The sequence below is a fragment of the Odontesthes bonariensis genome, chromosome 21 (assembly GCF_027942865.1).
Source record: "Odontesthes bonariensis isolate fOdoBon6 chromosome 21, fOdoBon6.hap1, whole genome shotgun sequence".
In the NCBI taxonomy this organism is placed as follows: domain Eukaryota; kingdom Metazoa; phylum Chordata; class Actinopteri; order Atheriniformes; family Atherinopsidae; genus Odontesthes; species Odontesthes bonariensis.
Genome location: NC_134526.1, coordinates 5,755,049 through 5,898,270, shown reverse-complemented (window position 1 = coordinate 5,898,270; position 143,222 = coordinate 5,755,049). Strand labels below are relative to the sequence as shown.

Below are 143,222 nucleotides of genomic sequence, written 5' to 3'. Positions count from 1 at the left end.
AGAAATGAGAGCCGCTCCTTCCAAAGTGGGATGGATGCCGTCTCTCCTCATCAGACCAGGTTTTCTCCAGAAAGATTGCCAATTATCTCTGTAGCCCACGTTGTTTGCTGGACACCATCTGGACAACCAGCGATCGAAGGAGGACATGCGGCTAAACATGTCATCACTGGTCAGATTTGGCAGGGGTCCAGAGAAAACTACGGAGTCCCACATTGTTTTGGCAAAATTACACACCGATGCAACATTCATTTTAGTGACCTCCGATTGGCGTAACCGGGTGTCATTAACGCAGACGTGAATAACTATTTTACCATATTTACGTTTATCCTTAGCCAGCAGTTTTAAATAGGATTCTACGTCGCCCGCTCTGGCCCCTGGAATGCATTTGACTATGGCCGCTGGTGCCGCTAATGCCACGTTTCTGACCATAGAGCTGCCAGTTACCAGGGCTTTGTCCTCAGCCGGTGTGTCGCTGAGGGGGGAAAATCTGTTTGAAGCGTGGACAGGTCGATGGTGAACCACGGGCTTGACTTTAGAGCTATGCCTCTTCCTGACAGTCACCCAGCCACCCTGTGATCCCGGCTGCTCGGGTTCTGCCTGGGGGCGGCTAATGAAGCTAGCTACGCTAGGTGGCTCCGCATTGACTAAAGGGACCTGGCTCGCTATCGGTTGATTTTCAACAGTGCAGAGCCGAGCTTCCAATTCAGATAACCTCGCCTCCAAAACTACAAAAAGACTACATTTGTTACATGTAGCATTATCGCTAAAGGAGGCCGAGGAGTAACTAAACATCTGACACACGGAGCAGGTGAAAGCAGGAGATGGAGGGAGAGAACTGGTAGCCATGCTAAGCTAGAGAACCAGACACACCGCTAAAAAGTGAGAATAAAGATTAAAGATCTGTAGGAGTGTGTTAGAGCAGAACGGTAAGCTATAGAGTTAACTATGCAAAATTGTGTAAGTTCCACAGTACACAAGCAAGGTAACAGGAAGTGATGCAACACGTCTTTCCGCAAAGCCTTACACTGACTCAGATGAGATTTATGGGATAGTGCACACAGTGGGTGTCGGTCTACAGAGTATATTATTACATTTTTTTTCTGAATTTGATCAAAAAGCTACAAATATTTTGAACTGTGACCTTAGTGGGTCTTTAAAGAAGCATTTTAAAGTTAACAGGGATTTAAATAAAAAACAAAATAATGAGTTTAATGGAATGTGACTGGATGGTTAAAAACTGTGCAGAAAGGTTATCAAGAGAAGAAGAAAAGTGGGTGTGGTTTAACACGCTGCACGCCACAGCTGGATCTTATCGTATGTGCTGACTGTTGCAGAGTCCATCAGTCGGAGAGCCAGAATGGAGCAGCAGAACCAGGAGCAGAACCAGGAGCTGAAGCTGGAGCAGAACCGGGAGCAGAACCAGGAGCTGAACCAGGAGCTGAACCAGGAGCTGAAGCTGGAGCAGAACCAGGGGCAGAACCAGGAGCTGAAGCTGGAGCAGAACCAGGAGCAGAACCAGGAGCTGAAGCTGGAGCAGAACCGGGAGCAGAACCAGGAGCTGAACCAGGAGCTGAACCAGGAGCTGAAGCTGGAGCAGAACCAGGGGCAGAACCAGGAGCTGAAGCTGGAGCTGAAGCTGGAGCAGAACCAGGAGCAGAACCAGGAGCTGAAGCTGGAGCTGAAGCAGGAGCAGTACCAGGAGCAGAACCAGGAGCTGAAGCTGGAGCTGAAGCTGGAGCAGAACCAGGAGCAGAACCAGGAGCAGAGCCAGGAGCTGAAGCTGGAGCTGAAGCAGGAGCTGAAGAAAGAGCAGTACCAGGAGCTGAAGTTGGAGCAGAACCAGGAGCAGAGCCAGGAGCTGAAGCTGGAGCTGAAGCTGGAGCTGAAGCAGGAGCAGTACCAGGAGATGAACCAGGAGCAGAACCAAGAGCTGAAGCTGGAGCTGAAGCAGGAGCAGTACCAGGAGCAGAACCAAGAGCTGAAGCAGGAGCTGAACCAGGAACAGTACCAGGAGCAGAACCAGGAGCTGAAGCAAGAACAGAACCAGGAGCAAAACCAGGAGCTGAACCAGGAACTGAACCAGTACCTGAAGCAGGAGCAGAACCAGGAGCAGTACCAGGAGCAGAACCAGGAGCAGAAACAGGAGCAGAACCAGGAGCAGAACCAGGAGCAGAACCAGGAGCTGAACCAGGAGCAGAACCAGGAGCAGAACCAGGAACTGAACCAGGAGCAAAACCAGGAGCAGAACCAGGAGCAGAACCAGGAGCTGAACCAGGAGCAGAACCAGGAGCAGAACCCCTCCACCAGGAAACGAGCCCGCTCATCCTCTGGGTCCACCGGGCCACAGGTCAGTGTGGAGGACGTTTTTATTTTATTTCTTATTTCTTTGGTTAGGACTCTGCACATTAATCAACATATCAGCAAAGCATCAATGTAAATATGCCGGAGTTAGCACAGTTGCTAAATTTCATCCGTTGTCCTCAGGCAGGTATCATAAAAACATACAGACAATACACCATGACAAAAAACTAAAGAACAAACAACCAGAAAATATTTAGAAAGATTCACATCAAAGTTAAGAGTCCGTACACAAAAGGGAAAAGACGGAGAGGTGACCCATGAGAGCAGCTCTGGCTGTTTTCAACCACTGTTTAAGGGTCTTTTTAAAGGTGGTGGAATTGTCCCAGTTTCTAACACGAGTTGGCAGTGTGTTCCAGCACTGTTCCTCTGATGGACTCCACCATTTGGCCAAACTTAGTCCTGCATCATTGCACATCAGTCTCCTCTAGTGCTCTGGTGTTTACTCTAGAGGATTCTGTCTTTATGAAATCCTGTAATAGTGGAGGGGCTAATCCTTTGGAAACCTTAAAGATGAGACAGACATCCAAAAACAGCTGATAGCTATCAAAGTCCAAGATTTTGCACTCTGATGTATGTGACCATGTTGTATAACAGCAGGAAATACGAGGAAGCATCACTGCATGGGTAGAAGTCTTCGCTGACTCCATAGTCAGGAAGGGTCTCACATGTTTGAAATTTGATAAGTTAAATTTAATTGTATTTGTGACTTTTTTAACGTGTTGCTTAAAATTGAGATTAGAATCAAAGATTACCCCGAGGTACTTAAAGTGTTGAACCACATTAAGTGTCTCTGCATTCACCATGACTGATGGTTGCTGTCCCTCTGCTGGCTGCCGGGAGTAAAACATACAGACTGTTTATTTTTTTATTCAAATGTAAACAACAGTTTTGGAGCCAATGGGACACTGGCACCGTGGCTCCTGAGAGAATTGCAGCAGCTTCTTGAATTGAATTGGCATGACAGTATAATGCAGTGTCGTCAGCATATGGTTGCATCTTTATATTTCTACAGACATTTGGTAAGTTATGGACATTTAGGCTGAATAAAACAGGACCCAATATTGAGCCCTGTGGTACTCCAGCCGAAGAAGTGAGGTATGAAGATGGCAAATCACCAATTTGAACTGCCTGTTTCCTGTGCGAGAGGTATGATTTCATCCAGCAGAGGGCACTATTTGAAAAGTTGAAATGACTAGATTTAGCAATAATAATAATAATAATACATTTTATTTGGAGGCACCTTTCAGGTCACCCAAGGTCACCTTACATTAAAAAATAAGAGCATAGAAAATAATAAAAGCATAAAAACATGAGACAACATAAAACAGAAGTGCACAGCGTCCAGTTATAGGGAGTATGCCAGTTTGAATAGGTGAGTTTTAAGTTGAGATTTGAATGATGTGATGGAGTCTGACTGTCTTATGAGTGGGGGGAGGGAGTTCCAGAGCCTGGGTGCTGAGCAGCTGGAGGCTCGGTCCCCCATGGTGCTGAGGCGTGACGTGGGGATGGTTAGTAGTCCAGCAGAGGTTGAGCGGAGGGTGCGGGAGGGAGTGTGTTGGTGAAGGAGGTCGCTGAGGTAGGTGGGGGCTGGGTTGTGGAGAGCTTTGTAGGTGAGGAGAAGATTTGAAGTTGAATGAGAACAGGGGTGATGTCGTCCGAAGATTTGGTACCGGTGATGATCCGGGCGGCTGAATTCTGAATGATTTGCAGTCTGTTGATGAGTTTGGTGGGGAGTCCGGTGCATTCCAATCGTCCAGTGGTTCCCAAACTGTGTGCCGTGGGATTTTGTGACAACCAAACGTTAATATTGCAATATACAACTACACAAAAATAATATTTTTTTATTTACTATATCAGTAGTTTGTATGCACTCATTTCATAACACAGAGGCAAACTCTATACCTAAAAAGAATTATTTAAAAACAAATCCTCAGAGAACCCCATATTTCGCTGTTGCGCAGGTGGGAATTATGAGACTGTGACACATCAAAGGCTGAAGGACAACATTAAAACAGAAAGAGGGAAAATGGAGCGCTTTCTGGTGGTTAAGGACAGCTGGGTCAGCTCTCAGCTTTCAGGATGGGTGTGATGGCAGCCAGTTTGAGAGTGGGGGGTACAATACCAGTGGTGAGGGAGGAGTTAATTATGTTGGTGATCATGGGGGAAATGGACGGCAGACAGGCTTTGACAAGCGAGGTGGGAAAAGGATCAGGCTGACAGGTGGTGGTTTTGGCTTTATTGATGTGTTCCGAGATGGTGTGTTCTGATGCTGGGGTGAAGTCAGAGAGGGAGCTGATGAGAGGTTGTCCAGTGGTGATTATCCAGGGTACTATGCAATAGTCCAGTGGTTCCCAAACTGTGTGCCGTGAGCAGTGGCGGTTGGTCAATAGAGGGCGCTAGAGCGCCGCCCCTCCCGTGAATCAACCATAACAAATATGAAATTAATTATACATTTGTACATTGCGTTTTTACTCGTGCAGTGGTGTGATAGACTCTGCTGTAGGCTACATGCCACTGCCAGCAACCATTAAATGCTTTCGACTTTAATCTAGGCTTGCTATTTGCTATTGCAGTGTTTCCCACAGATGTGAAGGCAATGTGTGGTGGTGGGCCGGGGGGGGGGGGGGTGGGGGGTGGTTGGGTGTAAAAAATTAAAATTCTTCAAAATAATTCCTTTGTTAATAATTGGTCACACAAAACTTTATTGTATTAACCCATAAGAACCCAGACCCATTTCTACTTAAATGAAAACTAAGGGGGTTATAACACAGACTAAATAGACCACATAGAACCCATTTCAGAATTTTTTTCCAGAATACCACCCCCCACTGTCAGAGATCTGTAATGTGACATAGGCTATATGTCACATTGGGAGTTAAGAACCTGGATAATTTCTCCATCAAGGAAAATGATGGGGGACGTAAGGATGTGTGACACCTGTGTCACGGTGGGTAACACAGGTGCGGCTTATCTGCAGATTTTCACATCTTCATTGTAAACAAATGAATAACATAGCTAATTACACTGGTCGGACTGTTCAGCTGTTTCAGACTGATACCTCCGGTTCAGGCTGGTCCTCATCATCAACACGCACGTCTCTTTTTCAATCGCGGAAAATATTTTTCAATACTCATCTGGATTGAAGCAGCAAACATTCAGTGTAAGAGTTTAAAAAAACTAATTTATTTGATTCACAGCTGCTAGTGTTTAGACCTCGACAACCCAACTACATTTTTTTTTTTTACGGCAAACTTGCAACTAGTTAACTTTATAAAGAAGGCGTAATCGCTTGCTATGGGTCGGGACGGGACAACATTGTATTCAAAATATAAAATATTTTTATAGGACTTTTTAATGTGTGATTTGTGTGAAGGTGCACGTGATACCAACCTTTCGTGAATTCTTTCGGTTGAGCTAATCTAACGCGACACTGAAGCTAGCAAGCTTCCACGCTTCCAGGGAAGCACGGAGGGGAGGGGCTGTGTGTGTGAGTAGGCTATGCGAGAGAGACGCGAGGGACAGAGAGACGGAGGGAGAGCAGGGAAAGGAAATGCAGCTTAACGAATACGAGTATTTTTTTAAATAGCGTTAAAAAAAAATAATAATAACGAAACGCAATATGTGGCGGCCGGTGTTTAATCTGTGGCGCACCGCCACGAATTAGTCTATGTGTGGGAAACACTGCTATTGGATATAAAGCCCTCCTCCAGGTGGTCGCCGGTAACACTGGAGTCTATGAGAGCTAGCAAACTTTTTTACCGCCAACAAGCAGAGGCAGCTTTTCATTGGCGCATGAAAAATTGATTCTAGTTCGCATCTCTGTGCGCCCAGACCAATGGCAGAGTTTTCCATATTTTTAATCTTAACGTGATTGGACAATTCATCGAATCAATCACGTCCATCAAGCAAGCATCCGAGGAAGCGCCGGGCTCTCGGGGAAGAAGACCACAGACAGTAGGATTGCTGCAGAGGTGAGTCTCTATTGTAGAAATGAGTTGTTGTCCATTTTTCAGTGCAGTCAAGTCAAGTCAGCTTTATTTATATAGCACATTTAAAAACATCAGAATTGATCCAGTCTTCTATATTAGTCCTCAAAACATTAGACACACCTACCTTTTAATGTGGTCTTTGTTTTTCCTGAATATTTGTACATTTTGCAATAGAATAGGAAATTCAGAACCATCATCCCTCCCTACTATTATGTTGTGGTTATAGTATAACATGTGATCTATTCTAATTACAGTAGCCTATATTTCTTTATCTATTCGGTCCCAAAACTCTTTATTTAAGGTCAACAATATCCAAAGTATCTCTCTAATTGTATTAATACTTGAACAATGGTCTAGTTTAGGTGGTTTTTAGAATTTGTGTGTTGTGTTCTGATTGTGAGGTGCTATTTGACCCGTCACGCGCAACTGCGCCCCCCCAACAAATTGAATCACCAGCCTCCACTGGCCGTGAGGCAAGTCCAGGTGTGCCGTGGGATTTTGTGACAACCATACGTCCAGTGCTGGGTCCCGCACTCTGGACCTTCTCAAGCAAGCCGATTCTATCGGATGGGTTTAAAATCCAACGTTAAAACTAGATTTAAAAATAAAAATAGCGAATACAGCGGGGAGGCGCGGCAGCAGCTTGCCAGCGGTCCCTCCCACGTCTACCAATAAGCACATCATGATTAATGGTGTCAAAAGCACGCTTTAAATCAAGAAATACAGCAGCTACAAAGCCACCCTGATCCAACAAGCTCTTTAAGTTTTCTAGGAAATAACAGGCAGCTGTCTCTGCTGAATGAAATTTCCTAAATCCAAACTGCATTGGATGAAGAGTGGCATGGCCATTATTTAGAGTTCAGTCAGTTCTGTGGTAACCCATTTCTCCGCTACTTTGGAAATTCTAGGTGAAATACTTATGGGTCGATAGATTTTGTCGGCCTTAAAGACGGGGGTGACCCGAGCAATCTTCCATGTCGATGGTACCGTTCCTTGTTTTATGGATAGATTTACAAGATGTGCAACTGGGTCAGCAAGAGCCTGTTTATTGGTCTTTAAAAGGTCACTAGTAAGACCAAATGAATCTCTGGCCTTTCTAGAGATGAAATATGTGAGCATTTAAAGGGCTTCGCAAGTTCCTCAACTGAGCCAATGAAAAATCTATTGATAACTCGCAGTAATCTCCAGATTGTCAGTTAGCTCATCATTTACCTGGAGCTGTAGATCACTAAGATGGGGAGATAACTCATTTAGATTGTTCCATATTAGCTTTTAATTACCATTTGCCCCATTTATGGCCTCAATATAGAATCTGCTTTCACCTTACGGGTCATCCTTAAGACTTTATCTCTATTTTTCTTTCATTTTATAATTTCATTGTTCAACCAGGACAGATTATTTCTATTTTCCTTGGATTTACCTTTTTTTTTTGTGAAGTGCGTTATAATATCATTGACTTTTTTAATAAGTTACCTGAGCTAGCCTCAATGTCGTTATTTTCCAGAATATTAGACCAATCTAGATTTTGGATTTCCTCATTCAGGAATTGTTGCTGGCTTTTGGGTATGAAGTAGAACTGGTGACCTCTGGTGGATGACATTAAATGCTTCCTCTGAATTTTCCATGAGCACAAGATAAGATTGTGATCTGACAGGCCAGATAATAGATTAAACAGGGTTTCCGCGGAGTCATAAAAAGTCATAAAACGTCATAAATTTAATAATAAGAATTTTAGGCCATAGAAAGTCATAAAAACATCCAGATTTTCCATACAAGGTCATAAATTACATTTCGCCACGTCTTAAATTTATATGCTCGTTCATTCATTTGTTCTACCATCGCCTCTCCACCTCAAGCCCATATGCTGGTGGCGGAATTCATTCGTTTCGCCTGTTGCAGTAGCCTAGCAAGCTAGCAAGCTAGGCTACTGTTGCAGTTCTGCCTGAGGAATCTGGGTGGTATCGCAAGATCCATGCGCCAGTGTAGCACTTCCACAGAAACCCGCGCGAACTTCAGAGCTTCACTGCCGGTGTTCTGATCATGTAGCCTTGGTCTATGGTCGTAAGGTCTACTTAGCCTAGCTCGTATTGTGTCTTAGCTTTGACTGTCTTAGTGGATTAGTGAACCTATCGGCGTGTCACAATGGGAAAGTGCACATTTAAAGTGTTATGGCTAGAAGACGGTGCGTTTAAGAATTGGCTTAAGCCCGTCGCGAACAATAGATACCAAGCCTATTGCACTCTGTGCAAAAAGACACTGGAGCTCTCCAGTTTAGGCATTAAAGCCTTGAATTCACATGCCAAATCAGAGGCATAAAGTCTGTGTACAAGGTTTGCAGCGGGTGCAGGCCATCACTCAGTTTTGTTCTCCGTCACTACCCGGTCCGCCACACACGGTGCTTTCGGATCAACATCCACGTCGAAAGCGGAGGTCCTGTGGGTGTTGAACACCGTTACGAAACACCAGTCAGGAACGAAGACATTGCCAAACTTTTCCAAACAATGTTCCCGGACTCAGAAATAGCCAAGACCTTTTACGTGTGGGAAAGATAAGACCTCGTACATCACACGCTTTGGCTTGGCAGAGTACATTAAAAAAGACCTCGTCTCCAAAATCACGGGGCCTTACGTCCATGTTTGATGAGAGCTTGAATCAGACAAGCAAGAAAAAACAGCTGGACGTACACGTTTGGTTTTGGGATGAGGACAAGGTGCATTCTCACTACCTGGGTTCCCACTTCATTGGCCATGCCACAGCCCAGGATTTGCTACAGCACTTTAAAGTAAGTAAAATTGGCTGAGCTGAAAAACGTTGAGGAGGAGATCACCGCAAAAGGGGACGAACTGAGACGCATGTAGACAGTAGTTGTTAATTTACAGTGGTACAGTTTACAGTTGTAACAGTTATTACAGTTGTACATGGTACAGTTGTTCACAGTTGTTAAGTGAATAAAAAAAAAGATTTTTTAAAGGAATCGACTAAAGTTATTTCTCATAATTTGTGTAGGTCATAAATTTAAATTATCATGGTCATAAAAAGGTCTTAAATTGTCTTAAATTTGACTGACTAAACCCTGCAGAAACCCTGTTAAAAATCTTAGAGATTATTTCAGGATTATTAGTAAATATTAGATCAATTGTTGTATTTGACGTATTAGTTATTCTTGTCGGTCCTTTTATGATTTGTGTCAAATTGTACTCATCCATCAGCTGTTTAATTTTTTTCCTGACTTGATGTCCCAGTTGATATTAAAATCAGCGAGTAGGATGATTTCCTTTTTGGAGTTGCAGTGATTTAAGATTGTCTGAAGATGATCATAAAACACATCCTTTGCTGAGGTGGATCCCCACAAATCGCAGTAAAAGACATTGCAGAGCAGAGTGATGCACTTAGACCAATACACTCAGCGTTAACGTCTTTAGGCCACCTTATTAGTTCACGTTGAAGCTTCTCTCTGACATAGATTAATACTCCCCCACCTCGCCCTGCTTCTCTAGCCTTTCTAAATACATTATATCCTGGAATGCTGGTAGCTGCTGTAGATGATGATGAATGTGTCAACCAACTTTCAGACATTCCAAGTATATCAATATTAGAGTCACTTAATAAATGTTCCATTAGCTCAGTTTGTGTTTTTCCTGGTTAAAAACCGCAAAGTGTTTCCTGGTTTCATCTCCTCTCTCTGAGCTGCAGATCCAGATGTGCTCAGACTCAACATGTGCTGCAGGCTGAATGATCTGCTGGAGAAAATCAGCGGGCAGATTGTTGTGGTGGGACGTTTTCTGGCTCTCAGTCTGCAGATTTGAGAGGTTCAGGAGCTGATCTTCATTATTTGTGTTTAAAGTCTCTGGGTTACATGAATTGAACCTAGTGGTGGTAATATTCTGGGTCTTTAATGGTTAGATGACAGGTTTGTAGAGTTGTTTTAACAAAGAGAAACAGGTTGAGTTAAAATGGACTGTGTTTCCCTGATGGCTGTTGAGCTGAATGGCTGCAGACCTCTGAGTTGTAAGCTGGAACAGAAGGTTAGTGTAAAGAATGTCATGTATTACCACCACTGTTACTTTTATTCCTTTAAACCAGCGGTCATCAACCTTTTTCAGCCCAACCTCTACATGGTGTTGAAGTGAACAACTTGGACTCTGGTTCCTTCCATCATTTAGAAATATTGTAGCTCAAGTTCCTTTTCAGAGTTTCATCATGACAAAAAGAATTAGTGAAAGAGCAAAAAGCAAGAGTTGACTGCTTAAAAAGCTGAACGTGTGCAGAACACATCGGAGCACAGTGCTGATAGCTGAGGGCACTTATAAACGCACCCTCAGCGTTCACGTTTGAGCTGAGATATTGAGACCTGTGTGGCTCGGTCTGTCCAGGTCCAGTTAGAATATGTTGGTTAGCGTAGGTTAGCTTAGAGAAATCTTTTGTGTGAACTTCAAAAGGATCTAAGTCTTCTTCCTCTCTGTCATTGCAGAAACATGGAGCCCAAGAGGGATCCAGATGGCACTGCTGTAAGGACTGTGGGAAAGTTATCAAACGATCAAATCTGAGGTATCATCAGAGAATTCATACTGGAGAGAAGCCATACAGCTGTGGTCAGTGTGGGGCAGCTTTCACTAAATTATCTAGTCTAAAGAGACACCAACGTATTCATACAGGAGAGAAGCCTTTCAGCTGTGGTCAGTGTGGGGCAACTTTCACTCAATTAGCTCATTTAAAGACACACCGACGTATTCACACAGGAGAGAAACCTTTCAGCTGTGGTCAGTGTGGGGCAGCTTTCACTACATTAGGTAGTCTAAAGACACACCAACGTATTCACACAGAAGAGAAGCCTTTCAGCTGTGGTCAGTGTGGGGCAGCTTTCACTCAATTATCTAATCTAAAGTCACACCAACGTATTCACACAGGAGAGAAGCCATACAGCTGTGGTCAGTGTGGGGCAGCTTTCACTGAATTAGGTCATCTAAAGAGACACCAACGTATTCACACAGCAGAGAAGCCTTTCAGCTGTGGTCAGTGTGGGGCAGCTTTCACTCAATTAGCTCATCTAAAGACACACCAACGTATTCATACAGGAGAGAAACCTTTCAGCTGTGGTCAGTGTGGGGCAGCTTTCACTACATTAGGTAGTCTAAAGACACACCAACGTATTCACACAGGAGAGAAGCCATACAGCTGTGGTCAGTGTGGGGCAGCTTTCACTGAATTAGGTAGTCTAAAGAGACACCAACGTATTCACACAGGAGAGAAGCCTTTCAGCTGTGGTCAGTGTGGGGCAGCTTTCACTCGATTAGATCATCTAAAGACACACCAACGTATTCACACAGGAGAGAAGCCATACAGCTGTGGTCAGTGTGGGGCAGCTTTCACTACATTATTTAATCTAAAGAGACACCAACGTAGTCACACTGCAGAGAAATGATTGGCTTAAATCAACAACAATTTTTACGGCAGATGAGCAAACATTCACCTGAGAGCAGCAAGAGGAACTACCAATCAGAAGCCTTGCATTTGTTCAGATTAAAAATCTTCTTTGTGGATTACCACCTTTTCTTGTTAGGACTTTAGTTCTGAATGTTCTGTGGGGAGCGCATGTTTGAAGAACGATTGAAAGTGCTTTATAATTTGTTGGGATTGTTTTAACTGGGGACGGATCTCCCGATGTTCGATGTTTGATGTGAAGTCGAGCTTTACACTTGTTTGTATTTCATTGTTCATTAAAGGTCAGATGTTAACTTTTCTCATGCTTTTCCTGTTCTTGCTACACAGATATATTTTGAAGAAAATGTGTGTTTGGTTACGAGGGAAAGTTGACCCTTATCATCTTCCCCAAAGACCCAGAAATCTTTAACGCAGTCTGAAAAAGGTTTGGAGTTGTTCCCTGTACTTCCCAGACAGCTGTATGATGCTCATGACTGAAGCTGAAAGTTAAGGCTGTTCCAACACTAAAAGGGCACGAGGCTCAACTTCAAGCTGTGAAACTCTTTCAAATGTCTGTTGTGTTGGAATCAGATGTGTGAACGCATTTTAGTCCAAACGTCATGTCTGCACTCAGGGAAAAGGCAGCTAAGCAGGCTAACGGTACTTTGAATTGAACCGTTTAACAGGAGAAAACTGAAATGATCTGTTTGTTGCTTCTACAACTGCTCAGTTACTCACACAATCAGGTACTGAGCAGATTTACCAAACAGACATTCTGCTGTAATCTCAGATGCTCTCAGTCGCGCTGCTCATTTTGTTTTAGTCCACAACTCTTCTTCTTCTTCTTCTTCTTCTTCTTCTTCTTCTGGCCCGACGGCTACACAACTTACCCAGAACACCCGGTGGCAGAATGTGCACACGACACCCTTATACTTTTTTGGATTGTATCTACAAACTGAAACGCTGATCATTTAAACCTGCTTCAGGCGGTTTTCTTTCCCTTTAGTTTTAAGCTGACTGTGTTTGGCGTACCCTGAGCATTTCAGTGGAAAATGTTCAGCACAGACTTGGAGTTGTATTGTGTTCTTGTGCTAACTACGTCCCCACAGCTATTATGTCCTTAAAGGTCATGAAAATAAATGGAGTCTTTTATATATTTTTATAGGCTTTAGTGGTCCCCTAATACTCTATCTGAGTTTTTTTCCCCCAAAATTCTGCCTTGGTGCAGAATTACAGCCAGTCCCAAAAATGAGCTTTCCTTAGGAACCTCAGAATGAGCTGTTTAGTGGGGGTGTGGCCTTACTTACGCCCGTGGTATCTTGCGCAAATGTTTTGTGAATCGCTATGGCACGTAGATGGCACGGCAGCCCTTTGCCGTAAAACTAGCGAAACCTGTTGATATGAGCTTACTTTGACAATATGACGAACTAGTTACTGAACAACTCTCCTAACACAGTCAAACATCAAGCAAGTGCTACACAAGACACAGCAAAAAAGGCGTGCGTGAAGGGGAAAGCAGGAGTGAGGATTTTGACATTCTCAGCTGATTGCTCTGGTTTGCAAAGATGCACGTAGCGCGAGTCATTTCAATCAGGGGAAAGGCAGATATCGTGCGCGCCATAACACCAACAGCAGGACGGCTATCAAAACAACAAATAAGTACACAACACTCGCGTTACAGTAAATGAGGTGTCCACTTGCATACCTCATGCTATTTACCGTTACATTAGCGACAGTGACCGAGCTATTAGCTGCAGAGCTAACGACACAGACAGACTGACCGTTTTGACTCTGGAACCATGAATGAATCATTATCCTGATGAAATGCACTGAATTTGCGGATTCATTCTTCTTCAGGAAGCTTGAAGTAGGGGGTTTTGGTCTAAAATGAGCGAGCTAGAGCGTTAAATTACTTACTCTCGGGAATGAGATCCTTCCCCAAGTAAGGGGGCGAATGGAGCAGGAGATTGACAGGCGGATCAGTGCGGCGTCTGCAGTGATGCGGGCTCTGCACCAGCCCGTCGTGGTGAAAAAGGAGCCGAGCCAGAAGGCGAAGCTCTCGATTTACCGGCCAATCTGTGTTCCTACCCTCACCTATGGTCACAAGCTGTGGGTAGTGACCGAGAGAATGAGATCGCGAATACAAGCGACCGAAATGAGATTCCTCTGCAGGGTGTCTGGGCTCTCCCTTGGGCTCGGTATTAGCCCAAGTTCTGGAAACATTCGTCGGCGAAATGTTTGGCGCACACACAAATCTCTTCGGTTCTGTCGTCACTTTCCCAGAAAAAACAAAATCTGTCCACTGGCTCTTTAGAGGTTCTGATGCAGGAGCTCTAAACAGATTTTTTACATCCATATACAGCGCAATGAGCTGGCTAAAGAGCTGTGGGCGGGGAAAGGCAGTTTACTGGCTCTGGGTGGAAACAACCTCGACATCATAAGCGGCGCCCACGTCATAAGCGGCAGCTTTCCCGATCAGGCCATCTGCATGGTCACATTTCCAAAGGCGGAGAATAATTTCCAGTGCATGGTTTAGGTCTATCGTCATTTTTAGTCACTGGGGGACCGCAGGCAGGCTAGATGAACTCATATTAATGTTAAACAACCTTAAAAAGTGAAAATTTCATGCCATAGGACCGTTAAAGCATTTCTTCCCTCGATCATCAGGGGAAATGTGAGATCACTGGTGGATAAGACAAATCAAATCAAATCAAATCAAATTTATTTGTATAGCACATTTCATGTACAAACAGTTCAAAGTGCTTTACATAAAATAAAAGCATTGCAGCAGGGAGTGGAAGAAGCATTAAAATACATAAAATAATATAAAGAGAAACAAATAAAATCAATTAAATGAATTTAAAATCAGGCAACAGTCTAGATAAGTTAAAAGATATTTCATGCATAGACACATGAGAAAAGAAATGTTTTTAACCTGGATTTAAAAATGTCTACATTTGGTGAAAGTTTAATCTCCACTGGCAGTTTGTTCCACTTGTTTGCAGCATAACAGCTAAATGCTGCTTCTCCATGTTTAGTCTGGACTCTGGACTGGACCAGCTGACCTGAGTCCTTGGATCTAAGAGCTCTGCTGGCTTTATATTCTCTGAACAGATCACAGATTGTAAACCATCAGCAGGCTTTTAAAATCTATTCTGTGACTGACTGGAAGCCAGAGTAAAGACTTTAAAGCTGCTGGCATGTGTTCAGATCTCTTAGTCCGGGTTAAAACTCCAGCAGCAGCGTTCTGGATGAGCTGCAGATGTTTAATGCTCTTTGTGGGAAGTCCAGTTAAAAGAGAATTACAGTGATGGAGTCTGCTGGAGATGAATGCATGGATGAGTTTCTCCTGGTCTTTTTGGGAGAGGAAACCTTTAATTCTGTTGATATTTCTGAGATGGTAAAAAGCTGCCTTGGTGACAGCTTTGATGTGGCTGCTGAAAGTCAGATCTGAGTCTATCAACACTCCGAGGTTACCAACTTGGTCAGTGATTGTAAGGTCCCGAGTCTCAAGATATTTACCAATGCTGACCCTCTTCTCTTTGCTACCAAACAGAATGATCTCAGTTTTGTCTTCATTTAATTGTAGAAAATTCTCTCTCATCCAGGTGTTTACTTCCTCCAGACACTGACACAGTACATCTGCTGGGCTGTAGTCGTCCGGTGACAGAGACACATAAAGTTGTGTATCGTCTGCATAACTGTGATAATTGATGTTAAAATTCTGTGATCTACAGTATCAAACGCAGCGCTGAGGTCCAACAGAACCAGGACTGAAACATTACCAGAATCAGTATTCAACCTAATGTCGTTTAACACTTTGACCAGAGCTGTTTCAGTGCTGTGATGACGTCTGAAGCCTGATTGAAACTTATCAAGACTTCCACTTTCATTCAGAAAGTCGTTGAGCTGGTTAAATACAACTTTCTCAATAATCTTGGATATAAAAGAGAGGTTAGAGACAGGTCTGTAGTTGTTCATCATAGAGGCGTCTAGAGTTCTCTTCTTTAGAAGTGGCTTAATGGCAGCTGTCTTTAGTGACTTGGGAAAAATGCCTGATGCCAGTGAGCTGTTAACTATTCGTAGGAGATCACTTTCTACTGAAGTAAAAACAGTTTTTAAAAAGTCGGATGGTATTATGTCCAGAGAACAAGTTGTTGATTTCAGCTGCCGAACTGTTTCCTGTAGGATTTTTAAATTAACAACATTAAATTGTGACATAACGTCAGAGTTATTTCTAGGTTTTAGACACAGATTAGTTTTCTTGTTTGTCTGTGTTGCGTGAATGTTTTGTCTAATTGTTTTGATTTTTTGGCTAAAAAAGTGGGCAAATTCATTGCATTTCTCAGTGGAGAGGAGGTCTGGGTTTGACTGTTTAGGAGGATTTGTGAGTTTTTCAACCATAGCAAACAGAGTTATAGAGTTGTTGACATTCTTATTAATCATTTCAGATAAATGCAGCTGTCTGGCCTTGCACAGCTCATTGTTATAACTACGCAGGCTTTCTTTGTATAGCTCATAGTGAATCTGAAGCTTTGTTTTCCTCCATTTACGTTCAGCTTTCCTGCATTCTCTTTTCAGGTTTTTGACCGTAGTGGTGTTTCTCCATGGGGTTTTCTGTTTGATCAAGGTGCTCTTGATTCTTATCGGTGCAACAGCTTCCATTACATTAAAAATTTTCAAGTTAAAATGATCCAGCATTCCTTCAACCGGCTCTGCGCTCATTGTTGGTAACATAACTATGGCCTCCCTAAACTGAGCACTTGTTTTCTCATTGATGTACCTCTTCTTAACTGAGAAGCTGGTTGTTTGAACATTCTGAGTAATATGTAAATCAAATAAAATACAAAAATGGTCAGACAAGGCCAAATCAGTAACAACAACAGAAGAAATATCAACACCTTTAGAAATGACCAGGTCCAGAATGTGACCTCGAAGGTGGGTTGGTTCTGTTACATGTTGCCACAAACCAAACATGTCCAGCACAGAAGAAAATTCTTTGGCATTACCATCCGTCATATTATCCATGTGAATGTTAAAATCCCCGGTCAAGATAAAATGGTTAAAATCAGTCGAAATAACAGACAATAATTCAGAAAAATCATCAATAAAACTTGCACAGTATCCTGGAGATCTGTAAATGATTAAGAACAGGATTTTAGGAACACCCTTTAAAATAAAACTCAGATATTCAAAAGAAGTGAAATCACCAAATGATATCTCTTTACACTGGAATGTATCTGTTGGAGCTATTTGTTATTTTGTATATTTGTCTCACTTATTAGTTAGTTATCTTTTGGGGGTTTAGTTTGGGGAATAAACCTTTTTTGGTTGTTTATGATATTTAGTATTGTTTGAGTTAATTTGGGTATTTAATTATGCTTTTATTCTGAAAGCACTGGGTAGCTGGGGCGCACTGGAGAGTTTACTTAGATGAGCAGGCAATCACAGGTGAGCAGGCACCTGAGGGCAAATAGGTTTTTACCAGGGCAAGAGAGGCGGCAAAGGCCATTGTCATTTGTTTGTTTGCTTGTTTTTGGAGAAATAAACCGAAAGAAACGTGGTTTTTTGCCTGGACAATGGACTCAATTACCTGCGTAAATTCACTCCCATGGTGTCTCAGTGGCCGTTTGATTTCATTTAGTTTATTATGGTTTTGACATCTTTTTTGTTTTTTGATTATCGACACAAGAGGACAAATAGCCACTACATAAAGTAAAAACCTACCCTAAAGTGAAGATTAGGAGGATGGAATCTCTGGAAGCTTGGATATTGGATTGATGGTAAATTAAAGAGGATTGCTGGATTGGAAAACGCGTCAGTTTTGGAAAGTCACTGGCCGACGGACATCGCACGAAACCACTCAACAGCATCGGTGAGCAACGGATTACAAGCAGGCTGTATTGGAAAACGGCTTAACTATTGGAGTGTTTGAATCATCGTTTCTTCTCACTGGATGTTTATTGGGATCTTTGGAAGTTTGGATGACGCGCGTGTGCTGAGCAATACTACTACTGTCACGGTAAACCACGCCTACTCTCATTCATAAAGTTATTTGATGCGGAGCCGTGTGTCACAAACGATATCCCTGTGTGTTGTGAATAGTTCAACAAAGAGTGTGGAAATTAAAGAAGACTGAAAACTATTTGATGTGGAAAACATGTCTGAGGCTGCATCTAAAGCAAATGACGCTGTGTCCGTGCTCTCAAAACGGAGCGTCAAGTTTACCTCAAAGGGTCTGGAATTCTATGTAAAGACATGTCAAGAAAAAAGGTCTACGAAGTGCAAACAAGTAAAGAAGTGTATGGATAAAATACGCGATTTGTTGGAATCCAATGACAATGTGACCTCAGTGCAAGCTCAGCTGAGCAAATGTATTAAGTGCTTTGAAGAAGCCAATGATATGCATGAAGCCATTTTGAATCTTAATTTGCCAGAGGATGAAGTTGAACGGCAAAATACGTATTTTCATGCAAAACGGTCTGTGTTTTCTGATTTCATTAAAAATATCAAATGTTGGTTGTCTGATGCTGGCCATCCATATGCTCAACCAAATGATGATGAACAACCCCCTGATAACTTAAGTGTGGCTTCTGATGAGATTAATCCCGAAGACAGTGTTTCAAACGTTTCAAGTCAAGAGGAGAAACGTTCCAGAGCACATTCTAAGTTATCCAAAGCATCATCTACATCATCTGCAAGAATAAAGACAGAAGCTGATAAAGCAGCACTTATAGAGCGCATGGCTGCATTAGAAAGGAAACATGCATTGGAAGCAAAAGCGGAAAACCTCAGAAAGGAAAAAGAACTGTTCGCTCTGGAAACGGAACTTGCTGCCGCTAATGCAAAACTGAATGTGTTGGAAATCAATTCAAAATGTGGCTCTAAAGGATCGGACGCAATGAACTCATATTTCGACAGGAACTGGACTGATGCTCAGGGAACGCACCGGCTGAATCTACACGCAGATGACTTCGTTCCACAAAAGGATGCAGCAAATAACATTCAGAGTAAAGCTCACATTGAGGTTCAAGCTGTCACCATCAGACCATCAATGACAACTAATACCCATGTGAATGTCAGACCTGGACGAGCAGCAACAACACAAACTGACACTGGCCCAATAATAAGTCAAACTCAAACAACACAAATGGTTCCTAACGCTCTGAATCGAGCCAGCAACAGGAACTCACGCAACGATATTATGGACATTATGCAAAGGCAGAATGACATCACTGCATTGTTGGTTCAGCAAAATTTGGCATCTGCTTTGCCAGTGAGAAATATTCCTGTGTACGATGGTGACCCTCTTCAGTTCCAGTCTTTTATGAGATCCTTTGAAAACTGTGTAGAAGGAAAAACTAACAATTTCAGTGATTGCTTGTCATTTTTGGAACAGTACACCAGGGGGCAGCCAAGAGATCTTGTCAGGAGCTGTCAGCATCTACCCCCAAGCGTGGGTTATCAGAGAGCCAAATTCCTTCTTATGGAGCATTTTGGAAATGAGCATAAAATTTCTTCAGCCTACATTGAAAAAATTCTCAACTGGCCCCCCATTAAAGCAGAGGATGTACCAGCATTGCAATCGTTTTCCCTGTTTCTTCGAGGTTGCTCCAATTTGACACAGCGGATAATCTACATGAAGGATTTGGACATGCCCTCCAATCTCAAACTTATTATGATGAAGCTTCCTTACAAGCTACGTGAGAAGTGGAGGAGTGTTGCATGTGATCTGCAGGAGCAAAATGGATGCAGAGTAATGTTCACTGACCTGGTGACTTTTGTGGAAAAACAAGCCAAAATAGTCTCTGATCCGCTCTTTGGTAATATTCAAGATCTGCCTCTTGTCAGCCGGAGCAAAGCCTCAAATGTCAGTTACACAAAGCAAAGAAGAAGTGGAAGCACTTTTGCCACCAGTGTCGCTACAGTGAAGGAAGGTGACAAAATCTACATGGACAGTAACATCAAGTCCACCTCTGATCAAAGCCATCTCAAATGCTGTTTATTCTGCAAACTTAACAGTCACTCTCTGGATAAATGCTCACAGTTCAAGTTGAAGATGCATCGGGACAAGATAAATTTCATAAAGGAAAATGGAATTTGTTTTGGTTGCTTGAGAATTGGTCACACAAGCAAACATTGCAGAGGTCGTTTGGTTTGTATCGTGTGTGATCAGAAGCATCCATCAGTCCTTCACATTCAGGAAAAGGATAAAGCTACATCCTTTAAAGATGCACAAGCTACTGTGAGCCCCCCACAGAGTGTTTCTCCTGGGCTTTCGCAGACATGTGGAGCTATTGGGGCCGGTGATGAGGATGATGCTGTCTTCTCCATTGTTGCAGTACAGGTTAAATGCCACACAAGTGAGGAGATTGTGCAAACTTATGCTTTTCTGGATCCTGGGAGTTCAGGTACATTCTGCACCATCAGTCTGGCAAGGAGACTGGGCCTGAGAGGCAAACCAGCCAACATTTTATTGAGAACCATGGGTCAGAAGAAAATTGTGAGTACCACTGTATTGTCTGGTGTGGAAGTGTCTGGCATGGATGCAAATGATTTTATTGAGTTGCCAAGTGTTTTGACACAAGAGACCATGCCAGTGTCAAGATTGAACATTCCACAGCAAGAGGATATTGCAAAATGGTCTTATCTGAGGAGCATAAAACTTCACAACCTGGATGCAGAGGTTGATCTGCTCATTGGGACAGATGCACCTAAGGTGATGGAACCCTGGGAACTGATTAACAGTCAGGGGGAAGGACCATACGCAGTCCGAACCAGAGTCGGCTGGGTAATCAATGGACCACTTCGTTGTGGAAACAGCTATGTCGTCACGACTAATCATATCTCTGTGGAACATCTGGAGGAGATGCTTATTAGTCAATATAATCATGATTTCAGTGAAAAAACATCAGTGGAGCAATTGGAAATGTCAAGAGAGGACATTAAGTTCATGAAAACTATGGAAACTACAACAGAACTGGAAAAAAATGGCACAAACAGTCCTGCCTCGACAAGTGGAAATTATGATATTCCTGTTGGAGCTGGCAGCAAATACCAGCAGAAAAAAGCAAAGAAAAAGGCAAAGAAGCAAGCAAAGCATCAAAAAAGGCAGCAAAAGTTTGAGGGCAGAATGACTTTGGACAGTCTGACACCTCCAAGCAACAAAGATACTGAACATACAGATGCTACTGCAGATACAAAGGACATGGAGAACACCAACAAGGAAACGGGAGCTGAAAATTCTCTTCAACAGAAACTTCAGAGCTTCAAAGCCACACTTCGAGGGAGGATTTTGACGCCAAAACTTGGAGAGCAGAAGATGGCAGATTTACCGGAGAAGATATTGTCATCATCGCTGATGCTACAGCTCCCAGAGGATCCTGGATGATGGGCCAAGTTCTGAGTACCAAGTCTGATGCCAGCGGCCTGTAACAAAGATCTGCCTGCTCCTGGAGGCCACAGTATAGGATCATGGACATTGGACATTATTCTTTCTTTCTCCCTGACTACTCTATCCTCTGTCTGTGTTTTTTGTTCACAGCATACCAGAAGAAGACAGAAGAATCCTCTTTGTAGAGTTAGGGAGAGATAAAGGGAATAGCTCCTTGTAAAAATGAATATAATTGTGAGTTTAAACTTTTCACAATTAGGGGCCGGAATGTTGGAGCTATTTGTTATTTTGTATATTTGTCTCACTTATTAGTTAGTTATCTTTTGGGGGTTTAGTTTGGGGAATAAACCTTTTTTGGTTGTTTATGATATTTAGTATTGTTTGAGTTAATTTGGGTATTTAATTATGCTTTTATTCTGAAAGCACTGGGTAGCTGGGGCGCACTGGAGAGTTTACTTAGATGAGCAGGCAATCACAGGTGAGCAGGCACCTGAGGGCAAATAGGTTTTTACCAGGGCAAGAGAGGCGGCAAAGGCCATTGTCATTTGTTTGTTTGCTTGTTTTTGGAGAAATAAACCGAAAGAAACGTGGTTTTTTGCCTGGACAATGGACTCAATTACCTGCGTAAATTCACTCCCATGGTGTCTCAGTGGCCGTTTGATTTCATTTAGTTTATTATGGTTTTGACATCTTTTTTGTTTTTTGATTATCGACACAAGAGGACAAATAGCCACTACAGTATCTTTAAATAAGGCAGCCTCCCCCCCCACCTTTCCTCCTATTTCGGCATTTATCCATAAAACTAAAGTTTGGGGGGGCTGCTTCATTAAGAACAGTAGCACTTCAGCTCTCTGTTAACCATGTTTCTGTCAGAAAAAGAAAATCTAAATTGTGTGAAATGATGAAGTCATTAACTAACAGTGACTTATTGGACAGAGATCTAATATTAAGTAAGGCTAGCTTTGTGGAGTTTACACTGGTCTCTGTTGTATTCTGAGTTGTACGTGGTACCGATAACAGATTAGATAAATTCACCCAGCAGGTTGACTGTTTTCGATTCCTTCTTTTACTAACTAATACAGGAATCCTATTGGGCCCCAGCTTGTTCTCAGAACAGCTGTCAGAAGTCGGACTTCTATGGCAGGGACCCTGAACACATCATGGCATGGTATCTTTGGTTTGAACAGTGCTATCTTTGTTTTGAACTCTGGATGTTGTGCTGCTCCTTGAACACCCTGCACATCCCCCTGTGCCCTGCTCTGCCAGGACAGATGATGTAAGAGGAGGAGGGGGAGGTGCCCTGCGTTTCTCGGTTGATGGTGGTCGCTGGAGTCCTGGCTGGGATAGAGACATCCTTTTGAGACCTTGGGTGATGTGGAGTAAAGGGTCTGGTGAGGGGGGAGGGCTGGGGGTTGTTTGCCTCGCTGCTGTGTCCTTCAGTCTAATCTGTACAGTCATGTTTGGGTTTGCCGTCCCAACAGCATGACGTAAATGTGCACCAAGTAATCTGCATCCAGTTCGATTGGGATGCACGCCATCAGCTCTGAAACGCTACTTACAGTTCCAAAAGATATTAAAGTTATCAATGAACTTAATCCCATGGGCGATGCATGCATTTGACAACCATGTGTTCAGGCCAAGAAGTCTGCTGAAAAGTTCAATTCCTTTACCCACAGTAGGAATGGGGCCAGAAATGGAGACCCAGTGTGCTCCATAGTGACACAGTTTCTCAAACAGCAGAGAAAAATCCTTCTTCAAGATCTCAGAGCCAGTCTTCCTTCTCAGAATATCAAAAGACCCTGTGTGGACAATGATCCTCGTGCCATCTGGATGAGTAGACAGAATGGTCGGCAAAATATCTATCAGTTCCCTGACTGATGTATCAGAAAAAGTTATATTTTCCGTCATTGCCATTCTGACATGCTGTGTTATAGAGTCCCCGATCAGAATGGTGTCTATTGCTTTTTGTGTGGAGGTGTCGATCACTTCTGTAGTCCTCACCTTGGTTGTGGGATTTGGGCTTCTCCTGATGATCTGGTTAGCCCTAGGCTGAGGTTTGGGGCCATTTATTTTGTTTGTCTTCATGTTTGGGTTACATTCATCATCACACACTCTATTTTGAGTCAATGGATCGTATCTATTGTGCAATAGAACTTCAGTTGGCGGAGTGAGTGCTGGAGGTTTAGTTTTGGTGCTAAATTTACCTCTGCGACGGACAACATGAGACCAGATCCTGGCTGGGGTTGATGATTTGGGTTTGGCACCAACACTGTTCCAGTGTGAGATGTCAGTCGGACCGTCCGGTTTGGAAGCTTCACCAGATATTCCAGTGTCATTTGGACAGATCCAGGGAAGTGTGTCAGCCAGGTCTGCAGTGTGAGATTCCACATCAGCTGTGATCCCGTGTAGAAAGATCTGAGTTAGTCCTTTGGCACATGAAGGCTCCACAGCCTGCGCAGGAACTATAATAGAGTCAATAAATTCCTCGTCGTTACGAATGTCTTGCAGCGTTTCAATCCTCTTCTCGAGCTGTGCTACCTTCGCAAAGAGTAGCTCACACTGTGTGCAGCTCACTGATACTGCAGGGTTAGGAGACATTTTTTCTGTCCGATTCTCTTTGTAAACAGGAGGGCTAATACCGTTTACAAATATACAATTAAAAGAAAAAGAATAAAAGAATAAAATTATATCCAAGACTTGTGGAAAGAAGTAGAATGATTTAAAAGCGAATAAAGCAATAAGCAGCAGGAGGAAGCAGAGACACGTCTGCACTCTTCAGAAGCAGGAAGTAAGAATCTACATGGACCAACTACACAATGAAAGGTTGAATCCTAAACTTTCTCTTTTCATTTTCTTTTCATAGGGGCTGAGTTCAAGCCTTTTCCAGGTTCCACTCAATTTTTCTCAGTCTTCAAAGTTTGATTTATGAAGCCAAAATGAAAAGAGAAACTTTAGGATTCAACCCTTCAGTGTGGAGTTGAACAGCTCAGGCTGTCGGCTGAAAGCTTTGAGCCTCCGAGAACGTGGAAACTACAACCAGACGACTTTTAAAGTTCAACAACGACGCTCACAAGGAGCAGCTCAGGATGATGGGACGCTGCCTGGGGTTGGACTCATCATGGGTTCAATTCCCTCAGATGCTCTGAGTCACAGCTGTCTTTCAGCTCGCAGCCCAAGCCGTGCGTCCAGATGCTCAGTCATACATCAGTTAAAGGTAGATGATTTATCTGATCTGATTATTTACCACATGTTTATTCAGCTTTGGACATATTTCTGGAATTAATGGTTTATCGCTTGTATCTTTAAAAACTTTGCCCCCTGCTGTATGAAGAGAAGAAGAAACCACAGGGACCCACACAGGAAGAGGGCGGGCTTTATTTGGGGCTTCGACAACAAGCTCAAACTGGCCAAATGAGTGAGAGACACAACGATGGAAACAAGTGTTCAGTAGCTGCTCTGTAAGTAGAGAAGCTGTGTTTTTCTGCTTTAGCTGAAATCCTTTAACTGTTCCTGCTCTGTGGAGAACTTCTGATAGTGGGGGGGACATTAAAACAGGTCAGGCTGAGGTCGGATGGAAAACACATGATGATGAGCTGCTTCAGGAGGAACTTTACACAACTAAGAGCGTACAGAAACTAAGTGAAAAGAATGCAAAATAAATGCTCAGTTTGATCCAAACTCCTGCAGCTGAGCGTGTAAAGAATAAACGGTGTGAGTGGTATGTGGGGGGGGGGGGCAGCAGGGCTTTACCACTGCCCGCCCCACCTTGTTTCAGCTCAGGTGTTTCCTGCTAAAGTCGACAGCAGAAAATGTTTGAGGAAATCTAAGAGACAGTGGTGTCAGATAGAGATGGGCTTTAGGCCACGCCCACACAGAACCTTATCAGAAAGTAGAAATGGACTGTTCTTGTGCGGCACTTTTCTGATCTTAATGACCACTCAGAGCTTCAACACTACCTGCCACATTCAGCCACACTCACACAGCACGTCTTAGTCTATAAATCATGCTTTCTACTCGCCCTCATGACGTCACACTCAGCACCTCTCACAGGATCCCTCGGGGGTTATACACCTTCTCTAAGTCAACAAAAACATGTGGACTGTGTGTTCAAACTCCCACGACCCCTTCAGGAACTGCGTTGATGAATATCTGGTCCGTTGTTCCTCTTGAATCACAGGATCAACAGTGGGCTGGAGGCTCCTTCCCAAGATCCTGGAGTAAACCTTCCTGGGAGGTGAGCTCCTTCTCTAGGCCTGACCCCTCGGGTGTGTCCCAGTTTCCCTTTCCTGGGAGGTGAGCTCCTACTCTAGGCCTGACCCCTCGGGTGTGTCCCAGTTTCCCTTTCCTGGGAGGTGAGCTCCTTCTCTAGGCCTGACCCCTCTGGTGTGTCCCAGTTTCCCTTTCCTGGGAGGTGAGCTCCTTCTCTAGGCCTGACCCCTCGGGTGTGTCCCAGTTTCCCTTTCCTGGGAGCTGAGCTCCTTCTCTAGGCCTGACCCCTCGGGTGTGTCCCAGTTTCCCTTTCCTGGGAGCTGAGCACCCCTCAGCTCTGCTGTGGTTGCTGATAGTGTGACAGCAGATCTGTTTTCCACCCTGTGCTCAAAGCTGTTCTCTTGTATAAACAGAAGCTGCAGCTTCGTGGTCGTCCACTCTCCGCTTTCAGGCTGATTCTCACCATCTATATTTGGTTATTTACTGCTCTCAGCAGAGGTGTTAAGAAGAGGAGCAAACTGTGCAAAAGTGTTGCTGTTTGTCACGTCTTCTTCTTCGTCCTGCTGCATGAGGAAAGTCTAATGTTTTCCCCAGCAGCAGTGATGTTAAAGTTTTACCTGCAGGGATATAATCTGGATGTATTTCATGTTGCAGAAAGCCATCCAGCTGCAGTCTACTCTGCAGTCAGGACAGACCACCTCACTTCTGGACAAACAGTCATCAGATCCAACAGGACCAGAGGTACAGCTGCTCTTTATTCCCAACTCTGGACAGAAGCAGGTCAGCTGTTCACCCTGCTTCCAGCCTCTATGCTCAGATAACCCAACCTGACTCCAGCTCTGCTGCAGCTCCACTGCTGGACGTGTCCCACTGCTTTATCCACCATCAGTGCATCATTTTCACACTCACCAGGTTCCCAGGACTTGGGATGGGAATTGTTAGAAATGTACCAATTCCTGTTCCATTATCGATGTCGCTTATCGATTCTCATCCAGTTATATATAGTGCAAATATAGAACAAATGTCTTTGGTTGCAGAAACACTTTTATTTCAAGTATGCAGCAACATTTGATGTATTTTGGCCTCTGTCCTTTGGCTTTTCCTGCCTGGATGAAAGGGGGAGCTGCAGGTATGCGGGAGCCTCTGATCCTGAAGGTCCCAGAGATAATCAGCTTCAACCCTTTCTCCTGGAGTTGTGTTTCCTGCAGCTGGAACTGTGTGTGTTTGTTTTCAGAGTCTCCAGCAGAGCCAGATGTCCTCTACTCTTCACTGAGGTAGTCCACCAGTCCAACCACTGATGTCCAGCTGCTGGGACCAGTTTGCTGCACCAAACCACCAGTTTAGCTTCATGAATTGATCAGAATCTGACAACAAGCCAAAGCTGTTTAATGTCCTCAGAGACTTTCCTGTTATTCATGTTGTATTAATGAGTTCTGGACTCAGCTGCTGTTATCTCAGCGGCGCTCTGCTTTCTTTGTTGTTTCTCTTGTGCAGAAGCAGAAGGCTGAGAGAATATTTGACTTGTTCCGCTTTAGCTGTGGCTCACCGACATAAACTGCTCCTCACAATAATTCAGTTCACTTCATTTGATCTATAAAGCGCCAAATCACAACAAATGTCATCTCAAGACACTTCAATAATACAGTCCAATTCATTGTTATCATAATCCAATTCATTCAATAGTAGTCCAATTCATCCATCCGGAGCCCATTCAAAAACAATAACAAAGAAGATTAAAGTGAAAGCGAGTTTTATTCAGTGGCTGTAAATGAACAGAAAAAACTCCAGAAAAAAACTCTGAAGCTGGAGATGTTTGAATTGTTTTGTTTCTGTGGAATGAAATAAAATAACAACTAAAATGTCTTCTCATGTGAATCAGAAGGTGTCTCAGAGTTGTTCCCCACAGTGTTTTTCAGCCCACATGTTTAAATATCGAGTAGATTCTTCTCTGAGCTGATTGGCTGATTGCTTTTTGTTCACACTATGATGCTGTTAGCTCTCATGTCATAGAGGACCCAGACTCTGCTGGAGTTGGGTTAGATCGTCATGGTGATCATTTAGTAACCCAGAACAACCATCTTCCACCATGTCCCACCCTCTGACTTTATCACCCGCAGCCATGTTAGTAAGATGGAAATGTCTCTTCTACCAGAACATCATCTGCTTCTTAGATAAAACTGCATCTCACAGATTCCACTTATTCAGCTTCCTCTTAGTCACAGCACCCTCTGCTGGATTGTAGGGGAACTACAGCAGACTGACATTTATTTGAATCTTAGCAGTGTGGTGTGAGGACAGGATGGAGGAACTACATATTTATTGTTCTCACTGTTTTCCCCAGAGATTCTTAGTGAGAGACTTATGACACCATCTTCAACTGAAGCCTCTTGGTCTCATCCTGTTCCGTCTTTGTTCCCAAGATAATTTCATCAGTCAGATTAACCTTCAGTTAGTGCATCATTTAGGTCAAACAGAATCATGTCAGCATCACTATGGGGTATCATGTATATATTTATTTATGATATCTTCAAAGTAATTAAATATACAATCCATATGTCAAGCAAACCTGAGTGGAATAACAGAAGACTACTTTAGAATCAAGAATCTTTTATTGTCACTATGCAGGCATAATGAAATTTAGTTCAGGAGCTCTTGGCTTTGTATACACAAAACATATAAAAATATATCTAAATAGTATACAAGAGAATAAAAATAGTAAAAGTTAAAGTAAAAAGTTAGTGCAATCCGGTTATTGTATGACTGTATTGTACATATTGAGCATAAGTAAGTCAAATAAGTCAAATAAAAGTGCAATGTGAGTCTCTGTCTGCAGAGGTTTATAATAATCAGTCTATGGGTGGGGGTGGAGGGGTGGAAGTGTGGGGGCTGGAGGCAACTGTTTACAAGTAAAACAACTTTTAAAAACAGTCACGATTCCTCCTCCTCGACCCACATCCTCTGAGAATTAAAGTAGCAGCAGTTCTGCGGTAAAAGTTCATTAAAAATGCTGGACTCACCCAAACCACTTGTCCGTGATTCTGTTATAAATAAGAAATCTAATAAATCCTTAATGATGAAGGTTTTGTTTGCCTATATTATGGCTGCGCTTGCCACGGTGGGGGGCTCGCTTCCGTCGGAAAGGTAGAGACCAGAAACGACAGGTAAGCTGGAATGCCCAACAGCAGGGACTGGATTTTGTCTCCAATATAATTCATCGATAACACATTTTCAGAAATAAATATGGACTTCTGTCTGTAGTGTGATAATTAGCTTACTACTTTGATGTTTATAATAACCTAAACGTTTGAGAATTAAGTAAGTTATGTCTTGAATGTTTGAATGTTTCACCATCAACACAATGTAGTCGGCGAGAGAGCTGCCTATGGTAAGATGGCGGCCATCTGCGGACGTTCGACTCCGTTGCCCAGCAACGCGGACGAGACATCTCGCCATTCTACATTTCTACGAACATAGCAACAGAAAGTTACAAGCAGGTGAGTCCCGAAAAATAATGAATTTAGCGGTCAGACGTTAGCAGAAATGTTTTCAAAGTGCTCTGTGTCATTGGTTTGATTCCTGCTCCTGGACACGGGCAGTCAGAACATGCAGCAGAGAGTAAAACGTTCAAATAACCTGGCTGCTATTCACAGTTAGCACGCCCCGCTAATGCTAACGCTAACGACCGTTAACCGCCAAATAAGATGGAGTTTTATCCTTTTAGCTGTGTGTGAAACATACTTTTGGGCCCTTTTCTTCCTCTTTTCTAACCTTTTGGGGCAGTTTTTGACCATCCTGTCACGTTTTCCACTAAAGCTGCAGTTTTCTTAACTTCTTTCTGTAGTTTTGCTGAAATCTTTTGTGATTTAAAAAGTTTGGTGATCAATGTCAAATTTAGAATGGTTCTTTCCAGACTTATCTGAGTATCATTTGGCTTTTTGATAGAAGTGTGCAGCCAAAACATGTGATTTGATGTGTTTAACGTACACAATATGCCATATTTCATGATTAGATCTTAAAATGACTTAATTATGGTCAATATAAATACTTTAATTACATTAAGAGTTTAAGTTGTGTGAAGAGGAGTCATAGCATTATTATAAAGACTTGTCGGTGATCCAGGAAAGTATCACAGGAGCAGTAGAAATACAGTTCTCCTCAGTATCAGTGTCTGATTTCTCAGATTTACACTCAGAAGCCCATTAAAAGACAGTCTGGCTGTTCTCTTCAGAAGTGTCTCATGAAAGCTTCATTATTTAGTTTCCTTTCCATATCCAATATTTTCTTTTATCCACAAATCAACAAGGACTGAGCACATGATAAAAACAGGGTGCTTGCGCAAGTCTTGAAAGTCTTAATAAGTATGGAATTTTGAAGCACTGTTTTCCAGACCTTGAAAAGTCTTGAATTTTGTGTGAAAGTCTTAATAAAGTAAGTAAAATAAATGTATGGTAGAATTTTACAGTATGCTCAAAGGCATTGTGAAATGAGCTCCCAAACTGGCAGCTGGTTCCACAGAGAAGGGCCTGATAACTGAAGGCTCTGCCTCCCTAACTGGCAGCTGGTTCCACAGAGAGGGGCCTGATAACTGAAGGCTCTGCTTCCCAAACATGCAGCTGGTTCCACAGAGAGGGGCCTGATAACTGAAGGCTCTGCCTCCCAAACTGGCAGCTGGTTCCACAGAGAGGGGCCTGATAACTGAAGGCTCTGCCTCCCAAACTGGCAGCTGGTACCTCAGGGAGGGGCCTGATAACTGAAGGCTCTGCCTTTCAAACTGGCAGCTGGTTCCACAGAGAGGGGCCTGATAACTGAAGGCTCTGCCTCCCAAACTGGCAGCTGGTTCCACAGAGAGGGGCCTGATAACTGAAGGCTCTGCCTCCCAAACTGGCAGCTGGTTCCACAGAGAGGGGCCTGATAACTGAAGGCTCTGCCTCCCTAACTGGCAGCTGGTTCCACAGAGAGGGGCCTGATAACTGAAGGCTCTGCTTCCCAAACATGCAGCTGGTTCCACAGAGAGGGGCCTGATAACTGAAGGCTCTGCCTCCCAAACTGGCAGCTGGTTCCACAGAGAGGGGCCTGATAACTGAAGGCTCTGCCTCCCAAACTGGCAGCTGGTACCTCAGGGAGGGGCCTGATAACTGAAGGCTCTGCCTTTCAAACTGGCAGCTGGTTCCACAGAGAGGGGCCTGATAACTGAAGGCTCTGCCTCCCAAACTGGCAGCTGGTTCCACAGAGAGGGGCCTGATAACTGAAGGCTCTGACTCCCAAACTGGCAGCTGGTTCCACAGAGAGGGGCCTGATAACTGAAGGCTCTGCCTCCCAAACTGGCAGCTGGTTCCACAGAGAGGGGTCTGATAACTGAAGGCTCTGCCTCCCAAACTGGCAGCTGGTTCCACAGAGAGGGGCCTGATAACTGAAGGCTCTGCCTCCCAAACTGGCAGCTGGTTCCACAGAGAGGGGCCTGATAACTGAAGGCTCTGCCTCCCAAACTGGCAGCTGGTTCCACAGAGAGGGGCCTGATAACTGAAGGCTCTATCTCCCAAACTGGCAGCTGGTTCCACAGAGAGGGGCCTGATAACTGAAGGCTCTGCCTCCCAAACTGGCAGCTGGTTCCACAGAGAGGGGTCTGATAACTGAAGGCTCTGCCTCCCAAACTGGCAGCTGGTTCCACAGAGAGGGGCCTGATAACTGAAGGCTCTGCCTCCCAAACTGGCAGCTGGTTCCACAGAGAGGGGCCTGATAACTGAAGGCTCTGCCTCCCAAACTGGCAGCTGGTTCCACAGAGAGGGGTCTGATAACTGAAGGCTCTGCCTCCCAAACTGGCAGCTGGTTCCACAGAGAGGGGCCTGATAACTGAAGGCTCTGCCTCCCAAACTGGCAGCTGGTCCCACAGAGAGGGGCCTGATAACTGAAGGCTCTGCCTCCCAAACTGGCAGCTGGTTCCACAGAGAGGGGCCTGATAACTGAAGGCTCTGCCTCCCAAACTGGCAGGAGAATATTAGTATTTTTGGAGTTTGATGTTTTTGTTCAGTCAAAGTTTTTTTTGTTTTTGAATTATTATTTTTTTTTTTTGCACAAGAGGATTTGCTCCTTTTGTGTTAATTGATTGGAGGGGTAGCAGCAGGTGGGAAGCTGCAGAGAAGTGTGTCAGACTACAACTCTGCATCCTGCTCTGAGCCCTGGGTTTCATGTTTTAGGGTGGCAAATAAATTTGTCCATATTTCTAGAAATGAGAGCCGCTCCTTCCAAAGTGGGATGGATGCCGTCTCTCCTCATCAGACCAGGTTTTCTCCAGAAAGATTGCCAATTATCTCTGTAGCCCACGTTGTTTGCTGGACACCATCTGGACAACCAGCGATCGAAGGAGGACATGCGGCTAAACATGTCATCACTGGTCAGATTTGGCAGGGGTCCAGAGAAAACTACGGAGTCCCACATTGTTTTGGCAAAATTACGCACCGATGCAACATTCATTTTAGTGACCTCCGATTGGCGTAACCGGGTGTCATTAACGCAGACGTGAATAACTATTTTACCATATTTACGTTTATCCTTAGCCAGCAGTTTTAAATAGGATTCTACGTCGCCCGCTCTGGCCCCTGGAATGCATTTGACTATGGCCGCTGGTGCCGCTAATGCCACGTTTCTGACCATAGAGCTGCCAGTTACCAGGGCTTTGTCCTCAGCCGGTGTGTCGCTGAGGGGGGAAAATCTGTTTGAAGCGTGGACAGGTCGATGGTGAACCACGGGCTTGACTTTAGAGCTATGCCTCTTCCTGACAGTCACCCAGCCACCCTGTGATCCCGGCTGCTCGGGTTCTGCCTGGGGGCGGCTAATGAAGCTAGCTACGCTAGGTGGCTCCGCATTGACTAAAGGGACCTGGCTCGCTATCGGTTGATTTTCAACAGTGCAGAGCCGAGCTTCCAATTCAGATAACCTCGCCTCCAAAACTACAAAAAGACTACATTTGTTACATGTAGCATTATCGCTAAAGGAGGCCGAGGAGTAACTAAACATCTGACACACGGAGCAGGTGAAAGCAGGAGATGGAGGGAGAGAACTGGTAGCCATGCTAAGCTAGAGAACCAGACACACCGCTAAAAAGTGAGAATAAAGATTAAAGATCTGTAGGAGTGTGTTAGAGCAGAACGGTAAGCTATAGAGTTAACTATGCAAAATTGTGTAAGTTCCACAGTACACAAGCAAGGTAACAGGAAGTGATGCAACACGTCTTTCCGCAAAGCCTTACACTGACTCAGATGAGATTTATGGGATAGTGCACACAGTGGGTGTCGGTCTACAGAGTATATTATTACATTTTTTTTCTGAATTTGATCAAAAAGCTACAAATATTTTGAACTGTGACCTTAGTGGGTCTTTAAAGAAGCATTTTAAAGTTAACAGGGATTTAAATAAAAAACAAAATAATGAGTTTAATGGAATGTGACTGGATGGTTAAAAACTGTGCAGAAAGGTTATCAAGAGAAGAAGAAAAGTGGGTGTGGTTTAACACGCTGCACGCCACAGCTGGATCTTATCGTATGTGCTGACTGTTGCAGAGTCCATCAGTCGGAGAGCCAGAATGGAGCAGCAGAACCAGGAGCAGAACCAGGAGCTGAAGCTGGAGCAGAACCGGGAGCAGAACCAGGAGCTGAACCAGGAGCTGAACCAGGAGCTGAAGCTGGAGCAGAACCAGGGGCAGAACCAGGAGCTGAAGCTGGAGCAGAACCAGGAGCAGAACCAGGAGCTGAAGCTGGAGCAGAACCGGGAGCAGAACCAGGAGCTGAACCAGGAGCTGAACCAGGAGCTGAAGCTGGAGCAGAACCAGGGGCAGAACCAGGAGCTGAAGCTGGAGCTGAAGCTGGAGCAGAACCAGGAGCAGAACCAGGAGCTGAAGCTGGAGCTGAAGCAGGAGCAGTACCAGGAGCAGAACCAGGAGCTGAAGCTGGAGCTGAAGCTGGAGCAGAACCAGGAGCAGAACCAGGAGCAGAGCCAGGAGCTGAAGCTGGAGCTGAAGCAGGAGCTGAAGAAAGAGCAGTACCAGGAGCTGAAGTTGGAGCAGAACCAGGAGCAGAGCCAGGAGCTGAAGCTGGAGCTGAAGCTGGAGCTGAAGCAGGAGCAGTACCAGGAGATGAACCAGGAGCAGAACCAAGAGCTGAAGCTGGAGCTGAAGCAGGAGCAGTACCAGGAGCAGAACCAAGAGCTGAAGCAGGAGCTGAACCAGGAACAGTACCAGGAGCAGAACCAGGAGCTGAAGCTGGAGCAGAACCGGGAGCAGAACCAGGAGCTGAACCAGGAGCTGAACCAGGAGCTGAAGCTGGAGCAGAACCAGGGGCAGAACCAGGAGCTGAAGCTGGAGCAGAACCAGGAGCAGAACCAGGAGCTGAAGCTGGAGCAGAACCGGGAGCAGAACCAGGAGCTGAACCAGGAGCTGAACCAGGAGCTGAAGCTGGAGCAGAACCAGGGGCAGAACCAGGAGCTGAAGCTGGAGCTGAAGCTGGAGCAGAACCAGGAGCAGAACCAGGAGCTGAAGCTGGAGCTGAAGCAGGAGCAGTACCAGGAGCAGAACCAGGAGCTGAAGCTGGAGCTGAAGCTGGAGCAGAACCAGGAGCAGAACCAGGAGCAGAGCCAGGAGCTGAAGCTGGAGCTGAAGCAGGAGCTGAAGAAAGAGCAGTACCAGGAGCTGAAGTTGGAGCAGAACCAGGAGCAGAGCCAGGAGCTGAAGCTGGAGCTGAAGCTGGAGCTGAAGCAGGAGCAGTACCAGGAGATGAACCAGGAGCAGAACCAAGAGCTGAAGCTGGAGCTGAAGCAGGAGCAGTACCAGGAGCAGAACCAAGAGCTGAAGCAGGAGCTGAACCAGGAACAGTACCAGGAGCAGAACCAGGAGCTGAAGCAAGAACAGAACCAGGAGCAAAACCAGGAGCTGAACCAGGAACTGAACCAGTACCTGAAGCAGGAGCAGAACCAGGAGCAGTACCAGGAGCAGAACCAGGAGCAGAAACAGGAGCAGAACCAGGAGCAGAACCAGGAGCAGAACCAGGAGCTGAACCAGGAGCTGAACCAGGAGCAGAACCAGGAGCAGAACCAGGAACTGAACCAGGAGCAAAACCAGGAGCAGAACCAGGAGCAGAACCAGGAGCTGAACCAGGAGCAGAACCAGGAGCAGAACCCCTCCACCAGGAAACGAGCCCGCTCATCCTCTGGGTCCACCGGGCCACAGGTCAGTGTGGAGGACGTTTTTATTTTATTTCTTATTTCTTTGGTTAGGACTCTGCACATTAATCAACATATCAGCAAAGCATCAATGTAAATATGCCGGAGTTAGCACAGTTGCTAAATTTCATCCGTTGTCCTCAGGCAGGTATCATAAAAACATACAGACAATACACCATGACAAAAAACTAAAGAACAAACAACCAGAAAATATTTAGAAAGATTCACATCAAAGTTAAGAGTCCGTACACAAAAGGGAAAAGACGGAGAGGTGACCCATGAGAGCAGCTCTGGCTGTTTTCAACCACTGTTTAAGGGTCTTTTTAAAGGTGGTGGAATTGTCCCAGTTTCTAACACGAGTTGGCAGTGTGTTCCAGCACTGTTCCTCTGATGGACTCCACCATTTGGCCAAACTTAGTCCTGCATCATTGCACATCAGTCTCCTCTAGTGCTCTGGTGTTTACTCTAGAGGATTCTGTCTTTATGAAATCCTGTAATAGTGGAGGGGCTAATCCTTTGGAAACCTTAAAGATGAGACAGACATCCAAAAACAGCTGATAGCTATCAAAGTCCAAGATTTTGCACTCTGATGTATGTGACCATGTTGTATAACAGCAGGAAATACGAGGAAGCATCACTGCATGGGTAGAAGTCTTCGCTGACTCCATAGTCAGGAAGGGTCTCACATGTTTGAAATTTGATAAGTTAAATTTAATTGTATTTGTGACTTTTTTAACGTGTTGCTTAAAATTGAGATTAGAATCAAAGATTACCCCGAGGTACTTAAAGTGTTGAACCACATTAAGTGTCTCTGCATTCACCATGACTGATGGTTGCTGTCCCTCTGCTGGCTGCCGGGAGTAAAACATACAGACTGTTTATTTTTTTATTCAAATGTAAACAACAGTTTTGGAGCCAATGGGACACTGGCACCGTGGCTCCTGAGAGAATTGCAGCAGCTTCTTGAATTGAATTGGCATGACAGTATAATGCAGTGTCGTCAGCATATGGTTGCATCTTTATATTTCTACAGACATTTGGTAAGTTATGGACATTTAGGCTGAATAAAACAGGACCCAATATTGAGCCCTGTGGTACTCCAGCCGAAGAAGTGAGGTATGAAGATGGCAAATCACCAATTTGAACTGCCTGTTTCCTGTGCGAGAGGTATGATTTCATCCAGCAGAGGGCACTATTTGAAAAGTTGAAATGACTAGATTTAGCAATAATAATAATAATAATACATTTTATTTGGAGGCACCTTTCAGGTCACCCAAGGTCACCTTACATTAAAAAATAAGAGCATAGAAAATAATAAAAGCATAAAAACATGAGACAACATAAAACAGAAGTGCACAGCGTCCAGTTATAGGGAGTATGCCAGTTTGAATAGGTGAGTTTTAAGTTGAGATTTGAATGATGTGATGGAGTCTGACTGTCTTATGAGTGGGGGGAGGGAGTTCCAGAGCCTGGGTGCTGAGCAGCTGGAGGCTCGGTCCCCCATGGTGCTGAGGCGTGACGTGGGGATGGTTAGTAGTCCAGCAGAGGTTGAGCGGAGGGTGCGGGAGGGAGTGTGTTGGTGAAGGAGGTCGCTGAGGTAGGTGGGGGCTGGGTTGTGGAGAGCTTTGTAGGTGAGGAGAAGATTTGAAGTTGAATGAGAACAGGGGTGATGTCGTCCGAAGATTTGGTACCGGTGATGATCCGGGCGGCTGAATTCTGAATGATTTGCAGTCTGTTGATGAGTTTGGTGGGGAGTCCGGTGCATTCCAATCGTCCAGTGGTTCCCAAACTGTGTGCCGTGGGATTTTGTGACAACCAAACGTTAATATTGCAATATACAACTACACAAAAATAATATTTTTTTATTTACTATATCAGTAGTTTGTATGCACTCATTTCATAACACAGAGGCAAACTCTATACCTAAAAACAATTATTTAAAAACAAATCCTCAGAGAACCCCATATTTCGCTGTTGCGCAGGTGGGAATTATGAGACTGTGACACATCAAAGGCTGAAGGACAACATTAAAACAGAAAGAGGGAAAATGGAGCGCTTTCTGGTGGTTAAGGACAGCTGGGTCAGCTCTCAGCTTTCAGGATGGGTGTGATGGCAGCCAGTTTGAGAGTGGGGGGTACAATACCAGTGGTGAGGGAGGAGTTAATTATGTTGGTGATCATGGGGGAAATGGACGGCAGACAGGCTTTGACAAGCGAGGTGGGAAAAGGATCAGGCTGACAGGTGGTGGTTTTGGCTTTATTGATGTGTTCCGAGATGGTGTGTTCTGATGCTGGGGTGAAGTCAGAGAGGGAGCTGATGAGAGGTTGTCCAGTGGTGATTATCCAGGGTACTATGCAATAGTCCAGTGGTTCCCAAACTGTGTGCCGTGAGCAGTGGCGGTTGGTCAATAGAGGGCGCTAGAGCGCCGCCCCTCCCGTGAATCAACCATAACAAATATGAAATTAATTATACATTTGTACATTGCGTTTTTACTCGTGCAGTGGTGTGATAGACTCTGCTGTAGGCTACATGCCACTGCCAGCAACCATTAAATGCTTTCGACTTTAATCTAGGCTTGCTATTTGCTATTGCAGTGTTTCCCACAGATGTGAAGGCAATGTGTGGTGGTGGGCCGGGGGGGGGGGGGTGGGGGGTGGTTGGGTGTAAAAAATTTAAATTCTTCAAAATAATTCCTTTGTTAATAATTGGTCACACAAAACTTTATTGTATTAACCCATAAGAACCCAGACCCATTTCTACTTAAATGAAAACTAAGGGGGTTATAACACAGACTAAATAGACCACATAGAACCCATTTCAGAATTTTTTTCCAGAATACCACCCCCCACTGTCAGAGATCTGTAATGTGACATAGGCTATATGTCACATTGGGAGTTAAGAACCTGGATAATTTCTCCATCAAGGAAAATGATGGGGGACGTAAGGATGTGTGACACCTGTGTCACGGTGGGTAACACAGGTGCGGCTTATCTGCAGATTTTCACATCTTCATTGTAAACAAATTAATAACATAGCTAATTACACTGGTCGGACTGTTCAGCTGTTTCAGACTGATACCTCCGGTTCAGGCTGGTCCTCATCATCAACACGCACGTCTCTTTTTCAATCGCGGAAAATATTTTTCAATACTCATCTGGATTGAAGCAGCAAACATTCAGTGTAAGAGTTTAAAAAAACTAATTTATTTGATTCACAGCTGCTAGTGTTTAGACCTCGACAACCCAACTACATTTTTTTTTTTTACGGCAAACTTGCAACTAGTTAACTTTATAAAGAAGGCGTAATCGCTTGCTATGGGTCGGGACGGGACAACATTGTATTCAAAATATAAAATATTTTTATAGGACTTTTTAATGTGTGATTTGTGTGAAGGTGCACGTGATACCAACCTTTCGTGAATTCTTTCGGTTGAGCTAATCTAACGCGACGCTGAAGCTAGCAAGCTTCCACGCTTCCAGGGAAGCACGGAGGGGAGGGGCTGTGTGTGTGAGTAGGCTATGCGAGAGAGACGCGAGGGACAGAGAGACGGAGGGAGAGCAGGGAAAGGAAATGCAGCTTAACGAATACGAGTATTTTTTTAAATAGCGTTAAAAAAAAATAATAATAACGAAACGCAATATGTGGCGGCCGGTGTTTAATCTGTGGCGCACCGCCACGAATTAGTCTATGTGTGGGAAACACTGCTATTGGATATAAAGCCCTCCTCCAGGTGGTCGCCGGTAACACTGGAGTCTATGAGAGCTAGCAAACTTTTTTACCGCGAACAAGCAGAGGCAGCTTTTCATTGGCGCATGAAAAATTGATTCTAGTTCGCATCTCTGTGCACCCAGACCAATGGCAGAGTTTTCCATATTTTTAATCTTAACGTGATTGGACAATTCATCGAATCAATCACGTCCATCAAGCAAGCATCCGAGGAAGCGCCGGGCTCTCGGGGAAGAAGACCACAGACAGTAGGATTGCTGCAGAGGTGAGTCTCTGTTGTAGAAATTAGTTGTTGTCCATTTTTCAGTGCAGTCAAGTCAAGTCAGCTTTATTTATATAGCACATTTAAAAACATCAGAATTGATCCAGTCTTCTATATTAGTCCTCAAAACATTAGACACACCTACCTTTTAATGTGGTCTTTGTTTTTCCTGAATATTTGTACATTTTGCAATAGAATAGGAAATTCAGAACCATCATCCCTACTATTATGTTGTGGTTATAGTATAACATGTGGTCTATTCTAATTACAGTAGCCTATATTTCTTTATCTATTCTGTCCCAAAACTCTTTATTTAAGGTCAACAATATCCAAAGTATCTCTCTAATTGTATTAATACTTGAACAATGGTCTAGTTTAGGTGGTTTTTAGAATTTGTGTGTTATGTTCTGATTGTGAGGTGCTATTTGACCTGTCACGCGCAACTGCGCCCCCCCAACAAATTGAATCACCAGCCGCCACTGGCCGTGAGGCAAGTCCAGGTGTGCCGTGGGATTTTGTGACAACCATACGTCCAGTGCTGGGTCCCGCACTCTGGACCTTCTCAAGCAAGCCGATTCTAGCAGATGGGTTTAAAATCCAACGTTAAAACTAGACTTAAAAATAAAAATAGCGAATACAGCGGAGAGGCGCGGCAGCAGCTTGCCAGCGGTCCCTCCCACGTCTACCAATAAGCACATCATGATTAATGGTGTCAAAAGCACGCTTTAAATCAAGAAATACAGCAGCTACAAAGCCACCCTGATCCAACAAGCTCTTTAAGTTTTCTAGGAAATAACAGGGAGCTGTCTCTGCTGAATGAAATTTCCTAAATCCAAACTGCATTGGATGAAGAGTGGCATGGCCATTATTTCAGAGTTCAGTCAGTTCTGTGGTAACCCATTTCTCCGCTACTTTGGAAATTCTAGGTGAAATACTTATGGGTGGATAGATTTTGTCGGCCTTAAAGACGGGGGTGACCCGAGCAATCTTCCATGTCGATGGTACCGTTCCTGTTTTATGGATAGATTTACAAGATGTGCAACTGGGTCAGCAAGAGCCTGTTTATTGGTCTTTAAAAGGTCACTAGAAAGACCAAATGAATCTCTGGCCTTTTTAGAGATGAAATATGTGAGCATTTAAAGGGCTTCCCAAGTTCCTCAACTGAGCCAATGAAAAATCTATTGATAACTCGCAGTAATCTCCAGATTGTCAGTTAGCTCATCATTTACCTGGAGCTGTAGATCACTAAGATGGGGAGATAACTCATTTAGATTGTTCCATATTAGCTTTTAATTACCATTTTCCCCATTTATGGCCTCAATATAGAATCTGCTTTCACCTTACGGGTCATCCTTAAGACTTTATCTCTATTTTTCTTTCATTTTATAATTTCATTGTTCAACCAGGACAGATTATTTCTATTTTCCTTGGATTTACCTTTTTTTTTTGTGAAGTGCGTTATAATATCATTGACTTTTTTAATAAGTTACCTGAGCTAGCCTCAATGTCGTCATTTTCCAGAATATTAGACCAATCTAGATTTTGGATTTCCTCATTCAGGAATTGTTGCTGGCTTTTGGGTATGAAGTAGAACTGGTGACCTCTGGTGGATGACATTAAATGCTTCCTCTGAATTTTCCATGAGCACAAGATAAGATTGTGATCTGACAGGCCAGATAATAGATTAAACAGGGTTTCCGCGGAGTCATAAAAAGTCATAAAACGTCATAAATTTAATAATAAGAATTTTAGGCCATAGAAAGTCATAAAAACATCCAGATTTTCCATACAAGGTCATAAATTACATTTCGCCACGTCTTAAATTTATATGCTCGTTCATTCATTTGTTCTACCATCGCCTCTCCACCTCGAGCCCATATGCTGGTGGTGGAATTCATTCGTTTCACCTGTTGCAGTAGCCTAGCAAGCTAGCAAGCTAGGCTACTGTTGCAGTTCTGCCTGAGGAATCTGGGTGGTATCGCAAGATCCATGCGCCAGTGTAGCACTTCCACAGAAACCCGCGCGAACTTCAGAGCTTCACTGCCGGTGTTCTGATCATGTAGCCTTGGTCTATGGTCGTAAGGTCTACTTAGCCTAGCTCGTATTGTGTCTTAGCTTTGACTGTCTTAGTGGATTAGTGAACCTATCGGCGTGTCACAATGGGAAAGTGCACATTTAAAGTGTTATGGCTAGAAGACGGTGCGTTTAAGAATTGGCTTAAGCCCGTCGCGAACAATAGATACCAAGCCTATTGCACTCTGTGCAAAAAGACACTGGAGCTCTCCAGTTTAGGCATTAAAGCCTTGAATTCACATGCCAAATCAGAGGCATAAAGTCTGTGTACAAGGTTTGCAGCGGGTGCAGGCCATCACTCAGTTTTGTTCTCCGTCACTACCCGGTCCGCCACACACGGTGCTTTCGGATCAACATCCACGTCGAAAGCGGAGGTCCTGTGGGTGTTGAACACCGTTACGAAACACCAGTCAGGAACGAAGACATTGCCAAACTTTTCCAAACAATGTTCCCGGACTCAGAAATAGCCAAGACCTTTTACGTGTGGGAAAGATAAGACCTCGTACATCACACGCTTTGGCTTGGCAGAGTACATTAAAAAAGACCTCGTCTCCAAAATCACGGGGCCTTACGTCCATGTTTGATGAGAGCTTGAATCAGACAAGCAAGAAAAAACAGCTGGACGTACACGTTCGGTTTTGGGATGAGGACAAGGTGCATTCTCACTACCTGGGTTCCCACTTCATTGGCCATGCCACAGCCCAGGATTTGCTACAGCACTTTAAAGTAAGTAAAATTGGCTGAGCTGAAAAACGTTGAGGAGGAGATCACCGCTAAAGGGGACGAACTGAGACGCATGTAGACAGTAGTTGTTAATTTACAGTGGTACAGTTTACAGTTGTAACAGTTATTACAGTTGTACATAGTACAGTTGTTCACAGTTGTTAAGTGAATAAAAAAAAAGATTTTTTAAAGGAATCGACTAAAGTTATTTCTCATAATTTGTGTAGGTCATAAATTTAAATTATCATGGTCATAAAAAGGTCTTAAATTGTCTTAAATTTGACTGACTAAACCCTGCAGAAACCCTGTTAAAAATCTTAGAGATTATTTCAGGATTATTAGTAAATATTAGATCAATTGTTGTATTTGACGTATTAGTTATTCTTGTCGGTCCTTTTATGATTTGTGTCAAATTGTACTCATCCATCAGCTGTTTAATTTTTTTCCTGACTTGATGTCCCAGTTGATATTAAAATCAGCGAGTAGGATGATTTCCTTTTTGGAGTTGCAGTGATTTAAGATTGTCTGAAGATGATCATAAAACACATCCTTTGCTGAGGTGGATCCACACAAATCGCAGTAAAAGACATTGCAGAGCAGAGTGATGCATTTAGACCAATACACTCAGCGTTAACGTCTTTAGGCCACCTTATTAGTTCACGTTGAAGCTTCTCTCTGACATAGATTAATACTCCCCCACCTCGCCCTGCTTCTCTAGCCTTTCTAAATACATTATATCCTGGAATGCTGGTAGCTGCTGTAGATGATGATGAATGTGTCAACCAACTTTCAGACATTCCAAGTATATCAATATTAGAGTCACTTAATAAATGTTCCATTTGCTCAGTTTGTGTTTTTCCTGGTTAAAAACAGCAAAGTGTTTCCTGGTTTCATCTCCTCTCTCTGAGCTGCAGATCCAGATGTGCTCAGACTCAACATGTGCTGCAGGCTGAATGATCTGCTGGAGAAAATCAGCGGGCAGATTGTTGTGGTGGGACGTTTTCTGGCTCTCAGTCTGCAGATTTGAGAGGTTCAGGAGCTAATCTTCATTATTTGTGTTTAAAGTCTCTGGGTTACATGAATTGAACCTAGTGGTGGTAATATTCTGGGTCTTTAATGGTTAGATGACAGGTTTGTAGAGTTGTTTTAACAAAGAGAAACAGAGGTTGAGTTAAAACGGACTGTGTTTCCCTGATGGCTGTTGAGCTGAATGCCTGCAGACCTCTGAGTTGTAAGCTGGAACAGAAGGTTAGTGTAAAGAATGTCATGTATTACCACCACTGTTACTTTTATTCCTTTAAACCAGCGGTCATCAACCTTTTTCAGCCCAACCTCTACATGGTGTTGAAGTGAACAACTTGGACAAGACTCTGGTTCCTTCCATCATTTAGAAATATTGTAGCTCAAGTTCCTTTTCAGAGTTTCATCATGACAAAAAGAATTAGTGAAAGAGCAAAAAGCAAGAGTTTACTGCTTAAAAAGCTGAACGTGTGCAGAACACATCAGAGCACAGTGCTGATAGCTGAGGGCACTTATAAACGCACCCTCAGCGTTCACGTTTGAGCTGAGATATTGAGACCTGTGTGGCTCGGTCTGTCCAGGTCCAGTTAGAATATGTTGGTTAGCGTAGGTTAGCTTAGAGAAATCTTTTGTGTGGACTTCAAAAGGATCTAAGTCTTCTTCCTCTCTGTCATTGCAGAAACATGGAGCCCAAGAGGGATCCAGATGGCACTGCTGTAAGGACTGTGGGAAAGTTATCAAACGATCAAATCTGAGGTATCATCAGAGAATTCATACTGGAGAGAAGCCATACAGCTGTGGTCAGTGTGAGGCAGTTTTCACTCAATTAGCTCATCTAAAGAAACACCAACGTATTCACACAGGAGAGAAGCCATACAGCTGTGGTCAGTGTGGGGCAGGTTTCACTCAATTATCTAGTCTAAAGAGACACCAACGTATTCATACAGGAGAGAAGCCTTTCAGCTGTGGTCAGTGTGGGGCAGCTTTCACTACATTAGGTAATTTAAAGACACACCAACGTATTCATACAGGAGAGAAGCCTTTCAGCTGTGGTCAGTGTGGGGCAGCTTTCACTACATTAGCTAATCTGAAGACGCACCAACGTATTCATACAGGAGAGAAGCCTTTCAGCTGTGGTCAGTGTGGGGCAGCTTTCACTACATTAGCTAATCTGAAGACGCACCAACGTATTCATACAGGAGAGAAACCTTTCAGCTGTGGTCAGTGTGGGGCAGCTTTCACTCAAATAGGTCATCTAAAGACACACCAACGTATTCACACAGGAGAGAAGCCATACAGCTGTGGTCAGTGTGGGGCAGCTTTCACTAAATTATCTAATCTAAAGACACACCAACGTAGTCACACAGGAGAGAAGCCTTTCAGCTGTGGTCAGTGTGGGGCAGCTTTCACTACATTAGCTCATCTAAAGACACACCAACGTATTCATACAGGAGAGAAGCCTTTCAGCTGTGGTCAGTGTGGAGCAGCTTTCACTACATTAGCTCATCTAAAGACACACCAACGTATTCATACAGGAGAGAAGCCATACAGCTGTGGTCAGTGTGGAGCAGCTTTCACTCAATTAGGTAATCTAAAGAGACACCAACGTAGTCACACTGCAGAGAAATGATTGGCTTAAATCAAAAACAATTTTTACGGCAGATAAGCAAACATTCACCTGAGAGCAGCAAGAGGAACTACCAATCAGAAGCCTTGCATTTGTTCAGATTAAAAATCTTCTTTGTGGATTACCACCTTTTCTTGTTAAGACTTTAGTTCTGAATGTTCTGTGGGGAGCACATGTTTGAAGAACGATTGAAAGTGTTTTATAATTTGTTGGGATTGTTTTAACTGGGGACGGATCTCCCGATGTGAAGTCGAGCTTTACACTTGTTTGTATTTCATTGTTCATTAAAGGTCAGATGTTAACTTTTCTCATGCTTTTCATGTTCTTGCTACACAGATATTTTTTGAAGAAAATGTGTGTTTGGTTACGAGGGAAAGTTGACCCTTATCATCTTCCCCAAAGACCCAGAAATCTTTAACGCAGTCTGAAAAAGCTTTGGAGTTGTTCCCTGTACTTTCTCTTTTCATTTTCTTTTCATAGGGGCTGAGTTCAAGCCTTTTCCAGGTTCCACTCAATTTTTCTCAGTCTTCAAAGTTTGATTTATAAAGCCAAAATGAAAAGAGAAACTTTAGGATTCAACCCTTCAGTGTGGAGTTGAACAGCTCAGGCTGTCGGCTGAAAGCTTTGAGCCTCCGAGAACGTGGAAACTACGACCAGACGACTTTTAAAGTTCAACAACGCCGCTCACAAGGAGCAGCTCAGGATGATGGGACGCTGCCTGGGTTGGACTCATCATGGGTTAAATTCCCTCAGATGCTCTGAGTCACAGCTGTCTTTCAGCTCGCAGCCCAAGCCGTGCGTCCAGATGCTCAGTCATACATCAGTTAAAGGTAGATGATTTATCTGATCTGATTATTTACCACATGTTTATTCAGCTTTGGACATATTTCTGGAATTAATGGTTTATCGCTTGTATCTTTAAAAACTTTGCCCCCTGGTGTATGAAGAGAAGAAGAAAGCACAGGGACCCACACAGGAAGAGGGCGGGCTTTATTTGGGGCTTCGACAACAAGCTCAAACTGGCCAAATGAGTGAGAGACACAACGACGGAAACAAGTGTTCAGTAGCTGCTCTGTAAGTAGAGAAGCTGTGTTTTTCTGCTTTAGCTGAAATCCTGTAACTGTTCCTGCTCTGTGGAGAACTTCTGATAGTGGGGGGGACATTAAAACAGGTCAGGCTGAGGTCGGATGGAAAACACATGATGATGAGCTGCTTCAGGAGGAACTTTACACAACTAAGAGCGTACAGAAACTAAGTGAAAAGAATGCAAAATAAATGCTCAGTTTGATCCAAACTCCTGCAGCTGAGCGTGTAAAGAATAAACGGTGTGAGTGGTATGTGAGAGGGGGGGGGCAGCAGGGCTTTACCACTGCCCGCCCCACCTTGTTTCAGCTCAGGTGTTTCCTGCTAAAGTCGACAGCAGAAAATGTTTGAGGAAATCTAAGAGACAGTGGTGTCAGATAGAGATGGGCTTTAGGCCACGCCCACACAGAACCTTATCAGAAAGTAGAAATGGACTGTTCTTGTGCGGCACTTTTCTGATCTTAATGACCACTCACATCACATACACCTTCTCTAAGTCAACAAAAACATGTGGACTGTGTGTTCAAACTCCCACGACCCCTTCAGGAACTGCGTTGATGAATATCTGGTCCGTTGCACAAAAGTAGGATTTAGACATCCAGGATGAATTACTTAGCCAGGTTCAAGGAATCCAAAACATGGGCGCCCAGGCTTAGTTGGTTGCACAAAGGCCAATCCAGGATGAGCAGACACGGATTCATTAAGCCAGGTGAAACCGATCCCGGATAAGTGCTGCACACGGCTTGCTTCAATAGACCCCACGATCGATCATAGATTCACTGATTCACCATGGCAACAAGGGCGGCGTATTTCTCCCCAGCGGAGCAAGAATTATTAATGGAAACCTATGAAGAGGTGAAGGAGAAAATAAAACGAAAAGGAAATACTGCCACAGTCAAAAAACAAAGGGAGCAAGCGTGGCAAACCATTGCTGACCGCCTGAATGCGTAAGTCAGTGTTTCCCAACCGGGGGTACGCGTACCCCTGGTGGTACACGGAGGTACTGCAGGGGGTACGTGGCGAACGGGGATTTTTTTTTTTAATTGATTAAGGCATCACACTTTTATGGAGGAGGACTGTTTATGAAGGAGACTCCAGTTTTGTGATGATTGTTACATGAGTTAGGCCTGTTAATGTATTCTTAAAAAGAGAGAGAAATGAGTTGTGTTCATGTATTCTTAAAAAAAAGAGAAATGTTACTTGTTTAAGTGAGATAACAAAGGAAGATTATTTCGATTTAGTATTTATACTATTTTGGTTAATTATTTATATTTCAAGAAAATGTTTTTTATTCTTATGTTGAATTCAACTGAGGTTAAAAAAAGAGAGAAAGCCTGAGAATTTTATGTTCAAGTTAAGGATATTAAATAAAAAGATTTTCATGTAATAACCACTGTGTTGCTCTACTTTTGGAGAATCATCGCACGCGTTGTATGTGTGAGGGGTACTCAGGCCAAAAAAGGTTGGGAAACACTGGCGTAAGTAGTGCACAAATACACACTCACCACTCAACTGAAACTATCACAATTAGGCTACAATCCAAATAAAATGTTAATTAACATATCGTCACCTTCCTAAAATAATCGCCCAAGTCATTTTTTGGCATCAAAGGTGTGGTCCAAAAAATGTAATTCATTTAATCTTAGTTTTTATGAAAAACAATAAGTGTTCTTATGTCAAGCATCCTTTGATACATACTTACTGACTGAAATTATTATTTTATGCTATAATTTAACTTTTGGGGGGAGTTTTTTGTGTTTCCTGAAAAACCTGAAAAAATGACTTATGCGATTATTTTAGGAAGGTGACGATATTTGAAAAGATATTTGTAGCCTACTTTGATTATGAATAAGTTGAAATTGACTGCATGTGAGTGAAACTATCTAAATGTAACATTAATTGGTTTAACATCTTATCATTTCAGATGGTCTGCAATGCTGACTATTTGTTCAGTAATGTTGTGGCAAAGTGGCCCGGCTCGGTCCACGACTCCCGAGTGTTTTGGAACTCGGAGATCTATCAGCGCCTATCACAAGGTGAGCCACAGAACCTCTGTTGATAACCACTTTTAACATCATGGCTGTGTTAAGACTGTCACTACTTATGAGGTTGTGATGGTAACATTTTGTATTCACAGGTGAATTCCTGGGTGTATTGCTGGGTGACAGAGGGTACGCCTGCCAGCCTTTTCTGCTCACTCCATTTGCAGACCCTCTGGAGGCACAACTGGCATACAACCATGCCCATGCCAGAACAAGGGCTCGGATCGAAATGACATTTGGCCTACTGAAGGCACGCTTTCAGGGTCTGACCCACCTGAGAGTCAGCCCAGACAGGGCATGTGATATCATTGTGGCCTGTGTTGTCCTCCACAATGAGAAAGGAGAGGGCCCCCAGAGTGCCAGCTCTCATAGACTGGGACAGTCCTGCCATCTTCCCGGATGGTCAGAGACCAATATGTGTTAAATTATTTTAATTAATATGCATGTTGATTTAAGTTGGGCCTGCAATGGCATTTTTACAAACAGTTTGTCTCAAACTGCATGCTTTGATTCTGTGCTTTTTGTCTTGTAGAGCACTGTGTGACTTGAGTTTTGAAAGGAGTTGATGGTTTACTTGCTTTGATTCATCCTTGTTCAATAAAGGAACATCATGGTACTCTCTAATGTGTATTTATATTTATATGGTGATGTACTTCATGTGTAGTCTGTGGGAAACTAAATTATCTAGTGGTTCATCTAAAATCATCAGTTGTCTAAAATGATTGTAATTAATGATCACAAATGTTTCAATAATGATAGCGGGTATAGTTAAATGTTTTAACAATATGTTCTAGGCAGTGGAATAAATATTGGTTTCCATTTGTGGCGACCGCTGACTGAGATAAGGAATGAGATTAAATAGATCCTGGAACTTAGCCTGGTCTGGAGCAGGCTAGCTTCTCAGAATAAATCTCCATGGTAACTTACGTCTGAACATATCCCACTTCCCTTATCCCACTTTTGTGCAACTGGATCACAGATAAGTTGAGCCAGGATAGCCAACATATCCCGGCTTAATCCCTTATCCTACTTTTGTGCAACAGGCCCCTGGTCATCATTCACCTGTTGAGACTCAAACCCTCCCAGTATTTACAGCCTTCTGGTCACCTCAGTCAGTTGCCGGATTATTGATGTTGTATCGTCCATCTTTACGTGCATCTGTAAGTCGTCAGTTCATCCCTTCTTTGTTCTGTACCTTCTTGATAAAGCAGCATCTACTGCCTCCTTGCCCTGGTTGTCCTGCCTTTGGGTCCTAACCTCTAAGAATCCTGACAATAAACTGTAAAATCTCCTGACTCTGACAGAGCTGGTTTCACTAAACCAGTGTGAACACATTAGAAGCTGATATTTCTGGGTGTAAATGCTGTGTTTGATCATTCTTCCTGTGATGGCTGAGGTGTTAATGGTCTGAGGTTTTGGTGTTTTCCCTTTGATGATAGATTTATTATTTTGTGTTCAGTGTGTGTATCTTTGTTTATTGTTATGCATATTTGGCTGAAGGTAACTCTGGGAAAAGAGATTTTTAAAAAGTTAAATGAAAACTAACTGAAAAAACATTGTAACCGGTTTAAATTACACACAGACACCATTTTGTATTCTTAAGCAGTGATTTACAGTAATACAGGCATACTTATTGCCCCCCAGCTGTGTGCCTGTACATTGGGGTTTACCCCGGTGGACAAGAGGGTAGCTTCCCTCCGCCTTCGGGTGGGGGGACGTTTGACGTTTAGGCTGACTGTTGTTTGTGCTTATGCACCAAACAGCAGTTCAGAGTACCCACACTTTTTGCTGCTGCTGCCTCCTCTGGTGGGGGAGGAAGCCGGTCAGACCTGGCAGGCCCAAACGTATTGTGAAGGTCTGCTGGGAACGTCTGGCTGAGTCCAATGTCAGAAGGAGCTTTAACTCCCACCACCGGCAGAGCTTCAACCATGTCCTGTAAGAGGTGGGGGACATTGAGATCGAATGGGCCATGTTCCGTGCCTCCACTGTGGATGTTTCTGACCGGAGCTGTGGCCGTAAGGTGGTCGGTGCCTGTCGAGGAGGGAAGCCGTCAAGCTGAAGAAGGAGTCCTATCGGGCCTTTTAGGCCAGTGGGACTCTGGAAGCAGCTTAGGGCTACTAAAACATCTGAGATCCGATTTATTAAAATTATACATTTTTATCAATAAAGTGACGTTTTTGGATAAAAATTAAACATTTTATCAAAAAGTCTAATTGTTCAGGTACTAAATACAAATTTAATTTAAAAGAGAAAATATCAAAATGATTTTTGAAAATCTTTATTGAAGATTTTAAAAATTCAAACATTTCAAAGACAAAGTCAAACATTGTGAGACTGAATTTTAAAAATAAGGATGTAAAATGACGTAAAATATCAAATGTCTGAGATGAGCAATCAATAATACAGTCTATAATCACACATCATCAGGATGAACCCTGGCTGCTCACCAAACTTCTGCTCATTGGATAAGAATCAGTGAAGATCTGTCAGCAGGTTGAAATTCATCTGGGCTGACTGCAGCTCAGTGACTCCTCTCTGATTTCACAGTTTGTCACAAACATTCTAAGTACATGAAAAATTACTAAAAATAAAAAAATGTGCAACAAATAAAACAGGACGAATAACTTTTAAAGAAATATATGAAACAATCATAAGACCTAACAAAATAAAATGTAATAAATCAACTGTTACCATCTCGTTAATCCACAGTTTGCAGCGTGTTGGAGTGAAAAACCCGTCTGGCTGCTTCTGTTTGTAACTCATAACATTATTGATAGGAAATTCTCTGCTGGCCCCGTTCTCCCCCAGGTGGATGCTGACCTCCAAACAACAAAAGGTCCAGCTCCAAACTGTTTCCTTTTGCCAACGACAAAGGACAGCTTAGTTGAATAACTACATGAGGTTTTAACACAAATTTCAGTGTGAAGCTCTGACTGAAAAACAACATCCTGGAAGAATGGCAGCTTCCATCTTTAAAGGACTGGAAGAGGAAGAAATTCCCAAGGAATCATTTAGAAGAGTTTCAAACAAAACTGTTGAACTTTCTGTTCAGCAGGGATTCTCTGACAGGAGGACACTCTGTGTACTCAGCACAGAGACAACCAGGAACCAGGTAAACTGAACCAGACTGTAAATCCAGGATGCAGAGGTTCTTCAGTGAATGTGGTGCTGAAGGTGTGGAGGTGGATCAGTGTGTCAGAGGAGACTCTGTAGAAGGACAGAGTGCCAGCAGGACGGTCCACATACACTGCTGCTCTGTTACAGACAGAGGAGGAGGAGGAGGAGGAGGAGGAGGAGGAGGAGGAGGAGGAGGAGGAGGAGGAGGAGGAGGAGGAGATGGATGTTTCTCTGCTATTGTGACTGACAGAGTAACCTCTATCAGAGCAGCTCAGACTCCAGGACTGATCATTGTATCCAAACAAACACTCACTGCCTCCTCTCCTGCTGATTCCTCTGTAACTCACTGATATATAAACTCTTCCTCTCCACTCGACCTCCCAGTAACAGCGACCAGTCAGAACATTTCTACACAGCAGCTGAGCACAGTCATCAAATCGGTCTGGATGATCAGGGTATGGCTGATCCTCCTTTCTCACACATGTCACCTTCCTGTTGTTGTCAGACAGTTTCAGGTCTCTGTGCACTGTGTTTGTGTCGATTGTGAGTTGACAGGAATCTGAAGGAGAGAACAAACACAGTCCAGCTGCAGTTATTGATCTATCATCTGTTCACTTTGATCACTGAGTGCTGTGACAGTGTGAAGATGGCTGGATGTCATGAATCAGATGAAGAACACACTCACACTTCCTCAGCCCTGGTGTCAGCCATCGTTCTCCAGCAGGCTCCACCCTGAAAGGAGGAGGGGGGTCAGAGCAGCACCGTCTCTTTCAGCATCAAACATGGACATTACATGGCTCTCACACACACATTGTTCTACACTGAGAGAGATGCTGACTGACACACAGCCCCACTTCAGAAACACAGAAATGTCCCTTTAACTGAATGAATAAGGTCTCTGAATCAGCTGAATATGTTTCCTTACAGGCTGAGCATTAACCAGCAGATGGTTGCTGGTATGTATGTTTTCTTTGGGGCCCATTTATCTGAGGAATGACACGATAAACCTCCATCATTCTGACAGATCCACGCTGTTTTAAGGGGACACCGGCTAATGCTGGCAGACACTTCCTCCTCCTCCTCCTCACAGAGGTTTGCTCCTCCCTCGCTGCTCGGCATCACTTCTAACCAGCTGATGAGCCGGTTAGAAGGGAAATGATTAAAGCAGCAGAGCTCTCCATACCTGAGAGTGTCCAGCCTCCACTGTGGATCCTCCAGTCCAGCTGAGAGCTGCTTCACTGCTGAGTCTCCTGGATGGTTGTAGCTCAGGTCCAGCTCTCTCAGATGGGAGGGGTTGGAGGTCAGAGCTGAGACCAGAGGAGCACAGCCCTCCTCTGTGATCAGACAGCCTGACAGGCTGCAGGAAACAACACAAATGGCAGAAACTGAGAGAAAAGACTCCAACAGCAGACACCATCCTGAACAGGTCAGCTGTCCATCCATGACTGTAAAGCAGAATTAAAATGATCAGCAGCTGAACAGTTGAATGAATCCTGACCTGAGAGCTTCCAGGTTACAGTTTGGACTCTGCAGTCCATCAGACAGCTGCTTCAGCCCTGAATCCTGCAGGTTGTTGTTACTCAGGTCCAGTTCTGACAGGCTGGAGGACTGGGAGCTGAGAGCTGAGGACAGAGCTGCACAGCTTCTCTCTGAGAGGTTACAGCCGCTCAGTCTGAGGAGGGAATAACAGGAAGGGAATTAAGTTATGTAGTTATTCATTATTCAAATGAGAGATGGTTGAATGAATAAATATGATGATATTTATCCTAATTATGGGTGCCGATGCCGAAGGCATTAAAACACATATTACTCCTGTGCTGGACTATTATTCTTCCGTTTCCGTCATGAATTTCGATTCGCTACTAGTCTAGCAGCGATGGTCCGACCGGCATAAAAAGCCCACCGCTGCGTGCGCAACGACCTCGATCGGTGTGCAATGACGTTTGGCTCTCATTAGTCAAAAGGAATTCCGTCTAAATCGGAAAAAGTTGGAAAATTGTGGATGGGAAAATGCATTGAAAAGCACTTAACGAGCCCATTTTGGCGCTCAAAATTCCTTATTTCAGAGGCCATGTAACTCAGCCATAAACCATAACACAGACCTCATTCAAAGTGTATATGTGACAGGAGACTCTCGGCTTTAACTGAACCAAAGGGTTTGTTGATAGGGCGGGCAGTAGATTGGCACCCATCAAAATTTCTTCAGAAATTTTCTAATTATATGTTATAAAGTGTTGCCACATTCTTGCATTGCGTTTCTTTCCTCTTGATGTAAACTGATCTGATGGGACTGTTTGCTGTGAATCTGTGTCATCTACAAACTGAAATTATCTGAGAAATAACTCAGTAATTTTCTCTCCTTTTAACAAGAAAACAGCAGACACCATCCTGAACAGGTCAGCTGAATTAAAATGATCAGCAGCTGAACAGCTGAATGAATCCTGACCTGAGAGCTTCCAGGTTACAGTTTGGACTCTGCAGTCCAACAGACAGCTGCTTCAGCCCTGAATCCTGCAGGTTGTTGTTACTCAGGTCCAGTTCTGTCAGGCTGGAGGACTGGGAGCTGAGAGCTGAGGACAGAGCTGCACAGCTTCTCTCTGAGAGGTTACAGCCGCTCAGTCTGAGGAGGGAATAACAGGAAGGGAATTAAGTTATGTAGTTATTCATTATTCAAATGAGAGATGGTTGAATTAATGACATTTATCCTAATTATATATTATAAAGTGTTGCCACATTCTTGCAGCGTGTTTCTTTCCTCTTGATGTAAACTGATCTGATGGAACTGTTTGCTGTGAATCTGTGTTATCTACAAACTCAAATTATCTGAGAAATAACTCAGTTATTTTTTCTCCTTTTAACAAGTAAACAGAGCATTTAAAACGTATTTATCTCTGTACTCACACAGCTTTGTTGGAGGCTTTGACCACTGGCAGCAGCCTCAGAAGAGCCTCGTCTGAAGCAGAGTATTTCTTCAGGTCAAACACATCCAGATGTTTTCCTGATGACAGTAAGATGAAGACCAGAGCTGACCACTGAGCAGGAGACAGTTGATATCTGGAGAGACTTCCTGAACTCAGGTCCTGTTGGATCTGCTCCACCAGAGAACGATCATTCAGTTCATTCAGACAGTGGAACAGATTGATGCTTCTCTCTGCAGACAGATTCTCACTGATCTTCTCCTTGATGTAATCAACTGTTTCCTGATTGGTCTGTGAGCTACTTCCTGTCTGTGTCAGTAGGCCTCGTAGGAGCCTCTGATTGGTCTGCAGGGAAAGACCCAGGAGGAAGCGGAGGAACAGGTCCAGGTGTCCGTTTGGACTCTCTAAGGCCCTGTACACAGCAATCTGATTGAGATAATTCAGATCAATGTCGGTTGCTTCTTCTTGTTCTTCATCTTCTCTCATCAGGTTGAGTCCAGAGTTGATGAAGGTCAGATGCACATGAAGAGCAGCCAGAAACTCCTGAACACTCAGATGGATGAAGCAGAACACCTTCTCCTGGTACAGCCCTCTCTCCTCTCTAAAGATCTGTGTGAACACTCCTGAGTACACCGAGGCGGCTGAGACATCGATGCCACACTCTGTCAGGTCTGATTCATAGAAGATCAGGTTTCCTTTCTGCAGCTGCTCAAAAGCCAGTTTTCCCAGAGACTCAATCATCTCCCTGCTCTCTGGACTCCAGTGTGGATCTGTCTCAGCTCCTCCATCATACTTGAGCTTCTTCACTTTGGCCTGAACCACCAGGAAGTGGATGTACATGTCAGTCAGGGTGCTGGGCAGCTCTGCTCCCTCTCTGGTTTCCAACACATCCTCCAGAACTGTAGCAGTGATCCAGCAGAAGACCGGGATGCGGCACATGATGTGGAGGCTTCGGGATGTCTGGATGTGGGAGATGATCCTGCTGGCCTGCTCCTCATCTCTGAATCTCTTCCTGAAGTACTCCTCCTTCTGTGGGTCAGTGAACCCTCTGACCTCTGTCACCATGTCAACACAGCCAGGAGGGATCTGATTGGCTGCTGCAGGTCGTGTGGTTATCCAGAGGCGAGCAGAGGGAAGCAGCTCCCCCCTGATGAGGTTTGTCAGCAGCACATCCACTGAGGTGGGCTCTGTGGCATCAGTCAGGGGCTCCTTGCTGTGGAAGTCCAGAGGAAGTCGACACTCATCCAGACCGTCAAAGATGAACACAACCTGGAACTGTTCAAAGCTGCAGATTCCTGCTGCTTTGGTCTCAGTAAAGAAGTGATGAACAAGCTCCACCAAGCTGAACTTTCTCTCTTTCAGCACATTCAGCTCTCTGAAAGTGAATGGAAACATGAAGTGGATGTCCTGGTTGGCTTTGCCTTCAGCCCAGTCCAGAGTGAACTTCTGTGTTAAGACTGTTTTCCCAATGCCAGCCACTCCCTTTGTCAGCACTGTTCTGATTGGTTCATCTCTTCCAGGTGGGCCTTTAAAGATGTCTTCATGTCTGATGGATGTTTCTGCTCTGCCTGCTTTCCTGGATGCTGCTTCAATCTGTCTGACCTCATGTTCATCATTGCCCTCTCCGCTCCCTCCCTCTGTGATGTAGAGCTCTGTGTAGATCTGATTCAGAAGGGTTGGCTTTCCTGCTTTAGGAATCCCCTCAAACACACACTGGAACTTCTTCTTCAGAGCACATTTAAGTTTAAGTTGATGCAGTTCTGAATGAAGACAATAAATAACATCAGTAAACAGACATTCCAACCCTGTACAGAATGAGTATCTGAACATCTGCTGCTCTGTGTGCTGAGACATCAGTAAATGTGTCATTTATCCAGCAGGTTAAACCTTTAGAGAAATCCTCTTACTGCTCTGCAGACGGTCAGCCAGCTCCTCCTGCTTCATTCTCCTCAGGAAGTGAGCTGTGATCTTCACTAATGCCTCTCTGCTGCTCCTCTGCTCTTCATCCTCACCCTCCCTCTGACTCTCTAGGCATTCTGGGTAATCTGGACTCAGAACCTTCTGCATCTTCTTCAGCTCCTCCTTCACAAAAGTGAGCATGTTGTCCTCCAGCAGCTGGAACAGAAAACTATATGAATGAGCCGATCAGACTGAAACCATGGAGCCAAACATCAGATCCATGTTGGACTCACTGACAACCCACTGGTCTACAGAGTGCAGCATGGAGATGGCTGTGAGCAGAACAGATGGGAAAGTAGTTGTTGTACATGTACAGACCATAAATATGGAGTCCAGCTGTGTTTGATGCTGCTGGGCAGACGGACCACTGGGACCCTCTGAGCTCTGCTGGTCCACTCTGTGGAGGAATCATGAAGAATGAGCTCACATTGTGTCTGTCCACACAGAGAGCAACACAAGCTGAAGCTCCATGAAGGGATGTGTGGGTGTGAGCAGTGAACGCAGCCATAAAGCAGCTGATTAACTCTGAAGCTGCACATCATCAGCATCTGTGTTCCAGAAGATAAGAGCTCAGTGTGTTTCTAACAGTGGGAGGAAGCTGATGTCAGATGAAGCAGTGTGAGGAGGAAGGGATACAGAACTGTGTGAACAGACAAAATGATTTCAGAGTCTTCACTGACCAACTTCTTTGTATTTAGAAAACAGAACCAAACGTAGAACCTGATGCAGCAACACTCAGTAAGAGTTGTTCTGGAGTCACAGAAAGACAGAAAGTTTATAGAATCTACAGGAACAGCGTTCTGGAAGCTTCTCCAACCAGCAGGTTAGCTGCTGACAGGTGAGGGTGTCAGGATGGGGTATAACAGCAGCATCCAAACGCTCAGTCTCTCCAACAAGGACGGGTCGGGGCTCACCGCTTTGGGCCAAACTCCATCAGAGAATCATCAATACGTTCAGCAAATATTTCTCAGAGTAAGATTGTAAAGAACTGTGGTCTTTCAGCATCTAAATGTTAATTTTACTCCCGAAAAGAGACCTATTTTAACATCCATTCTTTCCACTGTGACAGTTTCACATGTGAACATGAAATGGATGTGAATCAGAGCTTACATTAAACACAAGTTGGAATAAGAACTGTTCAAACTGACTCTGGTACATTTTACAGTGTTACACCATTTACACACAGCTCACCTCTGAGGCCGTGAACGTTGGTCTGATTTAAAGTCAATAAAACGACCCATTGACCTGTCGCTCTGCATGGACACACAGCTGGGTTCAGGTTCAGGTTCAGGTCTCTGATAGCTGCTAACAGGAAAGAAAAACACTTGTTTCATTTAAATTTACATGTTAAGTAAAATTCAGTTTGGATTAAAGAGTAAAAATGTGAGAGATTTGGTTTTAAATTACATCAATAAAATGATAGAAATATATCAATTAATCAACTGAAAATTACATTTTGTTTCAATAAAGAGCTGCAAGACTAAAGTAAACATCACATTACATACATGATGCAGCTAATTAATCTCATCAGAGACATCAAGAACTGATCCAAGTCTGAAAAAATGTATCTGAAATCTGGTTATCATCTGAAACATGATGCAGCCTCGACTGAATACTGAAAACTACTGATAGTCTAATGAAACACTTTTTACTGATCCTAACCCACTGCTGTACTGAGGTTCAGCTTCATGTTATTGATCCATGTGACTTTGTTCATGTTAGACTGTTTGTAAAGCCGCTGACTTTGTTCATGACATTTATTTTAGAAAAAGGTCCCATATAATAAATATTATTATTAATATTTTACTCCCTAAAAGAGACCTATTTTAACATCCATTCTTTCCACTTTGACAGTTTCACATGTGAACATGAAATGGATGTGAATCAGAGCTCACATTAAACACAAGTTGGAATAAGAACTGTTCAAACTGACTCTGGTACATTTTACAGTGTTACACCATTTACACACAGCTCACCTCTGAAAAAAAATGTCTATAAAGTAAAAATGTGACTATTTTGGTTTTAAAATATTAAACTGAGATTAAATTAAACAAATAAAATCAACTGAAAACGCTTTGTTTTTATTTTAATTGAATCAATATTACAGATGCACCAAATTACATCAATGACTAACATATCAATAAAATGATAGATTTTAAATAAATCAACTGAAACATGATGCAGCCTCCACTGAACACTGACAGCTACTTACTGTTTGTCTGATGGAACATCACGTTGGAAATGAATGAACCGATCATTGGACCTGTCACTCTTAAAGGACACACAGCTGGGTTCAGGTTCAGGTTCAGGTGCAGGTTCAGGTTCAGGTGCAGGTCCAGGTTTAGGTTCAGATCCAGGTGCAGATCCAGGTCCAGGTTTAGGTTCAGATCCAGGTGCAGATCCAGGTTGGTTCCTGTGAATAAAGGTGGTTTGGTGATGTGAGTTCTGAGCTCTGACATGGAGAAGAGTCATGGAGAGTTAGAGGTGGTCACCTCACCTCTGAGCTTTGCTCTGGCTCTCATGTTCCCCACACAGAGAGGTTTCAGTGTCCTCACACTGATCCATGCTGCTGAACTCACACCAGCTCACACACACTTTCTACCTTCCTCTGCAGAGGAAACACAAATCAGTCAGACAGGAGTGCTGAGGCAGAGGAAGCTGCCATCAGCTGCTGTACTTCCACCACCTGTCCACTAGATGGAGGCATGGAGCTACAGCCCAGCACACACCTCATGATCCCGATGACGATGATGAAGGATTCTGTCAGTTTAGTTTTCAGAGGACTTTTTAACAGCAAATACAAACAGGGACAGATGTTAGATCTGAGCTGTGTGAGGCTTTTAATAAAGCTGATCAAAAGTCTAAATACTGAGAAAAAGGAGCTGATATTAAATCAAATGAAATCAACTGAATGTAAAAGTGACCGAACCATGCTAAACACTGAACATCATCATCAGACTAAACAAGTTAAATATCTGCTGCATCACAGCTTCATAACTGACATTCAGCTCATTTTATTCTGAAAGGTCTGACAGGAAGCTGCTCTTTCTGACTTTAAAGGTGGAGACGACACTTTGATTCCAGGAAATAAAAACATGAAACAGTTTGTTTGTGAAGAAAAAAAAAATATCAATGTTTGATCATCATGTTGTTTGATTTCAGTTAATCAATAATCTGATCATCATGTCAATTTGTCTTCAAACTCAAACTGAAAATTTGGAATTGTGGACCTATGTAAATGCATTAAAATTCATGTATCATGGGACAAAAATAGCCTTATTTTGAGGCCTCATAACTCAGCCATACTTCATCATAGACACACCATTCAAAGTTTAAACGGGGCATGAAAGACTCAACTTTAACTGAACTAAAGGGTTTGCTGATATATTGTAAAGCTTTGACACAACAGCAGTTTAAGTTTTAGGAAAAATCAGGACTCCTCTCACTCTACTGTCCTGGGGTCTCACACTCTATTTTTACCAGCTCCAAATTAATCCCAAAATCACTCAAACAAACTTCTCTCGCGTCCGAAATGTTTGCTGCACCCAGACAAAATATACTTCAAAATGTAGGTATTTTTGTCCTCTTTCACCCAAAGTCCCCCTCATTGTGATTGACCTCACGGTTTTCTCTCAAATCACCTCTGAGCGCAGAGAGCGACCACTCGGGCTGCCATTGACGGCCATTATAACCAGGTCACCTCATCTCCTTATCAAATCAATGTGAAGGCTGTTTTTAAAACTGCCATAAAAAAACATACCGTACATAGGAGCAGAATAAAAAATACACCAGAACATCCACCTCAGGGGTGTTTGAGATTATACGGCAATTTTTCTGGTCATGAATGTGATAAATATATTTTAACTTAAATAAAATAAAAACATGAAAAATAAACATATAATCTGATCATCATGTTGATTTGTCTTCAAACACAAACTGATCAAAGTTTGTTCTGAAATAAGAAGTGAACATGTTCTCCAGCATCACAGAGCAGAAACAAACAGGAAAGTTTGAACTTACAGATTGTTCAGAGCTGAAGAAGAAGAAGAAGACTCTCCGCTCGACAGACTGAGACACAGGTGAGCTGCTTCCTGGAACCAGTCAGAGCCGAGTCCACCTGTGATGGAGGCGGGACAGATAGAACCTGTCTGACTTTTGGAGTTCATGCTAAACATGCCTCCAAGTTCCTGAACAACAAACTCTGAACTTTGTACTGCAGTTCTCTCTGAGATTCAGTGTAAATTCCCCTCGTGAACATGGCTGCCTTTGCATCAGAACAGGTGTGTTCAGGTGTGCTCTGATGCTCATCAGCTCAGGATCAACAGTGAAATGAACTCTGTGAACAGACCACTCATCCTGGCAGTCAGGGAGGAGAGGATGGGCTAAACTGGATCCAGTGTTGGCTTTGTGTCAGCCTTTAATCTCAGTCTATATTTTGGTCTGATGTTCATGCTGATGACCAGTTTTGATCTCAGTAGAATTAAAAAAGATGCGTTTTTAAGTCTAAGGCAAACTGCAAGAATCGTTTTAAACTGCTGGGATTCTAATTTTCTATCAGTGTTGGTCATGTTTATTGTCTCAAACAGCTGATTGATCATGTGATCAGTCATGTGGGGAAGGTGTTTAGAAATTATTCACAAAAGCTGTTTTCCACAGCAAAAGGAAACAAAACTTTATTGTAATTTTCTGTTTGGTTTTAAGATGTTTGGTAGTTCAGACGGTGGATGTAGAGCAGAAATAATGAAAATCTGGGCCCTCTGAGGGCAGAAGCTCAGACAGTAAATGCTCAGGTGGGCAGGAGTCCATCAGGACATCCGCCTCCCCTCCCAGAGGACACTCATAATAACACAGAAACAAGTGATGGCCTTTATCCAATAAAAGCAACTGAACTGTTTCACTTGTATTTTGTTTTTGGATGGATATAACAAACAAGACAAACATCCAGAAGCACATCTGCTTGCCTCTGCAGGCAGATATACTTTACAGGCCATAACGAGCAAAGAAACATCCCACAGAAGCCACCTGATAGCCTTGATAGCCTGAGGTGTCAATAATTAATCTATCTGAGCAGCTCAGAGTGGCTTCATAAAACTGAGCCCATCATGGAGACGTCCAGGAATGGGTGGGGCTAAATCCCACAGTCAGATAAACTAAACACTGTCAGCGTTCATAGGTCGCCTTTATTATTGTGTTATCTTTGGAGGAAGCAGAATTTAATTTATTTCATGTGATACCTGCCTGATGTGGGAGGACAAGACGTCTGTAAAATGGCACAGACATCTGTTACAGTGAATGATGAATAATTTACCCGTAATAACAAAAGGCGGCTTTAAAAGTCCTGAATTTGAGGAGGGGAAGGAGTGCATAGCTCTGTATACACAAGTTTTCTTTTTTGGGTATTATTTCTTATTTGTTTCACAATAAAAAACATATTTACATCTTCAAGGTTTTTACGCCATGTTGTGTAAATGATGGTGATCTGAATACTGTGCCAAACACATTCGCTTTGCCAAGGGAAATACTCACATTTCTGTCAACACATTTGCCAAGAATCCTTCTTCCAGTCGATGGCTTCAAACAGTTAAACACGGTGATGGGTGAGGACCCGTCAACACCGTGTATGGTGAGGGCGGCGCTCTGCTGACCTCAACCAGGGACGTTGTGAGTCGGTGGGGGGAATACTTCGAGGACCTCCTCAATCCTACCGACACGCCTTTCAGATGAGGAAGCAGAGTCAGGGAGCTCGGATGTGGGGCCTCCCATTTCTGGGGCTGAGGTCACCGAGGTGGTCAAAAAACTCTTCGGGGGAAAGGCCCCGGGGGTGGATGCGGTCCCTCTGGAGTTCCTCAAGGCTCTGGACGTTGTTGGGCTGTCTTTAATGACACGTCTCTACAACATCGCGTGGACATCGGGAGCAATGCCTCTGCACTGGCAGATCGGGGTGGTGGTCCCCCTCTTTAAAAAAGGGGGACCGGAGGGTGTGTTCCAACTTCAGGGGGATCACACTCCTCAGCCTCCCTGGTAAGGTCTATTCGGGGGTACTGGAGAGGAGGATCCGTTGGATAATCGAATCTCGGATTCAGGAGGTGCAGTGTGGTTTTTGTCCTGGCCGTGGAACAGTGGACCAGCTCTATACCCTCCGCAGGATCCTGGAGGGTGCATGGGAGTTCGCCCAACCGGTCTACATGTGTTTTGTGGACTTGGAGAAGGCGTTCGACCGTGTCCCTCGGGGACTCTTGTGGGGGGTGCTCCGGGAGTATGGAGTGCCGGACTCCTTGATATGGGCTGTTCGGTCTCTGTATGACCGGTGTCAGAGTTTGGTCCGCATTGCCGGCAGTAAGTCGGACATGTTTCCTGTGAGGGTTGGACTCCGTCAGGGCTGCCCTTTGTCACCGATTCTGTTCATAATTTTTATGGACAGAATTTCTAGGCGCAGCCAGGGCGTTGAGGGGGTCCGGTTTGGCGACCTCAGAATTGGGTTTCTGCTCTTTGCGGACGATGTGGTTCTGTTAGAGTTATCGGGCCGTGACCTTCAGCTCTCACTGGAGCGGTTCGCAGCCGAGTGTGAAGCGGCTGGGATGAGAATCAGCACCTCCAAATCTGAGACCATGGTCTTCGGCCGGAAAAGGGTGGAACGCCCTCTCCGGGTTGGGAATGAGATCCTTCCCCAAGTGGAGGAGTTCAAGTATCTCGGGGTCTTGTTCACGAGTGAGGGACGAATGGAGCAGGAGATTGACAGACGGATCGGTGCGGCGTCTGCAGTGATGCGGGCTCTGCACCGGCCCGTCGTGGTGAAGAAGGAGCTGAGCCAGAAGGCGAAGCTCTCGATTTACCGCTCAATCTATGTTCCTATCCTCACCTATGGTCACGAGCTGTGGGTAGTGACCGAAAGAACGAGATCGCGAATACAAGCGGCCGAAATGAGTTTCCTCCGCAGGGTGTCTGGGCTCTCCCTTAGAGATAGGGTGAGAAGCTCGGTCATCCGGGAGGGGCTCGGAGTAGAACCGCTGCTCCTCCGCATCGAGAGGAGTCAGATGAGGTGGCTCGGGCATCTATGTTCAGACTGTGTTTCTCGGCTGGCCTGGGAACGCCTCGGGGTCCCCCAAGGAGAGCTGGAGGAAGTGACCGGGGACAGGGACGTCTGGGTCTCTTTGCTCAAGCTGCTTCCCCTGCGACCCGACCCCCGGAGAAGCAGCAGTTGATGGATGGATGGATGCAGTTGATTTATCTCCTACAAACTGAATCAGATCTTTCCATGACTTTTCAGTGTCAGCTCGTTTCCTTTTCTTTGTTCAGATATTTCACAGGCGGCTCTGAACCTTCAACATTTAAAGGAAAATATCTTGTATGTTCATTAGAAAATAAGAGTAAAAAAGAAAGAAAGCAAAACAGAAATCAGCCTGATTAATTTTCATCAGTTAATGTTACAGCTTGGAGTTGATCTGATTAGCACACAAAACATCATATGATGTAATTCTGAGAGCTTTCAAGCTAATCTGCCTCATAGGTTAGTTTGAGCTTGAATTCAGCAGCTACTTTTATTTAACAGTAAATAGAGGAAAGTTACAGAATAACTGAAGTTACAGTCTGATTTAGTAAAGTCTAACCATTGTTTAAGATGGATATAAACTGCAATGCACTTATGATTTCTTGTGACCTGAAGTTCTTTTGCCTACCGATGTGGAACAGACTTATTGTAAGTTGCTTTGGATAAAAGCGTCTGCAAAATGACCGTAATGTAATGTTAATACACTGTTAATAACTACGTCAGTTTTATTGCACTTTCATATTTATTTAACTGTTAAATCTCTGGACACTTTGCATTGTGACTACCCTGCTGCCACCGTCATTGTCATCATGTGGAGCGTAACAGAGAAACTACGATCATCACTGCCCTCCAGTGGTCACGGTCTGTAACTACAACTCCTCACATGCAATGATACTGATGTTCTCACCAACATTACTCCTCTTTCTGCAGTATTTTGGCACTAATGTTCATCAGTCTGATAATGAAAGTGTCAACAGAGAGATAACTGACAGAGAGAAAAAGTCTGCCATCACACTCAGATGCAGATGTGGTTCCAAGAACTCAGAACATCTGTGTTAGTTGAGACAACAGCTGTTCAGTTAGACATCAAACTGTTTAATATGTTAAAGTCATCGTCAAACAACATGTTGCAGTGCATAAGTTTATTAAAGCTGTCCAATAATCAATAAGAATAACAATTAATAATTAAATCACAATCCAACAGTTTTTTCTGATAAAGCAAAAGAATGTTAACATCAGAACAACAAATCCTTCCTTCTTCCCTTCTTTCAGTGGATTCTTCCTTCCTTTCAATTATCCTCTCTCCATCCTTCCTTCCATCCTTTCCCCTCCTTTCTATCCCTTCTAATCTCATTGCAGATGTTTAATAACATAAAATATCAGTAAGAAAACAGCAGTCATGGTGAGCCTCATGTCACTTTGTGTTATTCAGTCATTTGACTCTCCTCAGCCAGGTGCTGCTCTTCATCATCATCATCATCATCAGTGGGGGGTCGAGTTCGCCTAAAGAAACCCAGCTGCACATACACAAACACACACACACACACACACACACACACACACACACACTATGAAGTGAAATGTTCAAGCTGAAAAGTGAGGAAACATTAAATGATACAAAATTTGAAAGGAGTTTGGTTTGAGCCCCTTGAACTAAACTCTATTTAAAACCAGACATTTTCACCAATCATCAATATTTTGTGATCACCAATGACTTGTTATTTGATCGACTGGCTAATTAGTTGAGTGACCGATTCACCAAGCGATTGATTTACTGACTGACCGATAAACCCATGTATTGATTGATGATTGATTGAATGCCATAGATAGATAGATAGATAGATAGATAGATAGATAGATAGATAGATAGATAGATGGATGGATCAACCCATCTATTGATAGATAGATAGATAGATAGATAGATAGATAGATAGATAGATAGATAGATAGATAGATAGATAGATAGATAGATAGATAGATAGATAGATAGATAGATCAACCCATCTATTGATTGATGATTGATTGATACCTTCCAGAAGACGAAGCAGAGCAGGCAGAGGAGGAGGAGTCCAGAGATAATCGACAGAACAATGTAGCCAATGGGAACGTCTTTCTCCCCATCAGGTGGACGCCACACCACGCTGAGCTGAGTCTGCACACGCACACAAAAGATCTACACCCACATTCTACACAGTTTATTGATTTGATGAAGGCTCTTGTGTGCGTACTTGTGTGTGTCCCCTCTCCATCACCAGTGGTTGGACCTTCGACGGTGCACCAATGACATCATAGGAGGCAGAAGAAGCGAGCTCATAGTTCAGGTAGGGAGTCTGTGGGAAACATGATGATGAAGTCATTACCCTGATCCGTGTGTGTGTGTGTGTATCTAGTTTATTTAGCCAGATGAAAGTATCAATAACACTTAACAAAATTTTTAGGTTTTCTCAAATTAAATGATCAAGTCCAGACAAATGCATGTTTGGGTTAGATTAGGGGTTTGGGGTTGAACTTGATAGATCCTAATTTAAAGGAAATCTTTATAAAGGCAGACTTAACAAGTTTAAAAGGGTTAAAAGCGAGCCCCATAACTGGCTAAAAAAAATCATGTGTGTAAAGGTGGACCCTGCAAAGCATGAAGGTCAGAAACGGGCCCCACATGTGAATGAAAAACTAACGTGTCAAATAAAGTTTCAAATTGTGTTTATTGAAAGTGATTTTTAATATCAAGGTTTTTTTTGGGACTTGCATGATTTTTTTTCATAGTTCTGTGACCACTAGAAAGGATGGACCCCACAACTCACTAAACTGAGGTCGGTCCTGCAGTAGGAGGTTAACAAGGATGTGTGTGTGTGTGTGTGTGTGTGTGTGTGTGTGTGTGCTTACCTCTGTGAGCGTGTGCAACCACAGCCGAGCAGAGATTCTGATCACTGCGCTAAAGCCCCGCCCCAACGCCATGATGTCACACACAAACCTGACACACCCCGCCTCACCTCTGCTGCAGTTCTATAGATAGATAGATAGATAGATAGATAGATAGATAGATAGATAGATAGATAGATAGATAGATAGATAGATAGATAGATAGATAGATAAATTAATTAGAATTAGAATTATTTCCATTTCTCAGATTCTACGAAGCCGTGCTGTTGGAATAGATGCAGGATGTGGTCTAACTTTGTCCTGCTGAAACATGCAAGGCCTTGCTCTAAAACCTGTTTATACCTTTCAGCACTGATGGGGCCTTTCCAGATGTGCAGGTTTCCAGTTCCAGAGGCACTAATGCCCCCCTCTGCCTCTCTAATATGCTCTTTTTATTCTCAGTCATGTCCCTCATTGTTACAGTGTGTGTTGCAGTCTGTTTTTACCACGTGAACAGTTTGTCTGTGTGAGTTTGTCTCCTCCTGCTGGATGACCTGAGAAACTGCAGCAACGTCGGAGGAGTTCCCCAGCAGCTGCAGACAAGTGAGGAAGACAGACAGGTGAGAGAGAGGCGGGTGAGAGACCGACAGGTACAGAGAGGCTGTGCCTCACCTTGAACGGGTCTATCTGTGATGCGTTCAGGGTCCTGCAGGTCAGGGACTCTTCAGAGGCATTGGAGAAGATGTAGAGCAGGAAGTGATGTCGCCAGGTGGAGGGGAAGTCCACCGTCAGCCGTGCGTTGACTGAACTCGGGCCCTGATTCCTCAGCTACAGAACAACATCATCAATATCATTACAGTCATCAGATGCTGTGGACCGTGTGAGAAAACCTCCAGACTTCCTGTTGCTCCTAACCTCCTCTGTGGGAGATCACCGTACAGGTCAGTACGGCTGGATTCAAGTTACGTCTTAAAGTTACGGCAAGCTTCACTTTTACCTGCCGGCTTTTGAGCATTTCATATTTCAACTCATGATCAGGTGTTAGACAGAGCCAGACTGACCTCGTACACATGCTCCACCAGTGGGCCCACCTCCTCTAAACTCCCAGGATGCACCGCTGGCTGCCAGTCTGGGAGAGGCAAGACCACGTCTGGAGGGGCGGAGCCTCTGTGAACGCACAGGGACGTTGACCTGTTCAGTCTTTAAATCGACTCTGACGATGAACAATGACCTGACCTGTTGAACTGTACCCTCTGATCTCCAACTTGGCCTCAGCTGTCACCTGAACCTTCACAGTCACCTCGTCGCTGCTGGCGTTCACGGAGTTCTTACTGTACGGACAGACGGGGGTCAGACGGGGGTCAGACGGTCAGACTCATGGGCATCTGGTTTATTCTACAGTCAAGATTGTACCTTCGGATTCTGAGTCTGAAGGTGATGTGACTCTCCACCTCCTCCAGGTGACCAACACTGAACAGGAGACATGTCTCCAGCTGTCGACAGAGAGAGATCATACATGACATCATCAGTCGGATCAATAATCTCAACCAAAACATCTGCATCACAACATTAACAGCTGTCTTCAAAGGCTGCATGAAGCCCACAGACATAAGACCGAAAGGCTCAGAGGCAGATGAAACCAGCTGTGCCTTCATTACAACCAGATGATCTCAACTACTGATCAACCAGCCAATCAATCTATCAATGCACCTATCACAGTATCCTGGGTGCCATGATTGATGATGTCACACCTGTAACCCTGCGGTGTTGAAAGTCTAATCACCGGGGAGGCCAAGCAACCACCAACACGGCACACATGTAAATACATGATCAGTTTGGACATGATTACGCAGCAGAGCTTCATTGTGGGCTATGAAGCACCCAGGCATTCACCGCCATCCGGGCCTCTTTTGTTGGTCACAGAAGACCGTGTCCAGCCAACACCACCAGGTGGGGTATAATGGTTGTCATCTGAAGAGTGGCGCCCCATGGTTAAACCACTTCTTGGCAAGCCTCCCTCTCCACTGGACGACTGCACAGCTCCGATGCTACACCAGACCAGGGTGTGCACGGAGGTCAGGTTCAGGGTCCCTGTCCTATGACTCATGGTCTCAGCCTTCACCTTGGCACCTTAACCTGAACATGGTATGGTGATGTCGCCCTGGCTGTTTGTGCTCCAATTCCAGGAACACAACTCTTCTCCCTCTTCTTCCCTCCTCTGGTGGTAGCAGCGAGGTTCAGAAGTACAGAGAGGAGAGCTTTACCATCACGGATCATTAGAAACTTTAGACAAGGGAATCTTCTCAGCTTCTTTTTGTGATTAAAGGTTTGTCTTAAAGGTAGAAACCTTTAATCAACCTGTTGCCAATGTGACAACTGACCAATAATGCCTCCTCCATGGCAGCATCAGCTGAGGATTGTGGGTATTGTAGTGTTTAGAGTACTCAGAGAGGCCGTTTCTCAACTTGCGTAGTTGGTAGCAAGTACTAGGGAAGTTTGGGTCGAAGTTGGGACAGCAGCATTCACCCAAAATTCCTAAGACAGGTCTGATGAAGACAGTTATGTCATTTTTTTTTTTATCAAGGTCCTGTTTAAAATACAGCTTTAATGGCATTTTCAAAATGGCCTCATTTTGTGCTTTTCAATCGATTTTACCATTCCATTTTGCGCCTCTGCCAGTCCCTAAATGGAGGAGACATTTATGTCATTTTTATCAAGGTCCTGTGTGAAATACAGCTTTTATGCCATTTTAAATATGCTTAAGTGCTTAATATTAAGTGTTTTTCAATGCATTTTCCCATTGTATTGTGGGTATTTGGATAAGGCATCTGCAAGGCCCAAAATGGCTACACTTTGGCATCCATCTTGGCTTTGCCCTCATAAGCAGCCTGTCTCAGCCCAGAGCAGGCTGTTAAGCTTGTTGCTAGGAGACAGCTCGTCAGCACGCGAGCAGCTGCACCAACTGACACAGACTTTTTACCTGTTTAAAATGGACTATTTTGGACTTTCGCCTACTTTCTCGAACAAACGGTCACAGCTCGAAAAGTAAATGTCGTATCCGAATAATTTTTGTACCGTGAGCGCCCCAAGGGACGGCAGAAGCCAGCGGTGTAATTTTCATTCGGCTACCATATAAGGCTCGATTTTTATGGCAGTTTTAAAATAATTTTTACACATTGATTTTTATCATTTTAGTCATTTATAATGGACGGAATGTCAGTTGGAGGGACGACTCTCTGTGCTCAGAGGCAATTTGTGATAAATCTGTGTGGCAGAGGTCAATGAGTGGGACATTGTCTGAAAGAGGACAAAAATGCCTACGTTTTGAGATTAAATTTGTCCAGATCGGCCAGATATTTCGGACATGAGAGAGATTTGTTTGACGAATCGGTGCAGAATGAAATTCAGAGTGAGAAGCAGAGTGGGAGAGACGCAGGACCTGACACATTGTCTCCCTAAAACGTAAACTCCCGTTGTGTCAAAGCTGTATAAGATATATACAAACCCTTCGATTCAGTTAAAGCCGAGGGTCTCGTGTCACAAATAAACTTTGAATGAGGTCTATGCTATGCTGTATGGCTGAGTTAAGAGGCCTCTGAAAAGACCATTTTGAAGCTCATTTAGGCCCAAAATCGCCTTTTTTTAAATTTTCAATGCGTTTTTCCATCCGAATTTTTCCGACTTTTTACCATTTTGCCGGAATTCCTTTTGACAAATGAGAGCCAAACGAAATAGCACACCATTCCCGATCGATATGCACGCAGTGCCGTGCTTTTTATGTCGGTCGGAGTATCGCTGCCAGACTAGTAGCGTGCCGAACTTTAGGGCGGAAACGGAAAAATAAGAGTCTGGCACAAGAGTAAGATGTGTGTCTAATGCCTTCGGCATTGGCACCCATAATAATAAAACATAGGTGGTCTGTGGCGTAGTGGGCTGAGCAGGCGCCCCATGTACAGAGGCTATAGTCCTCGTTGCAGCTGGCCCCGGTTCGAGTCCCGCAGCACAGCCATGTGCTGCGTGTTGTTCCCCCTCTCTCTGTCCCCTGCTTCCTGTCTCGCTGAACTTTCCATTAAAGGCACAAAAGCCCCCCCCAAAATTTTTTTTTAAAGAAAATAATAAAACCTGCGCGATAAAATATTTATCGGCGTTAAATAATTAACGAGTTAAAGCGATAATAACTCGCCCATCCCTAGTTTTTATTTTAGACACATTTTAAAACTGGTTAATATCAATAATATCAATAATGTCTGTGGTTGTGAAGTGACCATCGGATGTTTCAGAACACAAGCAGAGGCTCAGAAACCGTGAACAGGAAGTGCGGAATCACTCACGGCGTGTCCTTTTCTCATGGGGTTCCCGAGGTCACATGTGACCACCACCGTCTGGTTGTCTTTCCTCTGAACACACACCAGCCTGTGGGCACCCTGTGAGCACACAAACACACATTTGTTTCCTGTAAACACAACCTGAGGGGCTCGGTTCTGATCAGCTCTGAGGTTCTGATCAGCTCCGAGGTTCTGATCAGCTCTGAGTGTGTGTGTTTTTGTCACCTGACTGCTCTGGAAGTGTGTGTGCTCTGGGATTCGGACCACCAGCTCCGTCTCATATGCGCCCTCGCCATCGTTTAAGGCCGACACCGACAACAACACCGACTGATCATCGCCGACCTGCACACTCTTAGACACGCTAACACACACACAGGTGTTGGTACTTCAGGGTTTGTGAGGACCTTAGCAGAAGATGAAACCCTCTGAAGTGAGGACCGCCATGATTGTGAAGTGTGTTTGTAGTGGACTCACGGCTCAGCGCTCAGCTTCAGATCAGGAATACAGATGTTGTCGTCCCCACAGTCCAGGATGATCCTGGTCTGCACACACACACACACAGGATGGTGATTAGTCTATCTTTGTGAGGACATTTATCTGCTCCTTCCCAGCCAGCATGTCCATGTGGGGCCCATAAGGTTTAAATTTGGGCTGCAGATAAGGGTCCCAAGTGGGTTTGTCCGCAGTTTCCACGGTGGCCTCACATGTGTTTGCCCATATGGGTTTCAAGTTGCTGTGTGGCTTTAGTTGGACTTTGCATTTAGCCAATTTGAATGTGAACATTCTTTTACTTGTGTGATGTGTTTATCTGTATTGCCTTTGGAATAATTTAAGGCTTAGGGTAACCCTAACCCTTCAAGTTGCACTTTGAAACCCATATGGGCAAACACAGGTGGGGCCACCGTGGAAACTCTCCAGCTCCTGCCACAAACCCACTTGGGACCCTTATCTGCAGCCCAAATTTAAACCTCATGGGCCCCACATGGACATGCTGGCTGGGTTAGTTCACACCTGGTTTCAGTTTCAGGTGAGGGTCAGAGTACAGTTCTGACTGATGGAGAATGACACACTGTACAGAGATGGGCATACGTGAGTGTTCACCTAACCTGGGCAGCCGCGTGTGTCTGACCATGCAGCAATGCATGCTGGGTAGTGTTGAGGAGGTTGATGTTAGCAGTGATGAAGATCGGACTCAGCTTATCCCGAACTTCTTCTTCAGACTGCACACACACACATGCACACGGTTGTGTAATCATGGCTTCAGATCACGCGACATTAAGTTCCTGGAGACTTTAGCCATCGCCGTGACAACCACAGACTACAAGACATGACCTGTAACGGCGTGCATTACACCCGTTGTCCCCATAAGAAAGAACGTCCGACAGTGTGACGTTTACACAGAGTCAGGTGTGACTCACCTGTTCTCATCTGTTACTCACCCTCAGGTAGGCTGTGTGATTGACACAGGCCACGCCCACCTCCCTCTCAACAACCAGATTTATTATCTCTTGCGGCTGACTGGTCGACAGCAGCAGGGTTCGCCGTGCCATTGGCTGCTTCATCCTGTCCAGCTCTAGCTCCACCCTCAGTGCTGCAGGACCCAATCAGAACGCAAACAGAAATCTGATTCCAAATTACTGTGAAATATTGTGAAGTCCACATCATCTGAGGACCAGTTCACCTGAGGACATTACCTGTCTGCTGTGGTATTCTGTGACCAGCCACCTGGACGCACATCTGGATGACAAAACTGAAGAGACACAGACAGCATCTTCAAATTTACTGGCGTCAATTCATTTGCATCAGTGCTCATCCTGATGGTTGGAACCTCTAAAACACCAGAAAACACCAGAATAAAGAAGCAATCTTCCATCTATTGGATTCCGCTAATCCGAGGTCGGGTCGTGTATGCAACAGGTCCAGGAGGGAAACTCAGACATCCCCCTCTCCAGCAACACTCTCCAGCTCCTGCTGGGGGAACCCGAGGTGTTGCCAGGCCAGATGGGATATATAATCCCTCCAGTGGGGCCTCCTCCCTGTCGGACGTGCCCAAATAAATTCCAAAGGGAGGCGACCATCTTTTTCTTTTTCTCTGAGTTCCAACTGAGGACTAGCTCAAAGTGCTTCGATGCTTTCTGACCTTTTTACCTGGTAAACTCCCAATGGACCTTTCTCTTGTTTCTGGTCGACTTCCTAAGTGAATTCCCAGTATTAAATGAAGCCGACTGGTGCTTATGAATCATCCTCAGCCTTTAGAAGCCCTGTTTATGCCGGGGTTGCTAAATACTGCTCAGTGTTAAAGGATGGAAACATATGGCGTGTTTCCACTATGCAGTCCGGTACGGGTCGGGATGGAACGGTTCGCTTATTTCAGTGTTTCCATTATCACGAAAGCGTACCGATCCGTACCGTTACCATGTCTGTAACCCTTCTGCTTGGGGTACCGAGCACACAGGACCGGTTCCAGGCTCTACTCTCCGGTGTTGGTGAGGAGGCTGTGCAGCGGGAGCTCGATGGCGCTGTGCCAAACCAAAAAGTTTTCCAGCTGATTGCCGCAGAAATGGCAGAGAGTGGTTTCAACCGGGCCGCGAGCCAGTGTGGCATTAAGCTGAAGAAGCTCGGAGGTGGTTCCAAATTATGGATGTTATTTGCTATTTACGCTTCGGCACGCACTCCGCCCACCTCTGAGGGTCGTCTTTGTACAGTGGGAACGCAAGCTGACCCCAAAGAGACCCGACCCGTACCGTTCCGTACCGACCCGTACCGGACTGCATAGTGGGAACAAGGCTAAAAATGTCTTTCTTGGGTGAAGCGATGGAGGTAGTGGAGTACTACAGAAAGCTTGGTGTTCACCTGGACAACAGACTGAACTGGAAATACAATGTTGAGGCTGTCCACAAGAAGGAACAGAACCGACTGTACCTTTTAAAGAAGCTAAGGTCTGCTTTGCAGCCATGTGTTTGGACAGCAGCATCAGAGCCAGAACTCAATGAAACTAAACAACCAAAGCTTGAACAGAGTCTTCAGCAACCTCATCTCAGAAGGTGGCGTCTCTCCTTATGTGAGATGCTGAGCCAACTGCCACCCCAAAAGCTCTAAAGTTGAACTGGAGTGGAACCATCCATCCATTAATTTGCTATACCTGCTTCATGCAATTCAGGGTCGGAGGGGATGCTGGAGCCTATCCCAGCTGCCATTGGGTGAGATGTGGGTTTCCAATCCATCATAAGGCCACACAGGGACAAAAAACAATGCACACTCACTTCTCTGGTAAATTTAAATTGTTTTGGAGGGTAGCAGGAAGCCAGAGTACCCAGAGAGAACCCATCCATACCCGGGGGGAACATGCCAACTCCACACAGAAAGGCTCCAGCCGGGATTCGAACCAGTAACCCTCTTGCTGTGAGGCGACTAACCACCACAACTTGAACCAGAACCTGAGATATCTGAGAAACCCCAGATACCCTGTTTGAAATCAGTGGCACGTGTGAACATTTCAGCGGTTAGTTACCAGGACACGGGGGTGGTTCCTCTATGACACAGTTTGACGTCTGGATTCAGGAAGTCCGGCAGCAGAGAGACGGAGACTTTGGGTCGGATCACAGCCTGAGACCTGAGCACAAAGTTGACTGGAGTTACAGTTCTGTGTTGAGGTTCCGGAGAAGAAACTGTCAGATATTGTTTTCCTGTGACTTCTTCAGATAACAGAATGGTTACACGTCTTCGGTAATGAGATGAAATAAGTGAGAAAGAATCGTCCTCCAGATTCAAACGGTTAACTCTGTTGTCAGTTGGTCACATGACGTCTCACCTGTAGACAAATGCTCGGTCCGCTGCCCATGCTCCAACCAGCAGATCTACAAGACACACAGAAAGCAGGTGAGAATTGATTATCTGTTTGTCCTTATCGATCGATCTGCTGCGTATCTCCTGAATGTACCTGGGTATCCGTTTGAATCTATGTCAGCCCCCGAACGCAGAGTGAAACCAAACGCTGTCCTTCCAGACAACGGGCTGTCAATCACCTGCGAGGGTGTGGCTGACAGACCGTCGCTTTTACCCAGGTAGATAAACACCTGGCCCCTCCCACTGTCCCCCGACCAGGGGGCCCCGACAGCAACATCTGCACAGAGACAGTCACGGTTAATGATGTTCAGGTGGATATCTTTTAGCGGAAAGGCTTTTTTTTTTTTTTCTTAATGTGTTTATTAATTTTCCTTTTTCAACATAAACAAACACAAAACTCCAACACAACACTCAACACACAATGACTCAGTTACACACAATCAGTATCCATATCGATAAAGACAGTAAAAAAGAAGTACATAAATGGGTAAATAAAAGAAAAAAAGAAGGGGTGCACAACAATGTGTCCCGTTATTATGACCTTCCAGAGAATCCCTGTAGAAGAATGGAAGATACATTGGGGTCCAAGTCATTCAAATAAGGTTTCCAAACCTCATAAAATTGTTTGGAGTTTGAATGTGATACGCAAGTCAAGTATTCCAGAGGCACCAACTCAAACAGCCCTTTATGCCATCCTTTAACATTTGGTTCCTTATTGCTAATCCACTGCAATAAAATATTCTTCCTCGCTGCAAATGTAAGAATACAAAACAGTCTTTAATTTATTAACCTCACACCTTTAGCAGGAAGGCCTGATATAAGAGACAGTGGGTCCATCACCAGCTTTAATCCCAGAATCTTTTCAATTTCTGTAAAGACATTAGACCAATATTTCTGCAGCTTATGGCAGAACCAAAGACAGTGAGTTAGATTACCAATTTCTGTTTTACATTTTAGACACATTGGAGACAAACTAGGGTTGAACTTATGTCTGTGATTAGGGGATATATGCTTCCTATGCAAAATCTTAATCTGTATCGATTTGAAACGGTTACAAACTGAGATTAATTTAGCACAAGTCCATATACTTTCCCAGTCAACAGCATTGATTGTGACAGACAGTTCTCTCTCCCACTTTTCTCTGAGTTCTTGTAAAGCCGTGAATGGAGCAGCGCACATAGCTCCATAAAGTAGACTAACAGACATCTTCCTAACTGCTCCAAACAACATTTTCTGCGGAAAGGCTTTTGAGCTGGTCACCTTGATAACCGTCCATGTCCAGGTCACCCAGCACAGCGAGGGCGGAGCCAAACCGCCCATACAGGGAGGGGCCAATCAGTGATTGGTCAGGCTTGGAAGTGAAGGGGGCGTGTCTTCTCTGCATGTACAAAAGCACCTGAACAAATGAAGGAATACAGTGAGTAGGGATGGGAATTGATAAGATTTTTACTATTCCAATTCCATTTTCGATTCTGCTTAACGATTCGGTTCTTTATCGATTCTCATTTGGAGAATAAGGACAACAAACCGGTTGATTAGCATCAACTTTGTTTAGCTTAGAAGTAACACGAGTCATGACCTTACAAACCCAACAACGGTGAGGTCCACATTGGTCTATCCTGGCCTGGGTAATTTAACTCTTCCTGCTCTGGTGAAAGGAGAAGCTGGAGGTAGACGTGAACTGGGGGTAGTACCACCAGCCTCTGGCTCTGAGCCAGTCAGGCTCTGTCTTTCATGATTTCATCTAAATGTAATGCCTGAGAAGGCATTCATTTAACCTTAACCGTTACTAACAGGAGCTTTTACAATGAGGCAAATGGTGCTAACATGATAGGCAGAGTTAGTTAGTTAGTTACCTGCAGTGTTAGCCGAGGACATGCTAACGTTGCTAACGTTGCTGAGTTCAGATTCACCAACGTTAGTCCGGAGCGGATGGAAAACGCAACATTCATTCATAGTTATTGCATGTTGGTAGTATTTCCTCCCTTTGGTGAAATATTCACTTTGCAAGTTGCCCTGTTGTCGTCTTTTTTAGGGATGTGTAACCAAACTTTCGAGCGTTTGTTCCGCTTGGGCGCCATGTTTACTGTTGACTGCTGGCTGCACTGGACTCGCCACACAACGTGCGCGGTGACGTCATTCGTTAATGATAAAATTGCCAAACGATTCCAAGGAATTGAAACACTGGGAACCGGTTTTCGATTCCCATCCCTAACAGTGAGTGATGCATCTAACACACTGAGAAGGGATGAATTTTTGTTTTTGAGTCACCCCCTGCCACCAAAGCCAACAACAAATTCTTCAGTCTGACTGGATAAAAACACCCATGGAGGTGTTTTTTTATTGGGTGTCTAACACCGAGCAAAGACAAAGACGGGATTCTCAGACCTGTCCTCTCTCCTGCAGCTGCTCCATCACTCTGTCCATGAAGAGAGGAGCTCCGATCAAGACGTCGTCCAGACTGCAGAACCGCAAAGAGAAACAGGTTCTACTTTTACAGAGGAGGCAGAGTCTGTTCTGATGTCTGAAAGTGACTGAACTCTGTTCTCACCCGTCACTGTTGATGTCACCCACAGCCACACTGTGTCCAAAGTATGACGCCACCTGCAGGAGACAGACACACCTCAGGTTCAGTCGGTTAAAACCCAAGCTGTAAGGATGTTGTTTCCTCAGAAGGTAGGTTTTACCTGCGCTCCCAGGAAGGTGTGCTGAACTCTCAGATATTCGATGCTTTTGCCGTCATAGATCTTCACCTGGTAATAAAGATGGACAGTAGAGTCGTAGGATAATTCATCGTCTGAACTTCTCACGTTAAACATGATTCACGGATACTTTGAAATTAACTCATTTTATCCACAGAGTCCAACAGAATCAGCCAGAGTGGTGCAGATAAACTGAGATTATCCTTAACCCATTTAGGCCTAAGACGCCTGGAAAAGAATGCCTGTAAAACCTATGGGCGATTTCAGAAAGACCTCCTAAAACCTGAAGTTTTTCTGGAAATTCAGCAATTACTAAATGATTGATTTCTCAGCCTCTGTAGCAGATAGAAACAAAATTCAAAAAGTATTTGAGAGCTTACACCTGTGGCTTTCTTTGGAAATTGAGTTTATTTACATACACCTTCACGAAAATAGAAAATGTAAGAAGTAAAGTGCAGGAACAGCACTATTTTCAATTAGAAAACAGTAATAAAATAAAATAAAAAGTAAAGTGCAGCAACAGCGCTATTTTCAATTAGAAAACAGTAATAAAATTAAATTAAATTTTATATTTAAATTATTTATTTATCTATTTATTTTATCGCCAGTAATCTCTTCGTACTGGCAGCACAAGGAGTCCATACACATTTCAATAAACGTTTTCATGTTATGTGTGACCACCTTGCCATCTTTGCTCGAGCTGGAGTCTGAAGTACCTGGTCACTCTATCTATTCGTCTCGGAAACGAGATGCGACCAAAGCTCCTCAGTAAAAATATGATTAAATGCCTGCAACGGTGTGGCATCTGCAGGTGAACCGACTTTCACCCCTGGTGTGCGGACTGAAAGTCCTCCATGCTTGTTCGATGAAACTTAACTTTTTTTTTTTTTTTCCGATGTAACTTAACTTCAAAACAATGACACGAGGAACATGACGACACTCTCACGTGTCTATTATAATGCATTTAATTGGCGCAGAGGTCAATAATTGGTGCAAAACAACCTTATACATGAAAAAAGACGTGTACGCTTTCCAGGCCTTAAAGGTAGAATGACGCAACGCTTTCCCGGCCTCAATGGGTTAAAGTAGAAGCTGGTAGACTCCAGTAGATTACCATCAAAGCAATAAAAAAAACTCACCGTTCCTGCTGTGTTTCTGTCATTTGGAACACCGACAAGATAATCTGACACATAAACACAAACATGTTAGATCGGATTGGATGGGGTCAGAAGAGATGAGATGAGACTTAACTAGACTACACAATCTAGATTAGATCAGACTAGACGAGACAAGACTAAATAATAGATCAGACTAGACATTAGATTAGATTAGATTAGATTAGATTAGGTTAGGTTAGTTTAGATTAGATTAGATTAGATTAGATTAGATTACTTTAGATTAGATTAGATTAGTTTAGATTAGATTAGATTAGATTAGACTAGACGAGACTAAATAATAGATCAGACTAGACATTAGATTAGATTAGATTAGATTAGATTAGATTAGGTTAGGTTAGTTTAGATTAGATTAGATTAGATTAGATTACTTTAGATTAGATTAGATTAGATTAGATTAGATTAGATTAGATTAGATTAGATTAGGTTAGATTAGGTTAGATTAGATTAGACTAGACGAGACTAAATAATAGATCAGACTAGACATTAGATTAGATTAGATTAGATTAGATTAGAATAGATTAGATTAGATTAGATTAGATTAGATTAGACTAGACGAGACTAAATAATAGATCAGACTAGACATTAGATTAGATTAGATTAGATTAGATTAGACTAGACGAGACTAAATAATAGATCAGACTAGACATTAGATTAGATTAGATTAGATTAGATTAGATTAGATTAGATTAGATTAGATCAGATCTGACCTGGTGTAGAGTCTCCCGTCAGCAGACCACTGGCCACAGAGTAACCTGACACACAGACACATACAGAACCTGGTCGACTGATTTCAGAAACGAACATGAAACAACAGTAAGTGATGAAGGCAGATTGACTGTGATGAATGTCAGATGAATGTTTGGTTTTAGGACCAGTGAATGAGATTTCTGCATGTTAGCAAACACGTTTGCTTTGAACACGACAGGATGGTTCCACTCACCTCGGTAAACATCATAATTTCTTTCCTCAGTTGATTGTTGGACACCTGTCACAGACTGGATTGGTTCATTGGTACTCCCACTGTTGATGATGTCACTGGCATGCACTGAGATGACCTGGCCTAAAATCCGAATGGCAGTGATGATGTCAGCACAATGACTGGTCTGATTGCTTCACAATATCTTTGACTGGTAACTCGCTACATCTGGTTTAAACTGGTAAACACTGGTTATGCATGGTGGATTAACTACAGTCTTGATTGTCCAGCGGTGCATCGAGAAATTCTTCCCAACGAAACAAAACAGTAAATTTCTCTCTGGTGTAATCTTTAGTCTGGTGTAGTTACAGTTGGTGACCAGCAGGAGTCTCTTTCCCTCACCCTGGAAGTAGAAACTTCCTGGAGCTCCGAGCACCAGTCGGCCCTCCTACAACACACAGTGATCTGGTGTGAGCATTATGGGGTTACATTGGGATGTTGCGCAAGAGAAACTCCGCCCACCACCAGCTCACCTTGGTGATGTCAACGCTGAAGCCAACCTCACAGTAGCGCTGGTCGTTAACTGAGCAACGACAAACAGAAGTTAGACTTTCAGAAAGTGTCCACATATCTGTTCATCTGTGTCTGTTTGTCTCACTGTATTTCATGGACTTGTATTGGTGCTCCATCATGTTTTGTCTGCAGGGGGCGAATGGGGTGGAGCTTCCTGTCTTGTGGTCCAGTAGAAGGCAGTTCCCCACAGGTGTTTTCTCTGACTCCGCCCCTCCTTTTTGAACGTTCCAGTGGAACAGGGGCGCACATGCCTGTCAGGTAGAGATACTCACACTGAGTCATTTCTTTCTCTCATGAACAGCAAAAACATGTGTGCTTACCAGTAGGTGTGTTCTTACCAGTAGGTGTGTTCTTACCAGTAGGTGTGTGCTTACCAGTAGGTGTGTGCTTACCAGTAGGTGTGTTCTTACCAGTAGGTGTGTTCTTACCAGTAGGTGTGTTCTTACCAGTAGGTGTGGGCTTACCAGTAGGTGTGGGCTTACCAGTAGGTGTGTGCTTACCAGTAGGTGTGGGCTTACCAGTAGGTGTGGGCTTACCAGTAGGTGTGTGCTTACCAGTAGGTGTGTGCTTACCAGTAGGTGTGTGCTTACCAATAGGTGTGTTCTTACCAGTAGGTGTGTGCTTACCAGTAGGTGTGGGCTTACCAGTAGGTGTGTGCTTACCAGTAGGTGTGGGCTTACCAGTAGGTGTGGGCTTACCAGTAGGTGTGTGCTTACCAGTAGGTGTGTTCTTACCAGTAGGTGTGTTCTTACCAGTAGGTGTGGGCTTACCAGTAGGTGTGTTCTTACCAGTAGGTGTGGGCTTACCAGTAGGTGTGTGCTTATCAGTAGGTGTGTGCTTACCAGTAGGTGTGTGCTTACCAGTAGGTGTGTGCTTATCAGTAGGTGTGTTCTTACCAGTAGGTGTGTTCTTACCAGTAGGTGTGTGCTTACCAGTAGGTGTGTTCTTACCAGTAGGTGTGGGCTTACCAGTAGGTGTGTGCTTACCAGTAGGTGTGTGCTTATCAGTAGGTGTGTGCTTACCAGTAGGTGTGTGCTTACCAGTAGGTGTGTGCTTATCAGTAGGTGTGTGCTTACCAGTAGGTGTGTGCTTACCAGTAGGTGTGTGCTTACCAGTAGGTGTGTGCTTACCAGTAGGTGTGTTCTTACCAGTAGGTGTGTGCTTACCAGTAGGTGTGTTCTTACCAGTAGGTGTGTGCTTATCAGTAGGTGTGTTCTTACCAGTAGGTGTGTGCTTACCAGTAGGTGTGTGCTTACCAGTAGGTGTGTTCTTACCAGTAGGTGTGTGCTTACCAGTAGGTGTGTTCTTACCAGTAGGTGTGTGCTTACCAGTAGGTGTGTTCTTACCAGTAGGTGTGTGCTTATCAGTAGGTGTGTTCTTACCAGTAGGTGTGTGCTGCTGACTGAGCGGACAGAAGCTCCAAACCACTGATGACTCTTAAAGGAGTGAAACAGCAGACCCGAACTGTTGTGGACCTGATCACCTGCAACACAGCAAAGGGACAACAGTATGACAGGTGTGACAGGTGTGAAAATGAAACAGGTGATGGTTGGAGCTAGGGTTGCCAACCGTCCCTTGAAAAACGGAATCGTCCCGTACTTAGAAACAACAGCACCTGTGCCGTATTGAGCTGAAAAGGGAATCCCTTTGTCCCGTATTACTGTGAGTATAAAAATAGTCAGTATCATGCCAATGGAAATGAATAACGGGGCTTTATATGAAAATGTACGGTAAACTTGTTCCCTGGCCCGGTCCTGCTCGGTGACCAATGAGCTAACAGCATATTCACACACGAGAATACGCTGCAGCTCATTGGTCGAGGAGTTACTGTTGCTCGCGGAGAAGATAGCGGAAGACAACAAGGCAGCAGCATGGGTGACAGTAAGCAGACGCTGCTTTAAGCAGTGGTGGACAAAGTACTCAACTCCAGTACGTGAGTTAAAGTATTAATACTCATGGTCAAATCTTACTCAACTACAAAGTACGTTTTCTAATATCAGTACATGGCTGTTTTGTTTTATGAATGCTTTTACAGAACCATGTAACTCTCTGAAACCACTTAATGTAGACTTTTTGCACCACTCTGCTACAAAATAACAACAACACAGCAGCTCTGGGCTAACAGTGCAATAGTACGCGTTCATTCATTCATTGGTCGTAAAGTATCTGTGAAATAAAGACAGATAATGCCTTATTTAGAGGCTGTATTGTCTCTGCCCTGTTCTCTCTGTTATATGGATATATGCCGATCTCCAGTGATCTAAATATCTTCCGAAGGACGCCGACTTTCACCAAACTGTTATCTGTGAGTAGATGAACAGATTTTATGCCAAAAATAAGGTCCAGGTTTAAAAAAAACGAACTTCTCCTTTAAGAAAGATACTTATTTTATTCATTTATTTTATATTAAAGTGAATTGCTGGATAATTATTAGTTTTCCAGGTGTTCATGTCAAATAGTTAAAAAATTGTTTCACTCACAAAAAAAGGGGCCAAAAAATTCACCCGGCTAGGAAGGGTGAAGGCAATCGGTTTCGGCCGGCCCTTCTAATGAGGGGTCCCTTATTTATTTTTCAGGGAGTTGGCAACCCTAGTTAGAGCAGACTAAATAAAATCTCACCTTTCAGGTCAAAGTCAATGATGTCACAGGTTCCTCCAGGTGACCAGGGGCACATGAACACGCCCCCTCCCTCCAGCACTCCTGGTTGGCTGGTGTTGGCTTTGGGAGCTCCAATCACAACGTAAGACCTGCAGAGACAGAAGGTCAGAACACCACCGGAGGACTTTACCTGGGGTAACTCACCTGTTCCCGGTGCTACAATCATGTGAAGAAGAAGGTCCAAACTGACCTTCCTCAAAAACACCCTTTCTTTGGTGTACACATCAGAACATAATAAAAAAAAATCATCAGGTCTTCACCAGGTGTTAAAATGAGGTTGGATTTACCTCGTTTTAACACCTGTTTAGGACCAGGTGTTTTTTATCGTAAACCTGATCCATAAAACCTGAGACCTGACAGAGGACCTGCTCCCCTTTTTCCACGACTGCATTAACCTTGTAGTACCCAAGCATATGAATAATCATTGAACAAAAATCATTTTGGCTCTTCTTGCATCTTTTTTGGGGGGAATAAACCAATATTTTTGGAATTGGGCTATTTTTGATCATTTAGGCAATGTTGCACATTTCCAACTGTGGGCTTTCCTGATTAATTTTGTAATAATACAGTTTGGAGAGCTGACCTCCCATTACCGCTGTGAAAGGTGGACAAAGCAGACCACACCAAACGAGACCAGAACCAACTAGAACAGACCACCGCAAAGCAGAGTGCAATTCACTGAGCCAAGAAAATAACTGCTGTGACAACTGTCGGCACATAAAATGTAATGTAAAAACATATTACACATGAATGTAAATAATGTATGTAAATTTAAAAAAATCAAACAATGTAATATAAATAAAAATATAAATAAAAATACAATGTAAATAAATAATGTAAATAAATAAAAAGCTTGTTGCATATCAACAACAGTGGGTGCTAAAAGGTTAAGAGTTTGAGTTTAGATCCTCCGGGGAACTTACTGGTTGTTGACGGTGTGGAAGTCGACAGAAAACCCAAACAGACTTCCTGTCGGTCCGCTGAAAATCACAGCGTCGTCCAGCAGGTTCAGACACACACCGTGCGTCACGCACAGCAGCGCACGCACACACCTGAGCACACACCTGAGCACACACATCACACCTGTCCGTCCGTCCGTCTCACCGACCGACTGCATGGAACTGAAGAGCTGTTTGTGTATGAACCCGCCTATATAACACTGTGTGTGTGTGTGTGTGTGTGTGTGTGTGTGTGTGTGTGTGTGTGTGTGTGTGTGTGTGTGTGCGCGTGTGTGTATGTGTGCATGTGCATGTGTGTGTGCATGTGTGTGTGCATGTGTGTGTGTGATTGACAGCTTGCAGTGTCGGTTTAACCACACTGAGCTGCTGTTTCCTTACAGATAAAAACCCGTTTATCTGTTTCTCTGGAGTTTTATTTTTGTTTGTGGTGAATTCAAGGACATCCTGGAAAACCCTTTTTTTTAGTCTTGTTTGGATATGCGAGTGAGTGTGTCGTGATGTTTTTTCGTTGTTTGTGAACAGAATCGTTTAGTTCAGGTGAATAAATCGTCTTTACGCTGGGCTGTGTGTGTCCTTCGTCCTTTTCAGAGTTGTGTTGGTTAGACATCAGGGCTGGGCAACGATTAAAATGTTTAATCTAATTAATCACATGATTTCCCTGATTAATCACGATTAATCGCATTTGTACGCAGAATCCAAAAATGAATCCAAAAGTAGTGTATAGCTTTTAGCATTTAGCTTTATTTTAAATGTGCTGCCATATGAATGAAAGTGCCATAACATTTGTTGTGCAAACACACTTTTAACATCAGCATCTTTCTGTAGTTTTTATGTAGAAGCCTCGCTCCACTGTCTGTTTCCTTGAATGACTTGCTGCTATCAGTTGTGTGTTTTGCCTTTAAGTGATATTTTAGACTGGAACTACTACGCTGAGAAGACAATTCAACTTGGCTGTAAATGCAGGAGTTTTTTTTTAATTTATTTTGAAATGCGTGCTTTTATGTTGAAACAAGTAAAACAGGAAGTAGCGCCGGTTAGCTCCGTTAGCTTTACGCCTGTAGCGGTGATGTTACCTGCTAGTTTATCTTTATTTTATTACTCCATGCTTCACGGTGTTTGCTGTAACTGTGTGAATGTGATGCATTCAGCAGACTTTTACAATAATAAAACCTGTGTTAATGCGCCATAAAATATTTATCGGCGTTAAATAATTAACGAGTTAACGCGACAATAACGAGTTAACTCGCCCAGCCCTACAGAAAACATGAGAAAATGTACAAACTGTTTAATTATGATGAAAGAAACTCTCAATCTCACTCTAATAATCTATATTTCGATATAAGAGTCAGTCATTAGTAATTATATACTTTAACTTTCCTTCAGAGGAACCCACAATCAGCGAATCCCCCATTCAAGATTCAAGAGGGTTTATTGTCATTCCATATACACAGTACACAGTGCAATGAAATAACGTTTCTCGAGAAGTTTTCAGTGCAAACAAACAGCAACAACAAAGAACAGCTGGGACAACAAAGACAGTACTAAAAATGCTACAAGTAACTGCAAGTGTGGTGCAAAAAAATGCTTGTAAAGTGTAAAGTGACTGTATTATTATTTACATGAGGTGCATCAGACAAGTACAAAAAGTGGCGAGGAGAGCGACGACAAAGACGAGGGGGAAGCAAAAGGAATCTCCCAACAAGCATCTGCAATCAGCAACTCTGAGAAGGACGAAAACGTCTGAGAACATGTCATGAAACTCAGCGTTTTAAGACATCTCATTCCTATTTGTAAAACATTTATAATAATAAAGTAATAAAACGTTTTATTTTTAAGTATTTTAATTCAACATCCTGATGATGACGACTCGGCTTCTTTAAATGGAACCGGGGGAATAAATCCGGCTCAGGACGGGCCTCAGAGAGTCCAGTTGCTTTAGTTTTCAGTCTCTGTAAAACACAATTTTAAACTTTTCCTTTAAACATCATCGTTTGTTATTTTCAGGCTATTCGTGTCCTTTTGAGTCAGTTTCTTGTCATATTTGGACTTTCCGTTGTTATCTTGCGTCTTCTCGTGGTTAATTTGAGTGTTTGTGGTCATAAATATCTTTGTGTCATTTTGGGTTTCTGTGGTCGAGTCTCAGTTTTTTTGTCCATCTGTAGTAATTCTGAGTGTTTGTAGTATTCTTTTTTTGTTGTTTTAAGTCTTAAAATTGTTGTTTTTTTGTCTTTGTTTTTCTCTTTTTAATCATTTTGTGGCCATTTTAATCTTCTGCTTCGTTGTTTTGTGTCCTGTAGCCGTTTACTGTCCTTTTGTTGTAATTGTGAGTCGGTTTATAGCCATTTGTGTCTGTTTGTGCCCTTTTTTTTGCATCTGTATTCTTCTTCCCTTTATTGTGATTTTTGTGTCTCTTAGTTTGTGATTGCTTTGTTGTCTCCTGAGTGAAGTAATCAACATATTTTGTTTGAATATCCTGCTTTAATCTGTATTATAATACATTTATGTGCACTTTTTCAGCTTAAATGTTTAGTTAGTTATGTTAAGTTTAGTTATCCTTAAGTGTTTTGTTCGTGAATCTGTTCTTCATGTATCCTCTTTTGTTTGTTAATAAAGGTAGAGTTCATTAAAATTAAAATAGAAGCGGTAGTTCCGATGTTACCTGAACGCCGCACGGGTCAGGTGACTGTGGTGCTTTCTGATTGGTTGCCGGGCAGGAAGTTGAACAGCGGCGGCTGACGGTCGGCGGTTGTGAGAGTTAAACAGAAAGTTAAATGCACATCAGAAACAGCTGGATGGACGGCAGAGCTGCGTGGCGCGTGGCAGTGTGCGTGGTGGTATGCGCGTGCGTTGGCCTCACGGCGGAGGACGGAGGAGGATGGTGAGTTCACATACCTGGTTCATCACAGAACTCCCACACACTGGAGCTGTAACAGATGCGCCTATGGAAAGCTAAAAGGGTCACAATTAAACTAATTTAACTCCAGGTGGCGTCTAATAATGATCCCGAGCCTCAGCCAATGAGTTTTAATCTTAACTCTGCAGTTTGTTTGCAGCCTGGACAAACTTACAGGATGCTTTGGTCTCAAGATTTAAAGGGATAGTTCGCCTCTTTTGACATGAAGCTGTATGACATCCCATATCAGCAGCATCATTTCTGAACATCTTCTTACCCCCTGCTGCGTCCTGTGAGCCGAGTTCCAGCCTCGTTTTGGCGTTGATGAAGGTAGTCCGGCTAGTTGGCTGGGGTTTAAAAAATAAAGCGTTTTGCTTCTCAAAACAACATGCGTTCAACAGAGTAATACATTTGCATCAGAAAATTGTTCTCCAGGAAAAAGTCAGACCTCACAATCTCTTGGCCCTATTTTCTCTCCCTTCGTATCCCTGATTAAAAAAAAACTGTTCCTCTAATTTTTTTGAGCAGTGTATAAAGCTCTATCAGAAAGGAAAACGTTCAGTTTCATTGGCTGAGGCTGGAGATCGTGATTGGACGCCACGGGGCGCTTGTAATGGCGTTTTATAGACCCCAGGTGGCTCCGACCTTCTCGTGTGTTCAGGTCCCGGGACTCAGATTTCCGGTTGGAGGATGAAGGACCGTGTAACATCGACGTGCTGGAGACCGCCGCGCTCTCACGCCAGCAGTTCATGGAGAGGTGAGTCGGTAAAATCAATGAAAGTGATCAGCTCCATCAGCTTCTGTTGATGCTCCCAATCTGAATGTGTTTCAAGTCCAACATATTTAATCTTTCTGTTAGTTCAGGAAATGACGATCGGCGACGTCACGTTACGTTGCATCTTGGGTAGTTTGAGTATGAGTAGTAACCTCATGTAATGCGTTGCACACTCGGTATCCAGATGTTTTCCAGCATGTTTTGCTGCAGTTGTTCTGCTGAAATGATTTCCTCCCTCTGCAGATACGCGTACAGCAGACCGGTCATCATCAGAGGCCTCACCGATAACACGGTACGTGGGCCAGAGGCCACAGAGAGGAACCGTTTGGGTTCAAACCTGACCGGGCTGCAGAACTTAGTTCAGAACCTGCCTGTAACCCAGCTGCAGAATGACCATTCAGCTTCTTTAAATGGAACCGGGGGAATACGAACGGGTCAGAACGGGCCTCAGAGAGTCCAGTTGCTTTACTTTTCAGTCTCTTTAAAACACAATTTTAAACTTTTCCTTTAAACATCATCGTTTGTTATTTTCAGGCTATTCGTGTCCTTTTGAGTCAGTTTCTCGTCATATTTGGACTTTCCGTTGTTATCTTGCGTCTTCTCGTGGTTAATTTGAGTGTTTGTGGTCATAAATATCTTTGTGTCATTTTGGGTTTCTGTGGTCGAGTCTCAGTTTTTTTTGTCCATCTGTAGTAATTCTGAGTGTTTGTAGTATTTTTTGTTGTTGTTTTGAGCCTTGAAACTGTCTTTTTTTGTCTTTGTTTTTTCTCTTTTTAATCATTTTGTGGCTGTTTTCATCCTCTGCTTCGTTGTTTTGTGTCCTGTAGCCGTTTACTGTCCTTTTGTTGTAATTGTGAGTCAGTTTATAGCCATTTGTGCTTTTTTTTGCATCTGTATTCTTCTTCTTTCCCTTTATTGTGATTTTTATGTCTCTTAGTTTGTGTTTGTGGTCATTTTTTGCATCTGTATTCTTCTTCTGTGATTTCGCGTCTCTTAGTTTGTGTTTGTTTCAGTGTTTGTGCTCTTTTTCTCTTCATCTTGTTATTTCTCGTGTCTCTTTGCGGTTTATTCAGAGTTTGCTGAATGCACGCAGTGCTCCTTCATCAGACAGACTGGTCTCCATGGCAACAGAAGAAACGGTATCAGGCGTATTAATCAGTATTTCAGGTGGATTTTTCCTGCAGTGCATGCAGCAGGGTTCAGTGCAGTTTGTGCGTATCGGGACAAGTTTCCTGTGAGAATAGATCCTCAGATATTTGCCTGTGAGCTGGATAAATCGGCCTCTGATTGTGCACAACAGAAACCGACCCGAGTCCTCAGCTCAGGTAACGACCTCCTGCTCACCTGCTCTGTTGCAGAGATTCAGGCGGCTGTGCTCCAGGTCAAAGCTGCTTGAGGAGTACGGCTCCCGGAGAGTGAGGTTGAGTACCGCCAACACCTTCTCGTACAGGAAAGGTACGCACGCCTAACACCTCCTAACGCCTCGCTGCTCTGAGCCTCGCTGCTCTGAGCCTCGCTGCTCTGAGCCTCGCTGCTCTGAGCCTCGCTGCTCTGAGCCTCGCTGCCTGCTACCTGCCGACAGGTGCGTCTCTGACTCTGCGTCCTTCTGTTCCAGTGGACGTTCCCTTCCAGCAGTACGTGGACGAGTTCCTGAGGCCTCAGCCTGCAGACGCGCTCGGGAGCGGTGAGTTCAGCCTGACCGGCTTTCTTTCTGTCTGCACATCTGTCTGAACATCTATTTAAGCTTCTGTCTGCACATCTGTCTGCACATCCGTCTGAACTTCTGTCTTTACATCTGTCGGAGCAGGTGCACATCAGGCTGAAACAGATCTGAAACTGGACAAAATTAACTTCTTTAATAGTTAAAGTCGATCTTTATTTATTTAAAAAATAAAAATAAATTATTTTTCTATTTATTGACATTATTTTTGTTAGTTATTCTCTTTCGGTTAATTATTAAACTCAAACTAACTTCTCTCTTATCGCTCTGTGTTTACTTCTTTATTTTAAACTTTCTTTTTGTCTTTTGCTCGTTTAGTTTCTGTTTTTTTTTCCTTTTTAATGAATGTTTAGATTTTTAATGCTTTAATATATTTAGTTTTTTTATATTTTTTTATATTATATTATTTTATATTTTTTGATACTTTCTGATTTCTCTTATTCTGTGGATCTGATCTGTGAAATAATTGGGATGAATGAATCTGTAGTTTCCCCTTCATTATTCCTTCAGTTCAGCTTCGTTCAGCCGTTCTTTGGTCACGTTTATTTGCTGTAATTGATTTCTCCGGCTGCGTTCTGACCTCAGCTGAATCAGTTTGTTCTTCAGTTCTCTGTGAGCCTGATAAATATTCATCTGTCTGCATTCTGTGAGTATTTGTGGAGGCAGTTTTCTGGAATGTGTTAGAAAGGTGAGCAGTGAAACATCTTAATCTTCTCCACAGACACGCTGTATTTTTTCGGAGACAACAACTTCACCGAGTGGCAGAGTCTGTTCGAGCGCTACGAGGCTCCGCCGTACGTCCTTCCTCGCACCAGCGGAGCGTACAGCTTCGGGATCGCAGGTCAGAGGGCGAACCAACACTTTGACTTCCTCCTGAGACAAAGAACGTGTGAGATTTAAATCTTAGACTGAGTTACATGAACCTCTTCCTCAGGTCCGGGGACCGGAGTCCCCTTCCACTGGCACGGCCCCGGGTACTCAGAGGTCATCTATGGCAGAAAGGTAACAGAACCATTCCCTCTGCTTCTGTTGGTCTGTGCTTTAGCATGTGATCACCCAGGCAGCCAATCAGGTGGCAGCTGTGCAGGAACACGTCGGGGCTTCGGGTAAAGTTCCCAGCAGGAACCTTCAGGGTGGCTCCGGTTCCTCCTGACACAAAATGAACCCTCAGCTGCTTTTGAAAGATTCATTAAAGGGATAGTTCACCTCTTTTGACATGAAGCTGTATAACATCCCATATCAGCAACATCATTTCTGAACATCTTCTTACCCCCTGCTGCGTCCTGTGAGCAGAGTTCCAGCCTCGTTTTGGCGTTGATGAAGGTAGTCCGGCTAGTTGGCTGGGGTTTAAAAAATAAAGCGTTTTGCTTCTCAAAACAATATGTGTTCAACAGAGTAATACATTTGCATCACAAAATGGTTCTCCAGGAAAATGTCAGAGCTCACAATCTCTTGGCCCTATTTTCTCTCCCTTCGTATCACTGCCTGCTGCCGACAGCCGCGCCTGTTACGGTGTTTGCTGCTCGGAAGCAGGGGACTGCTCGGTCTGCGCAGACGTGCACGCTCACAGTCCGCTTCTCTTTCCTCACACAGCGTTGGTTCCTGTACCCGCCCCACAAGGAGCCTCATTTCCACCCGAACCGGACCACCCTGTCCTGGCTGATGGAGACCTACCCCCACCTGCCGGAGGAGGAGGCTCCGCTGGAGTGCACCATCAGACCTGGAGAGGTGAGACCTTCATGCCCTCCGTTAGGAAGGTTCCTAATCATTATAAACTATAGTCAATATAAACTATAATCATTATAAACTATAATCAATATAAACTATAATCATTATAAACTATAATCATTATAAACTATAGTCAATATAAACTATAATCATTATAAACTATAATCAATATAAACTATAATCATTATAAACTATAGTCAATATAAACTATAATCATTATAAACTATAATCAATATAAACTATAATCATAAACTATGATCAATATAAACTATAATCAATATAAACTATAATCATCAAACTATAATCAATGTAAACTATAATCATTATGAACTATAATCAATATAAACTATAATCATAAACTATAATCATAAACTATAATCATAAACTATAATCAATATAAACTATAATCATCATAAACTATAATCAATGTAAACTATAATCATTATGAACTATAATCAATATAAACTATAATCATAAACTATAATCAATATAAACTATAATCATAAACTATAATCAATGTAAACTATAATCATTATAAACTATAATCATAAACTATAATCATAAACTATAATCAATATAAACTATAATCATAAACTATAATCAATATAAACTATAATCATAAACTATAATCAATATAAACTATAATCATAAACTATTATCAATATAAACTATAATCAATATAAAATATAATCAATGTAAACTATAATCAATAATCAATATAAACTATAATCATTATATACTATAATCATTATAAACTATAATCATTATAAACTATAATCAATATAAACTATAATCATCATAAACTATAATCAATGTAAACTATAATCAATAATCAATATAAACTATAATCAATAAAAACTATAATAAATATAAACTATAATCAATATAAACTATAATCAATATAAACTATAATCAATAAAAACTATAATAAATATAAACTATAATCATCATAAACTATCGAAAGGAAGCGTTTATAACGTAAACTAAATGGACCCTAAATGGATCCCTGAGGGACTCCACGAGTGATTGGGAGGAGGAGAAATCCTCCAACTTAAACCAGAGATGGTTTGATAGAATAATCTGGTTAGTGTTAAAGGGTCCAAAGGCACTAAAACAGCACATTTAGTGGTTTCTAAGGACAACAGCGGGTTGTTTTAATGAGGGCTGATTCTGTGCTGTGCTGAAGCTAAACCTTTAGACTCCAAACGAATCTCCGACTCTCAGTTTTCTGTTGAATCATTCTTGATCCGTGTTGTTTTTTTTTCCTTCTTTTGGACCAAATTAAACAGACTGCTGGTTGTTCTCTAACCGGTTTTCCCTGCAGGTGCTGTACTTTCCCGACCGCTGGTGGCACGCCACCCTCAACCTGGACACCAGCGTGTTCATCTCCACCTTCCTGGGCTGAAGGTCGATAGGAATAAGCTCAGCTTGTGTTCTGCAGCAGCCTCACAGATAGGAAAACCCACGAGGATTCAAAGCACAAGGACCAACGTCTCCTCCAGCTGGCTTTTTTTATTTCTTTTTAGAATGTTTTAATCTTAAATGATTCACAAACGTAATTCCAGGAACTTGAATGATTTAAATGTAAAGATAATACTGTGTATTAAGAGACCAAAGCAGGAAATATCTCTGTGGAGAGCAGAGGAAAAACAGTTCATGCTGGAAAATAAAAGTGGAAATAATGAGTGAAATGTAAACGTACATGTATTTTATTTATGCAGCCCTTTACAGACAATCCTTACAGTGTACCAAAGTGCTTTAAAGCAGGTAATAAATAAAGAGAAGAAGAAGTAAAAACAATTAAAAAAAAACAGTGAAAGCAAGAAAATGCAACAAAATCGATTAAGATAAAAGATGTGAAGAGGCCCAGGTCAGAAATAAGACGCAGCTGGACGGGGGGCTTATTCCAGAGCCTGGGGGCAGCTTTGGGAAAAGGCTCGCTCACCCCAGGGTTTGTGTTCTGACCTGGGCACTTCCAGCAGAAACTGATCTGCTGACCTCAGAGCTCTACCAGGACTGTTAAAAGCTCAGATAAATACGATGGGGCGAGGCCGTTAGAGCTTTAAAAACAAACATTAAAAGTTTAAAATCAATTCTATAAAGGACAAGAAGCCAACGGAGGGACTTAAAGGGATAGTTCGCCACTTCTGACATGAAGCTGTATGACATCCCATATCAGCAACATCATTTATGAACATCTTCTTACCCCCTGCTGCATCCTGTGAGCCGAGTTCCAGCCTCGTTTTGGTGTTGATGAAGGTAGTCCGGCTAGTTGGCTGGGGTTGTTGTGGAGAAAAATGAGTCATGGTCAGCCTCTTATCGGGAATTTATTAAACAGACCGTCACAAAAACATGTACATTTCAGAATGCCCGGAAATTCCCTTTGACCTCAGTTTGTGACAATCTTTTATACTCTCCTGACTCATTCAATGCGTACATGGCCCAAACCCAATCCCGTTCGGCGCCTTGATTTTGCCATTATCTAGACATTAACACTAAATTATTCTAATAATTCTAAATAAAATGGAACATATTGAATAAATGAAAATACTTTTAAAAAAAAGGAATATATATGTACCAAATCACCTTAACTGATACTGGATTTAACAATCATTTAAATCTTTAACATTACCATCAAAATACGAAGGGAGAGAAAATAGGGCCAAGCGATTGTGAGGTCTGACTTTTTCCTGGAGAACGATTTTGTGATGCAAATGTATTACTCTGTTGAACGCATATTGTTTTGAGAAGCAAAACGCTTTATTTTTTAAACCCCAGCCAACTAGCCGGACTACCTTCATCAACGCCAAAACGAGGCTGGAACTCTGCTCACAGGACGCAGCAGGGGGTAAGAAGATGTTCAGAAATGATGTTGCTGATATGGGATGTTACACAGCTTCATGTCAAAAGAGGCGAACTATCCCTTTAAGAACAGGAGTGATGTGCACACGTCTGTTGGTGTTGGTTAAAAGACGGGCAGCAGCGTTCTGCACCAGCTGAAGGCGGCTGAGAGAAGACTGGGAGACGCCCACATAAAGGTGCATTGCAACAGTCTGACCTGAATGTGAATCTAAATCTTTTTCTGGTGTCAGACACTCAGAAATGTTGGCAGGTGGATTCAGAAGAAGACGCTGAGGACGGCCGGCGGCAGAAGCACCGACAGGGCGGTGCAGTGAGCCGGCGTGGAGGCCGAGCTGAAGAAGGTGACGTAGCCCGGCCGCCCACCGCCGGTCCAGCTGCTGATCCAGCTCTGGTACTCCGACACTCGGTGAAGCTCACCACTCCGGCCTGGACCCACCTGCTGCCGTTTAAGGTCACCAACGGGCCGCCAAAGTCCTTCTGCACGAGGAAAACTTAGTCATATTCAAATGTCTATTAAGACCTATTACCACTATATCAACCTTAATATTTCCTCTTAGATGAAAGTTTTTTTATCCAAGTTAAATAATAGACTTTAAAATACTCCCATTAAATTTATAGACCACCGAACGGCTTTGTACTTAGTATAGTAAAGTTTTGTTATCATTCATTATATCAACCGTTCTGTTATTAGCTATATTTTTAAATGCCTCCTCTTAGAGGAAAGTTTATCCATGTTTGTTAGCTTTTGTTAGTTTACTCAAATTACCTGTTATATTTATACCAATCTTACTGTAAGCTAAATTTACCTGATTGATGTTCTGTATTTCTGTATTTCTGTGTTTGATTTTTTGATGTTTTTATTTCTGTATTTCTGTACCTGATTGTTGTTTCCGTGTTGTAAAGCACTTTGGATCGCCTTGTTGCTGAAAAGTGCTATATAAATAAATTTCCCTTCACTTCACACAGACGTGTGGTTAAAGAAGCCGGGTGAAGCAGCAGCATCACTGAGTGAGGCACAGGAAGCTCACCTCACAGAAGCCCTTTCCTCTGAAGTTCGGACCGGCGCAGATCATGCCCGTCATGATCGAGCCGTAGGCCGCGTTGCATTCAATGTTGGACACGATGGGAACGTTGACCGCCTGCAGCCTCTGAGGGGACGGAAGAAAGGCTGGAGAAGAAAACAGGCAGAAACGTGAGGCCGGAATACACGAAATACACGTGAGGACGCTTTTAAGCCACTTAACTCTGAGTTATGAACCATTCAGGCAGGGAAAAGGCTCCTAACTCAAGGGATGAACCAGTGTTGTGTCCACACAGAACAGACAACTTAGCAAAGAAGCCATTTTAAACTGGATCTTTAGGCTCTTTGTTCCCAGCAGCCTGTCACAACAGGACTTTATATCACCAAACAGGAATAAAATTCCCTCAGATTTGGAGTCAGGCGAGCAAAAAAAAAAACAAATTTCCAATTTTTTTTACATGAATTTACTCAAATAGTGGCCTAAAATGAACAGAAACAGACATTTAATTATAATTTCTTGTATAACAATTAATTTCCAACCACATTTGTATGATTGTGACAGCCATATTAAGGATTTTATGTGGTTTTTGAAGCATTTTGGTCATGAGACACCTCTCATTTCTTTATATTTTGCATCCAAGCAGCTTAAGTGATCTTCAGCAATAGTTTCAACACTTTCTGAAGCTCTTTCAACATTTTTATTTGGACATTTTCTGCCTTTTCACTCATCTTCAGTCCAGTTTTTTCTTTGTTAAGCCACTTAACTCTGAGCTATGAACCATTCAGGCAGGAAAAAGGCTCCTAACTCAAGGGATGAACCAGTGTTGTGTCCACACAGAACAGACAACTTAGCAAAGAAGCCGTTTTAAACTGGATCTTAAGGCACTTTGTTCCCAGCAGCCTGTCACAGAGACACATCATTTGTTCCCATTTCTTTAGCTGCATCTGTGAAAAACAGCTTCATAGTTTCAACTTTTTTGTACATTTACGTTAAAACTGCTTTCAGTTACCAAAAGAGTCAAATTAATATAAGAAATTCAGTTTGAAAAAAATCCTAATCCCAAAATAATGAACGTTATCACGTCTAAAAGTAGGAAAAAAACAGACAATAATAAGAATTATATGTTATTCAACATCAAGAAAAAGTAAATAAGATTCAATTTAAAGCTTAAAAAAGGAACGTAAGATATAATCTAATGACTAATTATGGAACAATTAATATAAATGAAATGATTAAACTGTTTTATGCCACCAGAAATGAATAATCTAGAAGCTCTTTGTGGGTTTTAGACTGGAATTAAGATTTGTTCCCATTTCTTTAGCTGCATGTGTGAAAAACAGCAAAGATAACACAGTGTGACAGACAGAAAACAGGATTTCTGCAGCAACAAGGTGATTCCCAAAGAGCTGTTAGCTGAAAACTTGGCATATCTCAGCATGGTGTGCAGTGTGTCCTTAAAACATTTGAGGAAACTGGACAAGTGGAGGACAAAAGAAGAAGTGTCAGGCCTAAAGAACTATCTCCAGCAGATGAACAGGATCTGAAAGTGATGTCCTTAAGAAAGAGGAAAACATCCAGCAAAGACCTGACACAGGAGCTGAGAGATGCATCTGGACCTTCAGCTGATCCATCTGCTGTTGGCCCAAGCCTCATCAGAAATGGGCTCCATGGAAGGGTGGCTGTCAGGAAGCCATTCTTAAGGAAGGGAAACAGGGCGAGGCCCAAAATTCCTTAGACAGGTCTGCTGTAGACAGCTATGTCATTTTTATCAAGGTCCAGTTTAAAATACAGCTTTTATGTAGGGTGACCAAACGTCCGTATTTCCCGGGACATGTCCGTATGTCACGTCCTGTCCCGGGCGTCCCGGATTTTTTTTAGAAGGTGAGGAAATGTCCTGGTTTTTAAATGACCTTCTTTGGACCATTAAATTTACAGGCACTACTACCGGGACAGGACGTGAAATACGGACGTTTGGTCACCCTATTTTATGGCATTTTCAAAACGCATTTTGGGGCTCGTTAATGCATTTTCCCCATTTTTTCCCATTATGCCCGAAATTCATGACGGAAAAGGAAGAATAATAAGAGTCTGGCAACAGATTAATATGTGTGTCTAATGGCTTCGGCATTGGCACCCATAATAAAACTGAGGCTCACCACCGGTCAGGGGGTCTCCCCATCCAGTGATCCAGCAGCTCAGCCCGTCTGGGAAGACGCTCTCTCCTCCAGCCAGGCACACAGGCCTGATGTGGCTGGTGAACTCCACAGGTGAGGACAGCTCCAGCAGGGCGATGTCGTTCGCCTTCGTGTTCTCGTTGTAGTCGGCGTGTCTGATGACCCGGGACATCGACCGGGACTCCTCGTAGGGGTTTCTGCCCTCCTGGGTGTCTCGTCCGAGGTAAACGGTCACACCTGAGGTGCTGTTGCTGAGGAAACCAGACACCGTGGTTACACATCTGGCAGAGATGGTTCTCAAGTCAAGTCTTTTATTGTCAGATACACAGAAGAACAGAGTCGGACTGGGCACTGAAACTCTTAGGACAGGACACCGTACAGCAGCTACCATAACAGGACATAACATGCCGTAACATGTCAGGACATAAGTACTCTAACAAAAACAATAACAATAAATAGGCAATGTGGATACTACAATATACATTTTACCCTAATTACAAGAGCTGTACTGAACATATAATACACATAATAGCCTATGCTAATCTAAGACCTATACTAACCTAGAACATAAGGTAAAAGCACATTGAGTTGCTTGTGGTATGAAATGCGATATATAAATAAAGATGCCTTGCCTAAAATAAAAAAACAATATTGTGCAATATTGCATGTTGCAGTACAAACAGCAGTGGAGGTAGGCATGTGTAAAGTGTCGAGTGTGAAAGTGATGGGAGTGCATTATATTCCATTTAAAAGCCTGATGGCCTCAGGATAGAAACTGTTCTCTTCCCCACCAAAGTCAGCCTGCAGATGTGGGCTTTTAATCCACTTAAATTACAAACGTGTTTCCTTTCTAAACAGTGGGAATGGACCTTTAGTGAGGGACAGTAACCTGGGAAAACACTGAGCCGCTGTCAGGACCCACTGGTTGTGGATCAGGGACCCTCCACAGAAATGTGAGCCCCTGTGCAGACTGGCCTGCCAGGGCCACGACCCAGCGGGAGCGTCCTCGCCTCCCACGATCCTGGTCTTTGTGTTGAGCGGAGCAGTGCCGCAAACTGCAGGCAGACACACAGAGAACGCCACCGGAGGTCAGAGGTCAGAGGTCAGAAACAGGTTCATGCCAAGCAGAACTGACCAGGACAACAGACCTAATATGCACAGAAATAAAACCCCAACAACCACCAGCATGCATGAGACACCTCTGTGGGTGTAAAGAAGTCAGTAAAATATTACTCGAATGGAAACTTTCAAGATAAATTTCACAAATTGCTTCAAAACAAAAAGTCAACCCAAAGCAGGTTTAAAAAGATGAGTTTTAGTTGCTTTTTTTAGCAGAGATCACAGAGTTCTCCTTTAGTTACCAGCCTGCATCCTCCTGATCACACCACCTCACCACCTTTATCAGAAGAAGCAGGAGGACCCAGAGTCTCCGTGAGCTGAGACAGATCTGTGGGGCTCAGACTCTGTTTCCTCTGCATTAAGGTGGAGAAAGCTGTCAGACTTCCAACTTTTAACTGAGTCTGAGCAGCTGTGAAACATGTTAAAGAGGCTTAAAAGAGAAAAACAGCTGAAAGGCATCTGCATAGCAGTGGGAGGATGTGTCCTTAAAGACGTAACAGGATCAATAAAGGCCCCAAAACTGAGCCCTGTGGGACACCGTAGGTGCAAGAGGAGCCACAGAAAGTGATGGTTCAGATGGATATGAGGGGAACCAAAGCAGATCCTGTGTGTCTCAGCCCAGAATTTGATGGTCAGCTGTTTCAGAGGTCATACGGAGGTCACTGGAGACTCGAAAAGGAGCATGCTTGTTCTTATAGTTTAGAAAGTGTCTCCACAGACATTCCCCTCCTTACGTCCTATCTAAGATAAACTAGATTAAATGACTCTGAGATAAACTGCAAAGCTGCTCCAGCTCCATAAAAAAGCTGAAGTGGATACAGAGAAGAGCCCCAAAGCCTCCTTTAGACCTCAGATCTCATGTTAAATGGATCCGAATCAGTCAAACTCAACTCAACTTTATTTATAAAGCCCTTCAAAACAGCCGTGGCTGAAACAAAGTGCTGTACATGAATAACAACACGAAGTATAAGGTATAAAACATAAGAACAAAGAGACACCGAAGCTAAAAATTATCTAAAAAAAACACCCTTCATGCAGATGAGGAACCAACACAGAGGAACAAAAATGAAGAAACATCAAAACAGACAAACAGACTCGGCTGAAAAGGATGAAAATATGAAGATAATCTGGCATAAAGTGCACAGAAATGGTGGAAAACTCACCGTTTAACAGTGCGTCACTTCCTGTCGGAGGGAGAGAAAAGAAGGATTTTCAGAGTCACTAAATGTGAGCTGGTTGGTTACATTACATTACATAAAAACCACGTTAACAGGATTGGGTCAGTTTGATAAATGACTCGGTTCCATGTGTGATCGCACTGTTCTTTGATCTGAACACATTAAAATGCTTGTTTCTGTGCTTTAAGGCCGAGTCAGACTTCTTATTACTGAAGCTACTCAGAATAAATCAGATGAAATCAGATTAAATCAGAATAAATCACCTGTGACGGTTAAGACCCACAGAAGGACTCCACAAGACAGCGGTGCGACCCGCATGGTGGGATGTGTTGAACTGTGCCTTTAGTTTGTAGTTTAAACAGTGAAGGAGTCCATGTGCTGCTGGTACCTGACGGAGCGACAGGAACCAATCAAAGCTTCACCTCCTAAAGAATGCAATGAATAAAATAAAATAAAATAAAATAAATACTTTATCCCCCAATGGGGGAAATTCAAATTAGTCAAGTAGCTCAAAAAATTATTAATATTTACAATGATTGTATATTAACAACAATAATAATAATAATAACAATTCTAATAAAAAATACTACTACTAACTAATAATAATAATAATAAATGACTAAAAAAAAAAAGAAAAAAAAAAAAATCAGCAGTCCCTGTTAAAAAGCCTTATGGCCGTGGGAACAAAAGGACCATGTTACTTCTGATGGTTAATATGTCTGTTATAAACCAGCCAGAAGTGTCCTGATGAGACAGAAACAGAGTCAGGCTGTCGACAGAAACCAGAGAAGAAGAAAACTGTTTGTCTTAAATCAACAACCAGGAGGAAAACACCGGAGAATAAACAGTCCAAAGATGAAGACAAAGCAGTTCAGTCGGCTGAAACGCTGCAAAACATCTGATTCGTTAGCTTAAGGAGCGACTGAGCAGCAGCAACTCAGAGGAAAAAAACACCCAAAACCAAACGGGAAACCTGTCAGGTGCAGCAGGTAAATCTGCCGGTAAAATCAGGCCCGTCTGAACCTTTCTTCATGAGAGACTTTAAGTGAAAAAGGTTTAAGACAGGAGAAAGAGAAAGAGAGGAGAGACAGACGGATAGCTGCTCTGTAACTCACCGTCAGAGGGAGGAAGAAAAGCAGCTCACAGCTGGGGACAGGTGCAGAAACTCTGTTATTATGAGCCAGGTGCAGAAACTCTGTTATTATGAGCCAGGTGCAGAGCCTCAAAGGAGCCCACAGTGTTGTTGGGTAAAACAGAAACGTGCTGTTGTATATACAGCTCAGAGCAGCCCGACCTTTGCACGGGGAGACGAAAGCATGAGCCGGAGTTAAGAGGTGGTGCCCAGGTGGCTGCAGAACCAGCCCAGATCATCAGCCCTCCACCACCGTGCTTGACAGCTGGTGTGAGGTGTTTGTGCTGATACGCTGTGCTTGGTTTCCTCCAAACAAGCCATACCTGTTCAGTCTGTGCTGTCATGAACTTTAACCTTTAACATGCTAACTGAGGCCTGCAGGGTCTGAGATGTAGCTCTTGGGTTTCTGACCTTGGGGTGACCTTTAACCTTGGACATGGAAACCCATTCCATGAAGCTTTCTACGCACTGTTCCTGAGCTAATCTGAAGGCCACATGAAGGTTGGAGGTCTGTAGCGACCGACTCTGCAGAAAGTCGGCGACCTCTGACCCCGCTCTGTCATTTTACCTGACCGACCGCTTAATTATAAAACCACTGACGGCTGACTGCGGAATATTTAGCAGCGAGGAAATCCATCAGGGTACCAGGCTGGAGTTCACTGAGCTCCTGAGAGCGAAACATTCTTTCCCAGATGTTTGCAGAAGCTGCTTGGATTCACACACCTGCAGCCACGGAACATCTGGATTTAATTATCTGGACTTTTTATTGCAGGTGGACGACTCCTGATCCCACCAAGGCGCCTGAATGTAGTGAAATGATTCAATAGTGGAAATCATTTCATCCCATCTTCATTGATTTAATGCTGAAGACAAATTTACAGAAAAAAACAAAAACTTTATTGAGCTGCTACAATGAAAATAAACCGGCTTGTTTTTTTTACGATTGTCACTTCCTGTAAGTGAACGTAGCTCTAAGAACACCGAAGGACTGGAAAAACTAACCGTAACAGAGAGTCTGCTCACAGACAACATCTACATTTACAGTTCGACTCAAACAGCTGATCCCTCCGCCCATAAGCTGCACATTTTTACAGTTTTCCAGCAGATTTGTCCCTTTTTTTTTTACCCGTGAAAAGTTCAGATGAAAATAATCGGATCATTTTCTGTGTTTCACTGAGTGCTGCTGATTATCAACTCCGTCCCCTCATGGATCAGGACACTTTAAAGGAACCGGAGCAGCATTCAGTTCATGTTGGCGTCCCACACGTGTGCAGGTAGTTCAGCTCACAGCGACCCAGAAGCCCCGCCCCCCTCCGGCTGGCTGAGGCACAGCATGAGGCCCCGCCCCCCTCCTCCGTCAGTAGTCCTCCACCCAGCCGTTCTCTAAAATAAACGCATCGATAACTTCCTTCATGGCGAGGTTTGGGATGAGCTGATCCTGGGTCAGAGGGGTGCGCGTCACTGGGTCAAAATGGCCGACTCTCTGCAACAGAGGAAGCAGGTCAGGTGATACATATGTTTTAGGCTACAGATGTTTTTCTGCCACAGATGTTGTTATGATACAGATGTTTTAGGCTGCAGATGTTTTTATGATACAGATGTTTTTATGCCAGATGTTTTTATGCTACAGATGTTTTTATGCCAGATGTTTTTATGCTACAGATGTTTTATGATACAGATGTTTTTACGCCACAGATGTTTTTCGTTTTCTTTCCATCTGGCCTCGGTTCTCACCTGCAGGTGCTCCTCCACGTCTTTGCGGTCGTACGTGACGCCGCTGGGCGTGATGCAGGGTTCCCTCATCAGCTCGAAGCTGATCTTCCCACACAGGTAGTCGGGGATCTCACGCTTCTGTCCGACAGACACACAAACTCAGCTCCATTTCGAGCAGGAAACGGACATCTCAAAAGGTTAAGAGTTCAGTTCCGGTGGCCAAACACTGACCTTTCTCTTCTCGTCCACCTGGCAGAAAAGCTCCTCCAGGTCTGAGAGGTACTTGTCCTGTGAACAAATAAAGCTTTATTCACAAGAAGGATCGACCGTTTCAGTCATTCATGAGATGAGACGATGAGTTAAACTTTATTTTAGGAAATTTAAGAGCCAAAGTTCCAACATGGTTCTACGTAGAACTGACCGACTTTAGTCTCATCCCAGAGACGAAATAAACCGAATATTTCCACAACACACACTGAAAGCATCAATGCATGAAAACAAGAAGAGAAACAGTAAAGCAGGGGGGCAACCAGTCAGAGATTAAGAGCCGCATTTTTTACTGTGTTACCACAAAAAAAAAGACCAAATTCTCTCTGTTACATCCGTCTGTCCTTGACTCTCGTCTCTTTAATATCACATGATGCATCAACGCTGATATTAAACCCACGAACCGAGCAAAATGAGTCAAAAACAGACGTGGAAGAAGAAGAAGAAAAAGAGGCTGTGACCACTAAGAAAAAGAAAGCTGCATTTTGAAGGCATGTTAAGCGTTACCATAGCGACCAGAGAGGATTTTATTATTAGTTTATTATTATATTTACCAAATACCACATTGTCTGTGTTGGTCGCATAATTTTATTTTGTAGAATTTATCTGCCACACCATGAAAATATTGTCTGACATTAAACCATAAAAAGGTTGGAGAACGCTGCCGTGTTGAACTCAAACGAAGCGAACACAGCAGAGGTGGGTAGTAACGAGTTACAGTTACTAAAACATTATACTTCTAGGAGTAGTTTTAAATCTCTATACTTTTTACTTTTACTTGAGTAGATGTGTGCAGCAGAAGCTGTCCTCTTACTCCGCTACATTAGGCTACAATGAGCTGGTTACTTTTCTTCTTACCTCTTTGGTATTCTACGCCTCATTATTTTTATCCCCCCGCGTACGCCTCATTTTAATGTTTTATTCTGACAGAGAGAGAGACTTCCGCCAAAGGCTCTACCACCTGACTGTGTTCCACCAATCAGACGCAGCCGTGCAGTCTGGTCACGTGACCGTACTCAATCTCAGCGGCGGGACGGGTTAGCTTTAGCATTAGCAGTCGTAGCAAACAAACAAAGAAACAGATGAAAAATGTCAGAACCAACGGTGGGAAATGAAGACGCAGACGAGGCCTCATACTGAAAGCATGTTTACCTTACAAAGAGTGAGAAACAGCAGCTACATTATGTGTCTTCTGTGTCAACCAAAACAAACGCACATTTCAGCAGAAACTCAACATCTAACTTGAGGAAACATGTAGCGCTAAGTTTCCTAAACTCGTTTTTCCCCCATGGATAGGTGAATGTTTGTTTTTTAGGTTCCATATGGGTTACATATGTTTTAAACATTTCCTAAGTCTCTTTGTTTTTTTATTGAAGTTCTTGAATTTACCTGGATTATTTTAATTTAAGCTATTTTGTAATTAATGAATTAATTTTAATTTATTTAATCAATTGGATGAACTCTAATTTGCCTAAAGATGATTATTTAGTATTTTTGTCTGTCTGATTGAATGCTTGTGTTAACAAATAAATCAGACGTTACTCAACAGTTACTCAGTACTTGAGTAGATTTTTCACCAAGCACTTTATTACTCTTACTCAAGTAATTATTTGGATGACTACTTTTTACTTTTACTTGAGTCATATTATTATAAAGTAACAGTACTTTTACTTTAGTACAGTTTTTGGCTGCTCTACCCACCTCTGGAACACGCACATAAAAAAAAAAAAAAACTAAAAAAACCCACAAATTTTGATATGAATGTAACAGCCCCATGAAACCAGACTAAGAGCTTGGCCCCCCTGCAGTAAATCAACCACTAAAAGGACCAAAAACACCATCAGCTACTAAAGAAAAGCTTGTTTTTTCAGCAGAAGACGGAAGAAACGGCAGTTTGAAACGACTGTTCTGGTGTTTGATGGTCGGATCTCATCTCCCAGATGGAAATAATTCATATTCAGAGCAGAAACTATCATCAGGGATCATCGTCCACAACAATGAGACGGTTTTTACAGCATGTTCTGGTTCCCGTCTGAGCCTTCTGTGAATGTGTCGGCTGGTCTCTGAGGGTCTAATTTACCCCCCAAATCTGCCCAACATTCAATGATTTGTGTTTCCAAAAAAAGATAAAATGTGAAAGTTTTCTTTCTGGGGTGAAGCAGCCGATCTGCTGGCTGCATGAAGTCACATAAAGGAGGTGAAACAGAAGAAGCGTCCTGCTCAGCAGAGATAGAAACCTACGTGTTTGGTGTGGATCTCGTTGAGACTGTGTTGCATCCTGCAGTCGTCCGACTTGTCGTCCTGTTGCTGTCTGCAGCCCTCCAGCTCTCTGAGGGGAAAGAGATCAGCCTTCAGTTATCAGGCCCCTCTCTGTGGAACCAGCTGCCAGTTTGGGAGGCAGAGCCTTCGGTTATCAGGCCCCTCTCTGTGGAACCAGCTGCCAGTCTGGGAGGCAGAGCCTTCAGTTATCAGGACTCTCTGTGGAACCAGCTGCCAGTTTGGGAGGCAGAGCCTTCAGTTATCAGGACTCTCTGTGTGGAACCAGCTGCCAGTCTGGGAGGCAGAGCCTTCAGTTATCAGGCCCCTCTCTGTGGAACCAGCTGCCAGTTTGGGAGGCAGAGCCTTCAGTTATCAGGCCCCTCTCTGTGGAACCAGCTGCCAGTTTGGGAGGCAGAGCCTTCAGTTATCAGGCCCCTCTCTGTGGAACCAGCTGCCAGTCTGGGAGGCAGAGCCTTCAGTTATCAGGCCCCTCTCTGTGGAACCAGCTGCCAGTTTGGGAGGCAGAGCCTTCAGTTATCAGGCCCATCTCTGTGGAACCAGCTGCCAGTTTGGGAGGCAGAGCCTTCAGTTATCGGGCCCCTCTCTGTGGAACCAGCTGCCAGTTTGGGAGGCAGAGCCTTCAGTTATCGGGCCCCTCTGTGTGGAACCAGCTGCCAGTTTGGGAGGCAGAGCCTTCAGTTATCGGGCCCCTCTCTGTGGAACCAGCTGCCAGTCTGGGAGGCAGAGCCTTCAGTTATCAGGACTCTCTGTGTGGAACCAGCTGCCAGTCTGGGAGGCAGAGCCTTCAGTTATCAGGACTCTCTCTGTGGAACCAGCTGCCAGTTTGGGAGGCAGAGCCTTCAGTTATCAGGCCCCTCTCTGTGGAACCAGCTGCCAGTTTGGGAGGCAGAGCCTTCAGTTATCAGGACTCTCTGTGTGGAACCAGCTGCCAGTTTGGGAGGCAGAGCCTTCAGTTATCAGGCCCATCTCTGTGGAACCAGCTGCCAGTTTGGGAGGCAGAGCCTTCAGTTATCAGGACTCTCTGTGTGGAACCAGCTGCCAGTTTGGGAGGCAGAGCCTTCAGTTATCAGGCCCCTCTCTGTGGAACCAGCTGCCAGTCTGGGAGGCAGAGCCTTCAGTTATCAGGCCCATCTCTGTGGAACCAGCTGCCAGTTTGGGAGGCAGAGCCTTCAGTTATCAGGCCCCTCTCTGTGGAACCAGCTGCCAGTTTGGGAGGCAGAGCCTTCAGTTATCAGGCCCCTCTCTGTGGAACCAGCTGCCAGTTTGGGATGCAGAGCCTTCAGTTATCAGGCCCCTCTCTGTGGAACCAGCTGCCAGTTTGGGATGCAGAGCCTTCAGTTATCAGGACTCTCTCTGAGGAACCAGCTGCCAGTTTGGGAGGCAGAGCCTTCAGTTATCAGGCCCCTCTCTGTGGAACCAGCTGCCAGTTTGGGAGGCAGAGCCTTCAGTTATCAGGCCCCTCTCTACTTTTAAGACCAGGCTTAAAACTTTCCTTTCTGATAAAGCTTATAGTTAGGGATGGCTCAGGTGATCCTGAAACATCCCATAGTTTGCTGCTATAGGCCCAGCCTGCTGGGGGAGCTCCCATGATGCACCTCTCCATGTACATATGACATCATTGTTGTCACTAACTTGTGTTTAACTTAATTAACTTGTAACTTTACTCCATCTCAGTAAAGGAGAACAAACACTGAACCTTTGGTCGGATCAAATTGGACCCTGATCTACACCCAGTGGGCCTCCACCTGCCTCTTTTTCTCAGCCAGGATCAGGTTGTTCAGGTAGGCGTGCAGCTCGCTCTCCTGGTGGATCCTCCTCTCCTCCAGGCTGCTCCAGCGTTTCTTTTTGGCCGTCCGCAGAGCGCTGGGAATGTCGTCGCCGAAGTTCAGCCGCTGCTCCTTCGCCAGGTAATAAGCTGGAGAAAAACACGGAGAAAAACACGGAGAAAAACACGGAGAACGGCCGGTTAGCTGCTGGCTCGTCCTGTTGGTCATTTGGACAAATTATTGCCTTTATTACTCAGCACTGGAATCATTGTGGAACCACAAAGCTTGAAACTGCCGTTTTGACAGGAAATGACGATCGGCGACGTCACGTTACGTTGCATCTTGGGTAGTTTGAGTATGAGTAGTAACCTCATGATGCATACCCAACATTTCAGAGAATCTAGTATGCACCTGGGAACTTAAAAAAAGTTAAATTTAGTAGGAGTAGTATGAGTAGTATGAGTAGTAGGAGAAGTAGGCGGTTTCGAACACAGCCACAGATATTTCCTCTGTTGATCCCAGAATGAAACAGGTTGGATTCTAAAACAATGCTCCAGCGTTTCTGATGCTAAAGGAGACATTAAAGGAGGCACCGAAGCTTCTTTTGTTGGCATCTGCCATGCAGAAACTTCCAGATCTTTCTCCAGGAGGAAGCTTTCACATCACAGTCTCACACTGAACTCAAAGTGGGAATCGACCCAGCGAGAACAGAGTTCCTCTGACCTCTCTGCAGGTTGCCGATGGCCTCGTCGTAGTTCTCCATCTCCAGGTGGCTCTGGCCCATGAGGAAGTGAGCTTTGACCGACTGGCCGTCCAGCTCCAGAGCCTGTCTGCAGTCGGCCAGAGCTTTGTCGTATTGCTGCTGCTTCACGTAGCACAGCGCCCGGTTGGTGTGGTGCGCCGGGACCGAGGGACAGAGGCTCTGCAGGGGGGCCGAACACCCAAACTGTTAATCAAGTCATCGGATATGAAATACTTTTACAACAATAACTATTTAGAAGAGGAAAATCTACACATACAGCCACAGTTAGGGCTGGAAACACAACATCCTGCTAACAGGACTATAGAACAGCAGCTATTAGCTTCCTAGCTAACATCCAGCTGTGCTAACATCTTCTCTCCTGCTGTCTCTGCTTTCATAAACTGTATTTTAATGCAGCTGAAATCCTAATAAAGCCTCTTATTTCCTGTTTTATTGTCTGTTATCAGACAGCACAGTGACTCAGAACAACAGCAGTTAACACGACACCTTAACCAGCAGTTCTCTGATGTTACAGATACAACACGGTCTGACATAATGAACCGTTTAGCTTCCATCTTCTCTCCGCTAGCTTCCATCTTCTCTCCGCTAGCTTCCTTCTTCTCTTTGCTAGCTTTCATCTTCTCTTTGCTAGCTTCCATCTTCTCTCTGCTAGCTTCCATCTTCTCTCTGCTAGCTTCCATCTTCTCTCTGCTAGCTTCCATCTTCTCTCTGCTAGCTTCCTTCTGTTCTCTGCCAGCTTCCTTATCAGCTAACAAGCCGACAGATTCCCATTAAAATGCTAACGTGAAATGTTCACTTGTGTTTGTTCTGTTCAGTGTGAACTGGCTGCTTTCTGCTGAGATGGTGTAGCATTAACGTTGTCCTATCGTGCTAAGCTAACTGGCTTTTACAATGAACAAACTAATGAACTGTGCCAGCCTTTAAAATAAAGCACCACGGTAAAGTTTACCCCTCGTTGCCCATCACCCGGTCCTTACTATAGCTCGGCTGTAGCAGGCCGCAGCCTCTGAGTATTTGCGGTTCAGGAAGAGCCGGTTGCCCTGCTCCTTCAGCTCCTGAGCCGACACCGACGCGCTCTTCTCCGGACTCTCGGACATCTTGTCCACCAGGCCCGCTGCGCCGCCGGCAGCTGCCTCCTCGCGGTGCTTCCCGATCCTGAAGCTTCAGATCCAGTAGGCCGGGCGGAAACCGAGCCGGAAACAACTCTGTTAAACAGAGAAGTTAAAAGTTAAAAAACAGGGAGTTAAAAGCAGTTCACACGAAAGAGAAATCTGTTGTTAGCATAAAAACTCTGATTCACCACAAACTTTACAACCTTCATTATTAAACTGCCATTATTAATCCAAACTGCCAGTGGAGATTAAACTTTCACCAAATGGAGACATTTTTAAATCCAGGTTAAAAACATTTCTGTTCTCATGTGTCTAGGCATGAAATCTGCACGATATCTTTTAATTTATCTGGACTGTTGCTTGTTTTTAAAATTCATTTAAATGATTTTGTTTCTCTTTATATTCTTTTATGTATTTTTAATGCTTCTTCCACTCCCTGCTGCAATGCTTTTATTTTATGTAAAGCACTTTGAACTGTTCTGTATATGAAATGTGCTGCAAATAAATTTGATTCGATGTAGTTTTTATGTAGAAGCCTCGCTCCACTGTCTGTTTCCTTGAATGACTTGTTGTAAAAGTCTGTTGCTCACAGGCTTTTATTTTGTAAAAGTCTGTTGCTGTCTGCTGTGGAAGAGGAAAAGAAAGTAATCGGCAGATCCTAACGTCTTAGTGCAAGGAAAAACAATTGAGGTGGTACAAGAGTTTAAATACTTAGGAATCACTCTTGACTCACAACTTCTTTTCAAACGACAGATAAAAAACATTGTAAATAAAATTAAGTTCAACTTGTCCAACTTTAGGTTTATTAGAAACAATCTAACTCTTGAGTCAGCAAAATTGTACTTTGACACTATGATCATGTCACACATGTTCTATTGTTTAACAAGTTGGGCATCGGCCTGTAAAACAACACTAAAACCGATTGAAATGGTTTATAAACAAGCTCTGAAAGTACTAGATAAAAAACCAAAAACGTACCATCATTGTCAGATACTAAAAAAACATGAACGCTTAAACTGGGACAACACTGTTAAACACACCGATGCTATCTTGATTTACAAAATCTTCCACGGCAAAGCACCTCCTCCATTACAAGAATTTGTGAAAAAAAACTCAAACAGATCAACAAGAGCTGGCTCTAGAGGTGACTGTGTAGTTCCTTTCAGAAAGAGTGTCTTTAGTCAAACCACATTTTCTGTTCGTGCTTCTCACACTTGGAATTCAATACCACACACAATACGTGAACTCCCGACTCTGACCTCTTTTACCAAACATCTTAAAGCTTGGCTATTGGAGGAACAGCACTGTTGCCACAATCCTGCCTAAAATGTATATGTGTTTTATGATCCACTAAACTCTTCATTGTTCTTGCTTTTATTTTTTATTTTCTGTCCTATTGTGTTTTCTCTCTGTAATTATTCCCTCTTTTCACACTGGCCATGAAGGCTAACTATTCTAATTGTTGTTACTGTTGTTTTAGTGATTTTACTATCCTATGTTGTTGACATCAATCTGCCGAAGGGACTAAAGATGGAAATTAGCCATTGGCTATAATCTTGCATATTTACATGTATATGTTCATTAATATGTATTGTCCCTGCTTTAAATAAACTCAAACTCAAACCAAACATGGAGATGGGTACGGAACTTTTACTCGGCCATTTTCATTTTAAAGTTCTTCCAGACGGCAGAGTCGACAGAACCAAAGTCATCTGTAAACACTGCCAAGTTGAATTGTCTTCTCAGCGTAGTAGTTCCAGTCTAAAATATCACTTAAAGGCAAAACACACAACTGATAGCAGCAAGTCATTCAAGGAAACAGACAGTGGAGCGAGGCTTCTACATAAAAACTACAGAAAGATGCTGATGTTAAAAGTGTGTTTGCACAACAAATGTTATGGCACTTTCATTCATATGGCAGCACATTTAAAATAAAGCTAAATACTAAAAGCTATACACTACTTTTGGATTCATTTTTGGATTTTGCGTACAAATGTGATTAATTAGATTAAACATTTTAATCTTTGCCCAGCCCTAGTTTAAATATGTGCCATAAAACAGTGAAACGGCCCTTTTTCTGTTTCAGACTTACTTGGAGAAGATGAACACTTTGTAAATCACCAGTTGTGTTTAAAAGGGTTGATCCGATCTGTGGGATAATCTTTACAGATCTGACGCCTCTGCTTCCTCAGGCTTTTAATCTGGATCTGGTCTCACTGTGAAAAAAAATAAAAATCAACAAAAAGGTTTGTTTTTTTGCATTTTTACAAACAAAATAAAGGATCAAAGAATCTTTCCAGCCTGTAAAAGATCACGAGGTGCAGATGTGACAAGATTAAGTAAAGCAGTTTTTCATCTGGACCTCATCTATTGTGGCCCATATTTTTTTTTAAAAAGAACAGAAAATGGCTTTTCGTCTAACTTTCACACGTAAAGTTTTCCAGAATCACATTAAATTTGAAAGAACCTCCATCTTCTGTAGCTTAAGATAGATAGATAGATAGATAGATAGATAGATAGATAGATAGATAGATAGATAGATAGATAGATAGATAGATAGATAGATAGATACTTTATTCATCTCAGTTTGGGAAATTGTTTTGTTGCAGCAGCATACAGTAAAAGATATGAAAACAATTAAAGTAAAAACAAGCAAATAGAATAGAATAAAAGAAATATAAAATAAAATAAAAATAGTGAATAAACATTCGCTATATGCAAATCTACAGTATTTTTTTTTTTTTTTTTTTCCAGACTCCAGCTCATTGCTGTGGTATCTGAACTGGACCAGGCCCATAGTGTATAGGTATATGAAAAAAATACTATTTTAATTTCTTTCTTAATTATTCAAAGTTTAAAGTTCTTGATTAAAAAGCTTTGGACTTTTTTACAAACCAAATTATGTTAAGGAATCAGCTAAACTTCCGATGTGCCACAAACATTAATCTAAGTATTTAACATAGTAAAATACTCCAAGAAGCTATTTTCAATGAGCACGTTTGCAACTTTGCTCATTTTGCAGCCTTTTGACACATTTCCATCAGGCTAACATCCGCTAATAATAACAGCTTCAGAATCACTGCTAATGAGTAGCTAGCCTTAGCATGCTAGCGGCTCCGTTCCTACCGTTTTACGTTCAATTTCATCACATTTGCAGCAAGTAAAACAAACTGTGAGTAATTACAAAGCTAGTAAACAATAAAAAAGGACACTCACTGTCACATTAATCTTACAGTTGTGCCGTTACATCGATGACTGAGAGCTAGCTAAATAACCAACTAATGCGACGCACTTATTCCCCTGTTGCATTGCGAACCTGAGAGAGGCTGAAGGCTGAACACCTGGACCCTGGGGCGGGTATATTCACCGGGCAGGTCCCAGAAACACACCTGGGCAGCTTTTCTGACACGCAGAAAGGAGGCTACCTGAGCACAGCTCCGATGCTAGCTGCTGCTAGCTAGCAGATGTTTTGTTTTTGAAAATGCTGCGTTCGCTGTGCCTCGGAAAACGGAGCTTATAATTGTTGCACAAAATTACCGAGAGAAAAAAAGAAGAGCTTTAAATGGGAGCTTTAAATTTAACGTAACTAAAAAATAAGGCATTTATTGTATTGTATTGTATGGCATTTAAATGTATAAGGAGTTGCTTGGTGTTAAAGGTCCGTGTATCATCCGATCATTCAAGTATTCCATTCATCTGGCAAACAGAATAACGAAAAAACGAGTCAAAATTTCGTTTTTCTGTTTTTCTGTTTAACCAAAAAAATGGAATATTGGTATTTGTTTTCCTATTTTCGGCTCAAAACAGAACAAATAATAAACAGGGAAACCAAAACGAAATATTAAATCTAATTTACGTTTTTGGGTCATTGGTTTCCCGGTCATCATAAACAGTGTAATCTGGCTGGCTGGCGCAATGAAGTGTCAGCTCATTTAAAGCAATACTATGTAACATTTCTACCTTAAAATAACAGCTTGAAAAAAATTGTGCGGCTAGAATGAGTTTTAATATTACCATTGGCCTGTCTCCTATGCCCTTCGGGGATCTGAATTGGAAAAACTGCGCTATGTAACTTTGCTGGAGCGGCCCGAGAGCTGAGCGGAAGTACTTCGACTTGCTTTCTGGCACACCTACCGCAAAAACAAATAGACCCCTCTCACGCTCCCAGGTACATTTGATTACTCTTCTCGGTCGACATAGCTTGCACCTTCTGACCCCTCGCCGGTTCGTCAACAAACGTGAAACGTGAAAAGGAAAGAGTGTTGTACAGAGGTGGAAGAAGTACTGAAGTCTTGTACTTAAGTAAAAGTAGAAGTACCCTGCGAAATATTTACTCAAGTAAAAGTAAAAGTAGTACACCAAAAATGTACTTAAGTAAAAGTACTAAGTACTAACTTTTAAATGTACTTTTGAGTACAAAAGTAAATGTACTGGGTACTGAGCGATATTGTGTGTGATTGGCAATACAGTGCATAGTTCTACTTCTAATTCTGTGAATGACAACACATTTACTAATTTACCACTAACGGATTAAGTAATTTCCATGCCAACATATTCTCCAACACTGCTCTGTTGAGAGCAGTAAAAGGAAAACAACAACTTATAAAATAGGACTTAATTTTTTTTTTATCAACAACATTCTGTTACCACATCCAGCAGCGTGTACAACAAATATGGTCTAATGTATACTGTAGCATGTTGAAGTAGAGAAACTATCTGTGTCTATGGATTCTCTGGAACTACACACTGAAACGTAGCACCTCTGTCGTCACTAGGTAGCCCGGCCTCCGACCCCGCTCCTCACGATTTGATTGGCCTGATTAAGTTTCGATTTGCAGCCTCGCAAAACGACCACAAGTGACTAGACTAGCCCCGGAGCAAATTCAATTTACGGTCGCTATTTCTCAAATGAACTTGATTTGCACTCCCAACCGTAGCTCTTTGCTCACATCCACCATGTCATCTTTACTCTTCTTAAATCTCGTTGGACCCCCCCTGGCTAAATCCAATCCAGTCCCGTACGTGAGGTCCTGGGTGGCCAAAGGACACAGAACTGCCACAGACACACGCAGTAAAAGCAGAAAACAAGAGGTAGAGGACAATCCGGCTCGTGATGTGGGGTGTTTTAAACAACTAAATATGGTGAGCAAACATACTGTCTATTAATAGGCCGCCGTGCCAATCTTTGAATAATAAATATTTTTTTTACACGTTAGACCTGTTGAGAAATTAATTGCTGGCTGTATACTGAAGTCCCACCTGTGGTGATGTGGGCATTTGCCTATGTTTTGCGTACTAGCCTAAAATAATTATAAATTATCGTGATAACATTTATACCATGGATATTATTTGAAATTGAGGCTTGTAAGTCCCACAGCGTTTCAAGTGGACATTTTCATGTTGTTTTCAGCACCTTTTCTGTATACGTTCCGGGACCTGTGCGCGTCTCGTCATCCCTGAGCTGTCATATGTACTTTGCGTTCCGGCACCTTATGATTTACAAATTAAGCACTGACTAAATGTAACGAGTAACGACGTCAGTTCCAGAAATGTAAGAAGTAGAAAGTACAGATAGCTGTCACAAAATGTAACGGAGTAAAAGTAAAAGTCTGCATTTTTATTTTTACTTAAGTAAGTACAAATTCCAGAAAAAACTACTTAAGTACAGTAACGAAGTAAAAATACTTCGTTACATTCCACCTCTGGTGTTGTATTTATGACAGTGTAACCGTACATTACCTCCAAGCCTGTAGGGGGAGCTCCATAATGGGCTTTTTGAGAAGTTACATTGTATCGCTTTAATCAATCATAACTCGCTTGAATACAAAACTGATTTTCGCGGGGGTTTTGTTTCTGCAAAATTCATATATGTAGGCATGATACGAGACACATGATTCAGCGTATTTTAATATTCATAGTAGGCTTAACAGTAATAGAATATATATATATATATATCCTGGTATGTAACATATGTGATGTAAGATAGGTTATTTTGCAAAAGACATACGATATATAAAATGTGTGTCTTCACTACACACACACACACACACACACACACACATATATATATAAATAAACACTAATACATGATAGAGAAGTAGATTGTGTACTACTCAGCTATTTTATTAAGTTGAAAAATGAAGAAATAATACATTATACATGTAAGATAAAACACAATAGACAGAAGTTATATATCAGAAAAAATAATATCTATATCTACATATATCTCAGAAGAAATGAAAATCTATATCTATATCAGGATTGATTCAAATTGTCTTTATTAGATTTCCCCATGGTAACTGTCGCTGAGGATCATGGGAACGCTAATACAGCCTTCATGCACGTATGCGCAGAATGTGCGCACGCAACACAAAGACACCGCAGGAAATGGGGAAACCAATAACCCAAGAACGTAAATTAGATTTATTATTTCGTTTTGGTTTCCCTGTTTATCATTTGTTCTGTTTTGAGCTGAAAATAGGAAAACAAACACCAATATTCCATTTTTTGGTTAAACAGAAAAACAGAAAAACGAAATTTTGACTCGTTTTTTCGTTTTTCTGTTTGCCAGATGAAAGGAATACTTGAATGATCGGATGATACACGGACCGTTAAACAACAAAGAGAACAATGTTGTCAGATTTTGTTACAGAAAACAAGAAAGTAAATCTATGAAGGTGCACCCAAAAATACATGACTGGGTGCTAAATAAACGCTTATTTCGACGTTGGGGTTTTCTAATAACCAGCCCGGAGTGTCATGTTAAAAGATTAAAGAAAAAAAACTTCGTCCCTGGGTGGGCTCGAACCACCAACCTTTCGGTTAACAGCCGAACGCGCTAACCAATTGCGCCACAGAGACTTGCGTACAGAGGAGGCACAAAATGGCGTCCTAGTCTCTTTCCTGGGGACGTTATCTGTGTGGATAAACACTGTTATCTGTTAAATAAAGTGTAAAACTGTGTTATTATCTCTAACTGACACACTCAACAGACCACACAGGTAGATATTATGCGCTCATTGTGGTAAAAACTAAACTAATGTGCATTATTTTAAAAATCTATGTCAGGAAAAGTGACAGATGCAACCAGGGGCGATTTTAGGATCTGGTCTTTAGGGGGGCCCAGCCCCCAGTGCTCACAGAGGCACATTATTTCTCACTATAATTGAGGCGAACTAGTACATTTATACATTTTGGAGCCGTATTAGTTTTGCTTTTTGTAGTGTTTTCCCCTAACAGTGTTTCCCAACAGTGTTTTTCATCTAGCAAAGCTGATGAAAGACAAGCACGCTCAAGTCTCTCACTAAAGACCAGATTATACTACAGTAGTGAGTATTTTGATAAAGGTTTTGTTTCAGATAGTAACTATTAAAAAGCACTTTTATGGAGGACTGTTTTGTGATGATTGTTACATGAGTTAGGCCTGTTAATGTATTCTTAAAAAGAGAGAGAAATAAGTTATGTTCATGTATTCTTTAAAAAAAGAGAAATTTTACTTGTTTAAGTTAGATAACAAAGGAAGATTATTTTGATTTAGTATTTATACTATTTTGGTTTATTTTATTTATATTTCAAGAAAATGTTTTTTATTCTTATGTTGAATTCAACTGAGGTTAAAAAAAAGAGAGAAAGCCTGAGAATTTTATGTTCAAGTTAAGGATATTAAATAAAATGATTTTCATGTAATAACCACTGTGTTGCTCTACTTTTGGAGAATCATCGCACGCGTTGTATGTGTGAGGGGGTACTCAGGCCAAAAAAGGTTGGGAAACACTGCCCTACAACATTCAATTTTGACCTCTTCATTTCAAAAGACTCTGGCTTGACAGGGATAACAGAGAGCCTGAGACAAATATTGAAGATAACTCAACATTTATTTTGGGAGTAAAGAGTTAAAACAAAAACAAATGCAAGAAAATAAATAAATTGATCACTAAAATAATGCATCCTTGAGCAAAAACAAACAAAAAAACCCACACTTTGTAATCACCCATGGCTAATAATATCAATAATGCCTTTTGAAAATAAATAAATAAAACACACAAATAAATAAATAAAATAAATAAATAAATAAGGTCTCTTTCTGTGTGGATTAAGAAGGGCCCTAAACAGAACAAGGACAGGGGGTCTCTAGTGGTCTGGAGGACAAACTGAAAGATTTTAACACCTGACATGGGGGGAATAAAGATCTGTCCACTCACATCACATTCACTTCACACAAAAACATACGGTAACAACTAAGTGACTACTAACTAAGCAACCTATTTCGGAAGAACCAAGCGGTGTCACCTCACTTTAAGGTTGGAAAATCTATCAATCACAGTGTCATGACTAATGCTGTCAAGAAGCTCTTTTTCAATTGACATCACAGCCAAATGATGGAGTCTATTTTTAAAATATTTTTGTATAATTTTATTATAATTAGGGCTGGGCAACGATTAACGTGTTTAATCTAATTAATCACATGATTTCCCTGATTAATCACGATTAATCTCATTTGTACGCAAAATCCAAAAATGAATCCAAAAGTAGTGTATAGCTTTTATCATTTAGCTTTATTTTAAATGTGCTGCCATATGAATGAAAGTGCCATAACATTTGTTGTGCAAACACACTTTTAACATCAGCATCTTTCTGTAGTTTTTATGCAGAAGCCTCGCTCCACTGTCTGTTTCCTTGAATGACTTGCTGTTATCAGTTGTGTGTTTTGCCTTTAAGTGATATTTTAGACTGGAACTACTACGCTGAGAAGACAATTCAACTTGGCAGCGTTTACAGATGACTTTGGTTCTGTCGACTCCGCCGTCTGGAAGAACTTTAAAATGAAAATGGCCGAGTAAAAGTTCCGTACCCTTCTCCATGTTTGGTGGATCCGCCGATTACTTTCTTTTCCTGTTCCACAGCAGACAGCAACAGACTTTTACAAAATAAAAGCCTGTGAGCAACAGACTTTTACAAAAATAAAAGCCTGCGAGCAACAGACTTTTACAAAATAAAAGCCTGCGAGCAACAGACTTTTACAATAATATCAGAATATCTGATTATTCACTGTATAAAAAAAGTTCTCTCTGGGATGAAAGACATCAGTGATTCACATGCTGTTTATATTGCACTGTTTGTGTTAGGATTGCACTTAAAGGTGGGGTCTGAGATCTTGGAAAAACGGTTCCTGCAAGCCATATTTTTGAAAATACACAACCTTGCCTCTCCCTTCAGCCCACCCCTCGAAACCACGCCTTCAAAACACATGAACACGCATGCTGTCGGTCGAGGTGTTCGGATGTTCCCGAGATCGAGAACGAAACTAGACGAGACCTCACGAGTGCGTGTGAGTCATGTAGACTGAGTGACTATGAAAAAAAAAAAAAAACTCACGAGTCTGTGAACGCGCAGGGGGGAGGGGGGCTGACGGTTGATTGGCATGTCAGAATCCAATAGAAGTAACTCTCATCATTACTTCTATTGGTCAGACATTTCCTCTTGCTACACCCTCTACAATGGACTAAAATATTTAGTTTTTTTGCCAAACATTCTATTTTAGTGCAATGGGGTCGTGAGGAGGTTTTCAGACAATATGATAAAAAATGCTCCAGAAAACATCACAGACCCCACCTTTAAAGGACTATAATAGGATAAATATTACACTCTGAAATGTGTTGTAGCTGGTGTTTATTCAGTCTCTAGCTTCAGTCTGACGGAGGAAGGAAAGAAGCTGCTGATTGCTGTGTCTGAGGAGGATGACCGTCTCTGATGATGTTTTCTGCTCTTTTCTTGCAGAATTGTGTGTATACGAGTCCATTGATGGAAGATGAGTCCTAATAATCTCTCTGACAGGCTACATGTACATCTTACATGTTAAAAACGGCCCAATTTCATCCGGATCATGTGGAATATCTCCATGTAGCATCACTGGGACACTGCAGATACACTGTAAACATCAATCCATCCTTATTCTGTCTGTCTGTAACCAATTCAACTTCTGCACATTCACAAACACTAAATTCTGTACTCTTCCTCCCATTTGTTGGGCGAACTGTGGAGGGTCAAAGCTACCAGAGACCACAGAGTGGATGAGCGGCTTTTTAAAGCACTTCATGGCTTCATGGATGCGGCTGGTTTCCTGGGGACCAGGATGAGGACGGATGCTTTGAAAGTGCGTCGGACTTCTGCATTCGTTAGACAGGTTGAAGACGTCGGTGTTCCCACCGGTGGTCTTTAGGACCCTCTGTTGTACTCTGTGTTTTCCTGCTGCCTCGGGGCCTTCAGGAGCCCACGCTTTGGGGGATTTGGTGGCGATCTGTGTTGAACTGGTGAAATCTGGTGTGGAAACCGTTCAGGCAGGAAGGGGCGCCTCTGATCTCCGTGCTGTTTGTGACAGAGCTGCCACATACCTGTTGTTTTGCATTTGGATGTATTTTAACAACACTTTAGGTACCTCGGGGTAATCTTTGACTCTAATCTTAATTTTAAGCAACACGTTAAAAAAGTCACAAATACAATTAAATTTAACTTATCAAATTTCAAACATGTGAGACCCTTCCTGACTATGGAGTCAGCGAATACTTCTACCCATGCAGTGATGCTTCCTCGTATTTCCTGCTGTTATACAACATGGTCACATACATCAGAGTGCAAAATCTTGGACTTTGATAGCTATCAGCTGTTTTTGGATGTCTGTCTCATCTTTAAGGTTTCCAAAGGATTAGCCCCTCCACTATTACAGGATTTCATAAAGACAGAATCCTCTAGAGTAAACACCAGAGCACTAGAGGAGACTGATGTGCAATGATGCAGGACTAAGTTTGGCCAAATGGTGGAGTCCATCAGAGGAACAGTGCTGGAACACACTGCCAACTCGTGTTAGAAACTGGGACAATTCCACCACCTTTAAAAAGACCCTTAAACAGTGGTTGAAAACAGCCAGAGCTGCTCTCATGGGTCACCTCTCCGTCTTTTCCCTTTTGTGTACGGACTCTTAACTTTGATGTGAAACAGGATTTATTTTTATTTTTTGTTTAATGTAAGATTTCTACATGTTGTATCCATTTGTCGTGGTGTATCGTCAGTATGTTTTTTTATTCAATTCATTTTTATTTATATAGCCCCAAATACAACAAATGTCATCTCAAGGCACTTTAATAATAAAGTCCAATTCAAACCAATTGGAATTCAATTAATTGTAATCATAATTATTTACAAAATAATGATACCTGATGATTCATGATTTATGATACCTGCATTAAGACAACGGATGTAATTTAGCAACTGTGCTAACTCCGGCATATTTACGTTGATGCTCTGCTGATATGTTGATTAATGTGCCGAGTCCTAACCAAATAAATAAGAAATAAAATAAAAAAAACTTATTTAACAAAATGGTGGTGATGGTCAGACTGTGGGGCAGGCTTGTTAGGTTGATTGGTTTGACTCTCAGCTGGGGTCACCTGACGGCGGCTGGGATAGGCTCCGCCCCCCAGCATAACTCAGTACCAGCGTATTATTTTTAGCAGGTTTCATCTGGCAGCACAACTCAACTACAACCAGTAAGTTTTAGCCAAATGACACATAAACTCGCTGAAATAACAGATGAGAAACCCTCCAGCAGGCACCAACTGATGGACCTTCAGTCTATAAAAGTCCAACAGTTAATACGATGAGGCGAATATTTGGTCTGTAAGTCAGGTCTGAATTCTGAAATAATTCTGTTTTATGCTTCAGTTAAGTTAGTTTCTTAATCAGAAGGTTTTCTTTAGTTTTATGGAAATAAAACCAGAGTCCATCAGCTAAATGCTTCTTTAAAGGAATCCCAGAAACGGAGTCACCCTTCAGCAACAAGCCTGAAAAAAACACAGCAAACGTCCCATAAATGTGCCCCAAAGTCCCATAAAATAAGCAAACCTGGTAAAAAATGCAGCATATGTGACGTTCAGAACTCTGGGACGTAAAACTTCTTCAGTATTTTAACATAAAGTCACATTAATAACAGTATTTACAGAAATAATAATGGGATAAATATTTATTTTCCCCGTTTTACATTCAGCTAATAAAATATTAATACAGTAAATACAGATAAGAGTCAAACCTGAATGATAAAAGATGAAAATATATCAGATAAACCAACAGAGCAAGACTTTAAAAACGTTTGCATAGTTTTCATCTTCTATTAAAATGGATTCATGAGAATAAAAGGTCTTTGAAATGAAAGATAATCCAGCATCATTTCATAAAGTGCTAATGCAGCAGGTTTCCACTGTGTGTCCTACACTTTATGTACAGCTGTGATAAGAGTGAGATAAACCGAGTAAATCCAGCCGTTTGGGCCTGAAGACCTCCCTGTGGGTGAGATATAAAGTGCTTCGTGGCTCTTCTAGCGCTACATGTTGGTGTTTGTGGAGGGACGAGCGGCTTCAGAGGCGTTTCTCAGAGGCAGAGCTGCTCCCAACACGGATCCTCTTATTCAGAAAACTGATTCACGTCTCTGTTAAAAAGCCACGGGAGGAACTGTGTGGCCAGACTCTGTTAAACGTCTGTTAAAAGCTGCTGGAAACATGACGTAGAAGGTGAAAGACGCCGTTATTGGTCCGGTTTCTGTAAAAAATCAGCTTCATTTTTAACCGAAACTACACCTACGGTGGCCCTGAGGTGCAAAAACAGCACAAAGAAAACACAGAAAACATGTCAGAGAGCAGCAAACAAACTAATAACTGAAATAAAAACGAATTAATCTGAATCTTTTTAAATATTGTGTTCCTGTTTGTTGTGTTTTTGATGATTAATTATCTCTTGAAACGTTATTTCTTCTTCTTCTTCTGCATATCATATCTGGTTGTTCTTGTTTTCTTCTTCTTTTCTTTTAATTGTCCTCAGACATGATGTGTTCTGTTGTGTTTTTTGTTTTCTTACGTTTACTTGTTACGTCTTCAGCCACTTTTTTAACTTTGGTTATTAGAAATAAAAAATAAAACTAAACATTAAAATACCAGAACCGTCTTATTCTGTCAGATTTAATCCTGGTTCTGTTCTGAATGATCCGAAAAAAGAACAAACAGATTCTAACAGTCAGAGGCCTTTTTGTAATTGTCTGAGTTCATTTTCAGCCTCTCAAATGTTAAAAAAAGGAGTTTTTTTGAGTTGTTTAATGATTTAAAATCATCTTAAAACACTTTATAAGATGAATCTGAGCTGCTCACTCATATTATTAGGGAATATTTTATATTTCAGAGATGATTTTGATGAATAAAGTCATAATTGTTGGTTTTAAATCTTTAAAAGTCAGCAGGAAGGCGCTTTAGAGGAATCGGTCGGTGTTTTGGACCTCAGAAACATTCCCATCTCTGATAAAGATGCTGCTGAGTCCCAGTCAAACAGAGTCATCCGTCTTTGTTTGGTCAAACGGAGACTCGGACGGTTTTATTTTTCTCAGCCAGAAGGCCTGATGCATCAACCTGTCTGATTTTCAGAGAAAGCTGATGCAACCTGGTAAGATGTGAAGCAGCTTCCTGATGCTGCAAATTCAAAGCTGAACCTGAAAGAACTTCCATGAGTCACCAATCACACCGTGTAGTACAGCCTCCTGGTTCTGGTGCCGTTAAATACAGAATCTACACAAACTGTGCAGGCAGCCAAACTGAACTCAAACTGAATTATTTCTATTGAATCAGAACTTTAACTGTGACCTTCTGAAGGTTTCATCTCAGCGCTCCACAGAGCAACCAGCTGCCGTCAGCTAAAGTGTTAGTCACCATGTTTCTGAGATGTTTCTGAGATGTTTCTGAGATGTTTCTGAGATGTTTCTGAGATGTTTCTGAGATGTTTCTGAAATGTTTCTGAGATGTTTCTGAGATGTTTCTGAGATGTTTCTGAAATGTTTCTGAGATGTTTCTGAAATGTTTCTGAGATGTTTCTGAAATGTTTCTGAAATGTTTCTGAGATGTTTTTGAGATGTTTCTGAAATGTTTCTGAAATGTTTCTGAGATGTTTTTGAGATGTTTCTGAGATGTTTCTGAGATGTTTCTGAGATGTTTCTGAGATGTTTTTGAGATGTTTCTGAGATGTTTCTGAGGTGTTTCTGAGATGTTTCTGAGATGTTTCTGAGATGTTTCTGAGATGTTTCTGAGATGTTTCTGAGATGTTTCTGAGATGTTTCTGAGATGTTTCTGAGATGTTTTTGAGATGTTTCTGAGATGTTTCTGAAATGTTTCTGAGATGTTTCTGAGATGTTTCTGAGATGTTTTTGAGATGTTTCTGAGATGTTTTTGAGATGTTTTTGAGATGTTTCTGAAATGTTTCTGAGATGTTTCTGAGATGTTTTTGAGATGTTTCTGAGATGTTTCTGAGATGTTTTTGAGATGTTTCTGAGATGTTTCTGAGATGTTTTTGAGATGTTTCTGAGATGTTTCTGAAATGTTTCTGAGATGTTTCTGAGATGTTTCTGAGATGTTTCTGAGATGTTTCTGAGATGTTTCTGAGATGTTTCTGAAATGTTTCTGAGATGTTTCTGAGATGTTTCTGAGATGTTTCTGAAATGTTTCTGAGATGTTTCTGAGATGTTTCTGAAATGTTTCTGAGATGTTTCTGAAATGTTTCTGAGATGTTTCTGAAATGTTTCTGAGATGTTTCTGAGATGTTTCTGAAATGTTTCTGAGATGTTTTTGAGATGTTTCTGAGATGTTTCTGAGATGTTTCTGAAATGTTTCTGAGATGTTTCTGAGATGTTTCTGAAATGTTTCTGAGATGTTTCTGAGATGTTTCTGAGATGTTTCTGAGATGTTTCTGAGATGTTTCTGAGATGTTTCTGAGATGTTTCTGAAATGTTTCTGAAATGTTTCTGAAATGTTTCTGAGATGTTTTTGAGATGTTTCTGAAATGTTTCTGAGATGTTTCTGAAATGTTTCTGAAATGTTTCTGAAATGTTTCTGAGATGTTTCTGAAATGTTTCTGAAATGTTTCTGAGATGTTTTTGAGATGTTTCTGAAATGTTTCTGAAATGTTTCTGAGATGTTTTTGAGATGTTTCTGAAATGTTTCTGAAATGTTTCTGAGATGTTTTTGAGATGTTTCTGAAATGTTTCTGAAATGTTCCGAGTTAAATGTCTGGAAGATCAGCTGGTGTAACTGTGCACGTGGATGATGCTGAGGGGGAAGAATAAAAAGATGAAGAACTCTCCCGCTGTGAGGTGCACGTCTGGAATATGAACATCTGTTCACACCTTAATGATAAACAGCTGTGAGGTTATTTTAAACTGACCGGTGAGATTTCCTTCTGACTGGAGGAGCTCTGTCTCTAAGAAACCTCTGCTGCGCTCGCTAAATGTGATGCTGTGTCTGAAACAGTCCATTATCTAAAGAAAATAACCCTGTTTTCTGTCCTCTGGCTCCTCCCACCACCTCTGGCCCCTCCCACCTCCTCTGACTGGGGGTCATAGCGGTCGAGGCTGATGCAGACCTGCAGTTTCGGGGCTCAAGGCCGGGCTGTGCGTTGCCTTCAGGGGACTCCAGTTCCCCAAAGAAGCCTGGACCGCCTTCCTGTGAGCCAGTCTGTGCGTGATGGAGAATCCAGCGTTTCCCTCCAGCTGAGACAAAACTACGAGCACCTGTCTGAAAAGGAAAAAGATGGATTAACGGAGGTGGAGCTCTGGCTGAAGAACAGCAGAAACTAAAGATGGTGGCAGCTTTGAAGCGACAGTTAAAGGAGACGAAGCATGGAAAGTGACGGCGGCTTTTCCATGAACCTAAGAGCAACTGTTTATGGTGTTTCACACACTTCTGCTGCTCTCATGCGTCACACAGTCAGGAGAATCTGTGAGCATCTGTCTCTGTGTACCTTACACGCCAAAAAGACTAATTTCAGAGGCTTTTTGCAGCCGCTTCGTCTCGTTTAATCCCCGTCGCGTCGGGCAGAGACAGACGTGGCTCAGAGTGGCCGTTCATGGTCGTTCATGCACCCTGCAGCGAGTTAACGCCACTTTAACTGTGTGAGTGTTTACTGTTTGAAGCCCAATAAAAGCTTATATGTAGAAAATAAGTGTTTATGTTTATCTTTATGGATTTAGCAGACACTTTTATCCAAAGCAAAGTGCTGGTTTAACACATTAAAACCATCTATAACCGAGCTCGACCCGTCCTGGATAACCTTTCCCTTTTTTTACAGACGCCTGCTCCATTCTGCTCGGTAAGTGTGCACGTGTGCACGTGTGCACGTGTGCTCTGCAGCATCCTCCTCACTAAGGTGAAAATATACAAATATTAGGACTTTTCTATTTGTCTATTTGTTGTTAGATCATTCTGGAAGTCTACGAGCATTTCTCTCACTTTAAGGTGAGTTAAACACGAGTTAAACTGCCTGATTTATCCTCTGGCTGCAGTGAACCAGCAGAGAACGGTGGGAGTGAGCAGGTATTTTGTTCAGATATTATTATGGGTGCCAATGCTGAAGGCATTAGACACACATATTACTCTGTTGCCGGACTCTTATTCTACCGTTTCCGTCATGAATTTCGGCGCGCTACTAGTCTGGCACCGATGGTCCGACCGGCATAAAAAGCACACCGCTGTCTGCGCAACCACCTCGATCGGTGTGCTATTACGTTTGGCTCTCAGAAGTCAAAAGGTATTCCGGCAAAATGGGAAAATTGTGGATGGGAAAATGTATTGAAAATTCAGAAATAGGGCAGTTTTTGGCAGTTGGCTAAGCCAACTGCGTCAACTGCCAATAACGACCCTATTTTGGAGGCCTTATAACTCAGCCATACAGCATCGCACAGACCTCTTTCAAAGTTTATATGTGACAGGAGACTCGGCTTTAACTGAACTAAAGGGTTTGTTGATACATTATACAGCTTTGACACAATAGCAGTTTCCGTTTTAGGAAGACTACATCTCGGCCGAGGTGTCTCTCCCACTTAGATCCTCACTCAAAAATCGATACTGCACCAATTCCTCAAACAAATGTCTCTCATGTCCAAAATATCTGCCCGATCTGGACAGATTTTACTTCAAAATGTAGGTATTTTTGTCCTCTTTCACACAGTCACACTCATTGAGCTCTGCCTCACAGATTCCTCACAAATTGCAAATTGCCTGAGGTCGCCTCTCCATTTCCATTATAAATGCCTATAACCATAAAATCAATGTGTAAAAATGATTTTAAAATTGCCATAACAAACGAGCCACACATAGTAGCTGAATGAAAATTACACCACTGGCTTCTGCCGTCTCTTGGGGCGCTGACAGTTCAAGAATTATTCGGATACGACTTTTACTTTTCGAACAGCGACCGTTTGTTTGAGACAGTCGAGTGCAGTCAAAATTATAGTGCAATTTCAAGAAGCCATAGTGAGCGTACATGTGAGTGACACAGACGAGCCGCACCTGCTCCTGTTAACAGGGCAACGACTTGTTAGCCTGCTCCGGTTACCGGGGCAACGCCTTGTTAGCCTGCTCCTGTTACCGGGGCAACGCCTTGTTAGCCTGCTCTGTTCTAAGACTACTTATGAGGGTAGAGCCAAGATGGATGCCCTGTTATAACAGCTTCATGTTATAATCTGATCTGCTTTTCTCCTTTAAACTGATACTGAGGGGAAGTTTGAAAATACCCACAATGCAATGGGAAAATGCATTGAAAAGCACTTACCGAGGCCATTTTGAAAATGCCATAAAAGCTGTATTTTAAACAGGACCTTGGTAAAAATGACATAACTGTCTTCAGCAGACTTGTCTTAGGAATTTTGGGCCTCACAGAGTGCTTTTCAATCGATTTTCAATGGGAAAATCGATTGAAAAGTACTCAACGAGCCAAAAATGCCAAAAACTGCCCTATTTTGGAGGCCTCTTAACTCAGCCATACAACATCACAGAGACCTCATTCAAAGTTTATATGTGACAGGAGACTCAACTTTAACTGAACTAAAGGGTTTGTTGATAGGGCGGGCAGTAGACTGGCACCCATCAAAATTTCTTCAGAAATTTTCTAGTTTGGATTATTCTGTGGTTAGTCACATCTTTCTTTTCTGACTCCTGCGTGGTCTCTCAGAATCTCCAACCTTCTCCCTGATGGCGATGTTTTATAAATGAACGCTACATCACATCGTCACGTCTGTTCTGGTCGCTTTGGGGGAGCCTTCTGACGGATCTCTGGCCGGCGTTCGCTCCTCTGCTCCGGCTGCAGAAATGCAGGTCGGGTTTATTCACGTGCACGTGTGTGTTGTGCTGAACCTGTGCAGAGGAGGGATGCTGTCCAGCGTTTTAAGGCTGCTGCGCGTCGACACCACGTTGAAGCTTTCGCTGCAGTCACAGGACACGTGCAAGTGATGTCGTGGGTGCCTGTTTTCCACCATGACGATAAGCCCCGCCCATCCGTGCGTCAGGTAGTAGCAGGTCATCCCCTCTCGACCCTGAGAGGACGAAGTATTCAGGGACTTTACTTCAGTATATTCACACACTCTGAAAATGGAACTTTGGTGCCATTTTATAGCTGAATGGTTAAATAAATAATAAAATAAAAATAATAATGAATGGTTAAATAACTAATATAATAATAATAATGATAAATGGTTAAATAACTAATGTAATAATAATAAATGGTTAAATAAATATAATAATAATAATAATAATAATGATAAATGGTTAAATAAATAATATAATAATAATAAATGGTTATATAATATAATAATAATAAATGGTTAAATAAATAATATAATAAAAATAATAATGAATGGTTAAATAAATAATATAATAATAATAATGATAAATGGTTATATAACTAATATAATAATAATAAATGGTTAAATAAATATAATAATAATAATGATAAATGGTTGAATAAATAATATAATAATAGTAATGATAAATGGTTAAATAAATTTAATAATAATAATAAATGGTTATATAATATAATAATAATAAATGGTTAAATAAATAATATAATAAAAATAATAATGAATGGTTAAATAAATAATATAATAATAATAATGATAAATGGTTAAATAAATTTAATAATAATAACAATGATAAATGGTTAAATAAATGATATCATAACGATAAATGATTAAATAAATAATATAATAATAATAAATTGTTATATAATATAATAATAATAAATGGTTAAATAAATAATATAATAAAAATAATAATGAATGGTTAAATTAATAATAATGATAAATGGTTAAATAACTAATATAATAATAATAAATGGTTAAATAAATATAATAATAATAATAATGATAAATGGTTAAATAAATAATATAATAATATAATATAATATAATAATAATAAAATAATAATAAATTCTTCTCAGAGTCGGCCCTTTCTTTGGATTCGTTGGAGCATTTATTCATGGATTTGGACTCTCATGGCACTCCAGAAACTCTACTTTAAAACACTCTCAGAAGCGGGAGCTCATCGACTATGGAGCAAGCGTTTTGTCGTTTTTTATGATCTGCTAAGTGAAGGCAGCATCACCTCGTGCCGCTCTCCTTTGGTTTCTGCCAGCTGGGTGACGGCGTCGGCGATGGTGGTGTTGGAGGCCGTCACCTGCTCCACCATCAGCAGCCTGGAGCTGTAGACGGCCAGCATGTAGCCGGGCGCCTCGGCTCTGCCGCTGCTCGCTGAAAACACAACTCCAGTCAGGTTCATCAGTCAAGCAGCCAAACTTTGATGCTTTCTGAGGCTTCAGATCTCATGGTTATCAGCATATTTGTGAGTATCCTGCTCATAAAAAGGTTTAAAATCAGGGTTTTGGCCTTCTTACCTGAGCCCTCTGTGACAGAGGAGTGCCAGTGGTTGAAGGCGCAGCAGAGCACGGCGTATTCGCCCGGTTCCAGCATGATGTCGCAGCCCACGAATCTCCTGACCGAGCGGCGGCTGTGGGCCAGCAGCCGGCCGAGCGTCAGAGTGCCGGAGCTGTCGTAGGCGGCCCGAAACACCAGCACACACAGGTCCAGCAGGTGGCTCTCTGCTGTGTCCCAACGCCTGAAGAACAGAACAAAGACAGCAAAACTGATCAATGCAAATGTAAATGTACTTTATTTCTACAGCCCTTTACAGACAATCCTTACGGTGTGCCAAAGTGCTTTAAAGCAGGTAATAAATAAAGAGAAGAAGAAGTAAAAACAAAACTGGACAAGTGGAGGACAGAAGAGGAAGTGTCAGGCCTAAAGAACTATCTACAGCAGATGAACAGGAGGAAATCTGACCCAAAGCCACCAAATAAAACAGAAAAACACAAAAGAAAACAAAAGAAACACAAAAAAACATGAAATAAAACAAAAAACACAAAATAAAACAGAAACAACACAAAAAAAAAACACTAAATGAAAAGAAAAAAAAAACAAAAATAAAACACACACACAACTCTGGTTCTGCCTCAGATTCTGGGTTTATGTTCATGTTGGAACATGTTTCAGTGAATCTCTGCAGCTGTTACCATGGAAACATCTGCAGATATTCACCTTGAAGCTGCTCAGAACTGAACTAACTCTGGTTCTGCCTCAGATTCTGGGCTTATGTTCATGTTGGAACATGTTTCAGTGAATCTCTGCAGCTGTTACCATGGAAACATCTGCAGATATTCACCTTGAAGCTGCTCAGAACTGAACTAACTCTGGTTCTGACTCAGATTCTGGGTTTATGTTCATGTTGGAACATGTTTCAGTGAATCTCTGCAGCTGTTACCATGGAAACATCTGCAGATATTCACCTTGAAGCTGCTCAGAACTGAACTAACTCTGGTTCTGCCTCAGATTCTGGGCTTATGTTCATGTTGGAACATGTTTCAGTGAATCTCTGCAGCTGTTACCATGGAAACATCTGCAGATATTCACCTTGAAGCTGCTCAGAACTGAACTAACTCTGGTTCTGCCTCAGATTCTGGGTTTAGGTTCATGTTGGAACATGTTTCAGTGAATCTCTGCAGCTGTTACCATGGAAACATCTGCAGATATTCACCTTGAAGCTGCTCAGAGCTGAACTAACTCTGGTTCTGCCTCAGATTCTGGGTTTATGTTCATGTTGGAACATGTTTCAGTGAATCTCTGCAGCTGTTACCATGGAAACATCTGCAGATATTCACTTTAAAGCTGCTCAGAGCTGAACTAACTCTGGTTCTGACTCAGATTCTGGGTTTATGTTCACGTTTGAATTTTGCACCGATTTCCTGGTTTCCTGCAAATATACAAAGAAATGAGGTCCGGGTCAGAACTGATATGAATCCTCCAGGAAAACAAAGCTGTTGTCATGACAACAACAGATGCAGAGCTGCTTCTTCACCACAGTAAGGCGAAGTGATCCTCCTCAGAAGAAGAGTTGGTGCCCCACCTGCTGCCCTGCTGGAACAGAGCCAGCTCCACGGCCGTCCTCTCCAGCACCGTCATGGACACCACCATCAGCGGCACGTTGGCTCCTCGGGGGAAAGCGCCCGGAACACGAACCTCCTGCCAGTCCGAATGGATCTTACAGATATCCACCGAGTCGAAGTACCTGGAGAGAAAAGACACTCTGTAAGCATGCTTCTGTTTTATTAATGGGACTTTTTAAATCTTTTCAAATGTTTCTGATCTTTTTAATTTTTAAATCCCTGAGACATTTAGATTTATTCAGGTTTGTTTTCACAACAAACCTGAATAAATCTGGTTAGTTTGTCTTATTTCATGAAGACAAAGAGCTCAAACTGTGTGTTTCAGTGATGGAAATGCAGACTCAGAGCTTTCTAACGGCTCAGACATTAAATGAAACTTGTTGTTTTCAGACTTTCTTTAGCTGGTGTTCTGCCTGGAACCGTGAGCTGTGGGCTCTTGGTGCACCTGATAAAGTCCCAGAAGTCCATCCAGAACAGGCCGTCCTCGGCCCGCTGCGTGCACAGCTCCCTCTTCAGCAGCAGGGGCCAGTGGGGCCAGTCGTCCGCCCAGGCGCCGTTCCAGGAGAAGCGTCCCCACGGGTTCCTGAGCTGCACCAGCCTGCAACACCACAAACGTCACTCACGTGCACACACGTGCACACGGCTGCGTGCAAAATCCCTTTGTCGCTTCACATCATTCTACACTTTCTTCTTCTAACATCAATGTTTTTTCTTTTTGTTTGCGAAACACGAATTAAATTCACTTTAAACTTAAACTTCTTAAATATTCAGGTTTAAACAGCTTTTATCCACCTGTTAAACTAATTAAAAGAAGATTTAAAAGAATAAATCATTAAATTAGCCTGAAAATAAAAAGAGGATGTTTAAATTAGATGAATAAATTTATTCTATCTATCTTTATTATTTATTTAGCTTAAATTTTATTTGTATTTATTCATACATCAGGCTATATTTTATGTTTTTTCATTTATTTGAGAAGTAAAATAATAAAAATTCATCTTATTTTATATCTTTTATTAAAAAAAGTGTCAATAATATTATGAAAAATATCTGATAAATGATAAAAATTAAAAAATTAATAAATGTGTAAATCTAAAAAAAAATGATGGTTTATTTGACAAATATGTTCATTTTATAAATATAATTATATATTTTTTAAATTGTAAATGTTTGCACATTCATTTCTTTTTTAATTTATAAATATAATCTTAGATATTTTTTAAAACAAACATCTGACGGAATAACAGCAGAAATAAAATGTAAAAGACTAAATCAAAGCAAAAGTAAAAGTTTTACTAAAGTATTTATTTGGTCATTTTGAAGCAGTATTTTCTAATCTAAAATATATGGAGACTTTCCAACTCTTTATCTGACTGTAGGTTTTCTGTTTGGGACAACTTCCATCAACAGAATATTCATTCTAACCCTCCCAGGCCTGTTGGTTTAAAGCAGGATTTAAAATAATTTGAGGTCATGAAGCTGTTCTGAGGAAGTCTCAGGACCAACAAACAGCCAGAAGGTCCGGCTGAACACAGATGTGTTCCTGCTCACCTGTGGCCGTCCACATCCCGCACATCCAGGACGGAGTAGGCGTGTCGTGGACGTAAACCCAAAGACTCGTACTCCCCGTCATCCACCTTCATGTTCCCGCCCCCGCAGGACGCCCCCATCAGGAACCTGAAACACAGCCGGCATTAACGGGACCGCCCAACAGGACCTCCGGGCCCGGTGGCTCCCCGACTCCTCACCCCGCCTCTTTGGAGCTCAGCATTCTGGCCCAGATCAGGTCCGTGTCGATGGGCTCCTCCTTGGGGTTGGTGGCGCTGACCTGCAGGGCCAGCGACTCGCAGGGGGCCCCGGTCAGCGTGGAGAGACCTTCGATGGCCCGGCCCGCCTGCAGAGAGAAGTAGGAGCCGTGCAGCTTGGCCAAAGCTTTCTCTATCAGAGCCACCCAGAGCTGCTTCCTCTGGGCCTGGAGGAAGAGGAGGAGGAGGTTCAGGGTGGCATTAACGCAGTTTTTTAATTTATTTATTTGGGGGCTTTTGTGCTTTTAATGGAAAGTTCAGAGAGACAGGAAGCAGGGGGCAGAGAGAGGGGGAACAACACGCAGCACAGGGCCGTCCGATGCGGGACTCGAACCGGGGCCAGCTGCAGCGAGGACTATAGCCTCTGTACATGGGGCGCCTGCTCAACCCACTACAACACGGACCACCCCTGTTTTATTATTTATTATATTCTGTAAAAGTCTGTTGCTCACAGGCTTTTATTTTGTAAAAGTCTGTTGCTCACGGGCTTTTATTTTGTAAAAGTCTGTTGCTGTCTGCTGCGGAACCGGAAAAGAAAGTAATCGGCGGATCCACCAAACATGGAGAAGGGTACGGAACTTTTACTCGGCCATTTTCATGTTAAAGTTCTTCCAGACGGCGGAGTCGACAGAACCAAAGTCATCTGTAAACACTGCCAAGTTGAATTGTCTTCTCAGCGTAGTAGTTCCAGTCTAAAATATCACTTAAAGGCAAAACACACAACTGATAGCAGCAAGTCATTCAAGGAAACAGACAGTGGAGCGAGGCTTCTACATAAAAACTACAGAAAGATGCTGATGTTAAAAGTGTGTTTGCACAACAAATGTTATGGCACTCAATGGAAAAAAATCTAAGTCTTACCAAGTATATTTGTCTCATTTCTCGTCAAAATATCTCATTACACTTAATATAAGACACAACTGCCTAACAAGTACCATTTCAGCCAGATATAGGGACTTGTTTGAAGACAATACATCTGAAATATCTTGTTAAATGAAAAAGTCTTGAAAACAAATTGTTTTGAGTCATATTTCATATGAAACAAGCTTTTTTTTTTTACATTTGAAGAGGTTTTTAAGCTAATTTCAAGATCACTTTTAACTCAAAAGTCCTAAATATCACATCTTATTTCAAGAAATCTTGACAAGCTGATTTTCACTAGTTCCATTGGCAGATTTTTTTTGCTTATTTCAAGCAAAAACGTCTTTTATTTGTTGTTTTTTTACTTATTTTTGGAGGGGCATTTTTTTCCAGTACTTTCATTCATATGACAGCACATTTAAAATAAAGCTAAATGCTAAAAGCTGTACGCTACTTTTGGATTAATTTTTGGATTCTGCGTACAAATGCGATTAATCGTGATTAATCAGGGAAATCATGTGATTAATTAGATTAAACGTGCTCACCTGGGAGAACAGCAGGTGTCCGTTCTCGTCGCACGGCAGCATGTCGTCCACCAGCACGGTGGTCCAGGACCCGTCTTTGCAGAGGCGCACCTGGTACGCTCCTTCGGCGCACAGCGAGCGCGTCACCATCACCTTCTCCACCAGCTCGGGCCGCTCGGCCAGGACGGCCAGGGCGCTCAGGAACCTGCGTCCAAAGATGGAAGTTTCAGCGGATTCTTCCTTTAAAACGACGGCTTCCAGCCAACATTTCATTAAAAAAGAGCAAATATTTAAAATAAAACAAAAGTTTTTAACATTTGTTCCATTTTCACTGCTTTAAGGCCTTTTTACTCCCCATCATGGATGTTATTTTATTCTTTTTGTTTGCAAAACACAAATTAAATTCACTTTAAACTTAAACTTCTTAAATATTTAAACAGCTTTCATCCACCTGTTAAACTAATTTTGACTAATCTTTAACTAATTTAAGATTTAAAAGAATGAATCATTAAATTAGCCTGAAAATAAAACAAACAATTCATCTTATTTTATATTTGACATCTTTTAATAAAAAAAAGTGTCAATAATATCATGAAAAATATCTGATAAATGATAAATTGATTTTAACTAATTTAAGATTTAAAAGAATAAATCATTAAATTAGCCTGAAAATAAAAAGATGTTTAACTTAGAATAGATGAATAAATTTATTTATCTTTATTTATTTAGCTTCAATTTTATTTGTATTTATTCATACATCAGACTATATTTGATGTTTTTTCATTTATTTCTATGAGAAGTAAATAAAAATAATTCATCTAATTTTAGATTTTATATCTTTTATTAAAAAAGTGTCACCAGAATTCAGTAAATCAATAAAATAATGAAAAATATCTGATAAATGATAAAATAATCAGAAATTAAAGAGAAAAAATTAATAAATGTGTAAATATAAAAACAAATTCATGGTTTATTTACAAATATGTTCATTTTATATATATAATTATATATATATTTCTAATTGTAAACGTTTGCAAAATCATTTCTTTAAGAATTTATAAATAAAATCTCATTTATCAGATATTTTTTAAACAAACGTCTGATGGAATAACAGCAGAAATAAAATGTAAAAGACTAAATTAAAGAAAAAATTTCAAGTGTAACTAAAGTATTTAGGTGGTCATTTTGAAGTAATTCTGTATGTTTTCAGCAGTATTTTCTAATCTAAAATCTCTTTATCTGACTGTAGGTTTATTATTATCCATTCTAACCCTCCCAGGCCTGCTGTTATTTTAACCTGTTGTTTGTTCTTCTCACCAGCAGTTACCCAGAAGCCCCTGCAGGATGTCAGACGGCCGCGGCGTGCGGAACACGGACCACCTGACCCCGCGGTCTCTGAAGTTAACGCAGCTGATTTCCTGAGGCCGAAGCCACTTGTTGACGCGCTGCTGGACGCTGTCGTCCAGCGGGAAGCCCACCGACTTTGGACCGGGGGGGAAGCTGTCGTCCACGAAGGTCACCGAGTTCTGGGACGGGACAGAAGACACGTCAGCCGGCACTTTTTACCGGGGCACGGGCCCCTGTAAAAACTCCCAAATACATCCTTCAGACTACGCTATGACTGATATGTGCCAAGGAAGAATAACACAGCCCCAATTTTCATTATTTCAACCACGTGACCTCCTTTAGCCAAAGCTGCACAGGCCTACCAAAGAGGTTGTATTCGCAGGCTTTGGGTGAGTCTGTGCATGTTCAGCCAATGGACGTAAAATCAGAGTTGGAAGGTAAGATCCAGCGGCCCTCACATCATATTTATCAGAGGATAGGAGCCCAACATGTTGCCAATGGAAGCGTAGTCGGTAATATGAACCACTACACACTGATGGAATGATGTCATCGTGGTCATGGACATCAGGAACTTTTTACAGAGTCAGAAGCAACAAGGAGAACTGAGCATGAAGTGGAGGGAGGTGAGAGGCCTACCTATAGGCCACTGTAATTACACCAAATACCCAACGTTTGCATTTAGGCTGAAACAGTCTGGTTCCATGTCAGGTGAAAAACGTGAGACAATATCCTATTCTGCCTATTAAAGCCTATTTACTACACATCTAAGGCATTATAAATGGCTAAAATGTGGGTAGGCTAGTTTAAAAGGCTACTCAATCAGGGGAATAACTTATCAGACCATATCAGGGACTCTTAATTTAAGATTTTTACTTTTTATTTTGCAATATTCCCTCTTGTAGAAGTATTTATTGACTGTGCTGCAGTAAGATTAAAACATGTTCAGTTCCTGGACTGAAATATTGTTCATTATTCTGTTTTTTAGTAACATTTCCTCTTGTAAAAGACTGACTTGATTATGTTTGATGAGCTACAGAAAGAGGAATTACAAAGCTAAATGGCTGAACTCAGAGGTGTTTTTATTTGCTTGGATAGCCTGTAGCTCTGTTAAACCTGCTGAGGTTCGTGCACATTTGAATAAATGTTCTTATACATCCAGTACAGGCTCGTTTTCTGTGTACAGTAAGGCTGTTGGTGGGGTTCTGGGGGGCCTGGGCCCCCGTACAGCTGTATGCGCAGCACCGCCCCTGATGGGAGATAAGACACGACTGAACCACTTTCAAACACCGGCTGCTTCAAATGTTCCTGAAGCTGCTGGACTTTTACCACAAAGTAAACACAGAAGCTGAAGCTGAGCCGTGCTGCTCCCTGCTGGGGGGCTCTCAGCAGGGGGGCTACCTGCTGCTCCCGGCCAGCGAACACCCACCTCTCTGCAGAAGCTGACGATGTTCTCCCACAGCTCTTTGGCTTCGCCCTCGTCGCTCTGCCGCAGCGCCTCCACCAGCTTGCTCTCTTTCCTCTTGGGGGACGCCGCCGGCTTCAGGTGGGCGCCGGGCTGCTGAGGCGTGTGGCAGGCGAGGCAGTGATTGGCTGTGAGCTGGTTGATGAGCGTGCACGCCGGGCACGCCCACTCCTCCGTCTCTGAGGGGGCGGCGTCCAGCGCAGGCGACCGCAGGGACAGCTCCTCCCTGAGGACGCTGAGCCTCCTGCCCCCCGGCGGCTCTTTGTGCTGGGGGGGGGGCGGGCAGCGCTGGAGGGGGGGCCGCGGTGCCGGGGGCCTGCATCAGCCCAACATCTGGGGGGGGAACCTCTCTGCGGCTGCAGGGGACCGGATTGTTGTGTCCCGGGGGCCGAGCGGGCGCCGCAGAGTTCGTGTTCGGGTATGAAGCCTCGGCCGGTGAATACTGCCCCCCGGTGGAGATGGAGAGTGAAGGCGCGCCCGCGGCGGCGTCTGGCGCCCGCACCGCCCGGTCGCTGCCCTCGGGCATCAGCAGCGCCTCGGCGGGGATCTGCGGCAGAGACAGTTTGCGCGGGCCGCCGCACGCAGAGCAGGACGCGGAGGCGGGCGTGTTCTGCAGCGTGCACCTCAGGCAGGCCCAGGCGTCCCCGGCCGCCGGGGCCCTCAGGGGCCCCGAGCAGCTGCTGGAGCGCTGGGGGCGGGGCGAGTCCTGCGGCGGGTCCGGAGGCCCCGTGTAGCCGCACAGCGAGCAGGACGCGCTTCCACGGGAGTTAGCCAGCGTGCAGCGCGGGCAGGACCAACCCGCCACCCCCCGGCCGGTGCCGGGCAGCACCCAGCGGGGGTCCGGGCCCCGCCGGGGGGCTTCACAGATGGTGCAGCGGGGGGCGCCGGCTGCGTTCAGGAAGGTGCAGCAGCCACAGGCCCACTGGGTCCTGGGGAGGGGCATCGAACCGGAAGAGAAGCTGCAGAGGAAACACAGACAGAGTCTCACTGTGGAATAAAGCACAAAGAGGCTGAAAACAGGCTGAAAACAGGCTGAAAACAGGCCGAAAACAGGCTGAAAACAGGCGGAAAACAGGCGGAAAACAGGCGGAAAACAGGCTGAAAACAGGCGGAAAACAGGCTGACAACAGGCTGAAAACAGGCTGAAAACAGGCTGAAAACAGGCGGAAAACAAGCTGAAAAAAGGCGGAAAACAGGCCGAAAACAGGCCGAAAACAGGCTGAAAAAAGGCGGAAAACAGGCTGAAAACAGGCTGAAAACAGGCGGAAAACAAGCTGAAAAAAGGCGGAAAACAGGCCGAAAACAGGCCGAAAACAGGCTGAAAAAAGGCGGAAAACAGGCTGAAAAAAGGCGGAAAACAGGCCGAAAACAGGCTGAAAACAAGCTGAAAACAGGCCGAAAACAGGCGGAAAACAGGCGGACAACAGGCGGAAAACAGGCTGAAAACAGGCGGAAAACAAGCTGAAAACAAGCTGAAAACAGGCGGAAAACAGGCGGAAAACAGGCCGAAAACAGGCGGAAAACAGGCGGAAAACAGGCGGAAAACAGGCGGAAAACAGGCGGAAAACAGGCGGAAAACAGGCCAAAAACAGGCCGAAAACAGGCCAAAAACAAGCGGAAAACAGGCGGAAAACAGGCAGAAAACAGGCTGAAAACAAGCTGAAAACAGGCCGAAAACAGGCTGAAAACAGGCTGAAAACAAGCTGAAAACAGGCCGAAAACAAGCTGAAAACAGGCTGAAAACAGGCTGAAAACAGGCCGAAAACAGGCGGAAAACAGGCGGAAAACAGGCGGAAAACAGGCTGAAAACAGGTGGAAAACAGGCGGAAAACAGGCTGAAAACAGGCCGAAAACAGGCCGAAAACAGGCGGAAGACAGGCTGAAAACAGGCGGAAAACAGGCGGAAAACAGGCGGAAAACAGGCGGAAAACAGGCGGAAAACAGGCGGAAAACAGGCGGAAAACAGGCGGAAAACAGGCAGAAAACAGGCTGAAAACAGGCGGAAAACAGGCTGAAAACAGGCGGAAAACAGGCCGAAAACAGGCAGAAAACAGGCTGAAAACAGGCGGAAAACAAGCTGAAAACAAGCTGAAAACAGGCCAAAAACAGGCGGAAAACAGGCGGAAAACAGGCCGAAAACAGGCTGAAAACAGGTGGAAAACAGGCAGAAAACAGGCGGAAAACAGGCGGAAAACAGGCGGAAAACAGGCGGAAAACAGGCCGAAAACAGGTGGAAAACAGGCCGAAAACAGGCGGAAAACAGGCGGAAAACAGGCGGAAAACAGGCAGAAAACAGGCTGAAAACAAGCTGAAAACAGGCCAAAAACAGGCTGAAAACAGGCTGAAAACAAGCTGAAAACAGGCCGAAAACAAGCTGAAAACAGGCTGAAAACAGGCTGAAAACAGGCCGAAAACAGGCGGAAAACAGGCCGAAAACAGGCCGAAAACAGGCTGAAAACAGGCCGAAAACAGGCGGAAGACAGGCTGAAAACAGGCTGAAAACAGGCAGAAAACAGGCGGAAAACAGGCGGAAAACAGGCGGAAAACAGGCGGAAAACAGGCGGAAAACAGGCGGAAAACAGGCCGAAAACAGGCCGAAAACAGGCTGAAAACAGGTGGAAAACTGGCCGAAAACTGGCCAAAAACAGGCCGAAAACAGGCGGAAAACAGGCAGACAACAGGCTGAAAACAGGCTGAAAACAGGCTGAAAACAGGCGGAAAACAGGCTGAAAACAGGCTGAAAACAGGCGGAAAACTGGCGGAAATAAAGCTGAAACCAGGCGGAAAACAGGCCGAAAACAAGCTGAAAACAGGCTGAAAACAAGCTGAAACCAGGCGGAAAACAGGCCGAAAACAAGCTGAAAACAGGCTGAAAACAGGCTGAAGACAGGCTGAAAACAGGCCGAAAACAGGCCGAAAACAGGCAGAAAACAGGCGGAAAACAGGCTGAAAACAGGAATGGTCCGTGGCGTAGTGGGCTGAGCAGGCGCCCCATGTACGGAAGCTATAGTCCTCGCTGCAGCTGGTTTGAGTCCCACAACAGACCTAGATGGTCTAAATCTGATCCACAACAGAGAAAATCTTCTCAAAATCAAACCAAACCCAAACTGAGATCAGATCTGAGTCTAAAACCAAGTTTGGAACCTTGAAAAAGACGTCAGAAACCAGCCCAGATGCAGGATAAAACCAGAATAAATTAAATAAATAAGTGCTGAAACACATAAATACAGGCTGAAATAAAGAGGACGCTCTCATTTTTAAAGATTAAATATGGAACTATGTCATCAACGTGTGTTTAATTTATGAATTAATGTTAATTTCATGTTTACCTGTGTAACATTGGTCAGAAGAAGCCTTTATACAAACTGTTTCATTCCAGTAAATGCATTAAAATGTTCATATTTCGGCTTCCTCCCTGATCACAGGTCTAAGTGATGAGTTATTAACTCTGTGGAGGTTCCTGACAGGTTTGATCCGATTCGCTCGATGACATCACAGACATCAGCTTTCATGTCCCTGAAATCCCTGGAGATGAAAAAGCCTCCGAATATATGAGAGAAATGATATGAGAAGATATGAGAGAAAACCCAAATATATCAGGATGCACATTTCCGTGCAGCCTGGAGGGAGGACATTAAAATGCATGAATATGGAAATGACACAAGAAGCTGCAGCACAGCAACAATAACTGCTCGTCTTCTGGTGCATCTGCGGCTAATTTAATCTCACTGAGGCTGAGTTTACAGCCAGCAGAGAGTCCTACACATTAACTGTTCACTTTAAACTGGGGCTGGGAGAGTTAACTCGTTAATTATTTAACGACGATAAATATTTTATCGCGCATTAACGCAGGTTTTATTTTTTTTTAAGATATTTATACATATATATATATATATATATATATATATATATATATATATATATATATATTTTTTTTTTGTGCCTTTAATGGAAAGTTCAGAGAGACAGGAAGCAGGGGGCAGAGAGAGGGGGAACAACACGCAGTACAGGGCCGTCCGATGCGGGACTCGAACCGGGGCCAGCTGCAGCGAGGACTATAGCCTCTGTACATGGGGCGCCTGCTCAACCCACTACGCCACGGACCACCCCTGTTTTATTATTTATTATACTTTGTAAATGTCTGTTGCTCACAGGCTTTTATTTTGTAAAACTCTGCTGCTGTCTGCTGTGGAACCGGAAAAGAAAGTAATCGGTGGATCCACCAAACATGGAGAAGGGTACGGAACTTTTACTCGGCCATATTCATTTTAAAGTTTCAAATGGCAGCACATTTAAAATAAAACTAAATGCTAAAGGCTATACGCTACTTTTGGACTCATTTTTGGATTCTGCGTATAAATGCAATTAATCGTGATTAATCAGGGAAATCATGCGATTAATTAATTAAACATTTTAATTACAAATTAAAATATGAATGAATGAAAGTGCCATAACATTTGTTGTGCAAACACACTTTTAACATCAGCATCTTTCTGTAGTTTTTATGTAGAAGCCTCGCTCCACTGTCTGTTTCCTTGAATGACTTGCTGCTAGCAGTTGTGTGTTTTGCCTTTAAGTGATATTTTAGACTGGAACTACTACGCTGAGAAGACAATTCAACTTGGCAGTGTTTACAGATGACTTTGGTTCTGTCGACTCCGCCGTCTGGAAGAACTTTAAAATGAAAATGGCCGAGTAAAAGTTCCGTACCCTTCTCCATGTTTGGTGGATCCGCCGATTACTTTCTTTTCCTGTTCCACAGCAGACAGCAACAGACTTTTACAAAATAAAATCCTGTGAGCAATGACTTTTACAAAATAAAAGCCTGTGAGCAACAGACTTTTACAAAATAAAAGCCTGTGAGCAACAGATTTTTACAAAATAAAAGCCTGTGAGCAATGACTTTTACAAAATAAAAGTCTGTGAGCAACAGACTTTTACAAAATAAAAGCCTGTGAGCAAAAGACTTTTACAAAATAAAAGCCTGTGAGCAATGACTTTTACAAAATAAAAGTCTGTGAGCAACAGACTTTTACAAAATAAAAGCCTGTGAGCAACAGATTTTTACAAAATAAAAGCATGTGAGCAACAGACTTTTACAATAATAAAAGCCAAAATAAAGACCCGGTTCGAGTCCCATATCGGACGGCCCTGTGCTGCGTGTTGTTCCCCCTCTCTCTGCCCCCTGCTTCCTGTCTCTCTGAACTTTCCTATCCATTAAAAGAACCCCCAAATCATTAAATAATTTTTTTTAAATAAATAAATAAAATAAAATAAAACCTGCGTTAATGCCCGATAAAATATTTATCGGCGTTAAATAATCAACGACTTAACACGATAATAACGAGTTAACCCGCCCAGCCCCAGAAATAACACAATTTAACCAAGTTTACCTGGTAAGTTTAACACCTGCAGAGATGCTGGATGTCCTGATAAAATCATTTAATTTAAGTTCTTTAGTTTGTCGGCTTCAGGCAGACGTTCTGTGCCTGAGTGATGATGTGACGACAGAAATAAGAAGCTCTGACGGTGACACAAACAACAAAATAAAAGCATCTGGAGCTTCCTTTGTTGTGTTCCATGTGTCTCCCTGGTCGCCCTGTTTCCTGCCTCTGCTTTACAATGTTTGAGAGGATTCTGACCTCTGCGCCATCAGATCTAAATCCCCAGCAGAGGGCTGATGAGTGCTTCTCCAGACCAGCTCAATCTCCAGGGATTTCCCCAGTTTCCTTACATTTCCTGTCAGCTTGTAACTGGACTCCGGGCCGAGCCGGCAGGAGGCTGAGCTGGGACTTATACGCAGTATATGAGACAGAGATGCAGTAATAATTAATAAGGGAGGCTCTGGTTTAATTTATATCGACCAATTCATCAAAAATTCATGGCAGCAGGTCCAGGACGGCCACGTGACATAAAGTCAGCGCTCACCAGTTCGGTCTGTTGGGTTTTTTTTTAAAGCCATTTTCACATTAAACCATTTCTTCTTTATTTCGGTGACATTACGAACTACAGGTGACACAGAATTAACAGCACTCGTAATGACTTCCAATTTCTTGGCTTATCAGTTCCCGTAATTCCACTGCTGACACTGCTAAAAAGATTTTCCTTTCTGGATCTCTGAAAGCAGAACTTCAGCCTCAGAGCCCCTAAAGTTGTTCTTTCTGGATCTCTGAAAGCAGAACTTCAGTCTCAGAGACCCTAAAGTTGTTCTTTCTGGATCTCTGAAAGCAGAACTTCAGTCTCAGAGACCCTAAAGTTGTTCTTTCTGGATCTCTGAAAGCAGAACTTCAGTCTCTTGTCGGTATGCGCGCGCATGTGATATTACTGGGCATGTATTGTTGTAATGTTTTAAATACTTGAAGATAATTGCTTTGGATATGGGATTATCGTCCATTGACTGTTTTGGGCTTTCACATGCGCGAGCATACCGACAACCGGTGAGTGACATGCTGTTTATAAAGTTGTTTTGTAACGTCCCCATGCCAGTAATGTGAGAACCATGCATATGGTTTTGATGGTAAGGCTTGTGACTTTATTGTCGGATGGTTTATAAAGTGGTGTGACGTTTCTGCAGAGTGCAAGTTGTTGTTTTACGTGGAAGGTTTAGAACTTGCCCCTTGGCCACCACGTATTTCGCTAGCATGACAGGCTGTGCAAACAGCGCAATCGCCGCACAGGGAGCGCCGATTTGCACCTGTCTGTGTCCTACTATCAGTATTTGACAACCTCTAGCAATGGGATTGCGCTTCAAATGCCCCGGAGTTCCCCTTTAAGGCCCTTAAATGAGTGTAGCTTTAGTCATTTTTCAAATTATTTTTATACTAAATTACTTTAATAATCTTTTTGATGTCTGCTGCTGGGCTGAAGAAGTTCCTGTTTCCCGCTGACTTAGATAAAATTAAATCTGTGAAAACTGTGAAAATCCTTTTTTTTATGCCTGTTTACAGTTTCATTTATCTTACACTTCATTTGACTCTATTAACAACCTATCTGATAAAACAAGTTAAAGTGATGCTGATGAAGCCCTTCTTATCTAACAGATTCTGGGGATTTCAGATTGTCGTCTCCTTCCTTTCAGGGTTTGGGCGTCCTCTGCTACAGCAGATAATTAAGGTTGCACCGGGGCTCCTTTGCTTTGTTGTGTATCAGGGACGACTTTTCCATGATGGCACGTCTGTAAAGAAGTCTTTTATGTCCATCAGCAGAAAGGTTTGGTACGGAATCGTATTGCATTCGTATTGCAAAAACTCCGGTTTTTCTTTCTAATTTATTTTTGGGTTTGTTTTTTGGGGTAATTTTTTTCTGTTTGTCGGGTTAATTTTTTTCGGAAATATCGAGATACTTGGAAATCCCGCAAGATTTTCAAGCCTGCAAGCGGTGGACCTAAGGTGACTCCTGCCCCCGCCCATACATGCCCCGTCTTGAACACTTTGAAACCTTGCTATGTCTAGGAGATCTGAACGGGCTTTCCTTCTGAACAACTGCAAAGTCTTCAGGTGCCTGCGTAAAGTCGACAAACTCATAGTTATACCATCTACACGACTTAAAGACAGAACTATCTCCCAGTGTCTTAAACCCAGGTCAAAGTAAAACTTGATTAAACTAAACAAACCAGTCATATTTGCTTCCATTAAATCGAGCCCTCACAGGCCTACCAAAGAGTGAATTGAAGAGGTTGTATTCGCAGGCTTTGGGTGCGTCTGTGCATGTTCAGCCAATGGACGTAAAATCAGAGTTGGAAGGTAAGATCCTGCGGCCCTCTCGTCTTTTATCAGAGGATAGGACCCCAACATGTTGCCAATGGAAGCCTAGTCGGTAATATGAACCACTACACACTGATGGAATGATGTCATCGTGGTCATGGACATCAGGAACTTCTTACAGAGTCAGAAGCAACAAGGAGAACTGAGCATGAAGTGGAGGGAGGTGAGAGGCCTACCTATAGGCCACTGTAATTACACCAAATACACAACGTTTGCATTTAGGCTGAAACAGTCTGGTTCCATGTCAGATGAAAAACGTGAGACAATATCCTATTCTGCCTATTATAGCCTATTTACTACACATCTAAGGCATTATAAATGGCTAAAATGTGGGTAGGCTAGTTTAAAAGGCTACTCAATCAGGGGAATAACTTATCAGGGACTCTTAATTTAAAATTCTGACTTTTTATTTTGCAATATTCCCTCTTGTAGATGTATTTATTGACTGTGCTACAGTAAGATTAAAAAATGTTCAGTACCTGGACTGAAATATTGTTCATTATTCTGTTTTTTAGTAACATTTCCTCTTATTAAAGGCTGACTTGATTATGTTTGATGAGCTACAGAAAGAGGAATTAAAAAGCTAAATGGCTGAACTCAAAGGGGTTTTTATTTGCTTGGATAGCCTGTAGCTCTGTTAAACCTGCTGAGGTTCGTGCACATTTGAATAAATGTTCTTATACATCCAGTACAGGCTCGTTTTCTGCATACAGTAAGGCTGTTGGTGGGGTTCTGGGGGGCCTGGGCCCCCGTACAGCTGTATGCGCAGCACCGCCCCTGGGACAGAACAGCGAGGTGTCTGCAGTGTTGGTGCAGTTCACCCTGTCACCAGCAGAGGGGGAAAAAAATCTTTCCATGCCTCACCTGCGCTCTCTGTGGCGGCCCGGGCGGGGCAGCTGTCGGGGGATGAAGGTGCTCTGGCTGCTCCTCAGACATCCCATAATGGGGGAGGGAGGCAGGGCCGCACCCCGGGGGGCAACATCGACCTCTGCATCTTCAACCAGCGAGGAGGAGGAGCTTCCCATGGCAAGCTCAGGGGGCGGAGCCCTGGGGAAACAGTCAAATCAAATCAAATCAAATCAAATTTATTTGTAGCACATTTCATGTACAGAACAGTTCAAAGTGCTTCACGTAAAATAAAAGCATTGCAGCGGGGAGTGGAAGAAGCATTAAAAATACAAAACAAATAAAATCATTTAAATTAATTTAAAAACAAGCAACAGTCTAGATAAATTACAAGATACAGCGCGAGGGGGAAACAACACCTGATCACACCTGGATCTGATCACACCTGGACCTGATCACACCTGGATCTGACCACACCTGGACCTGACCACACCTGGATCTGACCACACCTGGATCTGACCACACCTGGATCTGACCACACCTGGACCTGATCACACCTGG

The 143,222-nt window shown here is 42.9% G+C and overlaps 5 protein-coding genes, 1 non-coding gene and 1 pseudogene across 7 annotated transcripts; 1 reads left to right on the top strand and 6 right to left on the bottom strand.

Moving 5' to 3' along the window:
* Positions 1-36,665: 36,665 nt before the first annotated feature.
* Positions 36,666-57,868, bottom strand: LOC142371871 (uncharacterized). Its single transcript, XM_075454613.1, has 12 exons — positions 57,864-57,868; positions 57,737-57,742; positions 56,326-56,439; positions 55,453-55,531; positions 55,083-55,290; positions 53,594-54,935; positions 52,704-52,877; positions 51,756-51,929; positions 51,441-51,614; positions 50,943-50,989; positions 50,565-50,816; positions 36,666-36,874 (listed from the first exon to the last, which is right to left on the bottom strand). The coding sequence occupies exons 1-12, from the start codon at positions 57,866-57,868 to the stop codon at positions 36,666-36,668; spliced, it is 2,784 nt and encodes a 927-aa protein (XP_075310728.1).
* A 5,393-nt stretch (positions 57,869-63,261) lies between these two features.
* Positions 63,262-82,338, bottom strand: itga2b (integrin, alpha 2b). The gene is made up of 31 exons (XM_075454396.1): positions 82,163-82,338; positions 81,201-81,328; positions 79,964-80,064; positions 78,667-78,832; positions 78,542-78,591; positions 78,411-78,456; positions 78,033-78,152; positions 77,800-77,844; positions 77,054-77,097; positions 75,900-75,965; positions 75,764-75,816; positions 75,601-75,673; positions 74,473-74,608; positions 73,307-73,489; positions 73,178-73,223; positions 72,878-72,979; positions 71,061-71,116; positions 70,806-70,957; positions 70,473-70,586; positions 69,841-69,908; positions 69,592-69,727; positions 69,373-69,465; positions 66,455-66,534; positions 66,292-66,372; positions 66,103-66,208; positions 65,714-65,869; positions 65,548-65,634; positions 65,066-65,185; positions 64,411-64,512; positions 64,212-64,334; positions 63,262-63,699 (listed from the first exon to the last, which is right to left on the bottom strand). The coding sequence occupies exons 1-31, from the start codon at positions 82,315-82,317 to the stop codon at positions 63,607-63,609; spliced, it is 3,081 nt and encodes a 1,026-aa protein (XP_075310511.1). The 5' UTR covers positions 82,318-82,338; the 3' UTR covers positions 63,262-63,606.
* Positions 82,339-84,893: 2,555 nt separating this feature from the next.
* Positions 84,894-91,011, top strand: jmjd8 (jumonji domain containing 8). Of its 2 annotated transcripts, none has more exons than XM_075453761.1 (9): positions 84,894-85,076; positions 85,753-85,848; positions 86,110-86,158; positions 87,225-87,321; positions 87,482-87,550; positions 88,308-88,427; positions 88,521-88,588; positions 89,207-89,314; positions 90,639-91,011. In XM_075453761.1, the coding sequence occupies exons 1-9, from the start codon at positions 84,970-84,972 to the stop codon at positions 90,717-90,719; spliced, it is 795 nt and encodes a 264-aa protein (XP_075309876.1). In that variant the 5' UTR covers positions 84,894-84,969; the 3' UTR covers positions 90,720-91,011. The 2 variants fall into 2 exon arrangements, with proteins under 2 accessions (XP_075309876.1, XP_075309875.1); XM_075453760.1 differs by having other exon boundaries at positions 84,895-85,076; positions 89,180-89,314.
* A 1,232-nt stretch (positions 91,012-92,243) lies between these two features.
* LOC142371707 (chymotrypsin-like protease CTRL-1) lies at positions 92,244-98,088 on the bottom strand. Its single transcript, XM_075454435.1, has 6 exons — positions 97,933-98,088; positions 97,655-97,675; positions 96,262-96,427; positions 95,355-95,623; positions 93,205-93,344; positions 92,244-92,653 (listed from the first exon to the last, which is right to left on the bottom strand). Exons 1-6 carry the CDS (start codon positions 97,985-97,987, stop codon positions 92,411-92,413), a joined length of 894 nt encoding a protein of 297 aa, XP_075310550.1. The 5' UTR covers positions 97,988-98,088; the 3' UTR covers positions 92,244-92,410.
* Positions 98,089-100,131: 2,043 nt separating this feature from the next.
* On the bottom strand, positions 100,132-106,741 carry LOC142371708 (E3 ubiquitin-protein ligase CHIP-like). The gene is made up of 8 exons (XM_075454436.1): positions 106,568-106,741; positions 105,551-105,749; positions 104,807-104,976; positions 104,410-104,412; positions 103,023-103,130; positions 100,746-100,802; positions 100,536-100,652; positions 100,132-100,284 (listed from the first exon to the last, which is right to left on the bottom strand). Exons 1-8 carry the CDS (start codon positions 106,685-106,687, stop codon positions 100,159-100,161), a joined length of 900 nt encoding a protein of 299 aa, XP_075310551.1. The 5' UTR covers positions 106,688-106,741; the 3' UTR covers positions 100,132-100,158.
* A 6,748-nt stretch (positions 106,742-113,489) lies between these two features.
* Positions 113,490-113,563, bottom strand: trnan-guu (transfer RNA asparagine (anticodon GUU)). The gene has a single exon. It is a non-coding gene; the product is annotated as a tRNA-Asn (tRNA).
* An 8,557-nt stretch (positions 113,564-122,120) lies between these two features.
* On the bottom strand, positions 122,121-142,840 carry LOC142371412 (calpain-15-like; annotated as a pseudogene).
* Positions 142,841-143,222: the final 382 nt, after the last annotated feature.

Excerpts from the sequence above, each read along its gene's own strand:
- LOC142371708 (XM_075454436.1), bottom strand. The coding sequence starts at position 106,687 with ATGTCCGAGAGTCCGGAGAAGAGCGCGTCGGTGTCGGCTCAGGAGCTG. Across the intron at positions 105,750-106,567 it reads CCTGCTACAGCCGAGCTATA|AGCCTCTGTCCCTCGGTCCC; the intron begins GTAAGGACCGGG and ends GCCCCCCTGCAG. Across the intron at positions 100,803-103,022 it reads ACGAGATCCACACCAAACAC|GACAAGTACCTCTCAGACCT; the intron begins GTAGGTTTCTAT and ends ATTTGTTCACAG.
- jmjd8 (XM_075453760.1), top strand. The coding sequence starts at position 84,970 with ATGCACATCAGAAACAGCTGGATGGACGGCAGAGCTGCGTGGCGCGTG. Across the intron at positions 87,551-88,307 it reads TGCAGACGCGCTCGGGAGCG|ACACGCTGTATTTTTTCGGA; the intron begins GTGAGTTCAGCC and ends TCTTCTCCACAG. Across the intron at positions 88,589-89,179 it reads AGGTCATCTATGGCAGAAAG|CGTTGGTTCCTGTACCCGCC; the intron begins GTAACAGAACCA and ends TTCCTCACACAG.
- LOC142371707 (XM_075454435.1), bottom strand. The coding sequence starts at position 97,987 with ATGCGGGTCGCACCGCTGTCTTGTGGAGTCCTTCTGTGGGTCTTAACC. Across the intron at positions 97,676-97,932 it reads GTGGGTCTTAACCGTCACAG|GAAGTGACGCACTGTTAAAC; the intron begins GTGATTTATTCT and ends TCCCTCCGACAG. Across the intron at positions 93,345-95,354 it reads GGGAGACCCCCTGACCGGTG|CCTTTCTTCCGTCCCCTCAG; the intron begins GTGAGCCTCAGT and ends TTTCTTCTCCAG.
- LOC142371871 (XM_075454613.1), bottom strand. Across the intron at positions 55,291-55,452 it reads AGCTGGACTCCATATTTATG|CTGCTGGAGGACAACATGCT; the intron begins GTCTGTACATGT and ends TTTCTGTTCCAG. Across the intron at positions 51,930-52,703 it reads TGTAACCTGGAAGCTCTCAG|ACTGAGCGGCTGTAACCTCT; the intron begins GTCAGGATTCAT and ends TTCCCTCCTCAG.
- itga2b (XM_075454396.1), bottom strand. The coding sequence starts at position 82,317 with ATGTGTGTGCTCAGGTGTGTGCTCAGGTGTGTGCGTGCGCTGCTGTGC. Across the intron at positions 73,490-74,472 it reads GGACATGGACGGTTATCAAG|ATGTTGCTGTCGGGGCCCCC; the intron begins GTGACCAGCTCA and ends GTCTCTGTGCAG. Across the intron at positions 66,209-66,291 it reads GCCAAGTTGGAGATCAGAGG|AGGCTCCGCCCCTCCAGACG; the intron begins GTACAGTTCAAC and ends GTGCGTTCACAG.